This window comes from Haliotis asinina, chromosome 1 (genome assembly GCF_037392515.1).
Source record: "Haliotis asinina isolate JCU_RB_2024 chromosome 1, JCU_Hal_asi_v2, whole genome shotgun sequence".
NCBI lineage: Eukaryota > Metazoa > Mollusca > Gastropoda > Lepetellida > Haliotidae > Haliotis > Haliotis asinina.
In genome coordinates this window covers 43,515,839-43,648,285 of record NC_090280.1, presented here as the reverse complement: position 1 = coordinate 43,648,285, position 132,447 = coordinate 43,515,839, and the positions used below count along the sequence as shown (strand labels likewise).

The following is a 132,447-nucleotide window of genomic DNA, read 5'->3' as shown; positions in this document are numbered from 1 at the left end:
TTAATATTCCTGTGGTTGTTCATCCAGCTTTCCACCAAGGTTCCTGTTCTGTTAAATTGCAATCATTTGTTTCTTTGAAAATTAGGGATGTTTAGAGGTTAATGGATGGTTAGACAGACTTGGCACTTGATGTTCCTGACCTCCCACATGGTATAACATACATACATTAGAACAACCCATCTGTGTAGTAGGATAATCCTCTATGGTAGGACAACGTATCTATTCTAAGACAACCTATCTATGTAGTAGGACAACCTATCTGTGCTGTATGACAACCCATCTATGTTACAGGACAGTCCTCTATGCTAGGACAATCCATCTATGTGACAGGACAACCCTCTATGCTAGGACAACCCATCTATGCCATAGGACTACCCTCTATACTAGGACAACCTATCTATGCTGTATGACAACCCATCTATGCCACAGGACTACCCTCTATACTAGGACAACCTATCTATGCTGTGACAACCCATCTATGCCATAGGACTACCCTCTATACTAGGACAACCTATCTATGCTGTATGACAACCCATCTATGCCATAGGACTACCCTCTATACTAGGACAACCTATCTATGCTGTGTGACAACCCATCTATGCCATAGGACTACCCTCTATACTAGGACAACCTATCTATGCTGTGTGACAACCCATCTATGCCATAGGACTACCCTCTATCCTAGGACAACCTATCTATGCTGTGTGACAACCCATCTATGCCATAGGACTACCCTCTATACTAGGACAACCTATGTATGACAACCCATCTATGCCATAGGACTACCCTCTATACTAGGACAACCTATGTATGACAACCCATCTATGCCATAGGACTACCCTCTATACTAGGACAACCTATCTATGCTGTATGGCAACCCATCTATGGTACAGGGCAACTCTCTACACTAGGAAACTCCTTTATGCTGTATGACAATCATCTGTGCGAGGACAAACCACCTATGTTAATAGGCAATCCTCTATGGCAGGACAACCCTACTTTCAGGTATGAAAAGCCCTCCTGCAGTATGACAACCTTCCTGCATGGTATGGAAATCTGTCTGTATTGTATGACAACCCTATTCTGTGGTATGACAGCACCTTCATGTTTGGTATGACAACCTTTCTGTATGGTATGGTAACCTACGGACAGTATGACAGACAGTTTATTCAGCATTTTAGGCCAAACGACCCATAGTACAGTTACATGTTTTTTTCAAAATTTGCATATGTATCACGTTTTACCTCTAAAAATAAACACATTTTTCAGAAAACATGCAACAGAGATAATAACATCTTCATTCTTAGAATTTAATATATTTATCATAGAATGTTGATCCTTATACCCTGTAGATAAGTGTGGAAGATATTTATTTCGCAGGTCACGATAGTGCTTGCACACAAGTAACACGATATTCATCCTCAACCTCATTTCTATTACATTTTAGGTGTAAAATTTCATTTGGATTTACATTTTCACATCTACGTTCAGACTGCAAATTGAAATCATGCAAAGGCGATTCTGAGTTTACATGTAATACAGTTAAATATTTTTCTGGCTGTAGTAACGATTTTACAGAAGCATAATGGGAGAGATATTTAGATGAATGTACATAAGCATGCCAATGTTGGAAAAATATGTCTATTAGTCTTTGTTTAAAAATTAAATAAAACAGATTTTTATCACCGACATCCTGTGATATCCAAACATAAGAAAACCCAGAACAGACACCCAGCTGTTTTTACCTTTATCATCTAGTTGTTTTGACATGCGATAACATTGATATGGGTATCTATAAGCATCCATACGTGATAATGAAACAACATTACACCCAGGTAGGCGTTATGATGAGTTTTTAACCTAAGATAAACACCAAGAAACCCTGTGTACTCTCCAAAAAACCTCAGACACTCTTGTTTGCAGTCCAGGCCGTTGGCTGAACCTTTCACCTGAAAGAATTTGCTTTAGTGTTATTGTAATACTTAGAGATTTTATTCCCCTTCTAGTGAATCACGTACTACAATTTCTTCGGCTGGCCATGCATAAATCGACGCTACCGTGCAGAAGAGGTAGTGGAAGGGAGCTAACTCATGACAATGGTGTACCGCATGAATTCAAGGATGCATGCATAAAATATCCAGTCTTCGGTGACAGGTAATCAGTGTTCCTTTTTTGTAGTTTAACGCCGCTTTCTGCAATATTCTAACTATATGGCGGCGGTCTGTAAATATATAGCACACTAAAACAGATTAATGCAAGATTTGAAGGTATATAACAAATACAGAACGTCATACCAGTGCATGTGGAGGTTTTGTATTGAACGAGAAGATGTTATTGGAGCAGAGAATACAAAACATCCACATGCACCAGTGTGACGTCCTGTATTTATTATATACCCTCAAATCTTGAACTTATCTGTTTTAAAGCGCTTTAGAGAAAGCAGAACCGGCAGGGGTTCAATAGGAAATCTGAGATACAATACAGGATTTGAACATGTCATCCTATGTTTTTCAACAGCGCAACTACTAAGATGTGGCAAGGCAACAAGAGTTACGCCCCTTTACATTCTGCGCTCTTTCATTCCCCCGTCCTAATACTGGCATACACTACCATTTGGAGCAACACATATGTATCGCAGATAGCATCACATCTGTAGTACATATTGTGTTATGTTCATATGTTACGTTATATATATTACGAGATACTTTTTTTGACTGATTTTTGGAATGGCACGAAGAAATACAGTTGTCTGATTCAGGGTTCAAACAAGTATTCCTAATGTAAACGTTTTTGATATCAGCATACAGTGGACATACAGGCACATAATAGCATTCGTCTTCTATCTCATGGCAAGTACAATATGTATACGGGCAGATTTCATTTTAACCCCCTAAAAGTCTAATTTTGTATTAGTTACCCTGAGAACTGTATCTCAAAAGGGGTAGTGCTGTTCGTAATGTCTTAGGGGCGGTGGGGCAGCATTGTGTTTAAAGTGTTTGCTCGTCACGCCAAAGACCCGGGTTCGATTCTCCACATGGATATAGTGTGTGAAGCCCATTTCTGCTGTCCATCGCCATGATATTGCTGGAATACTGCTAAAAGTGGCCTAAAACTGAAAAATAAGAGTATACATATGGACTTCAAATGAGTTTTGTACAAAGGAAGAAAGCGCCGGTACAGGTTGGAACATTGGAACTCAAGCAGAACATCTTTGCCGAAACATGCACCCGATGACAACACAACTGTCCGTCAACATCCTACAAATGGTGCATTTTTCGAAACGTCAAAAACAGATTTGTGACAACATCGTCAATGGCAACAACAGCACTAGGACACGCCGTCAACAGGTGATTAGTTCTTTAGAAGCTGTGGCAGCGACGTGACTGGTAGATGCTCCTTACAGATTAAAGTCGGTTCAGAAACGATGACGTTTCGCGTTTCGCGTTTCTCGACGTGGAGTTGAGCGACAGAAGGGAAACTGAAGTTCATCCGTTCGACGGAGAAGGCATCGTGGTTTGAACGAGAAGACTGGAAATCTGAGTGTGTGAGTAAGTGAGTGAGTGAGTTTAGTTTTACACCACACTCAGCAATATTCCAGCTATATGGCGGCGGTTTGTAAATAATCGAGTCTGGACCGAACAATCCAGTGATCAACAGTATGAGCATCGATCTGCGCAATTAGGAACCGATGACGTGTGTCAAGCGAGTTAGCGAGCCTGACCACCCGACCCCGTTAGTCGCTTCTTACGACAAGCACAGTCGCCTGTTATGTCAAGCATGGTTTGCTGAAGGCCTATTCTACCACGGGACCTTCAATGGTCCTGGAAATCTGAATGTCCAGCGATACAGGAATGAAATGTTTAGACCTTTTGGTTTTGCCCTTTATTCGACAACAACCAAGAGCTCGATAACGCAAGGCGTGACACAGCTAGAAGTATTACAGGTGACTCTGTTTACCGAAGTAAACTGTTATAGATGTATCGACTGTATTCTATTCGCCAGTATCAAAACAGTACTCCTCCTCAGCTACTGAAGTTGAAAATGGTTTGCTTGAAATGAGTGAACCAGTCCTGGCTTGGAGTACCGTTTTGTGAAAGAAATTGGCATTTAACCCTTTAAGCATGGTCCAATCACGTACACGTGTTTTGTTCCTGCTTTTCTGACGAAAACCTGGCTTTCTTTTGTCTGCAAACAGTTACAAGTATTTCTAATAGTTTTGGGTTTGTTTTTATCATTGTTAATATTCTCGTAGTGTTCCTTAAAGTAAGTATATATGTTTACATATATATAAGATTCGATCTTGTTAAATTAAGTCACATCCATCTCAAGGCTATTTTTGACAAGTAGATGCAAGTACAAAACACTGACCCTACGCGAGATAGGTGAGATGCGATGATATGCATCGGCTATGTCAGCGAACCATCAGATCAAGTTGGTTGCCTCTCACGATAGGCTTGGGTTGTTGAAGAGTGACTGAATTAAGTTTTACGCCGTTTTAGAACTATTCCAGCAAGATGACGACTGGGGACACTGGAAATGGGCTTCATACACTGTACCCATGTGGGACATCGAAACATCCTCCGGCTAGGCTACCCACAAGGCTACCCCACCTCCCCTGCTGAAGACAAATACTACCCGCATATATATAACAAGAATATATATCTATACTTTCAATACCCTTTTCCATTTTTCTTTTCTCTTATTTGTATATATAATAGAAAAAACGAGCTCTATTAGGTTTGTTATTTTTTTTAGGATATTACTGAACGATACCATGTTAACAAAATAAAAAAAATATTTCATTTGAAGCATTATTTTCATATCCCCAGTCTCTACTGATAAAGTTATTTTCCACATCTGGCTTGGGAACGGACAGATCTAAAATCTAAAGTACATTTCAAGTATTTTCTACATCTAATACGTTTGTATACTGGGAATGGTAATTGTTTTTGTCATTTTTCATTGTATTTCAAGTATACCACGTTTACTTTAAATCATGGAGGGGCTATGGGGTAGCCCAGTGGTTCAAACTCTCTCTCATCAAGCTGAAGACCGGGTTTGATTCCTCACATGGGTACAATGTGTTAAGCCCATTTCTGGTGTCCCATGACGTGATCGTGCTGGAATATGGCTAAAAGCGGCATAACGACCATACATGCAGTTAGTTACTGAATGTTAAAATTACCGGCATTGACAGGACACATAGATCTACACAGCTGTCCTGGTCCATTTACAGATCACGCGCATAGGACGTGTTAAGTATGACGCCTGTCAGTGTTATGGTTGCACTAAATGCTGAATAGCTGTTTCTGGTTTTAAGCTTCCATCTTGATTGACAGTTCTGATGTCAGCAGTTGCTTTCGTCAGTTAACCCAAGATTAAAGTGAAGATGTAAGCAGAGGTTTTAAAACAGTTCAGTATAAAATACAGTCTTCTGTACAGGACAGTCAGATCAAAGTGGAATGTAAACTGTCGTCAATTTCCATTTGACTTCAGTCTCAAAACAGGCGTTTAGAAACAGAAAGATTCGTTATATAGGTTTTGCGACAATGTGAGGCATAAACATACTGTAAGACATAGACTTGTGTATAACTTTAGGCCGTAAACATACTGTAAGACATAGGCTTGTGTATAACTTTAGGCCGTAAACATACTGTAAGACATAGGCTTGTGTATAACTTTAGGCCGTAAACATACTGTAAGACATAGGCTTGTGTATAATTTTAGGCCTACTTCCTGCTGAAGGGGAAATGGTTGCTCCCAAAGTCTTAAACCATATAAAAAGGGCCGTAAACATACTGTAAGACATAGGCTTGTGTATAATTTTAGGCCTGCTTCCTGATGAAGGGGAAACGGTTGCTCCCAAAGTCTTAAACCATATAAAAAGGGCCGTAAACAAACTGCCTCCTCAGAATGGTGCTTCAGAGTTCTGTCATACAGACCCTGAAGCAAATATATCTAAGAAGGTCCACGCAGGTCATGAAAACGTAGCAAGTCTAGATTTCCACACATCTGAAAATGAAGAAATTCTCAGGACTCTTTTTCGTTATATTTTATTATTTTTACGATTAATTTTTTTATCTGTAAAATATGGTGATTCTTTTTTATTGTTTCTCTTTAAATAGTAAGTGGTTATCGATGGTTCAGGGTTTTTCTCCTGGTTACCTCTGCAGTAGGCTAAGCCAGGGCTGCCACAGATCGGATCGACATTAACTGCGAGAATGAGTAGATTTAGTGTCCACAGACTGTGGCAGCCCAAGATACAGATTTCTTTATTGTGTCGTCCTTGATAATATCCAGGGTATACGCTACAACACAACTCTGTCGAGATTTATCGAAACATAGACCCTGGAGATTATCGAGGATCTACTGTACGCCACGAGCTTGCTCCTCGTGGTTGACTGTTCGTTCTTCCTTTCGTTTAAAGGAAAATTAATCGGAATGCAATCAGTTGTGAATTCAGCTCCAAAAGCACTATTTCCCTGAAGACAAACTGAAATTGATATCAAAGGCAGAGATGGTTTGGATAAGATGTGGCCTTCAACAACACTATCCTCTCCTACAACCGCGCCTGAGAAGTATACTGCGTCAAAAAAGAAACTTCACAAAATGTAATTTTTCAAAATGATGAATAATTTTCTCTGATGATAATTCATGTATCCGAAATGGAATCCCTATCTCTCGACTCTAGAAATACGTTAGCAAGACCCACTCAAACCCATTCATTCGTCGTGCAAATGACGTTAATGCCAAATCAGGTTTTGAACGTCAAGTCGATCCCGTGATCTTCGCATCGAAGTTTTCTTCATTTGCACGTACTTGCATTGCCTCAAGAATTAAAAAAAAACAACACACTTTTAAAGCACGGTTATAACGGTACTTTAAATGCCACGAATGTCAAATGTGCACGCTGGAAGATCAGTTATTGACGTCGCAGGAGCAATGGGATGCAGACGTCGCACTGTGTATGACTTGCGAGGTCGTCAACAACAAACTGACACCACTTCAGATCGCCCTAGGTCGGGTCGTCCACGTGTGACGTCACGAGCAGACGAACATCAAATCGTCCTTTGTCACCTACGTGACAGATTTCTGCCAGCTACACGAACCAGGACTGAGACGTTTAGAGGTCGACTGTCCTAACAGACCATTCGAAATCGGATGCTGGCTGCCAGTCTCCATTCTCGACGTCCACATCGTGGGCCAATATTGACGCCGTTTCATCAACGTCAGTGTCTGTTGTGGACCCACCGTCACCTGCGATGGCCCCAGAGAGACTGGAATCGAGTCGTCATTAGCGACGAATCCAGTTTTACCCTCAGATTCGCGGACGGCAGGCATAGAGTCTGGAGACGACGTCGTGAACGGTATGCCCGATGTTGTGTACAGGTAGTCGACAGATTCGGGGGCGGAAGTTGCATGGTCTGGGGTGCTTTCTGTGGGAACAACCGTTCCCGACTTCTGGTCATCCGTGGAAACCTCACAGCTACTGCCTACCGCGACCAGGTGCTTACCTCTGAACCCGTTTCCTTCATGGCGGCTCATGGCCTAGGTCTACAGTTCCAGCATGACTATGCACGGTTGCATACCACGATGTTGACACGGAATTTCCTTCAAAACGCTGGAATCAACGTCATGAACTGACCATCGAGGTAAGTGACCTTAATCCAATAGAGCACGTTTGGGATGCACTTGGGAGAAGGCTTTGTGGTCTTAGGAACCAACCTCAGAATTTGCAGAAACTTGGCGCTGACTTGCAAGAGCAATGGCGCAGAATCCCCAACCACGTGTTCACTAGCATCAGGCAGTCGATGAGGAGACGGTGTTTGGCAGTGGGGAATGCACGGGGCGGCCATACACAATATTCAACTGAGAAATTTCGAATTTTTATTCTTGTGAATTCTTCTGTATACCCATGTTATGGAACGGCGGTGTAGCCTAATGGAACTGATTGTGGCACTGTCCGTGTATCGAGTACACCACACAAATCTCAGCAATGAAATAATAACAATTTAACCATCTTACCATCTATTGTTCTTTTATAGTGCCCTGAAGAAAGAATGTGAAGTTTCTTTTTTGACTCAGTGTAATTGTCTGATGATGATATCAACAAACAGATCAAAGAAATAACCCATGCTACCCGAATCGGGAAGGGCATGACAGAAGAATGAGGGTGGCAGAAACCTTTCAGCACGTTTATCGGAGACCAGAAATAAGGACCTTACAATACAGACGACGTAAGACATTTTCCACTCTGAGATGTTCATGCCAGAATAGATGACGTCATGGAAGTAAACAACAATGCTTCTTTTTAAACTAGCGCCTCAGCGATCTGGTTAGGAGATAAACCTTCTGGGTGATATTCAGGTCGGAAACAGGATATCCAATTCCGGTGTACGAGCGGGAAAAACTCACCATCATTTGCCTTAGTAGGAAATGCTTACATCAGACAAATAGCTTCTAAATTGTGTATCAGATGCGACTATTGATTTTGCGGAGTTACCTAAACAACACTTTGTGCCTCAGCCCATTCTCTTTTAGGTAGTGAAAGGATACAAATCAACCAGGAACATGACATAATGATACATAAGGACAGTACTGAAAGATGTGATCATTCAAAAAGGGAATATATTTCAAAACATTAAAAAAAATATACTTCCTTCATAATTCTTGTGAATCGTACGTCACCCAGTATCTTTAAAACGGAGAGTCTAAAGTAAGAATTTCCAGCTATTGCAGGCACATGTTCTGTCCTTTCAGTGTCATCGGAAGAGTTTTGCAGACAATGCAAGCGGAAGAAGCAGAAGCCTTGGCGATAGCATCATTACGGTCAAACATGTTTTGGGTCGGCATGATGGCTGAACTTACTGACAGACTGTCCAAGGCTGCTGCCGAGCCTAAACACCCAAACTTTGCAGACCGGCAACATCCACCTCCTGAAATCTGAACATTGCAGCATTCAGACTACCAGACAAGGTCTACATTGTCAGGGAATACACGAACCAGTTTCTGACAATATTTTGCAGTCAGGGCACAATTCGAACCCACAGACAAAATTTTCTACAAGAGCTCTTTGCTCAAGGACTACATCAGGTCAGCCAGGCCATGGCTTGTGTATGATGCTACATCAGGTCAGCCAGGCCATGGTTTGTGTATGATACTACACTAGGACAGACATGTCATGGTTTGGGTATGATGTTACATCAGGACAGCCAGGCCATGGTTTGTGTATGATGCTACATCAGGACAGCCATGTCATGGTTTGTGTATGATGCTACATTAGGACAGTCATGTCATGGTTTGGGTATGAGGCTACATCAGGGCAGCCAGGCCATGGTTTGTGTATGATGCTACAACAGGACAGCCATGTCATGGTTTGGGTATGATGCTACATTAGGACAGCCATGTCATGGTTTGGGTATGATGCTACACCAGGACAGCCAGGCCATGGTTTGGGTATGATGCTACATTAGGACAGCCAGGCCATGGTTTGGGTATGATGCTACATTAGGACAGCCATGCCATGGTTTGTGTATGGTGCTACATTAGGACAGCCATGTCATGGTTTGGGTATGATGCTACAACAGGACAGCCATGCCATGGCTTATGTATGATGCTACATTAGGACAGCCAAGCCATGGTTTGTGTGTGGTGCTACATTAGGACAGCCAGGCCATGGTTTGAGTATGGTGCTACATTAGGACAGCCAAGCCATGGCTTGTGTATGATGCTACATTAGGACAGCCAGGTCATGATTTGTGTATGGCGCTACATTAGGACAGCCAAGCCATGGCTTGTGTATGATGCTACATCAGGACAGCCATGTCATGGTTTGTGTATAATGCTACATTAGGACAGCCAGGCCATGGTTTGTGTATGATGCTACACCAGGACAGCCAGGCCATGGTTTGGGTATGATGGTACATTAGGACAGCCAGGCCACGGCTTGTGTATGATGCCACATCAGGACAGCCATGTCATGGTTTGGATATGATGCTACATTAGGACAGCCAGGCCATGGTTTGTGTATGATACTACACCAGGACAGCCAGGTCATGATTTGTGTATGGTGCTACATTAGGACAGCCAAGCCATGGCTTGTGTATGATGCTACATCAGGACAGCCATGTCATGGTTTGTGTATGATGCTACATTAGGCCAGTCAAGCCACGGCTTGTGTATGATGCTACATCAGGACAGCCATGTCATGGTTTGTGTATGATGCTACATTAGGACAGCCAGGCCATGGTTTGTGTATGATGCTACATTAGGACAACCAGGCCATGGTTTGGGTATGATGCTACATTAGGACAGCCAGGCCATGGTTTGGGTATGATGCTACACCAGGACAGCCAGGCCATGGTTTGGGTATGATGCTACAACAGGACAGCCATGCCATGGTTTGTGTATGGTGCTACATTAGGACAGCCATGTCATGGTTTGGGTATGATGCTACAACAGGACAGCCATGCCATGGCTTGTGTATGGTGCTACATTAGGACAGCCATGCCATGGCTTGTGTATGATGCTACATTAGGACAGCCAAGCCATGGTTTGTGTGTGGTGCTACATTAGGACAGCCAGGCCATGGTTTGTGTATGGTGCTACATTAGGACAGCCAAGCCATGGCTTGTGTATGATGCTACATTAGGACAGCCAGGTCATGATTTGTGTATGGTGCTACATTAGGACAGCCAAGCCATGGCTTGTGTATGATGCTACATCAGGACAGCCATGTCATGGTTTGTGTATGGTGCTACATTAGGCCAGCCAAGCCATGGCTTGTGTATGATGCTACATTAGGACAGCCAGGCCATGATTTGTGTATGGTGCTACATTAGGACAGCCAGGCCATGATTTGTGTATGGTGCTACATCAGGACAGCCAGGCCACGGCTTGTGTATGATGCTACACCAGGACAGCCAGGCCATGGTTTGGGTATGATGCTACATCGGGATAGCCAGGCCACTGCTTGTGTATGATGCTACATTAGGACAGCCAGGCCCTGGTTTGGGTACGATACTACATCAGGACAGTGAGGTGATGTGAGAACACCCCCTTGTGCAATTTAGTGTCTTCAGTGAACAGTTGTCTATCATAAATGCACCACATCATAAAAGCAAAATCTAATAATACAAAAGTACATTCTGCTGACTCCAAATGTACCTGAATATGCAGGTAGTTATGTGGACTTCACCATCTGCAATATATACACAATGAACGTAATTAAGCAACCTCGGGTTTGAGCTAAGGATAGGTACATTAAACTAACATTAAACTTTTCGTGGTGGTGGTGGGTGGTGTAGCAGTTTTATTTAAATAACAAGTGAAGAAGACGTGTGTTAGAATTTGCCTTCAGCAGGTGAGGTGGGGTAGCCTGGGTCCCGTTCCACTAACTGAACAATTTCACAATCATCTCAGCTAGAAGTTACACATGTTCCACCAACCAATCGTAGCTGGTCCCGATCTCAGGATCCGATCCAAGATAAGCTTGAGACTATTTCGTCACACGCTAAGACTGGGATTTTAGAGGTTTACGATTGGCCTAGGGCAAAGATCAGTTAGTAGAACATGACCCTGGTGGTTAAAGCTTTTTGTTTGTCACACTGAAGATCAAGGTTTGATTCCCCACATGGGTACAGTGGGTAACACCTATGTCTGGTGTCCCACCCCCCTCCGCTGTGATATTGCTCGAATATTGCTAAAAGCAGTGTAAAACGAAACTCCCTCACTCCAATGCCCATGTCAGTGCTCAAAGCCAATGATCAGAAAACAAAGAATGTTGTTATGTACAAAATCTCATTTATTTCATATCAAATTGCACATGATCAGATGACGATGTACACTTAATAGTTCATGTCATCACTTATCGCTGTCAGAGCACACATTCAAAATATCTACAATAAAACAAGCTATCAGAGAAATACAATGAACAATATATTAATTTTCAATGATACATTACTGTACATAAAGGTACTGATGACATAGAATTTCATACAAAAATATTCCGCATTTACCTAATTATCTTCTCTGTGACCTTGGCGAAATCCAATGACCTGCTCACTACAATATGTTACCTGTGATTTGATCAGCCATTTAGGACACATTATTAGATATGCCTCGAGTGTTTCCGAACCACTGTGATATGTTGTTTTTCACCTATACTATCTGTTATGGTATGAACAGCTGGTGATCCATCATGAGAGTATTTTGCATATATTAGATCATGTGTGATACCCTGTGTAATGTGTCATGTGTTACTTTGGTAAAGAAAATGTTCCTTGTGTGCAAGTAGCTAATGTTAACTGTTGTTATAACCAAAGTAAATATTTCTTCTCTTTGATTGGTATTTTAAAAGAACAGTATGTTGCATTAGTTGTCATTCATAAAGAACCCTACCTTTTGCTATCAATATTTCTTGTGCTATAATAAATGCAATCTTAATTAAAAAAGCTCTTTGAGATTATTTTTCAGTGTGTGTGCGTGAGAGACTGTGAGTGAATATATTCTGCAAAGTTGATTTTCAATGTTTCATGAAAGTACCTGCTTTTCTTGTCTAGATGCAGAACAAATAATATGCAGACATCCTTTAACATTGCTTTGCCTGATCTTTCTCGTGTTCACCTAATTTTCATACGATCTGCTATTTCTTGTATATTCAGATGGTCCTCATGAGCTATGAATACGAAAGTGATGGTATTTGTGAGAACCCTGCTAGGGTGTGTTGTCAGCAGCTGAGTCCCAGCCTGGGACAGAGTTTGTCTGTGTGTGGGTGTCCACACTCTGACTCATCTCTGATGGCAGCATGTCCTGCAGAGATGTAAAGAGTGGTCCCAGGGTGTAGGCTGCAGGAACCTGTCTTCAAGGTTATGACAACAGCATGTGACATGTTTGGTAAGTCAAGGGTATGACGACAGCATGTGACATGTTTGTCAGTGGTTGTCACTAGTCCAAGGTATGCAATGAAACCTTGTTACCAAGGATCTACCTAGGGTATCTGGGAAGATGACAACTGTATGGAAGGAAAGGGGATAAAAAAGACAGAAGTCCACCAGACACACACACACAGCCTTGCATACATTTAGACAGTAGCAAATAAACATACTTCACCAATAAGTGATAGTCCGTAACAAAGGATATATTACACACAAACCTAGAAATGGCAGGCAGTAAGCAGGATACAAACATAGAGTGTACTGATGAGGATCAGATTTAGAAGTCTGCTGACAATGACAATCCTGGTCCGGTCAGAATAAAACCCCTGGGAACAAATACTGCTGAGGAAAAACACAAAGTAACACAAAATATACAAAGCAATGTATATGGATGGCCAGTGAATGAATCAAACAACTCCTTAATACACATCAGAAAATCAATAACAACGAAATATCAAGATAGCTTGTTGTGACAAACCAATGATGATCAGCATGAGATAAAACAAAGGTGTAACAGAGCTACTAAAGGTGAGCTATACTTGCATGGCCAGACACACACAGATATAGAAAAGGGGAACAATCATCTCCTAGACCCTCCCCTAAAGTCTACATGTTTACATATTTACATAGATAATAAATATTAATTCACAATGTTTCACATCATTATCAGCATCTACCAGAGTGAAAACAGAGAGACACACATAACTGGGTGAGATGTGCAAGGACTAGGGAACGTTCCTGTATTGAGACAGATGTATATGGACTAGTCACAGGAACATTCCTGTATTGTGACAGATGTACATGGTTTAGGCACAGGAGTATTCCTGTTGTAAGAGTGATCTGCATGTACTAGTCACATGAACGTTCCTGTATTGAGACAGATGTATGTGGACTAGGCACAGGAACGTCCCTACAGCGAGACAAATGTATTTTAGCTACATGTATTTTGATATGTGATACTGCAGGTGTGAAGATTACAATACCTTCTGTTAACAGACTAATGACTAAATATAGTAATATGCAAATGTTTGTGTGGAAATTGAAAGTGTGATGTGAGTGTCAGAGTCTGGAGTGACATTCCTGGCACAGCTCCAAGCAGAGTAGGGTGAGAGAGTTAACAGTATTTGGACTGTCACTGTTTCTTCACTTCCACATTAGACATATTATTTGGTCATCCACTTTTCTAACAACAATGCTAAACATTTTAAAGAGAAGAAGTTGTAACACCTCTAATGACATATACTCAGTCTACTTCTAGATTCCTTGCACACACAATAGGTTCCTATTCCTGGAACATGTCCAGTGCTTGACTGGACATATCACTCTTCACCATACAGATGATGTATCAGTGTTCATGCAGTGTTCCTGTCTTCATCTGTACCTGATGTGCGCCTTCGTCTCTAGGAACATCTGTACATGATGTCCTCCTTGGACTACATGAATGTCAGTACCTGATGTCCTCCTTGGACTCCATGAACGTCAGTACCTGATGTCCTCCTTGGGCTCCATGAACGTCAGTACCTGATGTCCTCCATGGACTCCATGAACGTCAGTACCTGATGTCCTCCTTGGACTCCATGAACGTCAGTACCTGATGTCCTCCTTGGACTCCATGAACGTCAGTACCTGATGTCCTCCTTGGGCTCCATGAACGTCAGTACCTGATGTTCTCCTTGGACTCCATGAACGTCAGTACCTGATGTCCTCCTTGGACTCCATGAACGTCAGTACCTGATGTGCTCCTTGAATTGCTTGAACGTCAGTACCTGATGTGCTCCTTGAATTGCTTGAACGTCAGTACCTGATGTGCTCCTTGAATTGCTTGAACGTCAGTACCTGATGTTCTCCTTGGACTCCATGAACGTCAGTACCTGATGTTCTCCTTGGACTCCATGAATGTCAGTACCTGATGTTCTCCTTGGACTCCATGAACGTCAGTACCTGATGTTCTCCTTGGACTCCATGAACGTCAGTACCTGATGTCCTCCTTGGACTCCATGAACGTCAGTACCTGATGTTCTCCTTGGACTCCATGAACGTCAGTACCTGATGTCCTCCTTGGACTCCATGAACGTCAGTACCTGATGTCCTCCTTGGACTCCATGAACGTCAGTACCTGATGTTCTCCTTGGACTCCATGAACGTCAGTACCTGATGTCCTCCTTGGACTCCATGAACGTCAGTACCTGATGTCCTCCTTGGACTCCATGAACGTCAGTACCTGATGTCCTCCTTGGACTCCATGAACGTCAGTACCTGATGTCCTCCTTGGACTCCATGAACGTCAGTACCTGATGTCCTCCTTGGACTCCATGAACGTCAGTACCTATGTCCTCCTTGGACTCCATGAACGTCAGTACCTGATGTCCTCCTTGGACTCCATGAACGTCAGTACCTGATGTCCTCCTTGGACTCCATGAACGTCAGTACCTATGTCCTCCTTGGACTCCATGAACGTCAGTACCTGATGTCCTCCTTGGACTCCATGAACGTCAGTACCTGATGTCCTCCTTGGACTCCATGAACGTCAGTACCTGATGTCCTCCTTGGACTCCATGAACGTCAGTACCTATGTCCTCCTTGGACTCCATGAACGTCAGTACCTATGTCCTCCTTGGACTCCATGAACGTCAGTACCTGATGTCCTCCTTGGACTCCATGAACGTCAGTACCTATGTCCTCCTTGGACTCCATGAACGTCAGTACCTGATGTCCTCCTTGTCCTAAAGGAATATCAGCATCTGATGTGGTCCTTGCACTCCATGAATATCAGTATCTGATGTCCTCCCTGGTCTCCATGAACACGATAACTGATGTCTTCCTCAGACTGCACGAACATTTATACCTGATGTCATCATGGACTGTATGAACACCTGAACCTGACGTCATCATGGACTGTATGAACACCTGAACCTGATGTCCTTCTTGGACTTCATTAACACCGGTACCTGATGTCCTCCATTATCCTGTGTGAGTTCTTGACTTCAGCAGGTATACATGGTACACACTGACCAACACGTTAGACTACATTAAACTGTGATGTTAACATAGCCAGTGCCCAAAGTCTCTAATAGTGGGGTCATTATCCCCATGTACCTCATATTTTCACATCAGTTCTTATTAACCTATACTTGCAACACAACCATCTTTAGAGGCTCAACTGCTATAGCAGAAGCACTGATATCACACACACATTGTGCCCAGCTCTATTCAATGTGCCAAACATTTACTGACTAGAAAGAGGACTTTGTTTAGAAGAAGTTCAGTCACTTCATGTGTCTTCCTCCTTCAGCCCGTACAACAGCTTCTCCCATATGGGTCCTCCATTCTACACTCAAGGAAAACTCAGCATAATATGAAATGCAACATAAACAGCACCACAATGATTCTATTCAGGTATCCATACAGAAAGTAGGAGCAGGCATACTGTCTTCCTCTGTGTGAACATCCTTCCCACCAACTTTGGTACAGCAGCTGTGCATGAGCTCTCCTGCAGTGTCTCGAGCTCACGTTGTTATACACATAGCACGGCAAGGCTAATAAGGCTCATTGTCTTTTGCATTGATCTTGGATTTACTTTTGCATCACTTGTCCCAGAATGATGAAGGCAAGCTGAACATACATGACTAGCATATTAGGATTGGTGATGGTAGTGATGCAAATGCTGTGCCATAGGACTGATACAGCAGGCTGAGGACAGATAAATGGTGATCACTTAGTACACTCTCATAGTTGTGCAACAGACTCGTGGAAAGCCTCCAGTTTATCCAGCATCCACTCCTGGACAGATGCCTGTACATATTAAAAATGCTGCTGATAAAATGGAATGGAATTAGATTCCATATAGATGCATGATCCATACAAAGTTGTATAAAATGTTGCCACAAAGTATGGTATGACAAAGTATGGTTTGTTTTACCATGGTATTTGTGTTTCGAGTGAACATGTTCCTCCCATTGATGGTAGAGTCCTGGTGTACACATCTACACGTTCGTTGCCAGTTTGGTCGTACTTAAACAGGCAGGAGGTAGCCTTGAGTCCGCATAATCACCACGGAAACTACTTAATGGATACTGTCCACTATATGCTGGTCCATACCTGGAAAGTGAAAAAAATGAATTTGTTAAAAAATTTCTTGTGAGTAATCCAGCACCAGCGGTATATTCTAATTATGAAACACTTTGGCACTTTTCTGAAACCTGACTTCAGCATCACATTCTAAAATATTCCCAAATATTCATGAACATATTAGGATGTGGCTGCAGTGATAGTGAGCCTTCAATCATGTGTCAGTAAAACTTCAGGCAGGTTCCAAACCCCCAAGTATGGTGTCCTTGCAGTGATGACGTGGTGAAGGGAAGTAACTCTTGTTAACAAGGTAAATAAAGATTCATGGACATATGTGGAGTTGATGAGATGCAGTGTCAGTGAGACATCAGTCATGTGTCAGTGAGACATCAGTCATGTGTCAGTGAGACATCAGTCATGTGTCAGTGAGACATCAGTCATGTGTCAGTGAGACATCAGTCATGTGTCAGTGAGACATCAGTCATGTGTCAGTGAGACATCAGTCATGTGTTAGTGAGATTTCAGTCATGTGTCAGTGAGACATCAGGACATTCCACATCCCCACCGCCAAGAATCTTGCAGTCATGACATGTGGTGAAAGGGAAGTAACTCTTGCTAACACGGTAAAAGACCAACAAGAAGAAACAGGATAACATATTTTCAACATCATTACGTCGCAAAGAAATCTTATGCTTCAGCCATGTGTTAATGAGGCTCCATTTATATGTTAATGAGACCTAAGCCAGGTGTTCAGAAGAGGATGACAGTTACTGTTGTGTGAATCTTATGAATGATGTTAAATATGTTAAACTTGCTCCTTCCTGTTGGTTGTCATCATCTTGACAGGACTTACATCCCTTTCACCATCTGTCATCACCACCACTATCTCAGCACTGACAGACAGTATACAAGTTTCAATGTGGTGCCTGTATGTGGTGCTCACCTGTCGGACCCTATGTCATCTGACTGACTCGTGTATTCTCCACCAAATATCTGACTGGTGTCCCGATACACATTTTCATTGGAGAAAGGATCTATGACTCTATATTGGTTGTTGTTCCCCTTTGGATCCTGAAACACAGAACAGAACTAAAGAACTGGCATCACAGAAGCCTTTACCATCTGTACCAACAAAACCTCTTAACGTTGTTTTCAGACTTATCTAGTCAAGTACATTGAACATATCATGACACAAAGACTCTACTATTATGTTGACAAATGCAACTTTCATTCTTTGTTCCCTAAGTGACTTTGTCCTTAAAAAGGGTTTGAATGCAAGCTCTACACACACATACACCTGTACGAGAACCATACAAGCTCTACACATGTATACACCTGTACTAGAACCATACAAGCTCTGCACATGTATACACTTATACTAGAACCATACAAGCTCTACACACATACACACCTGTACTAGAACCATACAAGCTCTATACATGTATACACCTGTACTAGAACCATACAAGCTCTACACATGTATACACTTATACTACAACCATACAAGCTCTACACACATACACACCTGTACTAGAACCATACAAGCTCTATACATGTATACACCTGTACTAGAACCATACAAGCTCTACACATGTATACACCTGTACTTGAACCATACAAGCTCTACACATGTATACACTTATACTAGAACCATACAAGCTCTACACACATACACACCTGTACTAGAACCATACAAGCTCTACACACATATACACCTGTACTAGAACCATACAAGCTCTACACATGTATACACCTGTACTAGAACCATACAAGCTCTGCACATGTATACACTTATACTAGAACCATACAAGCTCTACACACATACACACCTGTACTAGAACCATACAAGCTCTATACATGTATACACCTGTACTAGAACCATACAAGCTCTACACATGTATACACTTATACTAGAACCATACAAGCTCTACACACATACACACCTGTACTAGAACCATACAAGCTCTATACATGTATACACCTGTACTAGAACCATACAAGCTCTACACATGTATACACCTGTACTTGAACCATACAAGCTCTACACATGTATACACTTATACTAGAACCATACAAGCTCTACACACATACACACCTGTACTAGAACCATACAAGCTCTACACACATATACACCTGTACTAGAACCATACAAGCTCTACACACATATACACCTGTACTAGAACCATACAAGGTCTACACACATATACACCTGTACTAGAACCATGCAAGCTCTACACATGTATATACCTGTACGAGAACCATACAAGCTCTACACACATATACACTTGTACTAGAACCATACAAGCTCTACACACATATACACCTATACTAGAACCATACAAGGTCTACACACATATACACCTGTACTAGAACCATACAAGCTCTACACATGTATACACCTGAACGAGAACCATACAAGCTCTACACACATATACACCTGTACTAGAACCATACAAGCTCTACACACATATACACCTGTACTAGAACCATACAAGCTCTACACATGTATACACCTGTACTAGGACCATACAAGCTCTATACATGTATACACCTGTACTACAATCATGCAAGCTCTACACACATATACACCTGTACTAGAACCATACAAGCTCTACACATGTATACACCTGTACTATAATCGTGCAAGCTCTACACACATATACACCTGTACTAGAACCATGCAAGCTCTACACATGTATATACCTGAACTAGAACCATACAAGCTCTATACATGTATACACCTGTACTAGAACCATACAAGCTCTACACATGTATACACCTGAACTAGAACCATACAAGCTCTACACATGTATACACCTGAACTAGAACCATACAAGCTCTATACATGTATACACCTGTACTAGAACCATGCAAGCTCTACACACATATACACCTGTACTATAATCATGCAAGCTCTACACACATATACACCTGTACTAGAACCATGCAAGCTCTACACATATACACCATAATCATTGATTAAGCATCAGGAAGTGAACAAACATAGGAAATTGATACAGTCCAGGTTACAGGAGAAGCTTGTGTTACGGAGGTTTATATAGTGAGTGTGAGGTGGAGCTGGGGGTCTAACGAATCAACAGTATACATTTATACCTACTGTGCCAACCATGCATCAGGGCATGCTGATATTAGGTGGATGGGCAATAAAAGGTCGTTCTATTTTACATGTTTTGTTCTATGACTGATTTTCCAGTCAAGTACCAATATTTCTGAAACATATTGTTAGTACACACTAAAAGACAATTTTGGATGCTTAATACGTGGATTATGGTGAACACCAAGCAAGTCAGCACCTTTCCTGCATAAAGCACCTCATCATAGTCAGCTGAGTATCTGTTGAGGTCCTTGTTGTAATCCTGCCTCCACTGGTCCATCAGAGTGGACGGCGAGTCTGACTTCTCACGCTTCTTGTCGGTGCTGCTGTCCGTGTCTGTGTAGGAACCTGAAACAAGTTGTACAATGCAGCTGTGTGTGAAACTGAAGACAAAACAAGTACATACACACAGTTGTACAGTCGGTAATTACAGCTGTGTGGGATACTGAAGATAATGTGAGTACATACACACTGTTGTACAGTCGGTACTTACGGCTGTGTGTGGGATACTGAAGACAATACGAGTTCATACACACAGTTGTACAGTTGGTACTTACAGCTGTGTGTGGGATACTGATGACAATACAAGTTCATACACACAGTTGTACAGTTGGTACTTACAGCTGTGTGTGGGATACTGATGACAATACAAGTTCATACACACAGTTGTACAGTCGGTACTTACAGCTGTGTGTGGGATACTGAAGACAATGTGAGTACATACACACAGTTGTACAGCTGGTACTTACAGCTGTGTGTGGGGTACTGATGACAATGCAAGTTCATACACACAGTTGTACAGTTGGTACTTACAGCTGTGTGTGGGATACTGATGACAATACAAGTTCATACACACAGTTGTACAGCTGGTACTGTGTGACACTGTTGGCATGTCATGGACTGAATAATTTCATGTCTGTTCTATGTACTTTTCCACTATGCATGTGTGTGTATGTAGTGTAGTAGAGCATAAGATCATGTATGTCATGTTTTTAGTTAATCATTTTTTCCTAGCTGACCAGAATCATAAGTGTGTACAAGATACAAATTGAAGACATGTTGACTTGGCTTTTGACCATCAAAAACAACAGAAAGTTGATCACTTATCACATACCCAGACAGAAATAGTGTTAATACAACCGTTTGTTTCATATGAAGCTCACATTTACTACAAAACTTGATATTTAATCAGTACATCAATGTGTTGCTAGTCATTTCAACCTAATCACTTTACCATCCCAACCACCTTTATGTGTTCTTTGCTTGTAATTTGTATAGCATATTTAATGTGTTTCTGCACTGATTTGAATATGAAGCTGCTTTCTTCTGTGTTGGATAAGAACACTTCTTCAGGGGGTTGCAGAATCACTAAATGATTTCCACATGTTTTTAACGAATATGGGGAAAAAAAATTATACTACACATCATGTGGATCAAGTATCACGTTCAAGTATCACGTTCAAACTGATAAAACAATCAAGACAAACATATAACTTACATGTGCTAGTCTCAGCCCTCAATTAGAAGAAATATATTGCACACTATCAAGAGGATAGACATTCCTTCATAATAAAGTCATGGAGTTCAAATGTAATCTAATAATTCTCAAGATTCAGACTAAGCTAATTTGCCTATGCTTTAGAATAATCTGATTTGTGTGTATAGCTTTAATCCCAGTGTAATCAGAGGAAGTTCCAGAAAAGTAATGTTCACCAGCTGTGTAATGTGTGATGCTTATAAGTAACACCGCACCAAGCATACACTTCTAACTGCCTACATTGTACATCACTGTTTCCCATTCCCCTCATAGAATACCTCCACCTGTCTCCCGAACTTTCTCTCCGTCTCTCTCCTACCTCCTCTTTCCCTCCAGCTACCTCCACCTGTCTCTCCCTACCTACCTCCTATCTCTCCCCACCTATCTCCTGTCTCTACCCGACCTAACTTAGGGCTCTCCTTCACCTACCACCTGTCTCTCCCCACCTACCTCCTGTCTCTCCCCACCTACCTCCTGTCTCTCCTCCACCTTCTTCCTGTCGCTCCACCTACCTCCTGTGTCTCCCCACCTATTTTCCGTCTCTCCCCGACCTAACTTATGGCTCTCCTTCACCTTCCTCCTGTCTCTCCCCCTACCTCCTTGTCTCTCCTCCACCTACCTCCTGTGTCACCCCCACCTACCACCTGTCTCTCCTCCACCTTCTTCCTGTCTCTCCCCACCTTCCTCCTCTCTCTCCCCCACCTACCTCCTGTCTCTCCCCCACCTACCTCCTGTCTCTCCCCACCTACGTCCTGTCTCTCCCCACCTACGTCCTGTCTCTCCACCAACCTTATGTCTCTCCCCACCTACCTCCTGTCTCTCCACCTACCTCCTGTCACTCCCCCACCTACCTCCTGTCTCTTCCCACCTAACTACTGTCTCTCCCCCACCTACCTCCTGTCTCTTCCCAAGTACCTCCACTCTCTCCCATTCTACTATTTACTGTCCCTATCTCACTGGGTCTCATTGGGAAGAGTCCCAGTGTCTGTAGTAGGTACTCCTACATCTTTTCCTGTATGTATGTAGAAGCTTTCTACAACAAAGGTATGTGCTTTGATAGGTCATTGACAGCTCTCAGACAAATCCCTTGTGGCTCTCCTGAATCCAACCTATATGTACATGACCAGTAGCTGGCCAAATGTCATGCTCATCCTGTCTGTCATGACAGTACTGGCAGGCACGACTGCACATAAAGGTCAAAAGTTGAAGTTGATGAACAATATGTCAGTACGTAACCTCATCTCACTCAGCCACTTCATCTACACAATACAATACAAATAGAGATATAGAAATAGATAAAGATAAAGATAAAGATATAGACAAAGATAAAGATAAAGATAAAGATATAGACAAAGATAAAGATAAAGATAAAGATATAGATAAAGATAAAGATATAGACATAGATAAAGATAAAGATAAAGATATAGACAAAGATAAAGATAAAGATATAGACAAAGATAAAGATAAAGATATAGACATAGATAAAGATAAAGATAAAGATATAGACAAAGATAAAGATAAAGATAAAGATATAGACAAAGATAAAGATAAAGATAAAGATATAGATAAAGATAAAGATAAAGATATAGACATAGACATAGATAAAGATAAAGATAAAGATATAGACAAAGATAAAGATATAGACATAGATAAAGATAAAGATAAAGATAAAGATATAGACAAAGATAAAGATAAAGATAAAGATATAGACATAGACATAGACATAGATATAGATATAGATATAGAAAGCAGTTAGGCCCAATAAGGTATAATCCCCGTAAGCACATCTGCGGCATAAGTCAGTACTGCAGCTGCCACCGGAGCTAACATCAGCCTTCAGTGAAGTGACAAAACACGATTTATATCTATTTAAATACCTCTGCCAACTATGCTCAAGCAGAACATCAATTATATATGTATATGTTTCTGACAAAGGATTGAAGAGCAGATATTTTCTTATAATCAAGAAGTAGATCATTGCAGACTATTAAGAAGAATGGAGAGTGAATCCAATTGTTTGCCTACCTGGGTTAGTGATCAAGAAGCAACAGTCACACCCAATATGCTGTCTGACCTAGCACTCTTGTATCCTTACCCAACTAGCTGCTGTCTAAGCACTCTTGTATCCTTACCCAACTTTTGTTGTCTAAGCACTCTTGTATCCTTACTCAACTCTCAGCTGCATACACACTCTTACAGTTTTACCAAACACTCTGCCTGTCTCAGCTCTCTTATAGCCTTACCCAATACGCTGCCTGTCTCAGCACTCTTGTATCGATGGTATAACACACAGGCCAGGATGATAATGAACAGCACTGCCACGCCTCCCACAGCACCACCGATGATGATTGGCAGGGGTGGAACAGCTACAATGCACAATACAATATTATTAACACGCGATTATCATGAGCTCATATTCTCAATCACAGCAGTTATCAACCACTAACGACTACGATGTCAGCCTCTAGTGTTGGACCTTTTTCTATCAAGTGTATGACTGCTACAGAGCAGGTATCAACCACTAATGACTACGATGACAGTCTCTACTGTTGTACCTTTTTCTATCAAGTGTATGACTGTCACAGAGTAGGTATCGACCGTTCATGACTACGATGTCAGCCTCTAATGTTGTACCTTTTTCTATCAAGTGTATGACTGCTACAGAGCAGGTATCAACCGTTAATGACTACGATGTCAGTCCCTACTGTTGTACCTTTTTCTATCAAGTATATGACTGCAACAGAGCAGGTATCAACCACTAATGACTACGATGACAGTCTCTACTGTTGTACCTTTTTCTATCAAGTGTATGACTGTCACAGAGTAGGTATCGACCGTTAATGACTACGATGTCAGCCTCTAATGTTGTACCTTTTTCTATCAAGTGTATGACTGCTACAGAGCAGGTATCAACCGTTAATGACTACGATGTCAGTCCCTACTGTTGTACCTTTTTCTATCAAGTATATGACTGCAACAGAGCAGGTATCAACCACTAATGACTACGATGACAGTCTCTATTGTTGTACCTTTTTCTATCAAGTGTATGACGGCTACATCCTTGCCATAGTTGTTGATGACACTGCAGTTATAATCACCAAAATCTTCTTCATTAACATTAATGATTTGAAGAGTGCTTTTTCTCCCATATGGTAGATCCTCCTCCATTGCTGAGAATCTGCCTGAGGTAGCATAGTTAATAGGAATACCATCCCTCATCCAGATGATCTTGTCGGGTTTGGGAACAGACATAGCCATACATTCAACTTCCGCGTTCTCCCCTGTTACAGCATACTGCTTCACCTCACTCATTATTGTAGGGGGCGCTGCAACAAATGAAGTCTCACATTGAAACACGGATGTTCAAAGTCACAAAGCAACATGTGTGAGATTCTCTGAAAGAAAGCCCAAATAACAGTTCTTGATCTGCAAGGATAGGATTGGGCGGGAGCTGGGCCATGATAACAACTCACCATTCTGTAGGAGATAAATCTCCCTGCTTATAGAGTTGAATCCAAGGACATTGGCTGTGCAGACATACACCCCGAGATTCCCTTCCCCCACCTTGGGGATCCTGAGCTCAGGAGAACTGCCCTGGGGATGTCGAGACCCTTTCTTTGTCCAGATGATGCTGGGTGGGGGGTTGCCAGTAGCATCACACCTCAGGGTGGCTGGCTGGTTCAAGTTGACGGCTGTATGTTGTGGATCACCAACAAACAATGGCCCAACTGCAACAGAAGGCAGGAAAATGCTCAGACCCACAGGCTCAAACTTCAACAGGGTCATAACTGAACAAAATGCCCCTGAAAAGTGCATCGTACGATAAAATCCATCGAAACAAAATCCCTCCAAAAGAACACAGTCAAGAGTATATCCATTTATTTACTTGTCAATATTACGTTCAACAAGGACAAAGAACACACAGCAAATATTTTGAGCAAACCTGTCAGATCATTCATTGCACATTTATCTTGAGCTAAACATGAGTGATTTTCCATGCCAGTTAACATAGCTAAAACACTTTTTTCAAACACTTCTGCAACTGTTAAAGAAGCTGTTATATCAAAACACGATAACAAAGATTAAAGAACTTTCAGTCTATAGATGAGTAGGGGGATTTGTATGTTTTTATGTTAAGGATGGGGGAGGATAATGTAATGTTGGTGGTGATTTGGGGGGTGATTTGTGGGGTGGGGGTGGATGGGGGAAGAGGGGTGACTTTGTCCTGGAATCCTGGGTTCTATCAGGGTGCATGACATGCCAGCATATATCCTTTATTCTTGGGATGAGCCGTCCATGCCCAGGACTTACATTCCACATTGAGTTCCTTGTTCTTCCTGGTGCTGCCCACTTGGTTGCTTCCTTCACAGGTGATGGTGTTCTGATGGTAGGCTCGGGAAATGGATGGAATGTCCAGCACATCTCGGGTCTCCCCATGCAGGATACGACCATTCCTGAGCCACCTGTAACAAGAACTTTTCGATCACCTGGACACTTGGAGACTCTAAAGGTGAATGAATGTCTAGTGAAAAGCTCTCGTCATCTTCAAAGTATAATTACATGCCAACCTCAACAGTTCCATATATCTGGTGATAAGATATATCGTATAGGAAGGGATTTTTGGCAATGTGTTTGGTCGGGAACCTTCTGTTTGTTGGACTTTCCTTCCTCCCTAGAGGAATGCAACTTTGGGTACGGACCAAAAGCCACTCAGGACAAAAGCCCCATGGTACAAAAGTCCCTCATTGATCTGAGCACCCGTGTCAAAAGCCCCTCGATTTGTATATTTCACAAAAGAACGAACCTACAAAGGAAACTAGTATTGGTATCTTGCAAAACAAACATTTTTCAAACCTACTGGGGATTTTCTTTCCACCATAGGCCACAACAATAGGTTGTGTTGATTTGTTAGATTATTGATTATGATGTAACACAATTTTCCATGACATTAATCATTTCTTGTTGATTTGGTATCATTTGTTTGCTGATGTTTATTTCTTATTCACTAAAACTGTTTGCTAATTACAGTTTTATTCATATATTACTTAAGACTATTATATAATGAAGCAGTAGATTGTTTCATGTCATAAATCATTTCTTGTCTTTAACACTATTTTCCCATTACTACACAATGTAAGGGGCTTTGGTCATTTTTCGAGGGGCTTTTGCCCTAAAAGGCTCATGTCCTGACAAGCTTTTGACTTAGGCTCATACTACTAGTGAGTGAGTGAGTGAGTTTAGTTTTACGCCGCACTCAGCAATATTCCAGCTATATGGCAGCGGTCTGTAAATAATCAAGTCTGGATCAGACAATCCAGTGATCAACAACATGAACATCGATCTGCGCAATTGGAAACTGATGACATGTGTCAACCAAGTCAGCAAGTCTGACCACCCGATCCCATTAGTCGCCTCTTACAAGAAGCACAGTCACCTTTTATGGCAAGCATGGGTTGCTGAAGGCCTATTCTTCCCCGGGACCTTCACGGGTCTCATACTACTAGCACTGACAGATGAATGTGCGTAGCACCATGCCTACCTCCAAGTAATACCCCTTGGATTTGCTGCTTCCACCCTGCAGAAGATACGAATGTAGTCGTATTCCCGTATTGTGCGAGACAGGTTGGTCATCATGGTGATGTAGGGTGGATCTGTAGGGACAAAAGCATTCCTGATTATAGGGACACTGCACATCAGATATCTGTAAGACGTCCAGTAAACATAAATAAGGTTGACCCAATACTGGACTATATGATAAGGTGGGCCTTAAAACTGGACTGTATGATAAGGTGGGCCTTAAAACTGGACTATATGATAAGGTGGGCTTTAAAACTGGACTATATGATAAGGTGGGCCTTAAAACTGGACTGTATGATAAGGTGGGCCTTAAAACTGGACTATATGATAAGGTGGGCCTTAAAACTGGACTATATGATAAGGTGGGCCTTAAAACTGGACTATATGATAAGGTGGGCCTTAAAACTGGACTGTATGATAAGGTGGGCCTTAAAACTGGACTGTATGATAAGGTGGGCCTTAAAACTGGACTATATGATAAGGTAGGCCTTAAAACTGGACTATATGATAAGGTGGGCATTTATACTGGACTGTATGACAAGGTGGGCCTTCATATTGGACTTTATGATAAAATGGACCTAAAACCTAATGATAAGGCAGGCCTTAATACCAGACCACATGTTAAGGTGGCCTTAATAACGGATTATATGATAAGGTTGGCCATATATAATACTGGACTATATGATAAACAAGACTTAAATACTGGGAATACGATATAAAGATGCAGGGATGTACAGTGTTAACAGTTACAGGTAATGAATGTATCATAGGCTACATGTTTCCTTCTAGCCTTTTACACATGGACCTCTCCTAGCTATATACAGTACTTCATTTGCACTGACAAGCTGTTGTCACGGAGCAGGAACATATCAGTGTGGGACATTAAACAACAAACAAACCCCTGACAACTTACACTGCACATCCAGGGTGGCAAACGTTGAAAAGGGTAACACCATAGCCTCATTTTCAGCTTTGCACTCTATCCGTCTGCCTTCATCCTCCTTGGTTGCATTGACGGTGATAATTCCCACAGAATCTACCCGTTTGTCATTTACTTTAGGAATGCTTCTGGAGTAGATCATCTCTGTCAAGCGCTGGCCATCCATGTGCCAGGTAATGGTTGCAGAAGGTTTGCCATTGTTGGCGCGACAGGTAATATTGGCCAGGCGGCCAACAACCACTGCGACCCTCATCCCATTCTCAATCCGGGGCCTGTCTGGGGGTACTGTTGTACACAGAAAAAAAATTGTGATCAAGTACAAAATGATTCAGTGGTGTGAATGATTCTATGGTCGGTCTGTTGAAATATGTGTAGTTGATGCAATTCATACTGCCTGTGAATGATTCTATGATCAGCCTATAAGTATTGATCTAGCTGATACAGCTAGTTGAGCTGGTTAAGATTTTTTAAAATTGCTTCCTTGAGGTATAAAAGTTAGTGTTTAATCTTTCAAATAATGTCACGAAAGCAATTATAACTGCAAAAAATTACTTTCAATTCAAAGAGTAAAAAGTGTAACATACATAAAACATTTAGCTTAGCTGTATGACTGCGTATCCCCTGGACACTTTCTGTGGCGCCAACTTGGCACTGGTACTCGGCGTCATCCTCCAGATTGACTTCCGTGATCTTCAAGTTGTGCTCACCTGCAGTTATCACACATGCACACTGACAATATTGGTCAATAACAATGTACAAATAAACTGGTTCTCTGTAAGACCCGTTTTTCACTAACAACCAAATTCTCAGGCTTTAGGTTATGTGCTGAAATTATGACAGTTGTGGTAGATTTCAGTGTATGACTTTTTCATTCACTTTTCTTCCAAACACTCCTTTAGTTGTCATTAAACATCTGCTTCGGTCAAAATATTTCTTATGTACCCAGTTCTACAAAACGCACATCAGCAACACAGTATAATGTTATCACCTGACCATGGTGTGAAAAAATAAAATATGCTGAACAAATCAACAATAATTTCAAAAACAATTAAAGATCCAATTCAAGTATTAATGTAAAAACCTCATCTGAATCCACTTTTATCCAACTCCTAACACAAATGGTTCTGGTATCCTACTATTAGTATCTCACCCACTGGTCCTGATATCCTATTGCTACTGTCTCACCCAGTGTCCTGATATCCTACTGTTAGCGTCTCATCCACTAGTCCTGATATCCTTCTGTTAGTGCATCACCCATTTATCTTGATATCCTTCAGCTAGTGTTTCACCCTTTGGTCCTGATATCCTACTGCTAGTGCCTCACCTATTGATCTTGATATCCTACTGATAGTTTCGATCATCCACTGATCTTGATATCCTAATGTTAGAGTCTCATCCATTGGTCTTAATATGCTACTGCTAGTGTCTCAGCCATTGGTCCTGATATCCTTTTGCTAGTGTCTCACCCATTGGTCCTGATATCCCTTTGCTAGTGTCTCAGCCACTGGTCCTGATATCCTTTTGCTAGTGTCTCACCCATTGGTCCTGATATCCTTTTGCTAGAGTCTCATCCATTGATCTTAATATGCTACTGCTAGTGCCTCACCCATTGGTCCTGATATCCTTTTGCTAGTGTCTCACCCATTGGTCCTGATATCCTTTTGCTAGTGTCTCAGCCATTGGTCCTGATATCCTTTTGCTAGTGTCTCACCCACTGGTCCTGATATCCTTTTGCTAGTGTCTCAGCCATTGGTCCTACATCCTACTACTAGTGACCTATTCACTCCTTGTTCTGTTTATTGTTACTGTGTTTATCAATTACTGTTATATCCTCATGTGTCAGTGAGGAAAGGACTGACTGACTTACCAATAGTCTCGGACCCCACTTGTGTTTGTCCACCAATCATCTGATATCGAGGGAATCCAGGCAGATTTCTGTCCATCCCAAGAGCAAAGCTGTCCCTGGTCCACTGAAGGCCACCCACCATATTGGCTACTTTACACTTCAGTATGGCAGTACTTCCCTCAATTGCACTTGTGTCTTGGGGTTCAATGATAAACCTCTGTTGGGCCATCACCCCTGAAAGTGAATATAGACAACCATACAAAATGTTAGTGTCTTGCCTGATCTCAGTTGAGTATCTACATGTATACTATAAACCTAAAGTGAGCTTCTCACTATATATTAGGTCATCTCATATTTCCCAGAATAACTGCATTTGAGGTTTTTGTTTTGGAGGGACAGGTTTTACTTTTCATCAGTAAGACTGTTTCCCAGGTTTTACTTTTCTTAAGTTTATACGAACATCAACATTCAAATGATACATGAGCTTTAGAAATCAATTGAAAATATCGTTCAAGATTGAACTCATAATACAAATGTTCCCAAGCTGGATTGGAACCGCAGAACTCACATCCATAGGCAGATGCTCTACCACAGGGCCACTGGGCCAACGGAAGTGGCAGGGTTAAGTTATCTACTTATAGTTACTGTCATTAAATTGATTTTATGCCCGCTTCAATTATTGTTATGTAGCTTCATTAAATGATCATCTACATTGTAATTACCCATCATTGACGGTATATATGTTAGAGGAAACACTTCTCCTTGGTTTTGGTAGACAATGTGAAAACACTGGGGTTGGGAAATCCCTCCCCCTCCGGTCTACCAAACCCTAGGGGGTGTGCTTTCTCCTATACATCAACACCCATCAAATCTGGTCAAAATAATCATGTGAAACCGTGAAGTGATGTAAACCATTTCAGACAGCACTAAGATAACTGATCACCACCCAACAAAACAGCTTGGATCAAAATCAAACTTGAAAAACCACAGGTAGCATGTGGCCAACACAGGAAACTGATATATTATGTGACAGAGAAAATTGTGAAGAAATGAACTTAGTACACATAAGTTAATCTTGTCTTCAAGGTGAAACATAGACATGGTGAAATACTCAAATTCAAAGGGATGACATAATCTCACACTATTCACCTCAGAATTTAATCTGCTGCTGTCAAGCACCATATCTAATTTTCACAGTAATGAGACAAGCCCACCCAGGTGGCAGTGCTGAGTTGGTAGCCTGCGTGTTTACACAGTAAGCAAAGACTGGGAACATCCATCACCTCCAGAGACCAATTACCTTCAGGCCAGTGACATAAGGAACAACTGTGAGATAAAGGTTCATCCATGTAGTATCATAGGATAAAACCAGCATCTAGACACTGTCACATCAGTTAACCCTGTATATCACAGCATCTAGACACTGTCACATCAGTTAACCCTGTATATCACAGCATCTAGACACTGTCACATCAGTTAACCCTGTATATCACAGCATCTAGACACTGTCACATCAGTTAACCCTGTATATCACAGCATCTAGACACTGTCACATCAGTTAACCTCATACATCACGTATTGACCTTGTATATCACAGCTTCTACTGCATACTGTTACATCAGTTAACCCTATATATCACAGCATCTAGACACTGTCACATCAGTTAACCCTATATATCACTGCATCACTGTTAACCTCATACATCACGTATTGACCTTGTATATCACAGCTTCTACTGCATACTGTTACATCAGTTAACCCTATATATCACAGCATCTAGACACTGTCACATCAGTTAACCCTATATATCACAGCATCTAGACACTGTCACATCAGTTAACCCTATATATCACAGCATCTAGACACTGTCACATCAGTTAACCCTGTATATCACAGCATCTAGACACTGTCACATCAGTTAACCTCATACATCACATATTGACCTTGTATATCACAGCTTCTACTGCATACTGTCACATCAGTTAACCTCATACATCACATATTGACCTTGTATATCACAGCTTCTACTGCATACTGTTACATCAGTTAACCTCATACATCACATATTGACCTTGTATATCACAGCTTCTACTGCATACTGTCACATCAGTTAAACTCATACATCACGTATTGACCTTGTATATCACAGCTTCTACTGCATACTGTCACATCAGTTAACCTCATACATCACGTATTGACCTTGTATATCTCAGCTTCTACTGCATACTGTCACATCAGTTAACCTCATACATCACATATTGACCTTGTATATCACAGCTTCTACTGCATACTGTCACATCAGTTAACCTCATACATCACATATTGACCTTGTATATCACTGCATCTACTAGACACTGTCACATCAGTTAACCTCATACATCACATATTGACCTTGTATATCACAGCTTCTACTGCATACTGTCACATCAGTTAACCTCATACATCACATATTGACCTTGTATATCACAGCTTCTACTGCATACTGTCACATCAGTTAACCTCATACATCACATATTGACCTTGTATATCACAGCTTCTACTGCTTACTGTTACATCAGTTAACCTCATACATCACATATTGACCTTGTATATCACTGCATCTACTAGACACTGTTACATCAGTTAACCTCATACATCACATATTCACCCTGTATATCACTGCATCTACTGGACACTGTCACATCAGTTAAACTCATACATCACATATTGACCTTGTATATCACAGCTTCTACTGCATACTGTTACATCAGTTAACCTCATACATCACATATTGACCTTGTATATCACAGCTTCTACTGCATACTGTCACATCAGTTAACCTCATACATCACATATTGACCTTGTATATCACAGCTTCTACTGCATACTGTTACATCAGTTAACCTCATACATCACATATTCACCCTGTATATCACTGCATCTACTGGACACTGTCACATCAGTTAAACTCATACATCACATATTGACCTTGTATATCACAGCTTCTACTGCATACTGTCACATCAGTTAACCTCATACATCACATATTGACCTTGTATATCACAGCTTCTACTAGACACTGTCACATCAGTTAACCTCATACATCACGTATTGACCTTGTATATCACTGCATCTACTAGACACTGTCACATCAGTTAAACTCATACATCACATATTGACCTTGTATATCACAGCTTCTACTGCATACTGTTACATCAGTTAACCTCATACATCACGTATTGACCTTGTATATCACAGCTTCTACTGCATACTGTTACATCAGTTAAACTCATACATCACATATTCACCCTGTATATCACTGCATCTACTTAACACTGTCACATTAGTTAACCCTGTATATCACTGCATCTACTGGACACTGTCACATTAGTTAACCCTGTATATCACTGCATCTACTGGACACTGTCACATCAGTTAACCCTGTATATCACAGCATCTAGTAGACACTGTTACATCAGTTAACCTGATATATCACATATTCACCCTGTATATCACAGCATCTACTGGACACTGTCACATCAGTTAACCCTGTACATCAAAGCATCTACTGGATACTGTCACATCAGTTAACCCTGTATATCACAACGTCTACCGGACACTCACATCAGTTAACCCTGTATATCACTGCATCTACTGAACACTGTCACATTAGTTACCCTGTATATCACAGCATCTACTAGACACTCACATCAGTTAACCCTGTATATCACTGCATCTACTGAACACTGTCACATCAGTTAACCCTGTATATCACAAAATCTACTGGACACTGTCACATCAGTTAACCCTGTATACTAAAGCATCTCCTGGACACTCTAACTGTCACATCAGATTTCCCCCATATAACACCTCTAAGAATTTGCAAAATGTCCAGTCAAAGCTTAATTTATTTAATCATTGTGAAATAGTTCTATGAATAGAATATTATGCTTCTGGCAATGAAACATGACAGGATGGTTGAAACCATGGGTGTCTGACTTCATTTTTGTTTACAGGATTCTGTGTGTTTGCACTTCAGGTTTCTCTGTTTCATTCAATGTTATTCTACTACTACTGCCTGCATCTACTGCCAGACCCTGATGTTTTCTACACCAAGAGGCAGACGAGCTGCGCCACACCAGTAAGTCTAGGCCTAGACCGCCACAAATGCATACAGGATCAGACAGAGTAATTGGAAAATGACACAAAACTGTAGTCATTTTCCCATCAAATATGTTCATCACAAGAACATAGTGTTCACGGCCAGGCCCAAATGTCAGAGGGGAGATAATCGGCGCTGCTCTTCATGACAAACTGAGCAGAGACAAGCGAGAGCACCCTGATTGGAAATCAATGAGAATTATTGCAGGAACTCTTTTATCAGAATCAGAGTCCACAGGAAGTGACAACTAACGACTTGGCTCCTTCCACCTGCAATGCCAGCTTCATTACATATGAGGTGAACCAAGTAGGGGCCCACACTAGCTCTCACTTCACTCACAGGCCATGTGCAAGTCAAATTTCCAGCAGTGTACAAAATTTATTTTCAATCATGTCTTAAAGTCTTACCACAAGTGATACAAGGAAAATGGGAAAAAGTTAATGGATTGATTCTATACTTGCATTTCACTAGAATAGATTTCAACAAATAATGGAGTTTTCTTCTGTTGGCGCCTGTTAAATCATTTGTGCCAAGCTTAGTATAGAAGAAAAGTAATCAAGGACGTGGGGAAAGTTAGATCAACTTCTCATGTGTGAGGACTTAATCACATTTTGCCTGCTTGCAAAATCAATATTTTCTATGTAAGTATGATAAAACTGTGTGAGTTCCAGTACTTCAAACATCCTGCCATCACAAACAGAATTACACTTACTGACTGATCTCCAGAAGTTGCTTGACTTGTTGCAGTGTTGCATAGTTGGGAATTAAAGATGACAACCATTCATTGTCTCGGTACAGTCAAAATAACCTGATTTAAGGTCGACCATCACAGTAGACACTCCAGTACTGACACCTGACAAGAGAGTCTGATGTACGGTTGACCATCATAGTAGACACCCCAGTACTGACACCTGACAACACAGCCTGATGTAGGGTTGACCATCATAGTAGACACCCCAGTACTGACACCTGACAACACAGCCTGATGTAGGGTTGACCATCACAGTAGACACCCCAGTACTGACACCTGACAACACAGCCTGATGTATGGTTGACCATCATAGTAGACACCCCATTACTGACACCTGACAACACAGCCTGATGTACGGTTGACCATCACAGTAGACACCCCAGTACTGACACCTGACAACACAGCCTGATGTATGGATGACCATCACAGAAGACACCCCACTCCTGATGCCTGACAACACAGCCTGATGTAGGGTTGACCATCACAGTAAACACCCCAGTACTGACGCCTGCCAACATCGCCTGATGAAGAGTTGACCATCACAGTAGACACCCTAGTCCAACAAAGCAATGTTTCTGGCCATGAACCTTTTTTATTCCTGACCACCATGTTGCCTGGTGTAGACAAAACATCATTCACTCATACAGAGCTGCTATCAGCCAAATAATGGATTTACGAAGTGTAACATGGCAATATCCAGTCAATAACTCGAATCAAATTCAGGATATTTACACATATCTAAAGTGCACATAAGGAAAACATCTGAATGAGCAACAAGTCTGAGTCTTTTATGTAACACGATCTATCATGAGCTGGTCTTTGAATAGCACTTAGAAATGAAACACATGAGAGACAGAATTTATGGATGTCAACAAGAACACAACATTCCAGAATAGGAGCCTACTCCTTCATCCGACAAATGGCTTGCTGATTGAGTGAGCATGCCCTCCGAAATGCTTGCCTAAAAATAAAGAACATGATCTCCATAAACTCTCTTCTGAATTTCAGTTTTGCTGTTTATGGTTAACATGTTTTCCTTTCTATCATGACAAATTAGGAGAACTGTGTTATAATGCCATCATACACATACAAGTCTGTTAAGTGTTTTAAAACATTTCCACAAAACTTGGCTTGATATGCATTAATCTAAGATTATACCTGGATTACCCCACAGAGGACCTACCTGTTCCTGTACTGCTGCACACTTTGCCAGATGTATACATATTACCAACATATTCTCTAGTCAAGCCAAATTTATCTACTTCATTTTCAAAGAGCAACACCATGTTCTTGCGGTCGTCAATGGATGGGACTGTCACATGAAAATGTGAATTATTTCTCAAAGTGGCTTCCAACGTCCATAATCATGTGATAAAATAATTAAGTATTGATTTGGGCCTCCACTTGTTCAATTTACGCCAGTCACATCCCAAAGATGGATAAAAATATCAATTAATAGCCTTCTCTGTTCTAGACACCTCAATTAATGTAGCCATAAATTTCCACAAACAGGACATTCTGACATGGGGGGGAGCACTGATTGAATGCGCAAGGGCAAAAACTGGCATAAAACTTTGAAAGGGGTCATAGTTTTGGGATGGGGTTATCTTGTCTTGGTAATATGTACCACCTCTTGCAGCATGCAGGGTTCATTATAGAGACAATCACCTATTTCTTGTCTAATTCCATTGTGTGTTAGTTAGGGCTGATGGTTTATCTGCTGTATTAGCTATACACCAGATGTTTTAATCAACATGAGCTGGGGTATTAATGGGCTCGCCTATCAAGCATCATGCACCACTTCCCCAATCCAGACCCAGGCTTTTGGCTTGAGCATCACCTTTAGGTGGAACACAGTGAAAATCACAATCTCATCACTGATTAAACCTTTACTATTTACAACTGTATTTTCGGCATAGAGTAAGTGAGTTAAAATTAAATGCTCCATCAGCACTGTTTCAGTTATCAAATACTACTTTTCAGAGGATTTATAAAATGTCACTATATATGCTCACAGGTAAAGGCCAGGACCCCATTTCACAAAGCTCTCCTAAGCCTAAGATGTTATAGAAATGGAAGCAAGAATACTATGAGAAACATAATGAGATCTTCGGCTTAGGACAGCTTTGTGAAATGGGGCCCAGGGCCTAGATTTTCAAATTTCTCTTAGTGCTAAGATAGTCACAAGTGCCATACATTAACATTATGACTATCTTAGTGCTAAGAGAGCTTCAAAAATCTATGACCAGAGTGGCAGGTCAACTTGTAGCTGCTTCAGTCTTTGCCTGGTTCCAAGGGCTGCACATTCCTTTATGCCTGGTCCAGTACAGAGCAAGTACTACAGACAAACTTGCCTTATATCAGTAAATGATGTGTAATTTGTTTTGTCCTGATTCACTTGAAGTGAAGTAATCTCCTACAATGCACAAAACCCACTGTCAGCCTTAACGCTCCGCAGAAAACCTGCACAACAAAAAACAGCATGTCGTTTGTGTTCCAGCGATTATCTTCTCTGTTTTCCCAATAACATGATGGCTTAATGGTACAGCCTGGATTTGAGATGGATGGAAAGACTTAAACACCGTGTTAATCAATACCTCATGCTGGTCAGCAACAGCTTTTGTCAAAGAAGGGGAAAACATTCAATTTTTAAAAATACCTGAGCAATTACCTCCAAGGATTTACAAGCATACCTGTCCAACACTGCTATGTGCTTATCCATTGGAATAAAACCATTGACTGGTTTGATAGCTAGAATTCACTTGCCTCCATAGCAATGGACATTATGAAGCAAATGTTCATATGCTCCACTGCCAGAGAGGTGCGGAGCTATGTGTATGTGCTCCAGTCCAAAGAGTCCTCGAGTATATCCCAGCAAGTGGAGCTGGTGCAGAACCATCTAATCACACACTCATTAAAGATTTGTAACTTCTCATTTTACCTTTACTCAAATAAATAAGGTAGTAAGGCATCTGTAAATTGTGACCAGTATTTATTTTGCTACACAACTGGGAGGCTTACATTGTAGCAGAGAGGGAGGCTACTCCATCCTGCACGTGGCTGACTTGGTCCACCTCAGACAACAGGCTAAGTCATGTGCCTGAATCTAAAGCAGGCCTTGATTTCTTGCAAACAAAGTTTTTACTTAAATTTCACACTGTGTTTGACAAATTGAAACAGCTAAATTTTTAACTCAGCTGCATTTTTGCAATAAAAAGGCTTAAACAACTTAAGAAATCTATTCACCAAACTCAAATTGTTCACTAAATTTGAGTCTAATATCGATTTCAGTTCATTCTGAGAAATGCACTTACCTGCGTTTTCTCAAATTTGAGTAAAAACTCAACTTAAGTCAAAAGAGAAGTAAATCAAGGTAATCCTGCCAGTGTTCCGAAATCTCTCATCTCACTGAGACTATTTAATGTAGATGCAATTTTTCAGTGAGCAAAAATAAATAACTTGGTCCCATATCCAGCTGATGTATAGTGTATAATATCAAACACTTTATTTCATGTACAACTGGTGTATAGTATATACAATATCAAACACTTTATTTCATGTACAACTGGTGTATAGTATATACAATATTAAACACTTTATTTCATGTACAACTGGTGTATAGTATATACAATATCAAACACTTTATTTCATGTACAACAGGTGTATAGTATATACAATATTAAACACTTTATTTCATATACAACTGGTGTATAGTATGTACAATATCAAACACTTGGTTTCATATACAACTGGTGTATAGTACATACAATATGAAACACTTTATTTCATATATAACTGGTGAATAGAATATATATTATCAAACACTTGGGCCCATATACAACTGTTGCATAGTATACTATAAAAAACACTTGGTCCCACATACAGCCGGTGCATAGTACATCATGAAAAAAACTTGGTTCCACATATAGATGGTGTACAGTATATATAATATTAAACACTTGGTCCTATATACAGCTGGTGTATAGATTATACAATATAATACACTTGGTAAGAATAAAATCTGTCTATGTTGCACATATCACTTGCCATATGTTCAGGTCTTGTCATGTGATATTTTTGTAGCATGAGGATATTTATTTGGCAGTGTGTGTGTTGTTTGACCTTCTAGTGACCTGGTCTAGCATGTACTATCTCCTGCTATCACCCTCCTTGTGGCTCACACTCAACCCCATCCCCTCTACTCCCTCCACTTCCTAGCCCTGCCATCCTCACCACCAGGTTAGGGGGATACATCCCTTCATGGCCTTTGTAGACATTCAACAGCCTCATTGCAGTGCATTCTTGGCAGGAGTTTATGTCTTACACTGACATGATGAGAAAGAATTTCTTTTGCTTCCAATATTGACCAAACAATAAATGACAGTGTCCATTTGTTTAACTTAAATGCAGTGATGAGTCAGTATTGTGCCTGTAGTTGCACACAGCTATCCGTTTGTGTGTAGATGGTGTCTGTACACAGCTATCGGTTTGTGAGCACATAGTGTCTGTAGTTGCACACAGCTACAAGTTTGTGTGTACATGGTGTCCAAGTTGCACACAGCTATAGGTTTGTGTGAACATGGTGTCTGTTGTAGCTTCAAAGATGACTGCAGTGAGGGAAACATCTGTCTTTAAGTAAGAAGAAATTCAAGCAATGGTGAGGTGGTGTTTATAGATAAACATATCTGCCATGCTTGGGCACATGTGGAGAGAACCATGTGCACTGTAACAACACCTCCAGTCATGGGTTTGAACCAAGAAGCAACATGTTCACTGAGGGCCAGGCGTATGTAAAGATGAAACTGAGCAAAAAGTGTTGTTTCGATCTGTAGACATCTTCAAAATTCGTTGCATTTTATCATATTTATTATATAGTGACTTCGGTCCCACAAAGCATTCATGCAGATTCACCTTGGGCAGTCAGTGCTTGAAAGGTAATATACATTACGCAAAGGTAAAATTCTAAGAATAACACCATGTGACCAAACATGACATTGGTGATAGGCCATGTTGATGTATAATCTTACTGTGTGTGAAGATCTAGTATTATCTATGTGAATCCTTCTCAGTCTCAAGGTGAGTCGTACTGAGTCTCTAGGTGAGTCCTACTCAGTGAGTCCTGTTCAGTCTCTAGGTGAATCTATTCAGTCTCTTGGCGAGTCCTATTCAGTCTCTAAGTGAGTCTTGCTTGGACTAAAGGTCAGTCCTATTCAGTGTCTAATCAAGTCCTACTCAGTGTTTAGGTGAGTCCTATTCAGTGTCTAATTGAGTCCTACTCTCTAGGAGAGTGTTACTTCGACTGTAGGTTAGTCGTACTCAGTGTTCAGGTGAGTCCTACTCAATATTTAGGTCATTCCTACTCAGTGTTTAGGTAAGTCCTACTCAGTGTCTAAACGAGTCTTACTCAGTCTCTAGGCGAGTCCTAGTCAATCTCTAACAGAGTCCTACTCAGTCACTCGGTGTGCTCTAGTCAAGTCTCTTAGTGAGCTCTACTCAATCTCTTGATGAGTCCTACTCGGTGTCTAGGTGAATCCTACTCAGGCTCTAGGTGAGTCCTACTCAGTGTCTAGGTGAGTCCTAATCAGTCTCTAGGTGAATCCTACTCAGTCACTAGTCAACTCCTTACTGTGTTCTAGGACACTATCTGTCATGTGTCCTTAATGTCTCACCATGCTGTGCTCACAAGGATGCTGTCAAGCACCTACTGATGGAGAGCATGTATTACTGGTGGCTACTGCTGGATTCGCCCTACTGCTAACTGGTTCCTTTCTCTAAAGATGAATGTAAGGTGCCTAAAGGAATTTCTGCATCTACTATGTATGTAGTACTCCCCTGGGATTCACAGTTGCCACTCTTTGCCTGCATGTCAATACAATCGACTCAGTAAAGGTGCTTCCACCTAACAGTGAGGAACATGAACACATATTTTTCTCAGCATGCAGTTTCCTTACACTGTCCATACCAATAACATGCCATAACCTTTGCTATGAAGGGATCAGTCAAACATGGCAAGCAGTTTCCCTACACATACACTATCCCTGCCAATAACATGCTTCTATAACCTTTGCCATGAAGAGATCAGTCAAACGTGGCATGCTGAAGTGGAGGGGGCATATGTAAATACTTTAAGTTATCCAAAGTTTGATATAACTGAAAATATATAAATACAGTGAAAATGTGAAGGGACCATTTTCTACTTCAAGACAGGCATACACTTGATACATCAAAGTGGGATTACAATCTTTGAGTGTAGCTGCTCTCTCCATCTTACCTGTAAATAATCCAATAGACATGATGTCTCACTATACTAAATAGGCCACCATCTGCCATGTGTTCTTCACATCTCACCATAGTGACTAGGGCACCATCTGCCATGTGTCCTTCATGTCTCACCATAGTGGCTAAGGCACCATCTGCCATGTGTCCTTCATATCTCACCATAGTGACCAGGAAAATCTGCCATGTGTCCTTCATGTCTCAACATAGTGACCAGGAAAATCTGCCATGTGTCCTTCATGTCTCAACATAGTGACCAGGAAAATCTGCCATGTGTCCTTCATATCGCACCATAGTGACTAGGGCACCATCTGCCATTTGTCCTTCATGTCTCAACATAGTGACTAGGACACCATCTGCCATATGTCCATCATATCTCACCATAGTGCCTTCATGTCTCAACATAGTGACAAGGCCAACATCCTCTCTCTGTCCTTCATGTCTCAACATAGTGACTAGGACACCATCTGCCGTGTGTCCTTCATGTCTCAACATAGTGACCAGGAAAATCTGCCATGTGTCCTTCATATCGCACCATAGTGACTAGGGCACCATCTGCCATTTGTCCTTCATGTCTCAACATAGTGACTAGGACACCATCTGCCATATGTCCATCATATCTCACCATAGTGCCTTCATGTCTCAACATAGTGACAAGGCCAACATCCTCTCTCTGTCCTTCATGTCTCAACATAGTGACTAGGACACCATCTGCCGTGTGTCCTTCATGTCTCAACATAGTGACTAGGGCACCATCTGCCAAGTGTCCTTCATGTCTCAACATAGTAACTAGGACACCATCAGCCGTGTGTCCTTCATGTCTCAACATAGTAACTAGGGCACCATCTGCCATGTGTTCTTCATATCTCACCATAGTGCCTTCATGTCTCAACATAGTGACAAGGCCAACATCCCCTCTCTGTCCTTCATGTCTCAACATAGTGACTAGTGACTAGGATACAATCTGCCATGTGTCCTTCATGTCTCAACATAGTGACTAGGACACCATCTCCCGTGTGTCCTTCATGTCTCACCATAGTAACTAGGGCACCATCTGCCATGTGTCCTTCATGTTTCAACATAGTGACTAGGGCACCATCTGTCCTGTCCTTCATGTCTCAACATAGTAACTAGGACACCATCAGCCGTGTGTCCTTCATGTCTCAACATAGTGACTAAGACACTATCTGCCATGTGTCCTTCATGTGTCACGATAGTAACTAGGGCACCATCTGCTATGTGTCCTACATATCTTACCATAGTGACTAGGACACAAGCAATGGTCCATCTGTCTGTTCATGTTGTGTAGACTGTAGCAGGTCCACCTCTGGAATGACTTGCAGTGATTACCTGAACCAAGCATGAAGTCTTGTATTGATGGTGCAGAGTTAAGTGAGTGAACATTTGCCTTCAGCTTGCCATTAATTCCTTCAGCTGCTGCCAGTAGTCACCAGACAGATGCAAGTTGTGCACGACTGTAACACTCAGTCTGCCAACATAGTAGGTAAATCGCCTACCTGATCCTACAACCTAATGGCCATGTCTGCTGTGAACATACTCAGACTACAAGCCATCTGGTGGGCAGCCACTGATGTGTCGTAGGGACCACAGCAGCAGTAGGTACACATTGGAAGCCCAGACAGATGTCACAATACGTGGTGCTACGTACACACAGACCTGTGACACAAGTATCAGTAACTGCAAATTGCTCAGTTGTGAAAACGATGAGAAACACAACCCTACTCCTTTAGCCTTAAACCCATATCCAACAACATTTTATGAGTAAGCTTACATCCAGTAATAATTTTGCCTGCACATGTATGAATCATCTGGACAAATGTGATATCAGCTTCATTCACAGTAAACTCTATGTTTGCACAGTTTTCCTTCTGACCATTTATAAGTCATGTGTCCTATCAAATTGTACTTAGCTGTTACCAGCCTGATTAATATGACTGCCATGTTGACCTTCGCTAAACACAAATGACCCTTGCAATGGTTCTTTCTGCCACTTAAGGTCAACACAGTAACATTTTAAACTCATTAGATGAGTAAATGTGTGTTTTTTTGCCACTTTTAGCAATATTCCAGCAATATCAAAGTGGGGTGACACCAGAAACCCAGGTCTTCAGCGTTATGAGCATACACCTTAACCACTGGACTACCACACCACCTCCTCATTAGGTGAAATAATCTCTACATAAATATCATTACTTCCAAAGATAATTACATCAGAGATTATTTGTTTTGATCAAGCACTTGAGTAATAACTTGTGATATAAAATACACCCCTTCCCTTCGCCTGTGTACAGATCAAGGGTTGGTGGACCTCTTAGTGAGTGAGGTTAGTTTTAGGCCGCATTCAGCAATATTCCAGCTATACGGCCCGTAAATAATCGAGTCTGGACCACACAATCAGTGATCAACAGCATGAGCATCAATCTGATGACATGTGACAGTCAGTGAGTCTGACCACCCAGTCCCGTTAGTTGCCTGTTACAACATGCATGGGATACTAAAGGCCAAGATTCTATCCCGGGCCTTAACGGGTCTCTAGCGACAACAATGGTTCGTTCCAACAGGAAGACGTGTGGATGAAGCAAGGGATTTGAAGGTAGATATGTGTCTTGGAATAACCATGATAACAACATGTACAAATTAATGAAAAAAAACAAAGACACAAAATCAAACAAACATTACTTTCATACTTTCAAATTATCAAAATGAGGTTGCGAGTTAGTAACCTCAGCGTCTTTTGGGTGGCCTTTGATGTTGTCCACTGCTCTACAACCCCCCTTATCAGTGAAATGAATGAGACTTAACTCCATATTGTAGATGAGTGCAAGTGCAGTGTGAAAGTCCCTGGAGGGGGGAAGGCACTGGTCTGTTGTGAAGTGTGTGCAGCTGATTATACACCAGTATATTATCTTTAACATTATTACCCAAATGACTGCTGCAGTCTGCTCTTATCTTTTACTCCCAGTACATTGTTTTATTTGGATTGTACATCTTTGAGGCAGCAGATTGGGGTTATCAAGTCGAAGTGTTTCATATGCAGTACTCCACGCGGTAAACATGGCTGCCAGTGATCATTTACCCTTATGCCTCGCTCATGCTTAACTTTAAAAAATGGAACAATAATAGCTGAAGATGGCAGATGGTGATCATTGATCAAATGACAGGTGCACCGAGTCTGATATTGCACCCGGAGCTGGTTTCAGTACAAGTAAGATCAAACACCACTGGTGGTTGCAATAATTGGTCATGATGCACTTATGGCTAACAGCTGAAGGGGAGAAAGGATATCAAGAACTGTATGAGTTTGGGATGTGTGTGTGTGGAACCCCATGTAATAGTTAAAGACTGGTTGACCTGAGTGTGTCCAGGACAGACACCAAGTTACTATATTCTATTTGCAGCAAAAACATACTTATGTATTTCACTTTAAACAAAAGTGTGAATTGAATAAAAAGTGATTGTGAATCCTCATAATTTTACCTTGTCCTTTGAACATTTAAATCTCACAATTCTATTCTACTCTAAAAGTTGTTTACAAACGATCATACTTTCAAATCGCTGTTATTGGTTTGTATCACAAGGGGTATGCACATTAATTGAAACATCGAGAACAAGTGGGGTTGGTCTAAGTTAACACTCATCACATGCATGCATGTGTTTCACTGTCCCAACTACTGTGCTTACCCTTTTGTGTTATAAGTTTTGTTAAGGTCTCTTGTGGTTTACGTGTACACTATATCCTAGTTACACATTTTCTTACCTTCCGAGAAGAGAAGAGTTACACAGATGTAGAGGATATGTTGAACTGTCTGCAGGAAGCTGTGCCTGTCCACAGGAAGTAACCAGGCAGACATCTTGGAAACCTGATGTTGGTGTAATTTCTGCAAGTAAAAAAATTCTGTTAGTCAGACAACATATGGTTTTGTTCAGGTTTGACTCTTGTTGTAGTCTGACATCAATAAAGAGTTGAAGTAAGATATTATCTTGAAAAATCAAAAGGATGAATGAATTCCTAAAATGTACTTTGGACTAATGCAAGATATGTCACTCTGTAGTGCACTACAATTTTGAACATATTCAATATTAGATCAAATGACACATCGAATGTTTTTGAAGGGGATTCCATTGAATTCTGTAGATCAAAGTTAAATCACAGCAAAACCATGTGTGCCCACTCCCTATTCCAGAATACAGTCTGTACTCTAGGTGCCCACTCCGTGTTTCAGAACACAGGCTGTAGTGTATGTGTCCACTGCCTATTCCAGAATACAGTCTGTACTCTAGGTGCCCACTCCCCATTTCAGAACACAGGTTGTAGTGTATATGCCATTCCTTATTCCAGACTACAGTCTGTACTCTAGCTGCCCACTCCCTATTCCAGAATACAGTCTGTACTATAGATCCCCACTCCCTATTCCAGAATATATGCTTTATGTGCCCACATTGCCCTATTCTTTATTCCAGAATACAATCTGTACTCTAGGTGCCCATTCCTTATTCCTGAATACAGTCTGTACTCTAGATGCCCACTCCCTATTCCAGAATACAGTCTGTACTCTAGCTGCCCACTCCCTATTCCAGAATACAGTCTGTACTCTAGCTGCCCACTCCCTATTCCAGAATACAGTCTGTACTATAGATCCCCACTCCCTATTCCAGAATATATGCTTTATGTGCCCCATGTCTCTTGACAGGTAATTATCAGGGCTGTAACATTCACTAAATCTATATACCATATTTGTGGAAATTACTTTGTACACATTCAGCGAAGAGCTGAACAGTAAATGTCATTACGTGCAGCCTAATTTGTAACTGGTGGAGTAAATATATATGGACTGTTAAATATTGTCTACCAGAGGCATGTGTCTGGATGCACCATCTTTAAACTGTCAGTTTTTTTATTGCCACATTCAGCACATCATTTTTTAAAAGAAGGCAGCAATTGTGAACAATTGTACATAATTTGATTTATGATCTGATGATTGTGGACCATCAAGATTCTGTTAAGAAATCTCCTGTTTGAAGCTACTATCTAAACACAACTACATAACTCAGTGACAAACACTACAGTGAAGTCACTTAACTCACTTCACTGACCATAAAGAAATAAGGTCTTCAATAATAAACAAGGAGACAAAGTCGTCAATATCCCCCACAATGGTAAAATACTCTTCATAAATATGTCAGCTAGTTGTTTCTTGAATACCCACAAAGTAGTAGGAGAGTATTGAAAGGTTCCACCACCAGACCCATCTTTGAGCCAAGTTTGGTGAATAAACATTGAATGATGTTAAAGTTCTGTTATGGAAAGGAGAACTTCTTGCCATGGAAAAGCAAAAATTCTTTTATTGAGAAATCCAAAAGTATAAAAATAATTCCCACTTCACCTCCAGACCTATCATGAAGGACAACTGAAAGGTTTTAAATTTCTGCTCCAGAAAAGAGCACCACCACCAGTTTCAGTTGAAGTCAATCAAAAACTTCCAAAAGTTCTACCATGGGCATTAGCTAACACAGATACTACAGATACCATGGAAACCAACGCTCTACCACAGATACTATAAAGACCACTTTATAGGAGCAAACATTCAGAATAACTACACATAAATCAATCAACCTGTAAACAATGAGACAATGAGGTAAACTATAATGATCTAAGAGATAATCAATGAGAAATGACCTCTGATGACAAAAGCCAAAAGCCATGATGACCTACTCATACACTGTTTCAAGTGCAAGTTCATTTATCCTTTGGATACAGAAACAGCTGTAACAACACCAGATGTACTACAAAAAACAACAGCCAACTTACGGTCTGGTGACTTTGGACCAGAAAGATTCTGTGAAGAAATCTTTTGTTTGAAGCTACTTTCCCAACTACATAACTCGATGACAAACACCAGAGTGACATCATTGCTGACTCACTTTTATTGGTCATATGAAGAAGGTTTCAAAATAAACAAGAAGACAAGATCATCACTGTCCCCCAGAATAGTAAAATGCTCTTCGTAAGTATGCCAACTATTTGGTTCTTAATACCCACCGAGGGGAAGGAAAATATTGCAAGGTTTCACCACCAGACCTATTTCTGTGCCCAAATTGGTGAAGTTCTGCTGACACCTAATGCTGTACAAAAGAGAGTACTATGACAATGGTATTTCGCTCATGTTAGCCCATTCTGTGCTCGGTGACGCCATTACTGTGAGCTTCCGAAGCTTCAGTACTAAGGTCTACCTACAGTGACAGGAGTGAGTGAGTGAGTGAGTGAGTGAGTACGGTTTGACACCACTTTCAGCAATATTCTAGCAATATCATGGCTGGAAACACCAGAAATGGGCTTCACACATTATACCCACATGCGCATTCGAACCCAGGTCTTCGGCATGACAAGAGAATGCTTTAACCACAAGGCTACCCCACAGTGGCAGGATTACATAGAACATGATAATATTGAGCGAAAAAGTCTGGTTAAATCGACATCAGCAATCCTTTTTGAAATCTCCTTTACATGTCAGCAACCCCTCATCACTGATGGCAAAAGAATATGGCCATTTCACAAGTCACTGGCAGCAAACAGACAAAACAGAATTCTCCATGGTGAATATGTAGCCTGCCAGCAGGACATTACAGCAGGCACAAGGGCTGTTTACATGACAGTACATAGACTGTCTATTATGTAACGCAACACCAGTATAGTCTCTCAACACATGCCAGGTCTTCCTAAAGCATGTTTATGGAGGTATGTCAAAATCTCAACACACCACAAAATGCAAGCAGACTCTTCAGAACGAAGGATGCATTACAGACTGGAAAAGAGTTCATCTGGCTGGTTACATAGATAGTCTGGAGATGGATATAGTTCTGCTGGCTATGTAGTTTTAGTTTTATGCCACACTCAGCAATATTCCTCATATAGTATTCCCAGAAATTATTGAGAATCATGTTGCGTCATGTAACTCATTACGTTTATTAACTTCTGGCGTTTTACTTACATAAACATGTTAAAACATCATCCTTTTACAGTCTCAGTCTTGTTTTAGTACTTTGTTAGACCTCCTCGCTCAGCAATGCATGCCTGAATACGCCTAGGCACACTACCCATCAAAGTTTGTAGGTAATCGTGTGACAGGGTATCCCAATATTGGACCACCTCGGCCTTCATATCTTCAATATTTCTCAGTTCCTTTTGGTTTATTCTGTCCTTCATGACTCCCCACATATTCTCAATTGGGTTTAGGTCTGGGCTGTAACTGGGCCAGTCTAAAACTTGAACATTTTTGCCCAACAACCACTGTTTTGTGTAGCGCGCAGTGTGTTTTGGGTCATTATCATGCTGGAAAATCCAATCATCTTCATACAATGTTTGTGCTGTCGGAAGAAGGTGACCATTTAGAATGTCAACGTATCTTTCTTTTGTCAAGTTTCCCGTGAAAACACACAATGGCGTCACTCCGCGAGCTGATATGCCACCCCACATGTGAAACTTCGGGCTATGTTTTGGTCGCTGGTAGATAGGTTTGACAGTATCTTTGGTCCAAATTTTCACACAATTAGGGAAAAGCCAAACAGAACTTTCATCCGAAAAGAAAACATTATCCCAATCTTGATTTTCATGAGCCCAACACCAGTTTAAACGTTTTTCCTTTTGTGCATCTTTCATCAACGGCGAGGGAATTCCACGTTTTTTCACCCAATTAAGTCTCTGTAATTCCTGCCTAACTGTTTCATTGCATACCTGAGGACTTCCTCTGCTAATCATTTCATTTCTGATGTTCTCAACACTTTTCAATTTGCCCCTACTCACAATCTGCCCAAGTCTTCGGCGATCCACAACACTGAATTTCCTAGGCCGACCTGCCCCTGCTTTGTGCTCTATCCCGGTTCCTGTTTGAATATTTTTCAAAGTTCTGTATACTGTAGACAGAGGAATACCATGTCTACAAGCTAACACTTTAGCATCAGCCTGGCCCCTTTCAAAATCATCTAGAATGAGCTTTCTTTTCTCTCTTGCTGTAAATTCTGCCATGTCAACACAGGAAGCCGTCTGCTCAGACAAGGGAGATAACTTTTGACGTAATGAGCTGCCTTCTAAGCCTTCAAGAGTTGTCTCCCTTATTTAGTATGCTTAGTGCATAGTGAAAGCCCTTTTTCCAATCTTAGCATCATTATTAAAAAAAACAAAGATTTTCTCAATAATTTCTGGGAACACTGTACATGGCTGCAATATGTAATTAATCGAGTCTGGACCAAACAATCCAATGATCAACATCATGAGCATGGATCCGCACAATTGGGAATCGATGACATGTATCAACCAAGCTAGCAAGTCTCATCACGCGATCCTAATAGTCACCTCTTACAAAGAAAGAGTTAATAAAGATACATTTTAATCTCTACCTTTATGTGTCAGCTTCAGAAATAGATGGAGCTCTACATTCTGGGTTTGAGAATTTTATCACGCATGAACTGTGGGTGTCACATCAAACTCAGAAGTAATTCACACATGAGTTTGAAAAATCCGCAACTATCTACCTACAACAAGAAGGACACAATCCACACATCCCCGAGAGATGTGGAACAGATTTCCACAACCATGCAAAGAAACCACAGAATCCACTAATAGTTTCACCTGTCTCTTCAACATGGAAAACTAGGTACATTTGAAACCACCTTAAGTGAAAACAATTTTTTATTGCTTCTCTTTTTTTGTACTGACAATGGAAGCATGAATTCCCTATTTCTCCTGAGAATACTACACGACACAACACAGCTACCGATCCTCATCATCAAGATGGCCCAGACAACATTCCAGTGAGCTGAATCAACTGTCAGGCAACACAAAGCACTGTGGTGTAACACCGACCCCATCAACCTGTGAGCATACATGTGTACAAGCATGGCTTGGGGAGCAGTTTCTCAAGTCCTCTACTAGCAAGCTATCACCTTTAATAATAAACGAATGCAGAAGGGAAGAGGAGTGCCACATACTCCACAGTCACTGCATGACTGGATGACTCATGTTAATCTAAAAGTGCCATGTGTCCAACCTCCTTCCTAGTACTGCCTCAACCAATGTACAGCGTCTAGTTTAGTATTGCCTCAACCTTAGTATAGCATCAGCCTTAGCATAACATCAATCTAAGTATAACATCAACCTTAGTATAGCATCAACCAACGTACAGTGTCTACCTTAGTATAGCATTAACCTGAGTACAGCCTCAACCTCAGCATAGCATCAACCTTAGTATAACCTCAACCTCAATATAGCATCTGCCTTAGTATAGCCTAAACCCATATACAGTGTCTACCTTAGTATAGCATCAACCTTACTATCACATCAACCTTAGCATAGCCTCAACCAATGTAGTGTCTACCTTAGTATACCATCTAGCTTAGTATAGTCTCAACCAATGTACAGTGTCTACCTTAGTATACCACCTAGCTTAGTATAGCCTCAACCAATGTACAATGTCTACCTTAGTACCGTCTAGCTAAACATAGCCTCAACCAATGTACAGTGTCTACCTTAGTATAGCATCTAGCTTAGTATAGCATCAACCAATGTACAGTGTCTACCTTTGTTTAGCATCTAGCTTAGTATAGCCTCAACCAATGTAGAGTGTCTACCTTAGTATAGGATCTACCTTAGGAAGGCCTCAACCAATGTACAATGTCTACCTTAGTATAGCTTCTACCTTAGTATAGTCTCAACCAATGTACATCATCAGCCTTAGCATAGCCTCAGCTAGGTATAGTCTCAGCCCATGTTTAACCTCAACCTAAGTATAGAATCAACCAAAGTACAGCCATGCCCAGACCTAAGTATAAGGAAAAGTATATAATTATCTTCAATGTGGCTAAATCATGATGAATTTAGCATAACACTTTCCATATTATGTTTGGTAAAGTGTGATACATTGTGGTTGGTATCTCCCACACTGACACAGTTAGAATGAAGTCATGGAATCAGAGTGGCTTCCTGATGCATACTTATTCACATACGTGGTCACTTTAATGTCTCAAAAAAAGAACATGTGACAGGCTCTAATTTTGTTTCACTTATCTGTATGTGCTAAGTTTACTTCCTGCACCTTTAGATGAGTTGCGGAACAAGGTACTGAATGTAGACTGAACTGTACTGATTATTGTTTTGACACCAATAAGGAGTAGCTAATTCTATGAATCAGACTGAGGGGTTACCCATCCAACCTCCATGCCAGAGCCTTACTGTCAGTGTAAGCACTTTTCAGTGTCATACTGTTTAATGTGGTCATATGTTGGTAATGTATATCAATCTATTGATTACAGTACATCACAAAGAATATATCCTAATTCAGCTGTCTATATAGACAGGTACTATCATACAGGAATACAAGTCTTTTCTCTCGCTCACACATGCGCACAGACTCACTCACACACAGACAGACATACATATACACATACAGACAGACACACCATCTCTCACACTGAAAATATGTAAGTTTGATAGTAACAAAGTAACCCATATAAACTGAAAAAAGAAAATTCTGGGAGACCAAAGATAAGAACCTGAGGAAATCTAGACTTGCTTCATTTAAGACTTTAGCATTGCAGACAGGGCTAGGAAGTGGGGGAAATAATGTGGTTCTGGGATCGAGAGACAGACTAATGGAGGTAATGCAAGCATTGTCCCATGCTGCCATATTGATATGGAGCATGCCAGCTGTCTATCTCACTCTCCGTCCATGTCAAAACATGTCTAACCAGAGATGGCAGTCTGGTCAGCTGCCAAACAAACACCCAGCCCCAACTATGCCAACCATGCTACTACCCAGTCTCCAGATACTGAACCACCAGCTATGTCCAGCCACATACAAAACATTCAAACTCAGGGAAAGGGAACAATTCATAAAAACTTAGACCACATTTTCACACCAGACCCAAAGCAGCTATCATTAACAGCCACGATGCCGCAACCCTTCAAAAGCAATAGGCACTATGCACTTCTATGAGAGGTCACTGAAAACTTCTCAGCCAAATTAGGATGGCATGTGCTGATTGGTGTGTCTACTAATTATTTTCCAACATAATCCCCTCCAGGGTTCAAACATGTTAGTCAGTCAAGCTGAGGCATCTGGATTGTAGATGGATTGGTGGAAATGGTGGAGTAAATGGCCCTCTACAGAAATGATGCCCCCAATATGTGTTATTCAGGCTGAAGGGGTTGCTATTGGCATGGGTACTGTTCTGTATAGATATATTCCCTAGCCAGAATTTGAATACAGAAATGTACCAATGCATTGTGCCGTTTTCTTCATTAGAACTGTCATACAGCTGTACTATATACAAATTTTTGCATTATTTAAGAGACGAGTGCATGCAGTAACAAACACTTCACAATGCACCATGCTACTCGCAATAAGCTGAACGAGAAGAACTACATACGGATTTGGTTTAGGGTTGTGGAGTCTTATGGTGAGGATCTGGTGAATATGAAAGATGCTAGTTGAGTTCAGAGCCACAATCGTGCATTGCAGCCGCAATGATAACAGAGCAGAGCACATGTGTCTTATCCTGATGGAACGCAATGTTTGCCTTGAATTTCTGATGATAAAGCAGATAGGCATACCATTTGTCTAGATGGTCTTATTTGAAGGCATTAGTCCTGCAGTAAGACAGAATCACACCTTTGGAATCACAGAGAAATGAAGATGTCACACTACCAGCCATCTCCTTCTATACAGATGACTACAGATACTTCCACTAGTTAGACTGTTGTTTAGTTAGCTGCAGGTTGATAGTGGTGTACCTCACATTCATGGATAGTCATTAACTGCTCAGCAAAAACAAATGGGTCTATTTAAAAATTATGGTACTTTTCATCACCCATAATCATGGCAGTTGTCTGCCAGATCGTCTATCTCACTGGCTGATGTGATGCATGGACAGATCCAGGCATTTTGAAAGGGGGCTCCTAGGGGTTTGAACCCCCTGAATCCCTCCCTTGGGACCGCCACTGAGTTGCACCTACTTGGCAAATATGAGAATAAATGGGAGAAGGTTCTACGTTCACTCTGAAGCTCTGACAATACAAGGAGAACACCTGTAAAATATAGTCTTATAACTCATGACATAATGAGTTATGCCCCTTTCCATGAGTCTTGTCTTCAGCTGCTCGATGATCTGATGCAACATTACATAATTCTTTGTATAATCACACTCACCCACGGTTCCAGTTTCCACTCGAATACCATATAAAGAAAAATATGTATATATACATACCTAACAGAATGGCATGCAAAGGAGTAAAATATCAAACTTAAGCAGAAAGCAAAGAAAATGATACCATAACATTACTGCACAAAAATGAAAATAGGTTAGAGTCATTTAAAATATCTCATTGTAGTGAGTGAGTGAGTCTAGTTACACACTGCACTAAGCAATATTCCACCCATATGGTGGCGGTCTGTAAACAATTGAGTCTGGACAAGACAATCCAATGATTGACAGCATCAGCATTGATCTGCACAAATGAGAACTGTTGGTCGCCTCTTATGAAAAGCACAGTCGCCTCTTATAGTAAGCCTGGGTTGCTGAAGGCCTATTCACAGGTCACATCACATAGTACTACATCACTGTTGCTTTCAGCGACTCTCTAACACATGCATACACATGATATAATTTTTTGATTAACCAACATATACATAAAATTTAGTATGCAAAGCAAAGGTTTGGAGTTGTTCTTTGGTTTTGATGCCCGGAAATTTTATCAGAGGCTTCAAATGTTATCCTGTTCAAATATTGAAATGTCCACGTATTAAACTGAAATATAACACCTGACGATAGATTAGGTTCACTGAAACAATAACTAATTATTCCAAAATATGTCATCATATTCACAATTTCAAATGAATTCTGTGTGTGGCCATAGTCTCCACATATTGTTTCCATGTCAACCAATTAGTGAAATTCTTACAAGACAGATCATTTATATGTATTTCTATATCTTTGTTTATGTTTGTAGTTTAGACAGTATTGCCACTGTTTCTTCATGGCATGCTATGTGATAAAACATTTTTGTCTATCCCATCTTATCTTACATCTCCTTCCTCAGAGTGATGTATTCATTGATATTGGAAAGTTTAAGGCAAAACAGATTGGGGTCCACACAACATGACTCTACACACACATCCATGCCACCATACGCTGCTGGGTTGTAGTTGTATAGCTGTGGTAGTCATTGCAATACCTGATGAAAACAGCAATAAATGTCTTGACTTTAGGTGTGTGTTGTGCAGACTTGTGACTGACACTGAATGCTACATGTTGGAGCTCTCTGCCAGCTATTCCTGGCGGCCTACATGTATACTTACCCACATGTCATGACCCACACGAGCATGCATCACAATGTAAACTTTCTTACAGCTGTTTCACACTGACATTCTGGGAGCATATTACATCAGATTGTGTTTTTACACCTTTCTTGTCTATTATCTTTCCTGTATTTTCTTCATCTGGCAGTTGCCAGTGTATCAGTTACTGTCTGAAGACTCAGACCTATCAGTCAGAGCTCAGATCCTACGAGTTGTCACTAGTCACCAGTCAGAGCTCAGATCCTACCAGTTGTCACTAGTCACCAGTCAGAGCTCAGATCCTACCTGTTGTCACTAGTTACCAGTCAGAGCTCAGATCCTACCAGTTGTCACTAGTCACCAGTCAGAGCTCAGATCAAACCAGTTGTCACTAGTCACCAGTCAGAGCTCAGATCCTACCAGTTGTCACTAGTCGCCAGAGCTCAGATCCCACAAGTTGTCACTAGTCACCAGTCAGAGCTCAGATCCTACAAGTTGTCACTAGTCACCAGTCAGAGATCAGATCCTACCAGTTGTTACTAGTCACCAGAGCTCAGATCCTACCAGTTGTCACTAGTTACCAGTCAGAGCTCAGATCCTACCAGTTGTCACTAGTTACCAGTCAGAGCTCAGATCCTACGAGTTGTCACTAGTTACCAGTCAGAGCTCAGATCCTACCAGTTGTCACTAGTCACCAGAGCTCAGATCCTACCTGTTGTCACTAGTTACCAGTCAGAGCTCAGATCCTACCAGGTGTCACTAGTTACCAGTCAGAGCTCAGATCCTACGAATTGTCAGTAGTCACCAGTCAGAGCTCAGATCCTACCAGTTGATACTAGTCACCAGAGCTCAGATCCTACCTGTTGTCACTAGTAAACAGTCAGAGATCAGATCCTACCAGTTGTCACTAGTCACCAGTCAGAGCTCAGATCCTACCAGTTGTCACTAGTCACCAGTCAGAGCTCAGATCCTACCAGTTGTCACTAGTCACCAGTCAGAGCTCAGATCCTACCAGTTGTCACTAGTCGCCAGAGCTCAGATCCTACCAGTTGTCAATAGTCTCTAGTCACTTTTCAGAGCTCAAATCCTTCAAATGGTCACTTGTCAGATCCTACCTCTTGTCACTAATCATTGGTAAGATCCTACCAAATTGTCACTAGTCACTTGTCAGATCCTACCTCTTGTCACTTGTCAGATCCTACCAGTTGTTACTGGTCACTTGTCTGATCTTATCAGTTGTCACTGTTTAATTGTCAGATCCCACCAGTTGTCACTAGTCACTTGTCAGATCCTGCCAGTTGTCAATAGCCACTTGTCAGTTCCTAACTGTCGTAACTAGTCATTGGTCAGATCCTATCTGTTGTCAATAGTCACTTGTCAGATTGTTGTCACTAGTCATTGGTCAGATCCTAACTGTTGTCAATAGTCATTTGTCAGATCCTTCCAGCTGACACTACTCATTGGTCAGATCCTACCAGTTGTTACTAGTCAGATCCCACCTGTGGTCACCAGTCACTTGTTAGATCCTTGCTGCTGTCACTAGTCATTGGTCACTTGTTGTAGATTTGTTTCAGGGTGCCATGGTTGTGAATAGTTATTGTCACTATAGTTTTTATAAACATAGAGAAATGTTATGATCATCTATGTGTATTCCAATATTTTTGTACCTTTTATGTTAATATTTGTAGATTATAGAATATTGCCACTGTTTCTTAATGGAATGAATAAAATATCTAATCTTATCTTAACAAGTTTCCGTCACTACATGTAGGATACATCCTGTCTGTTGATTGATTTCATGGACACATACACTGGCCAGAATGTCATATCATGACTTACACATCATACTGACTTAACACACTATGACAAGCTTTGTGTTCTGAAATAGAATTTCATTACCACACAAGGACATGTTGGTAATGTATTAAGCTTACACATCATATAATTCCAGGTTCTGATGTAAGAGGAACTGCTTGACTGATTGGTCTATTTCTTGGAGGAGAGACACTTACCTTTGTTTGAAGTACAGATCCAGTAAGACCTGGGATCCTAGATCATCAAGTTCTGAAAGTAGTAAAAGACCAGTGTTATTGTATGCTCAACAAATCACTCTATCACTGTCCCACTATGGTAATTCCCAAGTATACACTCTCCCTGATCTGAGGGCATGTTTGTTTTATTACAGCTCTTGTGATATTTCTCTACAAAGGACACTCCAGCCCACATACTGCAACTGGCCCCAAATCCCCTCAGTTGACCTCTTCTGTTTTCCTGACAACTTGTGCTATGTTACATATGTGGGGCATCAGTTGGCATCACTTTTGGCCTTTAACAAATGTAGTTTAGAGTACACCTTTAACCTAACTCTGTAACCACAAGGTGATAGTCGTTAGGAAAATAGTCTCCTCTTTCGAGAAAGAATTCTTGAACAAAAGCCATGATTGTTAGACAAAGCTATACACAGAGGTTACATAGAGAGAGTTGAGAGATCATGTCTGTTCTGTGGTTGTATGTATGCAAGTCTGAATATCTGTACTTTTGTACTGAGTTACAAGGAGGTTACATGGAGAAAGGGAGTGCCTATCTTTTCTCAAGATAGTACAAGATGGGAGCACCTCCCTTCCTCAATACAGCGCTACACATATTGTAGTCCAGAGACAAAGTTAGGCAGAAGTGCGTTTCCCCCAAAAAGTAAGGATGTGATAAGCCACATTTACTTGGTGTGTCTAACGGCTACAAGAGTTGTATGATTCCAAGGGAGTTGAGATTGGAAATTGTGATGTGCTGTTGAGATTGAGATCCTATGATTGAGGGAAAACAAAGTATCTCTGTGCTGCTGGGCTGGATATTGGGGCTATACAAATGTTAGTGAGTATGTAGTACAGAGATCCAGGGAGACAGAAGTGTTTGTTTCTGCCCAGAACTCTTACTACAGTATTACATATATTCTAGTACAGAGTTACATAGAGGTGACACACAGAGAAATGGAAGTGCCCTTTTCCCTTCATGAATCTCGACACAGCACTACATATTTGATATTTATTTATTGCGTATCATTCCATCAAGAAACAGTAGCAATATACTATAAACTACAAATATGAATGTTACAGTAGTTACAGACGCATATATGATATACATTACAACAGTTTATCATGTGCAGTATAGTCAAATGGAAACAATATGAGGCAATATACAGGATTCATTTGAACATATATTCTCGTACAGTTACATAGAGGTGAGGCTTGAACCCTCCTTCCAACTACCTGTCTCACTCTTGTGGTACAAGGGCTACATGGCTGCTGTGAAGAGAGAATCTGGTTAGCCATCCCTTTGTTCCCAGCATGGCTCCACAGTTCTTCCAGTAAGTCTGCTGGAGCAGATAACAGCGAGGAAGAGACATTTGTCAGCTGGAACATGCCAACACCTCAACTGACACTATGATTCACATGGACAGCTTGATAGTAATCTCCAAGTGAACTTCTTACAGCTGGACACTGTGGCTACAGCTCAGGACATAATGACATAGCTTCCAGTATGACCTTGAACATAGGTATATACATAAATACTTGTGATGATGATCCAATTACTCCCCTACATGAAGAACCTTAACCAGCTCACTATCATTGATCTTAGTTACATAGCAGCTCAATCAAATGGTTAAGTCATGAAGTTCACTTGCTGACTTGACACATAGAAAAAACTCTTGCAATGACATCCACACCAAACCATGGTAAAATGTGTCACTCTGTAGATCACACAGCATGTCTTCACACCTGCATTACCACACATGTTCCTTCGCTAATAAACCATACAATCTGCAGATAAGATAAGATATTCATTGCAAAGTATTCCATGAAGAAACCATGGCAATATCATAGGTACAAAGGTATAGAAATGCACATACAAACGATCTGTATCAGTTGACATGGAAACAATATGAGGAGACTACGGCCACACACAGAATTCATTTGAAATTGTGAATATGATGACATATTTTGGAATAATTAGTTACTATTTCAGTGAACCTAATCTATTGTCGGTGTTTTATTCCAGTTTAATACGTGGACATTTCAATATTTGAACACGATAACATTTGAAGCCTCTAATATAATTTCCGTGCATCAAAACCAAAGAACACCTCCAAATCTTTGCTTTGCCTACTAAATTTTTTTATGTATATGTTGATTAATCCAAATGTATAAATGATCTATATTATGACAATTTCACAGATCATGTGACATTGAAGCAATATGTGGAGACAATGGTAATACACAGAATTTACTTGAAATTGTAAATATGACGACATATTTTGTAATATTTAGTTATGATTTCAAGAAACCTAATCTATCTTCAGGTGTGTTATTCCAAATTTAATACATGGACATTTCAATATTTGTACATTATAACATTTGAAACCTCTAATCAGATTTAAGGGCGTCAAAACCAAATATCACTACCTAATCTATGATTTGCCTCCTACATGTTTGTAGACATTTCAGACAGTTTGACCAGCACTGTCACATCACAAACCTGATCAGTGGACCCACTTCTACTGTCACATCACAAACCTGATCAGCAGACCCTCCAGTACTGTCACATCACAAACCTGATCAGTGGACCCACTTCTACTGTCACATCAAAAACCTGATCAGTGGACCATCCAGCGCTGTCACATCACAAACCTGATCAGTGGACCATCCAGTACTGTCACATCACAAACCTGATCAGTGGGCCATCCAGTACTGTCACTTCACAAACCTGATCAGTGGACCCACCATTACTGTCAGATCACACACCTGATTGTGCTACATGGTTGTGAAAAAAAAGAAGCCTCAGAGCAACAATTAAAATTCTACCAAATGATATGACAGACAAAAAGAATTTTCACAAGTGAATCATTTTTTAATTTTTGATTCTGTTTGTGCAAAATTCCATAGAGTATATTCATAACCTCTGGGAACAATATAAACTGACATTTCAAAGACTGACTTTACTTCTTCTCAAACTACATGAATTATTCAGAGATGAAAACAAATTTCTTGATCAAATATGAAAACCTTACTTTCACATCAAACGAACATATTTTCACAACACAGCAACTGATTCTCATTATACACAAGCTTCTTCTACTTCACTTCCATGAAATCATTCTCTCTCAGCCTATTGGTCCCTATTGCTGCCCTTCATAACGCACAAAGTCAACAACACAGCCTTGTTACATCATACAGTATATGCTTTACCGGACAGTGACACCTTGTTAATGTCCATATGCTATACCTCTCATGAAGAAGAGTAACACTTTGACAATGCAAACAGCATATGCTTTATCCTAAACACAGAACAGTGACACCTTGACAATGCAAACAGCATATGCTTTATCCTTCACACAGAACAGTGACACCTTGACAATGCAAACAGCATATGCTTTATCCTTCACACAGAACAGTGACACCTTGACAATGCAAACAGCATATGCTTTACCCTTCACACAGAACAGTGACACCTTGACAATGCAAACAGCATATGCTTTACCCTTCACAAAAAACAGTGACACCTTGACAATGCAAACAGCATACGCTTTATCCTTCACACAGAACAGTGACACCTTGGCAATGCAAACAGAAAATGCTTTATCCTTCACACAGAACAGTAACACCTTGACAATGCAAACAGAAAATGCTTTATCCTTCACACAGAACAGTAACACCTTGACAATGCAAACAGAAAATGCTTTATCCTTCACACAGAACAGTAACACCTTGACAATGCAAACAGCATATGCTTTATTCTTCACAAAAAAACAGTGACACCTTGGCAATGCAAACAGAAAATGCTTTACCCTTCACACAGAACAGTGACACCTTGACAATGCAAACAGCATATGCTTTACCCTTCACACAGAACAGTGACACCTTGACAATGCAAACAGCATATGCTTTACCCTTCACACAGAACAGTGACACCTTGACAATGCAAACAGCATATGCTTTACCCTTCACACAGAACAGTGACACCTTGGCAATGCAAACAGCATATGCTTTACCCTTCACAAAAAACAGTGACACCTTGACAATGCCAACAGCATATGCTTTAACCTTCACAAAAAACAGTGACACCTTGACAATGAAAACAGCATATGCTTTATCCTTCACACAGAACAGTAACACCTTGGCAATGCAAACAGCATATGCTTTACCCTTCACAGAACAGTAACACCTTGTTAATGTATACAGTATGTACTTTACCCTTCACACAGAACAGTGATACCTTGGTAATGCATACAGTGTACATGTCACTAGCCTGATCTGTATTTCACATACAGACTACATTTCATGTTTAATGGTGACAATGCCTGAACCTGACCAACTGTACATAATCCTCTCTGAGGTGCACTGTGTTCCCTTACATTACAAACAATTGCCCACCACCACACAAAGCACAGCCATGAAGCTGAAAATATGAGAATGAGTAGAAGTTTCTCCTCATTACCCTTGTAAGACAATATGTTAAGCAACCAGACATCTCATTCACTATTATCTTCCGTGTACCATGAGGTTTTGTGAACTATTTTTGCTGGTGCTGCAAGGGTGTAGGTGTGATCATTACAGTTTTTTTCAGAAGCAATGCATCCACACTGGCAGTTATCTGCAGTCCCTAGGGTGAAAGGGGTCATTTCCTGTTGGGATACATCACATAATACACAAATATCAGTGGGACTGAAAACGTAGCTGAACAAATGTGGCTTGAGTAGGGAGTATATTTCATGAATTACTGGCAACATGGCAACCATTCCTCAACTCCACATAAACAACAGCTACATTCTTAGTGGTACTGGATCACATCTGATTAATGACCTGATACCTGTATAACAAAGTAACATGCTCCGCAGGCTCCATCTGTCACCCTGATGAACAGTAGGCCTCTGGAGCAATTGCAGTGTCTTGATGGTCCATTCCATCACAAGACTGTCTTCAAGCAGTATGGGCCAGTCATTTAGCACATAAGTTTTTATGTAGAATGTTCAAACAAATTTCTCTTTAATTCTTTCCATTCCAAGGGTCAGACATCATGTCTGTGGGGTCATGATCCTTCTATACAACACTATATTTACCAACATGACACATAGGAGGAATGTGATATCACGTCTCCATGGTTGCAACTGTTGACATGAACCATTCATGAGGAACATAACACCAAAATCCATATGAACTGATTTTTTTTTTAAAAAATCATTATTCACTTTTAATAAAATATTTCGGACTAAAAAAGAAATATTAGGTCATCTTAAACCCAGAAACATTGGAAATGCAGGGTTTTTTTGTAAAAGGAGAAACATAATTGAACTCAGACAGCAGTGTGGCAATTGTTTTCAATCCTGTGATAAACTATGGTGGAAGTACAATCATAACATAGTAGATTTATGTCAGCACTTAGGATAACAGGGTCATGACATAATCAAGTAATTTCTAAATAATGCTCTGTCACAAAGTACTCTAACTGCATTTGAAGGAGGAGGAATGTGAAATATGTTTAGTATGAGTAGACGAGTTATCACGTCCCTCGTATGGAAACATTGTAAAAAATCAGATGAAATATCTTGTCCATCGAATTCAGAGACTATGGATGGAAAAATCAGGTCATATGCAAGGGTTGTATATGCCTGAACATGGTATCACGCCCTTAGGATACATGTGCATCTGTGAAAAAATTCCGTCAGATGGTAAGAGTTAACAAATTATGAATTTGTATAACTACATCATACAAAGATACTTGTTAAAGGTTGGACATAAAGTACAGGCTTCAGTTGGATGTCCTGTACAAGGACCACATAGATGTCCTATACAGGCACCAGTTGGGTGTCCTACACAGGCACCAGTTGAATGTCCTACACAGCACCATTTGGATGCCCTACACAGGTACCAGCTGGATATCCTATACAGGCACAAGCTGAATGTCCTACACAGGCACCAGTTGGATGTCCTACACAGGCACCAGTTGAATGTCCTACACAGCACCATTTGGATGCCCTACACAGGTACCAGCTGGATATCCTATACAGGCACAAGCTGAATGTCCTACACAGGCACCAGTTGGATGTCCTACACAGGCACCAGTTGGATGTCCTACACAGGCACCAGTTGGATGTCCTACACAGGCACCAGTTGGATGTCCTGCCCAGCACCAGTTGGATGTCCAACACAGGCACCAGTTGGATGTCCTACACAGGTACCAGTTGGATGTCCTACACAGCACCAGTTGGATGTCCTACACAGGCACCAGTTGGATGTCCTACACAGCACTAGTTAGGCATCAGGCACTGGTTGGACATGTTGGACTGGCACCAGTTGCCACATTCCCCCACCTCCCATATTCCCCCACATCCAGCTTCCTTCACAGGCAGAGGAAACTGGACAGAGAGCATGTGCAAGTATGCTACATTCCAGCCAAGCTGACCACAGCTGGAGAGTGTTACCTCAGAAAGGTCAACAGTTGAGGGAACCAACTATCTGTCCAGTAAAATTAGAGGTACACAAAATTAGAGGCAATTTGAATAAGACCACCTTTGGAGGATTGTCTCTGTGATCAATGCTCAGTCCTTGAGGATGAAGAACACTATTATACATCTTCAATAAATATTCAGATGTAAGACACTCCTTTCAATGCCTCACCACCACAGAAACAGGTAGCATGGTTTAAAAGGCAAAAATAACATATATTCTTGATCAAAATCCAAAATCTTTGATTAATAAAGGAGTCTTACCGTTGTCAATCAATAATGCCTTTGACAATTCAAACAGATGAACATTCAGAATTTAACAAAACACAGCCACTTGTTTACCATGTCTCTGAAACACAGCAATGTACAGCATGTGAAACATGCGTATATGAGCAATAAAAAGGCAGGGATTTTGTTTGATTGTCACTTGCTACCGAGGTCAGAGAAAGATCCGGGAAGATGCCCAGACTCAGTGAAGCAGAGAAGAACAATGTTGTCAGTCGTTTGGAAACTGGCGAATCATTTTCAGCTGTAGTCAGAGAGTACAGTATGGCCCCAAGCACCATTACGAGACTGTGGAACCGATATCAGCACCAAGGCATCACGCATGATCGACCCAGATCCAGCAGACCAAGGGTGACCAGGAGTGGGCAGGATCTGTACAACAAATTTCATCATCTATGAAATCGAACCACATCTCTGTCATCTACAGCATTCAACATACCGGGTGTATGATATCAGCACAAACAGTGAGAAACAGTGAGGACTCGATGTGCTGATCTTGGGGCCATTTTGACAACACAGCACCATCCACGACGTCATCAATGGTGTCATCAACAGAATTCCATTTCCTACTCTATTGTTTCAGATGGAGGAACTCAAGTTGACAGACATCAGGGACAAGGCTTTGCACCATGCTGTATTCAAGAAGTTGCCAGATTTTGAAGTAGAAGTGTTATGGTATGGGCGGGAATCTCACACACTGGTTAAAAAGATCTTGTCCTTGTGCAGGGCATTCTCAAAGGAGGTACACAAATGAGATCCTGAGACTTCAGGTCCTCCCCATCACCCAGAATGCCAATGTTCTTTTGTCCATCATGACAATGCCTGGCCACATGCAGCTTGATACACAAAAGCTTATCTTCAGGCAAAGAACTTCCAGGTACTGCCTTAGCCATTAAAATCACTGGAATTGAATCCAATAGAGCATGGGATGAATTGGACCAATGTATACATCAGCATCAACAATAGCCGAAGACACTAGAACAACTGGCTCAAGCACTTTAGGAGCGGACTAACATTCCCCAATATGTCATTCAGACCCTTGTTGGTTCCATGAGTAGGAAATGCCAGACTGTTCTTGATGCAAATGGTGGGCATACATGATACTGACAACTTTGATAACCTTGACCCTTGAATGTGACATTTCAACCCTGTTGTAATGACCTTCACTTTTGTGCTCTCCATGCTGCACATTTCCTCCTTTGCAAAATTATTTATTAACATTTTTCATGTTCATAAACCACTGAACCAAAATCTTGTTTAGCGTTTCTTTGTGGGTGTAGTATATATACAATTTTGATAGTAACTCATTAACTCATATAAACTGAAAAGGAGCTCAAGGGAGACTAAGATTCAGAACCTGGGAATATTTAGACTTGATTCATATGGAGGAATTAGGATTGCATAGAAGGCTTGGTTGTTGGGAAAATAATATGGTTCAGGGACTGTGAGACAGACTTCACTAGTGCCAATGTTTCAAGCCATGTCTGTAAACATTTTTCAAGATAGTTATTGTACAAAACACATGTTTTCATCTCCATCCTTATGAGTGTCTTATGTATGTAATCAGTATGTGTCTAAGACAACATGCCGACATGCTCTAACCATGTCTGCCCAATTACACACATATGTGTGATCACCTGGAATTTCAGCTGCTGTCAGCTTCCACCAGGAGATGTCCAGGCAGCGAGCTACAACACTTCATCATTGCCCTCAACACTCTGCATCCACATGCTAATCTTCACTACCACTCACCTCAAACACTAACAACACACAAACTGTCAAAGTTAAAAAGGTTTATTGTACAAAATGCCTCCGGCCCACGTACAAGAGAGTATGTACATATCATACTTTTACACACAGGAAGTAACAAGCAATCTTTAAACAATTAATTTCTTATAACGAGTGCATGTTTAATATATCAAGAAGGTTTAACATATTAGGTACGTTTTCACTCTGTGTTCATTTGTCCATTTCCTAGTTACCTTCAAAAGATATCTTGACAGGTTAACTACATCTCCTTTCCAACACTCAACTGTATATTTTTTCATTGTGTAAACACATTAATTCAGGATAGTTTAATAGTTTGAATCATAGCTTTCAATGAAGATATTTTTTCTTATACATTCTTAAAACATTCAGATCCAAATTGATACTGCAAAAAAGATAACTAATTTTTGTCAGGATTCAGTGATACTGCACTTCTCAATGAAGGCTTTGTTTTCTTTGCTCCCTAATCTGCTGACACTAATAAGAATATGTGAAACATATGTCCCCCATGATTCGACCTCAGCCTTCTTGATGTAGGCATTTAGCGTGACTGCACCAGGATGAGGTACTTGTAATAAGGTAATGTACCAGCTGACACAGGCTGGTTGGTTCACCTCTCCATCTCACAGCACCACAACACAATACATGCAAGAATACACCATTCTCATCTAACAATCTACAAACTGTTGTGTAAGATATAGTCTTCACTGCAAGCAGTATTTGTGATGGTACGTGATTCCTCACTGAGAACATGTGCCTGTTTGTTTGTATGACATGCTTCCGCTCAAACAACTCAGAGTGGATCAGCTCATCATTTCACAGAAATTACAAAAGACTTAATGACAAATGCTACAAATATTCCATTTCTATTTCCAACTATGAAATATGTATGCCACTACAACTAAGAGTAAAACACCATAATGTCTGTCATACAGGCACAGCTTGCATACAAAACATCTTCAGGTTCTCCAACACCCATATTAGCCGATGCTGGACTGCTGTTGAATGTCTGGTAATTGTTAGGAAAGACTCCACCAAAGGGCACATAATATTCCAGAAAAGTGTTTAACATGATCTAATGTACCATAGTAAATTCACTTATTGATCAAAAACATGTGAAATGCTTGAATTAAGTGACTACTTTACATACGAAATGTAGAAATAGCATCTGTATATTTAAAATGAAGTCACTTATCTCTCAGTTCTGAATAATCTTGAATTTGAGGCAGCAAGTAATATTATTATGTAAAGAGGAGTTTAATCTGATTATTTCTGTTAGGGTGTGTCATAGCTGTTGTAGATCAAACTCAGATCCTGGGGAGGTTGTGTCAAGATTCGATGGCATGTGAAACATGCAGCTACTTGTCAGAAAACAAAGATTTATGCAGTTAGCCGTGTCTCACCCTCAAGTTAAGTTCTATGTAGTACAACAATTAGTTAGGTCATATATCGTACAATAGTATTCCATTAGTTTGGTCATATATAGTATAGTAATATACCTTTAGTTAGGTGATATATAGTACAATAATATTCCATAAGTTAGGTCATATATAATACAGTAATATTCCATTAGTTAGGTCATATATAGTACAGGAATATTCCATTAGGTCATATATAGTACAATAATATTCCATTAGTTAAGTCATATATAGTACAATAATATTCCATTAGTTAGGTCATATATAGTACAGTAATATTCCATTAGGTCATATAAAGTACAATAATATTCCATTAGTTAGGTCATATATAGTACAATAATATTCCATTAATTAGTTCCATTAGTGAGTCTCAGTGGCGACTTACATGTGTTATTATGTGAGCTTTCATACGTATCAGTGTGTGCTTACATGTGTCATGGTGCAATCTTAAATGTGTCTCAGTGTGGACTTACATGTGTCAGTGAGATTTCATATGTCTCAGAGTGGACTTGCATGTGTCATGGTGTGACCTTTCATGTGTCTCAGTGTGTGCTTACATGTGTCGTGTTGTGAGTTTTTGTGTCTCAGAGTGGACTTGCATGTGTCATGGTGTGAGCTTTCATATGTATTATTCCACCTGTCATTGTGCGACCCTATGTGTGCCCTACCAGCAGCTGTGCCCTGCTTCGAATACATGTACCATTGGGCTTTCATCACTCTTGTCTCTAACACTCACAATCAAACATTGCTCTATATCAAGTAAGTTCAAATACAAATGCATCCTATGGCAGTTCTCTTTCACACACACGCACACAGGCACACACACAGGTACACATACACACATATACATGCACACACGCACACACACATACAAAACCTGCAGGTGAAAGATACACTGCATCCTACATTAGCTCTCTCTCATGCACACATGGATGCACGCAGGCACACAAACATACGTGCACACACACACGCACACACTAAACCTGAAGGTGAGGGGTGATTTGACACATACTTGTTAAGTGAACATATGTTTGTCCATCAACATCTGTCCATTAACTGCCTAAGAGAAAGTCTTTGTCTTTGAATTTCAAAGGACAGTAAGCTGATATTTAGCAGCCAGATAGCTGCTGAGCACCTTCCTCCCATCATACAAGATGTAAGTGTGTAACATTCACGCATCTGTTCTCCGCCCATCTTCCCATCTATCAAACACTATCTCTATTGTTCAGGGTTGTGCATGCCGACATCTGGATGCCGCTTCCAGCTTGCATCTTATTACATGAATAAACAAGGCGTAAGTTTAGAGGAAGATATGTTGCACGTGGAGGTTTGGGCAATCCTTGTTAGTCATCCCTGGGTCATGGTGGCTCCACTGTCAACACACAGCCCTCAACTCACAGACACCACTGCACCAGAGAAAGAAACATAATGGGATTCTCAGAAACAATTCACCAGCAAGCTTGTTGGTATTACAGTTTGATAAACATTACCTATATGAAACAGGAACTGAGGCAGTGAAAAGTAGATTTTGTTTCCTTCTTGTTAGAAATGCTTACATCTACTAAATTACACGTGTGGAGTGTACGAGGTACCTCCTGTATGTGGTGTGTATGGGTGAGACGAAGTCCTTCATGGTGTGGTGTGGTGTGTATGGGTGAGACCAGATCCTTCATGGGTGTGGAGTGTATGGGTGAGATGAGATCCCTCATGGTGTGGTGTTTTGGGGTGAGACTAGATCCTTCATGATGTGGAGTGTATGGGTGAGACTAAATCCTTCATGGGTGTGGAGAGAATGGGTGAGATGAGGTCCTTCATGGGTGTGGAGTGTATGGGTGAGACTAGATCCTTCATGGGTGTGGAGAGAATGGGTGAGATGAGGTCCTTCATGTGTGTGGAGTGTATGGGCGAGACTAGATCCTTCATGTGTGTGGAGAGTATGGGTGAGACTAGATCCCTCATGGCGTGGAGTGGATGGATGAGACTAGATCCTTCATGGGTGTGGTGTGTATGGGTGAGAGAAAGTCCTTCATGGTGTGGTGTGGTGTGCATGGGTGAGATGAAGTCCTTCATGAGTGTCGTTTGTATGGGTGAAACTAGGTCCTTCATGGGTGTGTTGTGTATGAGTGAAACTAGGTGCTTCATGGGTGTGTTGTATGGGTGAGACTACATCCTTCATGAGTGTGGAGAGAATGGGTGAGATTAGGTCCCTCAAGGGTGTGGAGCGTATGGGTGAGACAAGGTCCTTCATTAATGTGTGGAGAGAATGGGTGAGACTAGGTCCTTCATGGATGTATCGTTTATGGTGAGACTAGAACCTTCATGGCTGTGGAGTGTATGGGTGAGACAAGGTCCTTCCTACCTCATGTACTCCTCCATGTAGAGTACTCTACTGCTGAAGAGGAGTACTTTTTTATTGCAATATTATATGTGACAGTTCAGTGTAGATCCTATCACTGTTATCAACAAATGATAATAACGGCATTAGGATCTGAAAACAAACATCGAATACATTCCAATAAAAAAAGTTGTCCGTCCATAAAAAGTGTTACTCTTCATCATACCAGCTTTTATATGCCACTTAAAGAAGTTACTCCACAGCTGCATCGATACCCTCTGTAGCGTAAAACAACATTCACTCTCAGTGACCCTGAGCATGTTCGGCACAGCTGCATCTGTTCCCCCTGCTGTCAGAGAATGGAGAAGCCAGGTGTCCTCTGGACCCACTAAACTTTTTCTGCATCTTTGGAAATTTTAGAAAAGAAAGCTGTTAAAAACAGTAGTTTGATTATACTCCAATATGAAAGTAGTTATTACAGGTTTCTTAGAGTAAAACTCCATTAGATGTCTTGTTAGTTGAATACTTCCTGATTCTAAATGCATATGGCTCCTGATGGCTTGATGTTTAACCTCAATGTTTCTATTGTGCATGAGTAGTATAAGGAATACATAACTTCATGTACACTCCAGGCTTCTGATCAAACAATCAAACACACTGGATCTATATTACTGCAACACTTGATCACACACTATAAAACATATAACAGGTACTGTGACATCTTACCAATTCTCTCAATGACTAAACCTAGGAATAACAAAACAACTGTAGCTGTATTCAACCAAGGTTTTGCAACCTGACATTTGAAATTGTAATTGTGTTTGCCTCAGCTGCATACAGGCTCTCTTGAGATCCCCCACACACATGTCAAAAGGATTCCAAAATCCTTCATATCTTACAGATTTTGTAAGAAATTTGAGTTTTTGAAAAAATGAAGTTATTGTGAGGGTTTGGGGGATGTTTAATGTGCTCTGTTTCCATAGAAATTCCCCTTCTTTGTTGCTGTGGCAAGGAAAGTAAGTATCATGTAGCGTGCATTTTACATACATTCCCTGCATCTTACTCATCATGCTTTAACATAATGATGCATGCATCTAACCTCAGACTGCACCTGCTGTATATCAGTCCTACAGCCACACTACACAACAAACCTCAGAGGGCACCTGTATACATCAGTCCTATAGTCACACTACACTACAAACCATAGAGGGCACCTGCTGTATATCAGTCCTCTAGCAACACTACACTATAAACCTCAGAGGGCACCTGTGTATATCAGCCCTATAGCCACACTACACTACAAACCTTAGAGGGCACCTGCTCTATATCAGTCCTCTAGCAACACTACAAAGCTCTGGTGGTACCTCAACCATGCATGTACTGTAGTCACATTACAGTGTAAGAATGTAGAATCTAGACAGCATATTCTTAACTTCAGTTAATTAACCTAGACTTTAGAGTATTGAAATCCAAGTGACTGAAATATGACAAAGGCATGGTTTATCAGTCTGTTGCTGCTGCTGCTGCAGTGAGCTCTTCCAGAAGTCTGTGGTCAGCCTGACATCACCTCTCTGCAGGAAGTACATCATAACTATGTGGACATACACACAACAATGCTGCTTACAGATCCAGACTCATCTCATTTCAAATCAATTATTTCGATAGTTTCCATTATCATGACTTCCATATATGCCAATAAAATACTGAAAATACATGCTGCACAAACTACCTTAGTCCTTACATTTCTCAGCCAGAATGGAATCACTAGACTAGCAATAATGTCTATGTAACTGTCAGCTATTTATGCTCATTTTGATTGGATATCTCAGCATGTATCTCAACCAATTGTCTTGTCTGAACCTATATCAATATACCCCCAGTCACGCCTGCCCCAGGGGGTGTCTACCATAAGAAATAATATACACACTAAGGATGACATCCATGCTGTATCGGTCTCTGGATAATATCAGTATCTGTCTCTGGATGATACAGTTATAAATAATGTTAATAATATATATAAATAATAAATAATGTTAGCAATATGAACTGCATACTTGTATCTTATTTGTGCAAAGGCAATAAATTTATATCATTTGTACCATTTTTTAGATCACTTTTGATCTGGTGAAAGATTGCTTAAACTTCTTCTCTACTCATAGTGTATATATTCCTCGTCACTATTGGGCAGATAATGTTTACAGGGTGGTTATTTTGGTCCTTAAAACCAAAACTATGTTTTCAAATGTTAATTCAATTTGTGCTTCGCCCAATATCCCGAGTGATGAGGACAATTCAGTCACACATTCCCCTTACAAAACTACTCTGAAATAGTAGATGCCACACAAACTCTCGAGCCTGTTTACAATATGTGCATAATGGTGATTCTTTTATTCCAATCTTATGTAAATATGTCTTAGTTGTTAAAACATTCTGAGTAATCTTGCATTGGAAATATTTAAACTTTATACTCTGTATATAGCTGGAATACTGCTGAGTATTCTTAGGCATAAAACTAAACTCACTCACTCCTTGGAAACAAATTATCACCAAACATCTTTTGAAGCAATTCACATTATCATTTTGTATTAAAGGGGATCCCAGGGAGATGGCTACAAGAAGGCCTGTTGTATGACGTCCTGCATGGAAGCAGCGTACTGGAATCTGGTGTTAGGGCTGAATGTACAAGTCTAGACACAAGAGCACTGCAGCATACACAGTAGGTGCTTCACTCTCAACTTCCATCTCTCAAATAAAACAAGCTGCCCAGCAGTAAATCCCTCAGTATCAAACAACTGATTTTAGAAAACACATGATGGCAGTAAAATGTCAAGCGAATGTGCCTCCAGTCTTTCAAGTTTGATTTCACGACTTAAACAAAACAGCAATATGTCATTGCTGATCTACTGGGTAGCTGCACAACCCATATGGTCTGCAGGTTTAGCTACCGTTATGGCTGCCCATGGTCTGAGTCTGGTAATAACAGCAGTTGGCTTTGTTTTACCCGGACATTGCCTCATGAAAGTGTTTCTTCACTACATGAACTGTACTTCGTTCCCATGGGCTAGGCTTATGGGCATGACTCTGACCTTAGCAACTGTTTTCATTACCCAACAACTGAGACTTCACATATTCATCAACCGAGCTGAAGTTTTCAGTTCTAATATCTCATTGACATACCGATACTGAGGAATATAGCATGCACTTGTAAACTGTATTGATAACGTACAACTAAATTTTCTTTTTATGTTCCTCATACAGTACTGAAAAGTACTGGTGGTGGACGTGGAGACCCATGAGGGGAGAATATAGAACAGTGCTAGAAGTGGTCTTGGATAGCCATATGAGGAAGCTATAGAACACTGTTGTAGGTGGTCTTGGAGACCCATGTGAGGAGAATATAGAACACTACTGGAGATGGTCTTGGAGACCCATGTGAGGAGACTATAGAATACTGCTGGAGGTGGTCTTGGAGACCCATGTGAGGAGACTATAGAACACTGCTGGAGGTGGTCTTGGAGACCCATGTGAGGAGACTATAGAACACTGCTGGAGGTGGTCTTGGAGACCCATGTGAGGAGACTATAGAACACTGCTGAGGGTGGTCTTGGAGACCCATGTCGATTTGACTATAGAACACTGCTAGAGATGGTCTTGGAGACCCATGTGAGGAGACTATAGATTACTGCTGGAGGTGGTCTTGGAGACCCATGTGAGGAGACTATAGATTACTGCTGGAGATGGTCTTGGAGACCCATGTGAGGAGACTACAGAACACTGCTGGAGATGGTCTTGGAGACCCATGTGAGGAGACTATAGAACACTGCTGGAGATGGTCTTGGAGACCCATGTGAGGAGACTATAGAACACTGCTGGAGATGGTCTTGGAGACCCATGTGAGGAGACTATAGATTACTGCTGGAGGTGGTCTTGGAGACCCATGTGAGGAGACTATAGAACACTGCTGGAGGTGGTCTTGGAGACCCATGTGAGGAGACTATAGAACACTGCTGGAGGTGGTCTTGGAGACCCATGTGAGGAGACTATAGATTACTGCTGGAGGTGGTCTTGGAGACCCATGTGAGGAGACTATAGAACACTGCTGGAGATGGTCTTGGAGACCCATGTGAGGAGACTACAGAACACCGCATGAGGTGGTCTTGGAGACCCATGTGAGGAGACTATAGATTACTGCTGGAGGTGGTCTTGGAGACCCATGTGAGGAGACTATAGAACACTGCTGGAGATGGTCTTGGAGACCCATGTGAGGAGATTACAGAACACTGCTGGAGGTGGTCTTGGAGACCCATGTGAGGAGACTATAGATTACTGCTGGAGATGGTCTTGGAGACCCATGTGAGGAGACTATAGATTACTGCTGGAGGTGGTCTTGGAGACCCATGTGAGGAGACTATAGATTACTGCTGGAGGTGGTCTTGGAGACCCATGTGAGGAGACTATAGAACACTGCTGGAGATGGTCTTGGAGACCCATGTGAGGAGACTATAGATTACTGCTGGAGGTGGTCTTGGAGACCCATGTGAGGAGACTATAGATTACTGCTGGAGATGGTCTTGGACACCCATGTCGATTTGACTATAGAACACTGTTGTAGGTGGTCTTGGAGACCCATGTGAGGAGACTATAGAACACTGCTGGAGATGGTCTTGGAGACCCATGTGAGGAGACTATAAAACACTGCTGGAGGTGGTCTTGGAGACTCATGTGGGGAGAATATAGAACACTACTGGAGATGGTCTTGGAGACCCATGTCGATTTGACTATAGAACACTGCTGGAGGTGGTCTTGGAGACCCATGTGAGGAGACTATAGAACACTGCTGGAGATGGTCTTGGAGACCCATGTGAGGAGACTATAGAACACTGCTGGAGATGGTCTTGGAGACCCATGTGAGGAGACTATAGAACACTGCTGGAGGTGGTCTTGGAGACCCATGTGAGGAGAATATAGATAACTGCTGGAGATGGTCTTGGAGACCCATGTCGATTTGACTATAGAACACTGTTGTAGGTGGTCTTGGAGACCCATGTGAGGAGACTATAGAACACTGCTGGAGATGGTCTTGGAGACCCATGTGAGGAGACTATAGAATACTGCTGGAGATGGTCTTGGATACCCATGTGAGGAGACTATAGATTACTGCTGGAGATGGTCTTGGAGACCCATGTGAGGAGACTATAGAACACTGCTGGAGATGGTCTTGGAGACCCATGTGAGGAGACTATAGAACACTGCTGGAGATGGTCTTGGAGACCCATGTGAGGAGAATATAGAACACTGCTGGAGATGGTCTTGGAGACCCATGTGAGGAGACTATAGAACACTGCTGGAGATGGTCTTGGAGACCCATGCGAGGAGACTATAGACCACTGCTGGAGATGGTCTTGGAGACCCATGTGAGGAGACTATAGAACACTGCTGGAGGTGGTCTTGGAGACCCATGTGAGGAGACTATAGAACACTGATGGAGATGGTCTTGGAGACCCATGTGAGGAGACTATAGAACACTGCTGGAGGTGGTCTTGGAGACTCATGTGGGGAGACTATAGAACACTGCTGGAGGTGGTCTTGGAGACCCATGTGAGGAGACTATAGATTACTGCTGGAGATGGTCTTGGAGACCCATGTGTGGAGACTATAGAACACTGCTGGAGATGGTCTTGGAGACCCATGTGAGGAGACTATAGATTACTGCTGGAGATGGTCTTGGAGACCCATGTGAGGAGACTATAGAACACTGCTGGAGGTGGTCTTGGAGACCCATGTGAGGAGACTATAGAACACTGCTGGAGGTGGTCTTGGAGACCCATGTCGATTTGACTATAGAACACTGCTGGAGGTGGTCTTGGAGACCCATGTGAGGAGACTATAGAACACTGCTGGAGGTGGTCTTGGAGACCCATGTGAGGAGACTATAGAACACTGCTGGAGGTGGTCTTGGAGACCCATGTGAGGAGACTACAGAACACTGCTGGAGGTGGTCTTGGAGACTCATGTGGGGACACTATAGAACACTGCTGCTGGTAGTCTTGGAGACCCATGTTGATTTGACTATAGAACACTGCTGGAGGTGGTCTTGGAGACCCATGTAGTGGGGACAACAGAATACTGCTGGAGGTGGTCTTGGAGACCCATGTGAGGAGACTATAGATTACTGCTGGAGATGGTCTTGGAGACCCATGTGAGGAGACTATAGAACACTGCTGGAGGTGGTCTTGGAGACTCATGTGGGGACACTATAGAACACTGCTGTTGGTAGTCTTGGAGACCCATGTTGATTTGACTAGGGAACACCGTATGAGGTGGTCTTGGAGACCCATGTAGTGGGGGCAACAGAATACTGCTGGAGGTGGTCTTGGAGACCCATGTCTGGAGACGATACAGCAGGTTTCAGGTAGCTGTTCACCAAAAACCAAATATTGTGTAATGAACACAACATGTGTGATAATGAAATGAAAATTGAGAATGGATACACTGGAGTTTGCACTGAAATTCTTACTGAATGCCTGCACATAGTTTGTTCTGTGACTTGCTGGTTTTTCTCTGACCAAGTTTTGTATCAAAGAAAACCTCAATTATAGTTAGAGTGAGGCTTCAGAAACACTTTATGTTCATCAATTTCTTGTACATTGTGCACCTTTGATGCATATTTTCATGACTGAAAGTCATTTTCTCTGCGACAGCCTTATCGCAACAAAGCTCCATTTACACTCTTTCTTCATCCTGGTGGTGAGGACTCAACTAACCCAGTAAATACACCATAACTAGTTGTATGACTGGCATTACCAGACTCTTGTTGTTATGATGATGACACTGTTAGTCATCACTGCATGGTGGTCACTTGTCAAAACGTTGCTGAACTAGCCCCTTCAATACAGTTTTGAATTGCCATGCCAATCACAGGGTCATGAGGTGTGAGGAGTTATCCAGTAATTCACAAGACAAAACAACCACATCAAAATTCTGAGATAAATTAGCAAAAATGTTCTTGACATGATTTTAAATGAGGACAAATGATTTTGTTTGTCCATTGAATCTTAAATGGATCTTCACATGAATCAACATCCAGCAATCACGTCATCCCCAGTCCATTGCACAGAAATGGCCATCGTGGGACTCATTGACATGTTGTTAGATTGGGGATGCTGTGTGTAGGAGAAGCTGAAGGGTCTTCTGGAGTCGTGTTGTAGGTGACTCACGACACATATAGCAACCATAATTTCACACCTCAGCACTTAACAACCATAAAAAAAGTAAATGAAAACAATAGTTTGATATTACTTCTTGTGGAGCTGGATGCATTAAACCTTGAGTAATGCAAGTGGTCTGGAAGATAGCACACAGCAAATGGACTGGAATATAGCATACAGCAAGTGGTCTGGAAGATAGCATGGAGCAAGTTGGACATGAAAAAAAACCATTCCAAACAGATCAGTGCAAGAAACACAATACTTCGATAACAATTGCTTGAAGTGGTCATCATTTGTTAACTAAATGCAATTCTCAAGCAGTAAAATTTTTTAGTTCAAACTGATTTCTATGCAGTTTACAATTTTCTTTTCACCAATTTATACTAAGAGTGCAGGTGTTGTTAGAAGCTGCTCAGAAGCATTCTGGAAACAGACTTTTCTGGTTTGATTACAATGCAAACTGATATGTGTTTTAAACATCCCATTAATTGAAATAACCTGAAGCTGTTGAAAGCGAGAGATCTGGTGTAATTACATCACCACGTGTGAACTGCTTCACCTTCCTCGCTCTTTCACACTCAAATGTTGCACACATAAAAATGGACATCTGAGCTGGTAGAAGAGCGACAAATAACACATCTTAACAAACTTCATGGTAGGCAGGACAAGATTTCTCAAGGCTGACATGGAGACCCATTTCAGAGAAACACAGGCTGACATTTGATTGTCGCACATTTTGTTTATCATCAATACCAGAGCTGATCAGCTGTGATTTGATAACTTTGAAAACCAATGCTGATCAGCTGATCAAAGCGCAGGAGACAAATGAAATCAACAAGAAAACCCAATGACTGATGTAAATTGGCATTTGTGCTGAACCATATGGCAGCAATTGCTTAATAAAATGCCAGATCAGAGTGATGGAGCACTGGTGACGCAACCAGTTGACAGACACAGACACAAGAGAACCTTCACGTTCCAGCACCACCATACAGCTCATATCCACCATCATAACAGCAATCACTGCATCAACACTGATCACCTACCAGAACCAGCTGACCGGCTAAATAGGCAGGTGCTAGTCCTTTGTCCAAAACATTAAGCTGCAACTGAAACAAGATACAAGCTAATCCTTTGTACCACCCGTTAAGCTGCATTTACACAAGATACAAGCTAATCCTTTGTACCACCCGTTAAGCTGCATTTAAACAAGATACAAGCTAATCCTTTGTACCACCCGTTAAGCTGCATTTAAACAAGATACAAGCTAATCCTTTGTACCACCCGTTAAGCTGCATTTAAACAAGATACAAGCTAATATCTTTGTACCAGCCATTAAGCTGCATTTAAACAAGATGCAAGATAATCCTTTGTACCAACAGTTAAGCCATAATTTAAACATGGTACAAGCTAATCCTTTGTAGCAGCAGTTAAGCGGCAGTTTAGACATGGTACAAGCTAATCCTTTCTACCAGCAGCTGCAATCTGAGACAGCATTCCAGGAAATCTAGTGTATTGGCTGCTAATCTGAAAGTCAAGGCAGTAGCTTTGTCCAATATTAACGGCCCTTTAATTAATGGCATTGAACATTATCTTGAGGTTCTTCCAGCCAGTGAATGCCACTTATCAAGCAGGATCATTATAGTTGGATGAGATTGTGATAACATGGAAGCACTATCGATAATACCTACTGAAGTCCACATTACAAGGCAGGGCATGGATAATTACCTCATAAAAGCCTCACCATGAAATCCATGGAGAGATCTGGCCACTACTTTGATAGGAATGTCACAAAGAGATAACGCTGAAAGAAGATGATGCTGTTTTACTGAAAATGAACTGTGCTCCACAGGATGTATGTTTATTTAACATCCTGTGCAAACATCACATGATATTAATACACATGAGTACTAGTCACATGACTTTAAGAAGAGCATTCACACCATGTGTGCTGCACACAGTAACAGTGGCCATTAAAGTCATTTTTACAATTGCTGGGCATGTGTTATTTAATGAAAATATTAAAGAATTTATTGAAGAAGTTTGCTGTATGGTGACATATTTGGAACTATGACAAAAACAAAATCTAATCAGGATGAGAAAAAAAATATAAGAAAACACAAATTATAATCATTTCCTGATACAACCTCCTTATAGACTACAAGAGATGTATAAGAGATGCTTCAAATAAAAAACTTATTATTTCTCTAGAAGAGATAATCTGGAGGTTTATCATATTCATGCAATGAACTTTGGCGATCTTTTTGTCAAAGTTCAAATCTGTCCAATACTGAAATGCATAGCACCTGTGAAGTGTTTTTTCAGGTTTTCTTTTTGTACAACTTCATTACAAACGTAAGGGTGAGCTACAGTGTGCTTTCAAAAAGTCCCTAATACCATGAAATAGCTCTTCACAAGCAATAACCTGCTTCTTCTTTGCTAAGTATTAACAAACAACATGTGACGCTAATATAATATATAACGTGTAATGCTCAGAGTTTCCTTTCTTAGCAGAGAGGCCCCATCATGGGATTTAACCCTCCACATATATTGCTGTACACCCCTTATTGCTACCAGTTCACTTAAGCCCCACAAATCTGTTTATTAAGTCATGATTGGGAATTATTTGAAATTATGACTTCATAAGTTAGAATAATTATTTTATTATATTTGATAAATTATGCTTGGTGTTTTCGTTCTTGAAAATTTATCTTAAGTAGAAATGTGCAATCGCATATGAATGATTTCATAAAAACACTTATTGTCTTCAATATTGATGAAAGAATTAGCTGGGCGCTCGCTGGTGTCACAAGAAACGTGTTGCACATGCAGAATTGACTAAGGCCCTGGTTGAGTCCACTTTTATGTAAGGTGAACAGGGCAGCCTGTTATTGTAATTTAGCATATCTTCTCTGCATATTCTGGCATATTTGACTTGTAAAAAGTCAGTTTTCAAGTCATATGTGACTCTCTCCCTCAATTACACGGTAACTATGAAGGAAGGAAACTCATGTTTAGCAGCAGCATCTTTAGTCAGTTGGCGGCCCTACTTCCACTGGCATTTCTTCCCTCAGGTTTGACCATGCACGATGATGGAGTGGTGGTACATGCACACTGCCATAGGGCCTGATACATTAGATGACATAAACATGGTGATATGTCAAAATTTGTGATCAATAATAGTTTAAATACAGCAGCGGTTATTTGTATAGAGTGAGTGGGTTGGGTTTTACTGCATTTTCAGCAATATTCCACCAATATCATGGTACGGGACACCAGAGATGGGCCTCACACATTGTACCCACGTGGGGAAGTGAACCTGGGACTTAGGCAGCGCAAGCAAACGTTTTAAGCACTAGGCTATCCCACCGACTCCATATGTACAGAGACTAGTGTACTTGTACATTTGTTGTACAAGAAGACAAAGTAACCAGTATCCTCCGCAATGGTGAAATATTCTTCGTGAATATATCAATTAGTTATGACCATGTCAAATGTTTGGGCGTGAATATAGCAGTTTTCATTCATACAATAGATCAGGAGCACTTTTTGAATATCTCTGCATGACATCTAGAAATTAACATACAAAGTCAAAAGACCAAAATTTAAAAAAAAACCCAACAGAATGACCGATATTAGAAAAATGCACATTTGTAAGTACTGATGCTGAACAAGAAATCTGACAATACAAACATTGTAATCATGTATACATAAATCTAGATGTGTAAGACAATATAAACACTGTTCTTCACGTTGATATAATAAAAGCATACACATGTAAACTATTAGTACACACATACTATCATGTTTGTATCAACAACTGATTGCTTCCATGCTTTGAGGGGCGCTGGGGTAGCCTAGTGGTTCCCCACATGGGTACAATGTGTGAGGCCCATTTTTTGGTGTCCCCCGCCGTGATATTGCTGGAATATTGCTAAAAGCAGCGTAAAACCAAACTCACTCACTCACTCCATGCTTTGATGTACCTCAGTAATGGTGATATTTTAAATAGAGTGGTACTGTTGATTTATGTCATTAGGCTGACCTATGTCATTAGGTTCTTGAAAACCCACAAGGTTTAAGAAGAGCATTGAAAGTTTTTTTATATTTGCTCTGAAAAAGAAAACTACCACCAATTTCAGTCAAAGTAAAACTTGCTCCCATAGAAATGTAAAAATTATTTAATTCAATCCAAAACAATTTAATAAATATAACTGACCACCAGACCCATCTCCGAGCCAAGTTTGGTGAAGAAACACTGAAGAGTTTAAATGTTCTGTGTCCGGCAAAGAGCATTAACACCAGTTTCAGTCAAAATTGTTGCCATGGAAATAATGTTTTATTCAGAAATAATAAACTACCAAAGAGTACCAGTTCAACACCAGACCTATCTATGTGCCAAGTAAAGATATATTAAGCAGTTTGGATGTTCCATTCTGGAAAAGATGAATCTGCACAGAGGGAAGGGTGCACAGATGGACAGATGGACAGATGGAAGGACAGCGTCCATTTTAATACCCTGAAAATCCACAAACCTTTGGATATTTCAAGTGCTTACTGGAATCTGTGTGTAATGCTTGACATTTAAACATAAGTTGGAATTGGTCTGCAATTGAGTTGATGAAATTAATTAATTGTGATTTGATGTCACATATGCAATTTTGGCATGATTGGTCGTTACTTCAAATGTTGAAAGTGTATACCCATAAAACTTAATGAAGTATTGCTTCTCATAGTCTGGACATAAATGTATTAATAACCATTTCAAAATTTAAAACAATTAATACACTAAAGATGTGAAGATCATTGCTGTTACATATGTACTATTCATGATTTGAGGATTTACCACTAGTCTCATCCATGTGTTAACAGACAGGGCAGGGGACAGATACCTGTGGGACACAGGACAGAGGACAGCTACCCCTGGAACACAGGACACCCAGGACAGCTATCCATGGGAGACAGGACACTGGACAGCTTAGTGTGGGACACAGGGCAGCGGACAGCTAACTGTGGGACACAGGACACTGAACAGCTAACTGTGGGACACAGGATAGTAGAAAGCTACCCTTGGGACACAGGACAGTGGAAAGCTACTTATGAGACATAGGACAGTGGACACCTACCCCTGGGACACAGGACAGTGGAAAGCTACCCCTGGGACACAGGACAGTGGACAGCTACCCTTGGGACACAGGACAGTGGACACCTACCCCTTAGATACAGGACAGTGGACAGCTACCCTTGGGACACAGACAGTGGACACCTACCCATGGGACACAGGACAGTAGAAAGCTACCCTTGGGACACAGGACAGTGGACAGCTACCTATGGTGAAGAAGCATGCTACTGAGTTTTGTACTGTGAGGGACACAGGCATGGCAAGGAGTGATGGACAGTGGGAGAGAGGGACCAGGAGACATGGAATGATACAATAAAACAATCTTACAAATTATGTGTCACTTAAAATGTCTATCTAACCTTGCTAGCATGTTTATCACATGGCGTACTCACCCTCTCAATAAGCAGACACTTTATGATACAATTCAATTGGTAATTGTCTTCCAGGCACAGAGAATTAGCATGAGGATGAAGTATGTTGGAGCCACATCAAGGGCGAATTGGACAGCTTGTATAGGAGGGAATAAATAAAGCAAAAGACTCCCTCTCCTTGGTCTAGACATCATATTCCTGAGAAGAAGCTATTCATAATGGTCAGTGCTGATCTGTGAACACATCCCTAACTCATTCGCTGGTGTTGGACTCCATTCAAACATGCAGCAAAATCTATTTCTCTGTGGCCAGAAACATTGGGGAGCAGTTAATATTTTCTCTGTGCCTTCAGTATGATCAGATTCACTCCCTCTGGAGAGGTGGAAAGAAATTCTGCATCGGTTGCACCTCACATTACTGAAGTCAATATCATTTGCAAATTCTGAATATGAACATGAAAAACACCACAAAAGTATTTATCTTGTTCCCTTTCACTGCTTCAAAAGATGATAACAAACTTTGTGGCTTGTTACAGATTAAAGAATTGAAATTTTACACTTGCTTTCACAAAATGAAGATATAATGAATCAGATTTGCATTTATATGGCGATGTTTTATCTGGTCTCAGTGTCTCTAGGCTATTCTACAATTAATCAGTCAATAAATCTCTCATGCTGTTATCTGCCGTGTCCCTTAAGTATGAGATAACCGTGTGTTCTGATAACACTGATAACAAATGCTCATCTAATATCAGTCAGTTTAGGTGGAGTGTTAAAATAATTGTCATGCAAAGTCAATATATTGTAAAATTGCATGGAAATACAGCTAACATGGTATTTGATGATATTAGATAATCTATGCATATAAACAAGGCTTTAATCAGTCTGTCATTATTACGGGGGCATGCACTGAAGATTTGCATCTGAGTAGAGAGGTACATGGAACCTGCTTAACATTGGAGACTGGCATTGAACAGGACCCCCACATGTAATGATTCTGTCATATGTCCTTGTATCAATGTGTTTTAAGATTAATGTGAAATAATGTTAATAGGAATGATTTCATGTTTATTGTATCAGGATTATTATGATGAGTTTATTAGTAATATGGCAACATTTCATAAGTCAGGCAACACATAACCATTTGGGTCTGCAGAGCGGCCATCTTGGTCGGCCATATGTATACTTGTTGGTATTATATTATTTTAATAACAGGTTATTGAAAATATCTATAATGATATCACAGCGTAGATAATGTTGTGCTAGTAAGGTATACATGTAAATTATGCAGGTTTGTTTCAAGGAGAAATATATGTTTTATAAGGAAAAGTTACCATAAGATACTTTTTGGTATGTTATTACTTATAGATAGGATATGTTGCTTGACCATCAGTTAAGGTAGATGATGCTCACTCACTGGAGAACCACACATTTGGAAGTTATCTTATCCTTTTACTTTTCTGTGTTCATATTTCATGTATGTTATTGCCAAAAATATGTGTGGAGTGTTGCATGTTTTCTATCATGATCATAATTGAGATATTTTGCTGCTGTAATATCAAAAGTCAAAAGTTTTTCCAGATGATGGCCACTGCAAAAAAGCGAGTTATAAGGGGGCGTATATTTAGTAATGAGTTTTAGAGGAAAATAAAACTTACTTACTCGTGAACATCATAACTTTGTAATACATCCATTTGCTCTCAAAACCTGGCTTATTCTGAGTGGCAAGCTCAAATATAGTGAGAAAACATAGGCAGGTGTCATAAATGATTAAGCATCGGTCAAGTCATTTCTGTTTTGAATTTTGCGCATTCTCCGTTGCAATATAATTTCTATACTTCTTCACACATTTTCAATTATACTACTTTCAGGGCTTTTGTCTGGCCACATCATTGGGGTAAATGATTGTTTGTTTTCCACTGCATTGTGAATCTAGATGTGTGGGCTATCACATTATCATCCTGAAACATCCACGGAAAAACCTTCACAACTACATGCCACAAATGTTCCTCTTATATATCTAAATATTTTTGTGAATTTATATTGCCCTTCAACAGGTACCAAAGTGCCAACACCGTTGTATGTGATGCAACCCCAAAACGTCACACAATGAATACATTCCCAAAACTTTAAGGAGGATAACAATGTAATAGCGCCTCAGAGAGACCTGCATCGCCTCTTCATGAAGTCAATACATCTAGAATCAGCTCCTATTTTGCCCTGAATACTAATTAAGTTTAATTCCAAGGCTGATTCCCCAATGAGACTGAGTCTCCATCATTGTGTTTCAGGCAGTGAGCTCAGGGCTCAGGGCAACTATGGCCAACACAATCCGTAACACAATATAGACATTGACATCGTATAAACACACATGGCAATGAAATTTACGACTCACAGTTGGGCTGATATTGACACCAGAAGTGCTCAAATGAATAAGGAAATCATTTGCCAGTCTGTGACGTTCTGTCTCTGCAGACACTACAATTAATTGTTCCACTAGCACTTCATAGCTCTACTGTGTTCTTGTTGGCTTTAATGGGTATAGTTGAAGGCCTTTGTTTAAAAAAAACAGCACCACTACAACAGGCCCTCCAGCCATGTCAAACAGAGCAATGGTTCTCTATATGTGTAAGTCATGGTTGAACTGAATGTCACCAGCCATGTTCCTGCTGTGCCACTACAACCTCAAGACAGCACCCTGTCGGCTCCAATTTCATCCTCATCTGAAAACAGCTTTTGCAGCCCAAACTGTGACATAGGAAACTGAAGATATTTGAAATGTCAAACAGTTACACAAGAAAACAAAGCACATTAACAGGGCATCTGGTTATAGAAATTCCGACTCCAAAGCATGGTGTGCTCCTGTCTAACACACTTTATCTCACAAACTGATTCTAACACACTATCCCACCCATACACCATCACAACCATCACCACACATGCATGAACACACATCCACATGCACACACTCACATACACACATAAGATATCACATTTTATCCATGTAGAGTGTTTAAAGGAGTTTTCCTCTGAGTGAAATCCACATTCAAACATCTTGGGTACAACTTGAACAGCCCCTCAGCGATTCCACCATCTTGCATACCCATCTTGCATGTCCTGCATGACGACATTACTTCTATAACTTGACCACAATCAACATAATGATAATAAGATCATAAGATATTTATTGCATCTCATTCCATCAAGAAAAAGAAGCAATATTCTATAAACCACAAATATGAAGACAATAGTTACAAACATATGTAAACAGAGACACCCAAATGATGTACGTTACAACTATTTTACAGTCTAGCATAATCACATAATCACAGTATAATCAAGAGCATCAATAGTCTGTCATACGGACCCTGAAGCAAAGTTATACAAGAAAGTCCACAGAAGTCAAGAAAATGTCGAGATTTCCACATCTTCATCCTGAAAATGAAGGAAGTCTCAGGGCTCCTTTCCATTATAGTTTATCCTTTTAACAATGAACTTTATTTATTTGTAAAATATGTTTGTTTCAGATACTAGTTGTTAGTCTATTGCAACAGTACCTAGCATAAAGATGCTCCTTAACCTAACACATGCCACCAACATATTCATGTAAAATAGTTTTACGTGACAACCCAAAATCAATCCTTGAAATGCCACAAGAAGAAGTCCACCATGCATTCCGACTGAGACTGAGGTATGGCTGGGAGAGCACATTGCTTCATGTTATATTACAAGCAGGTTTCAAATTACAGTTTACAGAAGACAGTACCTGCATGGACTTTGCTGTTTCATGTGTGGGGAAACTGTGCTGGATAAGGATTAAACAAGAAAGCTGAGCAAACATCATCATGAAAATCCAACATATTCTAATATAGGTCTTGAAATTATAACCACAGTGGAAGCTGTCTAAACCGACACTAATTGGGACTGATGAAATAATCTGGTTGAGACAAAGTGCTGGATTGTAGAGCTCATGGCAAATGTACAAGCCACTGATGAAGCTGAGATTTTATGCCAGTGTTGACAACTTACCGGACTGGACAGATGCCGGTTTTGACAGCTCCCACTGTAATTATTCCAAATATGTCATCATATACACAATTTCAAATGAATTCTGTGTGTAACCATAGTCTGTACATATTCTTTCCACGTCATATGATCTGTGAAATTGTTATAACATAGATCATTTATATGTACATTTCTGTATCTTTATACCTACTGTGATTACATTTTTGTAGTTTATGGAATATTGCCATGTCTTCTTCATGGTATGCTATGCAATAAAATATCTCATCGTATCTTATCTTTTTGTCAACATGAATATTTCTAAACTGGGATTCGAACTCTGACAGTTCACAGAAACATTAACCAGCTAATCACAAATTCAATTTTTTGTACCTGACAAAATGACAAAGCTTATCATCTTGACATAGAAAAACAATCAGTCTGAATTGTTTCAAAGAGAAACTGTTTATCTGAAGTCCTGAGGTATGTTAATCTTCTGTAAACTCTCATTTTCTAGCAATGCCAGTGAGATGTACAATGTTCCTCACAACTACTTCTGTATCAACAAAACCTAGAAAGAGATAAACTATTTCTCAGGCAACAGTCAATAAATCAACAGTACCAGGCAATCAAGCTTGTTTACTTAACTGACAAAATGTTGATACATGTGGAAAGGGGTAGGGGGGTGGGGTAGGGGTTTGGGAGGGGTTGGGATTGAAAAGGAACATGTGAAGGAGATGAATAATTGGGAGGTCAGTAATCCCTTTTCCATTTTTGTGGTTTCTGTCAGGCTGTATTTTCCTTTCTTACAGTTCTATAGTGGGTCTGTGTTCATTTGACCCCTCTTTGTAGTTCATTATGGAAAACTCCACCCCTTCACACTCCAGAAACTAACAATCATTGCTCTAAATGTTATATTCAGTCTCATTACGTTACTTGTTACTGCCCTGGGGAGTACCAAAGTTGTAAGTACCCTTTATCGAGTCGGTGAGTCTATGGCCATGTTTTCCACACAACATGTATTGTCTTCAGCAGTACTTGGCTCCCTAACTGGTAATTCGTTACATCACCTATTCAAAGACGGATCTTAACTAAATTCCGAAGTGGCAATGTGAACACTGTTTTCATGGAACAAGAAGAAGACAGAGCACCATAAATAATATCCCTTGACGATGAAATCACATATCATACAACTGTACCAATTTTACAGACATAACAAAAGAACTCATTCCAAATAAAAACATTGGACATTATATATCTATTTACTCACTCTTCAATTTTCAAAACTCCAAAACGATTAATAATTTTGCTAAATATTTTTCCATTGTGTTTATTGAACAAGGTGAACTGTAAACCTAACATACTGTTAAATTGCTTCGAATGTATAATGAATATGTGTAGCGGGTCACAGCCTTTAATACGAATAGCAATATATCTGGTAATTGGCTTCCAGAAAAGTAAAAGGTATAGAACGTGACCAACTGCTGTCTCAGCTACTGTCTAAAGGGAAATGTAACCAGCTGACTTTGTGTAAAACTGTCTTGGACGGCAATCTGTCCAACATGCGTTAAAATCTATACGCTAGGTGGATACATCAATAAATTCACCATGTCTCAAAATCAGCTTTTCAAACCTATTCTCCACATCAGTCAGATTCAAACTGATAACAAATATCTGGGGTTTACAGAGGGAATCTTCAAACTCAAACCTTACCCTTTATCTGCATGCTCCATGGATGATAGATAAAGCCTGACAAGGTGACACCTAAGCTACCATACTCTGCAAAACGAAAGTGGCACATACAACATCACTCTCACTGAACAAAGGTTTTGCCACCTCTTTAACAGAAATGGAGTAGATGATAAAATTCACTTTCTTCTGAACTGTGCCTTATGCCGGTCTTCCGAGAGACAACTACTGCTGTAGACAATGAATCTTAACAACTTAAATGATAAAGGCAACTTAAATGACAAAGTCATTTCTCCAGTATGGGTACTCCTGACCACAGACAAAAAAGTTTTTTTTAAACTCTTCATCATATGTTCTATTGATGATCTGCATCCGTAAATTCATAAACTGATGTTTATAGACAGATTGTTATAATATACAGTGAAAGCTGTCAAAACCGTCATTTGTCCAATCCATTAAGTTGTCATCATCGAGATAATGTCACAGCCCCATTCATGGCTTGTACATTTACCATCAGCTCTACAATACAGCACTTTGTCTAGACCGGATTATTTCCCAATGAGTACCGGTTTAGACAGCTTCCACTGTACATCATTTACATGGAAATGTATCTGTATTTCTGTATCTTTACGTGCTGCACTTGTAGTTTATAGAATAATGCCACTGTTCCTTCAGGGAATGCTATACAATAAGATATCTTACATTACTGTTTGCAAGTATGTGACATCTCCTTAGTCAAGTAATGTGCAGTTTGTTATACTAAATTGACTACTGATACTACTAGTATTGACTTTGTGTTCAAGGCCTAGATTTTTTAAGCTCTCTTAGCGCTAAGATAGTCATAAGTGCAATACGCTAACATTAACTTATGACTATTTCAGCACTAAGACAGCTTTGAAAATCTAGGCTCAGTTTTTTTTTTGCCATTTTGAGTCTTAAATTGTACATTGAAAAACTAAACAACAGTTACACTGGACTAACATTCCTGCGCATTTACCTTGGGTAATACTGTAGTTGACTGTAGTCATCTGTAGTGACGACAGGAACATTAGTCTGTCATACAGACCCTGAAGTAAATATATCCAAGAAAGCCCACACAGGTCTAGAAAAATGCGGCAAGTCTAGATTTCCAAAGCATCGGAAAATGGAGAAAGTCTCAGGGTGCCGTTTCTCTATATTAATTTTTCTACCATGAACTTTTTTTAGTAAAATGACTACTTGTTAGTCTACAGAAGAAGAATATCTCACATTCTGCTGACAGTGGAAATTCAGTTGTTAAGCAAGCAGAGTGTCTACACATGAAGATTGCAATTTACATTTTACTTCAAAATCTAAAATATGTGATCCATACAAAATATTATGTCAATATAGAACTGACAGAGGTATCACTTGTTTCATAGCATATAATGTAGCCAACACAATGGCTTTTAAAATTCCAGATTCAGCTGATCTGAAGACCAGACAAGCCAACTTGTTTATCAGCAGATTTCCTCCCCGTCACTGACTAAGAATGTTTCTGATACCATCTTGATAAATACAGACATTCTGAAATTCAAGATGGCTGCCTGTCATCACCTCTTTTCCAAATACTCTTGATACCTGCCAATAGCAGCCTCTTTCAGAGAGAGATTGATAAACCTGGCCACTAGGGTCAGCAAAGGTCACTCTGGCAACAGCAAAACCAATCAAACTGTAGCAAACCTTATCATGTGACCTCAATCACATGACCCATCACGTGACCTTCATGTTAAAAGACAGAGCTATGCATCCAACAGGTTTCTAGACTAATTGCTAGGAATTCAAATATTTGTCCATTCAGAAATCAATCAGCTAGTTTTAGCTAAAGCTTGTGGTGGCCAGAAGCAAAGACTCATAAGTGTTCTCTCATTGACTGCTAGGCTGTCTGAAGATTTCTACAGTTCAACCCATGTACATGGTACAAGGAAAAGCAGAAATAGTAGTCTCGTATCTGGAATGTCTAGATGGCTGTTGATTTGTTCTTTCCTTCAACTCGTACTCCAGGTTTAATCTTTGTCAGTTTACACACTTACTACAGCAGTACACAAAATGAGAGAAATAATTTGAATAGTTTGAATCATGTTCAATATGTATTTGTGAATAATATCTTATAGGTTTAACACCAATCATAAACCAAAAGCTTTAATACATGAAATTTCTGAATTTTTGCTTTGTGCATGATGCTGATTGTCTCCCGAGTGTAAGACGAGGCAATGTGTTCTCCATGTACCAAGTCTCTTTGTCCCTATGTGCTCAGTCTGTGTGCTCCATGTATGAAGCTTCTGTGCCCCCATGTGCCCAGCCTCTGTGGCATATGTGCCCTGTCTCTGTGTCCCCATGTGCTCAGTCTGTGCGCTCCATGAACCAAGTCTGAGCCCTGTCTCTGTGCCCCCAAGTAGACAGACTGTTTGCCTCCATGTGACCAGTCTGTGTGTCACCATGTGCTCAGTCTGTGTGCCCCCCCTTCCCCACCATGTGCCCAGTCTGTGTGCCCCCACATGCCCAGTCTAACCGGTCTATGCCATGTGCTATAGACAGTTACCTAGAGACCTCTCAACTGGGGAAAGCTTCAGCACAGTGCCACCTCCTCATTCTACTCAAGTTGTTCCTCAAAGGAGGGGTCAAGTGATATTTGCCACACAATTTTCAATACCTGCATTTACTATGTTTTCCCAAGTTGCTTCCAAATACCCTACTTAAATCACACTAATGGAATTGTGACTAATCAATAGCAAATTGAAAATTTGCCTTACTGCAAGTTTTGAATGGCTGGGAGTTCCACATTTGCCAGTAATGGCTGCATTTCTTGGCAGGTCCTTTCTATTGTTGAATTATAGGAATGAATGCTCATCTGTACTGTGACGATATTCATGTTCAGGGAATGTTTAGAAATCAAATAAGTTCTTCCCTTTACCACTACTTACTGACAATATATTTCAAAAGCCCATGTGACATATTTGTGATACAGAGTAACACATTTTATTCTTTTTGTTTCCATATTTGTTTACTTTTGCAACCAATTCTGAAAAGTGAAATTCTCACAACTAAGATATCATGTATACATATCCACATACAAGGCATGTTTTTCATACCTAGAAAAAGAGGCTGGGGTTCGGGTTGGGTGAAGGGCATGAGGTAGAAGATCTTACACTTGTTTCCAGCTGGCAATGTTAAACAGCGACTGATAGTCCAAGATGATGGTTGACAGTAAAACTTCACATTTCATTTGAAATGTCTTGTCCTATAACCATTCTTTTTGCTTTGCTTGTATGTGAATTGTTTCTTCATACAATATATATTCTTCAAGTAAAGTTTAAACGACCCTTGTCACATAATTGATGGGGTATGTGGACCAACATTGATTTTGATGTTTTGTGCATGGGATACCTTATACCTGGGGTTGCTTTAATGCATATTAGATATACGGTGTCTGACATATTTCTCATATCGGTGCTGTTTCTATAGGAGTATGACCAGGTTGAACATGCTTGACCAAGAGAGCTGATTCTCCAGGCACTTATCACTGCCTGAGGTACACTCCTGTACATAGCCTGACTCTGTGGCCACATTCTTCATGATTGGATGATGTAGTGCACTCATTACAGACATACATGTCAGGCAGGGTAGGACTCCTACGGGTCCCCTTCACTGTATCAATACCAGTTTCTCCTGGCCAATATTTTGAGAGTGCCAGTAAGTAAGACGTCGTTATTACAAGCAATGTACACTGGTAACACACACAGGGACGAGTATAGAGTAGACCTATATGTCTCAATAGCAGGAATTAAAGTCCATTTGCAAGATACACCAAATTGAAAGTAGCAGCAGGGGCAGATCAAATAATAACTGTAGATCAAACTGACTCACACCAAGGTGCTTATTAATGCCCAAAGTTATAATGTCATGAAGACTCTCGGGAAGTGCCCATACTAGTGTCAGTACTCTGCCCAGTAGGAGGTCATCAGAATCTACCAGATTGCTCTCAGCTGTATATATGGCTAACTTAGAGTTGTAGAAAGTAGGCTGTACCAGAAGACTGCAAGGACATTGGTACCTGACACTGGTAGATTGAGGACTGTGCCAGGAGCCTGCAAGCACATGGGTACCTGACACTGGCAGATAGAGGACTGTGCTAGGAGCCTGCAGGGACATGGGTACCTGACACTGGCAGATGAAGGACTGTGCTAGGAGCCTGCAAGGACAAAGGTACCTGACACTGGCAGATAGAGGACTGTGCTATAAGCCTGCAAGGACATGGGTACCCGACACTGGCAGATAGAGGACTATGCTATGAGCCTGTAAAAACAAGGTGCAACATGACAAGGGTTCCTGACACTAACAGTTAGATTTGGTTTGCCACCAGTTAGTTTCAGTTCGATGCAAGAGGATATAATGCTGTCATTGAAAAGTACACACTGAGACACATAACATTATAACTCAGGAATAATCTACCCCAACAGTTACCATGTTTTATGAGCAATTAGTATGTATAATTTAGTTAATGTCGACTCTTACCTCCAGTGTGTCATCTAGAAAACAAGCCGGTGATGCTTGGTGTGTGAAAGTACATAAAATATAAACTTAAAATCTTAAGATACTACCCCCTTGAGAACTGCTCATTCAAACAAACTTGTTGAAGACCCACCAAATGGCAAGTCGTTTGAAGCTTTAAAGAGAATGCTAAGAATCTAAGAAGACATAAACAAGAAAAAATCTAGTGTTGATAATCCTCTGGGTGCTATTGTACAAAGCAATCTTAGTACTAAGTTGATGGTAACTCTTATGCCTTAACATAAAACAAACCAGTCACAGTGCCAAGGATGCCCTGTACAATGACACCCTATGATGTAGAGGCAGCATGATGCCCTGTTCATGTCTACATCAATCAGGAAACTGACAAATCCAGCTGTACATTGCAGCATGGAACATTCAGGAAGTAATAGGAGATGATGAGTTGACACATTGTTTGAAGACTAACGTACAGGATCTGTAACTTATCTGCTTAAATAAAACTCTATATATTCATTGACTTCAACTACAGCTCAACAAGAGTCATCAAGAGATGACAAATACCCCCTTGGTCACAAATATGATAGAGATAATCATCAAGTCCTTCAAGACTCATGTCCAACTTCATGAGTGTTTAGCCACCATAAAATTTCTGAGTCCTGTGCTGGGATTCAAACCATGGACCTTCTGAAACAGGAACAAATAGGTTAACCCTGTCAGTAAGCTGTAAGGATGTCATCTTTGGGATGACTCAATGCCCTGTTACACTGTCAAGGTAAGGATGTCATCTGTGGGATGACTCAATGCCCTGTTACACTGACAAGGTAAGGATGTCATCTGTGGGATGACTCAATGCCCTGTTACACTGACAAGGTAAGGATGTCATCTGTGGGATGACTCCATGTCCTGCTACAAAAGTATGTATCCATCTGTCTGCATACAGGTTATGGAGGTACTGGGAGCGGGTGCGAGGGATGAAAATAAAGCAGGTACCTTGATCTTTTCAAATCACACTCAGGTTTAGTGGGGCTACCACACAAGGTTGGAACTTATGGGTGCCCTAACCACCTTTAATGGTGGGGTAACAAAGGAGAATAAATACTTTCATAGATACCTTTCAAATCCTGTAAGTAGTTTTCAATCATATAGACAATCAACTAATCAATAGCACACACACAAATATTCTTAATTATTACTTTGTTAAGTTTTACAGCATCATCACAGTTCTATGACAGCTTTGTGGATGTCAGTGGGGTAACAAAAAATTCAGATTTGATGTCAGGTCCTGCAAAGTGATAATTCTGGGACCTGTACCCTTTAAGACAAACGCCAAGGTTCCTCAAAGTGATGGTATGAAAGCCAGGTGGCTAAAGTAGGGCTACTTTTCTGACAAAGTATTTATGAGCTAAAATTACACCTATTTCCACATGACTTGCGATATTTCTTCAACAATCAAAATCAAAACGGTTACCTCCAGCTGTGCAGGTAAGTCATCTCTTCATCAAGGAGCAAGACCAGGATCCACAACATACAGTTGGACTGCTTGCACACCAGTGATATTACACTGACTTTCAACTGTCATATCTCATGATTGGATCATTAATTATTGATCTATTTCATAAATGTGACAAATTTCATGGAAATTAATTAGCCTTGAAATCAGAAAGAACTGATTTCCTCCATATAATAACTGGACCAATTAGGAATTGCTAGACCAGAGAAGTCAGCCCAGGTTATCACTGGTTGGCCACATGATCTGAAGCTGTGAAACATGAGGTCATACTGAGTCAAGAGTGATACAGAGTTGATTGTTTCAGGTTGAGTTATCTTATTAGTAAAAAGTGTGCCCCGCCCTTAATTAGCTTGATGTCTTGGGTCTAATGAGCAATGTGGCTCTTGCTGAAATGAGATGTTCCAATTTGGACATGACTTTAACACATCCAAGCAAAAAATTAATATCATTTTTCATTATATCAAATTAGAAACAAAATGCAGAATATTGGCACTTACATGAATGAATCCAAAAGTTACAAAGAACATTTTTAAAATGACAGGACTGATGGCTGTCATTGTACAATAGTTGAGTGCTATTAGCTGGTTGGTGACAGGTTCCACTAACAGTAATATACTCAACATCATTAATGAAGGGTACTGTTCCTTAAAAGTTGTAAAATCTGTGTTGTTGTTTGAAACATATACAACTGAATGATTTACAAACTTCTTTAACAGTATGGAAAACACATCAGGTCATTGAAATGTCATTACACACTGACAGCATATAGATGGATCATTGCCATGAAGGCCACCTGAACACGAAACAACAACAGCCTTGATGCATTGCACTGACAGCATATAGGTGGATCATTGCCATGAGAGATTGCCTGAATGGGAAACAACAAATGCTTGATGCATGCCACGACAGCATATAGGTAGATCATTGCCATGAGAGGCAGACTGTACAGGAACCAACAACAGGCCTGATGTATTCCACTCACAGTATATAGATGGACCACTGCCACGAGAGGCAGACTGTACAGAAACCAACAACAGGCCTGATGTATTCCACTCACAGTACATAGATGGATCATATCATTCCCACGAGAGGCAGACTGTACAGGACCCAACAACAGGCCTGATGTATTCCACTGACAGTATATAGATGGACCACTGCCATGAGAGGCAGACTGTACAGGAACCAACAACAGGCCTGATGTATTCCACTCACAGTACATAGAAAGATAATTGCCATGAGAGGCAGACTGTACAGGAACCAACAAAAGGCCTGATGTATTCCACTGACAGTATATAGATGGATCATTGCCACAAGAGGCAGACTGTACAGGAACCAACAACAGGCCTGATGTATTCCACTGACAGTATACAGATGGATAATTGCCACGAGAGGCAGACTGTACAGGAACCAACAACAGGCCTGATGTATTCCACTCACAGTAAATAGAAAGATAATCAGGCCCCCCTAAGTAACTGAAGGAATTACAGCAAATTTGAAGGAATTGCATCTCAAATGTAAACAAACGCAGCCCACTCGTGAAACAATAGCAGCGATATCGGTAGTTTAACGGTAATAACAGAAACCTGTCAGCCCTATCGGAAGCAATGTCGGTAATACTGGAAACACGCTGGGCCATCTCTGGAGATTTTTCGGTCGAGAGCGGAAACTCATGCAGCAAAACATGGCGTCGTTGGAAGAAGCACCCGTCTCGGTGAGTTTTGTTTTTAGTTCCTACTATTACATTTTTATACTTATCCATCCTTGACCACCCGCGTTGAATGTGTTTAGGTATGAAGTGTTGTCGGGGCAATAGCTTATGTTTTTAGGAAAAGATAGTCACCGCAGAAGAGTGTCACAAGTCATGCCCCTGGAGATTGTTTACATCTGAACATCGAAGTCGAGCCGATGATTACGAACGTGCGCTAGATATAAGATCATTTTTTTGTAAAATGTGTTTAAATTTGTCAATTGCACTTCATAGCAAGAAAAATTATGGCTCATAAACTTCTTCATGGCGCATGTTCATGATATTCGTAATCATCGGCACGACTTCAATGTTCAGATGTAAAAAACCTCCAGGGGCATGACTTGTGACACTCTTCTGCGGTGACAATCTTTTCCTAAAAACATAAGCTATTGCCCCGACAACACTTCATACCTAAACACATTCAACACGGGTGGTCAAAGATGGATAAGTATAAAAATGTAATAGTAGGAACTAAAAACAAAACTCACCAAGACAGGTGCTTCTTCCAACGACGCCATGTTTTGCTGCGTGAGTTTCCGCTCTCGACCGAAAAATCTCCAGAGATGGCCGAGCGTGTTTCCAGTATTACCGACATTGCTTCCGATAGGGCCGATGGGTTTCTGTTATTACCGTTAAACTACCGATATCGCTGCAATTGTTTCGTGAGTGGGCTGCATTTGTTTACATTTGAGATGCAATTCCTTCAAATTTGCTGTAATTCCTTCAATTACTTAGGGGGGCCTGATAATTGCCATGAGAGGCAGACTGTACAGGAACCAACAAAAGGCCTGATGTATTCCACTGACAGTATATAGATGGACCATTGCCACGAGAGGCAGAATGTACAGGAACCAACAACAGGCCTGATGTATTCCACTGACAGTATATAGATAGATAATTGCCATGAGAGGCCGGCTGAACAGGAACCAACAACAGGCCTGATGTATTCCACTGACAGTATATAGATGGATCATGCCACAAAAGGCCGCCCAGATAGGAGTCAGTTGGATAAAAGCCATTGATCAAAATGCCAATTTCATAACAATTTGGACTTTACTATGCCATCAAAAGATAAGATACGACTGAGAGAGCAAAGTTTTCCCCAGTAACTGTCTTGTTTACATCACTCACAGTTCTGATCAATAAAAATGGTTTATTTAATGATTTATCATGATTTTACCATGATCCTGGCACAAATTTTTGCTATAAATATGAACTTGCAGTGTAGTGTCATACAATAAAAACATAATTTGATAATTACCTAAGAATTATGACTGCTGAATCAGCCACAGGTCACCAAGTCTCCTTTGAAGTTCATCACAGTCTCTGCTGGCCTCCCACTGGCTAAGTGTGTGCTACAAGTGTGTAGTCTACAGAAACGTATATCATATTCATTGAGAGTGTGATGCACTATACTCTACAGTCAATAGTTGCTGCAAGTAGTAGATGTCATAAACCTACTTACATTAGCAGCACTATACATGGAAGACAGCACAAGTATTTTCATTAACAGCCCTTAATATCTGTACTACTGAAGTCAGTCCTAACTTCTGCCAGCCCTGTGACCATACTGTACACTTTTGCATAAAGACCAGACTACCTATTCTCGAAACGTTCATAGCCCTACAAACTTCTTACACCCATTGTTAACAAAGCTAAGAATTCTTATGTCTATGAAAATTTCCAGATTAAGGAACCTGCTTCTGTAGACTAAGTCAGCAGGTAATTACCCCCTGATCACCTCCTACCCTGCTGTCACCATCTTGGCTGGCTAAACTATGTCATTAATCATTTCTTAAACATTGGAAAGAAGAAGTGAGATGTTACACTAAAACAAATGAGTATGCCCTACTTGAAAGTGTCATCATTCAATAGTAATATCTCTACTGACGAGAACATGAAAACAGAAACGTTTCATGTTAAACATCTTCACATCCAATTGTGGTTCTTGTGGAAGTTCATTCCGTTTCTTCTATATCAATTATTGGAGAGCTCTGCCATTTTTATTGTATATATTGGAGGGAGTTCCTGGAGAAAGCTGTTGATGAGGTTCATCCAACATGCTTCAGTCACTGACTGGGAGATAATACTGGGGGAGTTACCATGTTACCATGAAACTGGCAGGAACTCAAACAACTAGCAGGTCTCATCACCCCAACATTCCAGCAGATAGTCCTGTCTTATCATAACTCCCAAACATACTTTCTAATGTTCGCCTTGCAATGCCTGCTAATTAAGCCCAGCTGGTGCTAATTAGTCCCAAGTAATTAGCACGGATCCACCCCCTCTCTTTATCTTTCCACTTGTCCCAGAGTCTATGCCCACAGGATTATCAGGTCACAGCAACTCAGGTCACATTACAATCACTGACCAATGACCACCTATGTCTTCATCTTCCAATGAAGAAAGATGGAGACACATCTAGCATTCCACATTGTTGACCACAACTACCTATCTCACAGGAATTCTTGTGTGTGTGTCCCTAGACTAATGCTTAGTCTCTGAATATCTATAATTTTGATAGCAACAAACCAACCCATATAAATTGAAAAGGAGCCCCAGGAAGACAAGAGATTCTGAACCTGAACCTAAGGAAATGTAGACTTGCTTCATTTAAGGCTTCAGCATTGCAGGGAGGACTTGGAAAGAGAGAAAATAAAAATTTGGTTTAGGGACTGTGAGATGGACAAGTGTTTCCCCAGCTATGTACACAACCAGTAAGGAAGCTGATGACCATTGTATGTTTCATGTCAGCAGCTATCACTTAACTGATAAACACACCCAACCCTGCATGATGGCTTTGTTGAGTAATTACTCCATGGTCCATATCTAAGTTTAAACTCGTTTCATTTGTAGGTGTTCGTGTGCCTGATTGAGAATTCCACTGTACACTGTGAAAGCATGGATACTTACAAAAACTGTACCTGATGACAATAGTTTTTAATTAACATCTTCCACCGGTATACTAGTTGTGAGCTAATGATTTAATGTGAGTAAACTTTCCTTAAAGACAAAAGTAAGTCTTCATATTAGAATTGTGGCCCTTTAAAACATCCCCACCACTTTCCCATTGTTAAGACCCAGATTTCAGAAGTTGAAATAGACCTTCTAAGTTGGTAAGGCAGTTGGTGTGGAGCATTGTTTACAAAGAAAATAAGAACATATTGTATTGGATCACAGGCTTATGCCATCATGATTAGGTCATCAAGTATTCATTGGTCTTCAAGTTGCAGGGTTTCAGGTTACAAGTTGACCCCTTTCCTTGGCTTATGCCTGGACCTTATGACAAATATCTCAAACAATCTGTAAAAGTGTATCTACACCTATTACGCTGATCTACCTCAACAGTTCATTTTCCGAGGTGTCCATACAGTTAAAACTGCTCATTAATCACAACCAAGTTCAGCCTGGCAAAGCAGTAATGGTTTCTGCGTTGCCTAAAACAAGGTTTCATGATGAAGGGTCAGATTAACTCTAGCTTCAGATAACTCCAAAGACAAAAACATAAATTTGAATCCAATTAATAATAAGGTTCCACTGTCATCCATAATAACATCATGAACACACATTTGTATATAAAATATAAAGAACAATCAATATCAAGACTTTGAACTATATCCTCAACATTTATGTGCAGTTATGACTCATCATGCTGACTCCAGTCAATCCACAGACCCTCTACCCCCCAGTCTGTCCCCACCTGCCATCAACACCCCCTCAACTTGGCACCCCTATCCTTATCCCCTCCTACCCTGACAATGACATGGATACTTATGTGCTGATACTGATCAAATGTAAGGTTCAGGGTGCCCAGGTCAGCTGGTGTACGCTCCCTCTGTGTACACTCCCCCAAGCCTACATGTTCTACACAATCACAAGGGGTTCAGTTGGCAGAAGAAAACTTTCCCAATCTTTGGTATTGTTCCCTGATGACGAGCAGAGATGTTGAAATAAATACAGTCAGGCCTGAAAGTAGAACAAGGAGATAAAAACAAGGCTTACTCACCAGCCAGCACTGTGATGGGTATCAGATCTATCCAAAACAGATTGACACAACTTTCGGTAAACTTGGTCACAACTTCCAAGACTCTAATCTGACAGTTAATCCTCAATCCTGAATCACCAACACTTCCACACTCAAGAAAAATGCTGATAATCCGCTGTTCAGGAAAGTTCCAAACTTTGTTGTTCAGATATCGGCCATTTTCCTTGGCCCTCTTCTGTCTGTTAGTCCCAGCCTGCAAAGAGATGTGTTTATGGTATACGGCACTGCACTCATGGAATTGGCTCCACAGATGTCCGGGAAGGGGAGAGAGCTACACCATCAGCAAGTGTATAACCCAACATAACACCAACTAGCGGCTTTCCTCAGCCTCGCCATCAACAGACTCCACTAATAAAACTGATCAATGAATCGGCAGCCATGGTAAAAAGTATTTCCTGAAAACCCAATTTGTGAATTATCTGCCACCCCTCCTGGAGGTAATGGACTGTCCCAGCTGCTAGACACTATCCCATATGGGAGAAGAGGTTTAAAATCTTGCTGGAAGCGTGACTAGGGTAATGGGATATCACATCTCCCCATCTCAATGAAACATGTGCAAAGACGTAACAAACAGGTTTACACAGCAATCTTCTGTAAGACAATAGAGGTACAAGCAGCTAAAGGGGTATCTGTAGCCTTGACAGGATCTACTGTATCATACATGCAGCAGCATAGCAAAGACATTGTTTGCTCATTACAACTTCATGCAGAAATACACTCCTTAATGTGATTGTTCCAAGAATAGATGTTATAACAATATTTATTCCCCTAGAATGTTATAACAGCATGAACTGTATTGAGAAGTAATAGACAGTAGTTCCACAGGAGTGGGAATGATAGGAGGGTGCACGAGGTCCCTGATTAAAACATTTGTCATGGCTCATTTAGCTTGATATTTATTGTTATTTGTGACTAAGAACAGTATAGCTGCTAAACTGTACAATATTTGTTCATCCAGCAGGGCAGATACAGCTTTTTGTGAAGGGGTGGAGGGTAGCTCACCATTGAGAAAAAGGGGAGGGAGAGACTTCATTTCCACCTGACTTTCATTTACTCTTTCATTTCACTTTCTCTGGATCCCCCTGGCCTATGTTCTAAAAGCTCCTGACAAGTGAGATTGACTGTCCCAAGGCAAGTGTCCAGACTGGGTGACAGCAACTGGTTTCTTGTTCGGGGTAGTGGGGCCAGTGAAGCTGCTGTAAGTTTAACCATCTCTAGCAGTTGTCATGGAGACAAAATCATTTCACATAATCACTGATTTAAAGAATTCGTATCATGTATGGTAAAAGTTTTAATTTGAATAAGGTCACACTTGATAGCAATTTAACTGGCCGTTTTTATTCTCCTTTTCTTTTTAATGGTAAACAAAATTCTGATAACTGACTGTTACTGAAGTAAATCTGATGTCATGGTCATCTGTGAATGGCCCACAAGATTGGATTTGTGTAACTGTATTCCTCCATGAAATTTCATCATACAGAAAGTCAATTTCCATTTTGGAATGTCATTTAATTCAAAAGTGAAAAAGCACTTACTGTGGAGTGATTCTCATCAACACTGTTTACTGACAGTACATTAACCATCCTCACACAAACATTGGGTGAGATTGGGGCAGCCATTAAGTAGCCGAGGTCTGCCGTCACATGGAGGGAAAGTGATGTCTGTAGACACAGAGAGGGAAGGTGATGTCTGTGGACACAGATTGGGAAAGTGATGTTTGTGGACACAGAGTGGGAAAGTGATGTCTGTGGACACAGAGAGGGAAAGTGATGACTGTGGACAGACAGAAAGTGATGTCTGTGGACAGACAGAGAGAAAGTGATGTCTGTGGATAGACAAAGGGAAAGTGATGTCTGTGGACACGTGGAGAGAAAGTGATGTCTGTGGACACATGGAGCGAAAGTAATGTCTGTGGATGGAGAGAAAGTAATTTTTGTGGAGAGACAGAGGGAAAGGGATGTCTTTGTATAGACAAAGGGAAAGGGATGTCTCAACAAAGAGATGGGAAAGTGATGTCTGTGGATAGACAAAGGGAAAGTGATGTCTGTGGATAGACAAAGGGAAAGTGATGTCTGTGGATAGACAAAGGGAAAGTGATGTCTGTGGACACGTGGAGAGAAAGGGATGTCTTTGTATAGACAGAGGGAAAGGGATGTCTTTGGACACACAGCTTTTAAGTATAACAGAAGGTGATCTTTCTGGCACAAGAGGCTAGTCTGGAGAAGATGTATTCCCACTACCAGTAGGTAGTGATTTCTCTTATATCTACAGTCCATTTGGGTGCCAACTTCCAGCTGACATGCCTTGAGCTTGATTACACCAGGTAGACACACCGGCAGCCTAAGTGTTTAGTTTTCACTATTTTCCGTAACGTTAATCCATGCTTGATCACCTTGCTCTGCCTATCACTTACCACTGTCAACAGGCTCGACTTGATGTAATCTGTCAACATGCATACAATTTACACCTGCTGTTCTCCTTTCAAACCGTTGATAAAAATCTCAATCAGAAGACAGCTCAGAGCTCTGCTCAATATTTCTGCTATTCTCTGACTCACAGAACAAATTCAATTCTGGTAAGACTATTAAACATGACATTTCTTTGAGTAAATGAGAAGTAACACGACACTGAATGTGTTATTAATACGTTATAGCTATCATTGTTGTCACAAGCATTCAATCAAACTGTAGCTTAAATGCAGTGTGTAATATTCACACTTCAGGTCTTTGCTCATATTCCCTGATTTTCTGAGGATTACCAGGGATCTGCTTCCTCAGCATTTACATTTTTCTAACATAGCCTTGTCTCAAATCTTTATAACCTTATCAAACTGTCCAAGTGTAAAATATTGCTGTTAAGTATGTTAACAAACATTCAGAAATCACACTTTACTACAGAAGCATTTAGAACTAAAATCACTTAATTTAAAAAAAGGATTTGATTGAAAGTAGACACCTCATCTATATGAGAACACCATATCTTATAAACTGTTTCATATTCTGTAGATAAAACAAAACTACCCGTTTCTGATTTTTTTAATTCACAAAGACATTTATCAGATGATGTCCTACAGCCTCATGATCTTGGACAAAAGGGTGGCAGTGCTGTGACATCATACTTGGCATATAACTCTGCCATGAACACACATCTGGCATGAACACACATCTGGCATGAACACACATCTGCCATGAACACACATCTGGCATGAACACACATCTGGCATGAACACACATCTGGCATGAACACACATCTGGCATGAACACACATCTGCCATGAACACACATCTGGCATGAACACACATCTGCCATGAACACACATCTGCCATGAACACACATCTGCCATGAACACACATCTGGCATGAACACACATCTGCCATGAACACACATCTGGCATGAACACACATCTGGCATGAACACACATCTGGCATGAACACACATCTGGCATGAACACACATCTGGCATGAACACACATCTGCCATGAACACACATCTGCCATGAACACACATCTGGCATGAACACACATCTGGCATGAACACACATCTGCCATGAACACACATCTGGCATGAACACACATCTGCCATGAACACACATCTGCCATGAACACACATCTGCCATGAACACACATCTGCCATGAACACACATCTGCCATGAACACACATCTGCCATGAACACACATCTGGCATGAACACACATCTGGCATGAACACACATCTGGCATGAACACACATCTGCCATGAACACACATCTGGCATGAACACACATCTGCCATGAACACACATCTGCCATGAACACACATCTGGCATGAACACACATCTGCCATGAACACACATCTGGCATGAACACACATCTGCCATGAACACACATCTGGCATGAACACACATCTGGCATGAACACACATCTGCCATGAACACACATCTGGCATGAACACACATCTGCCATGAACACACATCTGCCATGAACACACATCTGCCATGAACACACATCTGCCATGAACACACATCTGGCATGAACACACATCTGGCATGAACACACATCTGGCATGAACACACATCTGGCATGAACACACATCTGCCATGAACACACATCTGGCATGAACACACATCTGCCATGAACACACATCTGCCATGAACACACATCTGGCATGAACACACATCTGGCATGAACACACATCTGCCATGAACACACATCTGGCATGAACACACATCTGGCATGAACACACATCTGCCATGAACACACATCTGCCATGAACACACATCTGCCATGAACACACATCTGGCATGAACACACATCTGCCATGAACACACATCTGGCATGAACACACATCTGCCATGAACACACATCTGGCATGAACACACATCTGCCATGAACACACATCTGCCATGAACACACATCTGGCATGAACACACATCTGGCATGAACACACATCTGGCATGAACACACATCTGGCATGAACACACATCTGGCATGAACACACATCTGGCATGAACACACATCTGCCATGAACACACATCTGCCATGAACACACATCTGGCATGAACACACATCTGCCATGAACACACATCTGGCATGAACACACATCTGGCATGAACACACATCTGCCATGAACACACATCTGCCATGAACACACATCTGCCATGAACACACATCTGCCATGAACACACATCTGCCATGAACACATGCTAGTGTGCCATGAACACACATCTGGCATGAACACACATCTGGCATGAACACATGCTAGTGTGCCATGAACACACATCTGGCATGAACACACATCTGGCATGAACACACATCTGGCATGAACACACATCTGGCATGAACACACATCTGGCATGAACACATGCTAGTGTGCCATGAACACACATCTGGCATGAACACACATCTGGCATGAACACATGCTAGTGTGCCATGAACACACATCTGGCATGAACACACATCTGGCATGAACACATGCTAGTGTGCCATGAACACACATCTGGCATGAACACATGCTAGTGTGCCATGAACACATTATTCCATCATTAACACATGTCTTCCCTGAACACATTATTCTGTCATGAACACTTATTAGTACGTGATGAACACCTATTCATCTGAACAAATATTAGTCAGCCATGAGCACATATTAGTCTGCAATAAACATACATTATTTTGTCATGAACAAATGTTAGTCAGCCATGAACACATATTAGTCAAATATTCCAGCAATATGATGTCCAGCTCTCTATAAGACTGGGACCACCTCTGTGGTTTAGTAGTTAGAGCAGACTGCGGAAGGTTGCGAGTTCGATCCCCAGCTGCATCAAAGCAAAAGACGTTAAGATATGGTTTTCTTGTTGGTCCCTGCACACATTATTTTGTCATGAACAAATGTTAGTCAGCCATGAACATATATTAGTCTGCCATGAACAAATGTTAGTCTGCCATGAACACATGTTAGTCAGCCATGAACAAATATTAGTCTGCCATGAATGTGTTAAGCTAGGGCTGTCTGCTTGTTATTTAGTACTTGAAAGTATTCAAATATTCCAGCAATATGATGTCCAGCTCTCTAAAAGACTGGGCCCACCTCTGTGGTTTAGTAGTTGGAGCGGACTGCGGAATGTTGCGAGTTCAATCCCCAGCTGCATCAAAGCAAAAGACGTTAAGATATGGTTTTCTTGTTGGTCCCTGCCTGGCGCTCAGCATTAAAGGGTAAAACACAGACGGGTCTGCTCTGGTTGGCTCTGTATGTCTGAGTGGGGTATTCATGCTTAACTGTGGCATGGTATCACAGTGAGCTTGCACTACAAAACCAGCTTAAGTCAGGGCTAGTACAAGCAGCCACACAAACACATGCATGCATGTTGTCATGTGAGCGAAATATTCTCAAGTATGATGTTAAACCCCATTTCACCTCTTTATTCACACTTATAATATTCCACTAAAATCTTTAATCTTCAAAATCATCAAACTCCTATCAGCAATATTAAGTTCAACCAGCAAAAATGTTTGTAGAACTGTTTGCTGAGAGGAAAAGCTTCTAAGTGATAAGTTGACATCGTGTAAAAAGAAAGAGGTTTAGTGAGTCAAGTGGCAAGTTTCAATAAGAGTGACATCACTTGATCATTATCACTCTCCTTTTTGTAAGCCCATGTCAATGGAATAGACATGTAGTTTCCAATACAGCTCACTTTTTAATCGCATGTAGAATTGAATTCTGTGATGGAACTTTGGAGATTGCGGAAAAAGTGTTCCCTGAAGTCATAGGTATATCAATCAAGTATTAATCCCGGCTAACAAAGTTACATACCTCTAACTCTTTGTTCACACATGCTTAACTTTAGTCAAACTTTGCCAACCTGTGAAAAAACATGTTTCATTTTCAATTCCTTTGAACTATTATTCAACAGAAACCTTTGTATTACATATCTTATCTTTCACTTCTTCTAGCCTCCCTGACAGTGCTTCAAGTTGTGTTGCATGTTGGCCATTGGCCTGTACATCAGTACGATAGGGGAGCGTTGTAGGAAATGGATGGCCTGCCCCAGATGGGATTGACTGGGCTTCAAGTCTACAGTAATTTAGTGGAGGAAAGAGATTCAGTAATCCACAGGTAGGCCATGGATTTGCTGGCCACCATGCTAGTATTGATCATGGCCACAGCCAGCACCCTACTGGGCTAGATAGTAATGCCAAGGATTACCGACACACTCACAAAATAAATAACTCTAATGTTTGTTACCATAAACACATCATTTTCATGTTTTACTCCAGAAAATAATTTTCAGTAGATGGTAAAAGGGCATCGGATGAATTATATTTTTTCCTGACATTCTCAGTGATTCTTAGTACTCAACCCGCTGTCTTTACTACATCTGTCCAGTACACATCCCCCTGTTGTCATCATCTGTCCAGTACACAGCCCTCTGTTGTCATCATCTGCCCAGTACACATCCCTCTGTTGTCATCATCTGCCCAGTACACAACCCCTTGTTGTCATCATCTGTCTAGTACACAGCCCTCTGTTGACTACATCTACCCAGTACACAGCCCTCTGTTGTCGTCATCTGCCCAGTACAAATCTTTTGTCATCGTCTGTCTAGGACACATCCCTCTGTTGACTATATCTGCCCAGTACACAGCCATATGTTGACGCCATCTGCCCAGTACACAACCCTCTGTTGACTATATCTTCCCAGTTCACAGCCCTCTGTTGACATCACCTGCCCAGTACACAGCCCCCTGTTGTCATCATCTGTCTAGTATACAGCCCCCTGTTGTCATCATCTGCCCCGGACACATCTTTTGTCATTGTCTGTTTAGGACACTTCCCCCTGTTGACGTCATCTGCCCAGTACACAGCCTCCTGTTGACGTCATCTGCCCAGTACACAGCCCTCTGTTGACTACACATGCCCAGTACACATCCATCTGTTGACCGGGCCTGCCCAGTACACATCCCCTGTTGACGCCATCTGCCCAGTACACAGCCCTCTTTGCACAGTGGTGCAATATTCCGTGATAAAAGCATTCATAAATATGTAAATTTGATTTGAATTTGACTGATAAGGGTGACAGAAGATCCTAGTTTTAATTATAAACCAACAGAATTCCACTCTGATTCATGAACACCTGACCTCCTTAAGGGTGGTGCACATGCCTTGGGTAGCCTTTAGTATTGTCAAGTTAATAAGCCAACACACAGGCAATATATAGTCTGCACAAATCTTGAACAATCACCTCAAACAGCAATTACAGTGCGACAGAAATTAACCTGGTATTGAGTCTTGTATCCCTCTACATGAAATGGAATCATCATTCATCCATAAATCTGTGCAGGTCTGCAATGCTGCTCATTCATTTCAATTGTTTTGGATTCTTGACATCACATATGGAATGGAAAGTCAAGATCTTACAATTTACTGGTTCCTTCACTGAAGGCATGTCAGCAATTGATTACAGACACTGGAAATGAGATGTTGCTGAAGCTGCCCATGCTGCAGCAGCTGTCACGGGAAAGCATGACCCACAGTTGAAGAAAACAATTCATACACACACACATGCTGAACTGTCAGAGAAGGTGATAAAACACTTTTGCTTTGTAAGTAAAATTCAATACAAAAAGGCAGATCAAAAATTTTGTTATCAATTCCATATGGAAGGGCACCTCTTGTACAAAAGGGTCAGTGGATCACATTGTAGGGGGCAGCAAATAATGTGAGGGGCATGTACTGAAAGGCAGTTTACAGCTGTCAGATTTGTTTCATGATAGGTAGTTTGAATGATGCTTACAGAATTCACTAGTAGCATCCAGATAGCCTAGTGGTTAAAGTATTTGCTTGTCATGATGAAGACCCAGGTTCAATTCTCCGTATGGGCACAATGTGTGAAGTCCATTTCTAGTGTTCCCTACTGTGATATTTCTACATGTGATGTAAAACCATGCTCACTTATTCACTTGCTACTTTTCTGTCTAAGTGTACACAAGCATAAATCAGAATGCAGAAACATAACCTAGGACATGGCCTTTCCACATTATGACATTGTCTATCAGAACTGTTGAATAGTGAAAAAAAACAGCGTAAAAGAAATGAGCAAACGCAGTAACAAATATTTTGCAATGCATAATACCTCTTCGAATCTGTTTAACAGGAACAACCACATACAGTTTTGGTTTTGGGTTTCAGACTATGGACTTGTCCCCGGTTTAAGGTACCCTCTAAGTCATAGTTTCTTTGTCGACATGTTTCATACCGATAAAAGTTTTGTTCTGTTTGTAGCTCACAGTCTTTTATCAGTTGTTCTATCTGTGGCTCTGTTCAGTCTTGTATCTCTGTGATGGTTGTTCTGTTTGTGGCTCTTTTTACAGTCTTGTATCTCTATGACGGTTGTTCTGTCTGTGGCCATTATGTGACTAGCTCTGTTCACAGTCTTGTATCTTTGTGATGGTTGTTCCGTCTGTCGCCAGTATGTGACTAGCTCTGTTCACAGACTTGTATCTCTATGATGGTTGTTCTGTCTGTGGCCATTATGTGACTAGCTCTGTTCACAGTCTTGTATCTCTGTGATGGCTGTTCTGTCTGTGGCCAGTATGTGACAAGCTTTGTTCAAAGTCTGGTATCTCTGAGATGGTTGTTCAGATCACTGTATTTGCTGCTGTCTGCCAGCCTTGCCTTCATCAAGTCATCTGTTTATCCAGTTGGTGCCTCTAAGTCATCACCTCAATTTCAGAACAGGTCTATACATCAATGATACTCAAAATGGTACAAATTTCCATCAAGTTATTCGGCTGAAAATTTTGTAGTTTTCTGCATGGGTAGTGCTAAATCAATGTTCAACAAGCTGAGAGTGATTTAAAATGAGGCAAAGCCACTTATCTTCACTTAGCTCAATTAAACTCTGTGTCAACTCTGTCCTTGTACTCTGTGCAGTTTCTCCAACTCTGATGGCCAATAATTGGAACCTCCCCTATTTCCAGTGTTATCCCCTCACCATTGATTTACTAGTTATCTTACAATTCAACCTCACAAAAAACACTTTAACGATGAGGTTTTTGAATAGTTCAATACTGCATTGAAGGGTAATGACTGTAATAGCTGATTGATTAGGGTTTTTGTTGAAAGTGACATTTTTTGTCTGAGTAGACTTGATGAATCTTATTAGATGTCACTGTGTTTTCATCAGCCCTCATGTTACTGGGATCCTATTTCATATTGGGAGAATTGCTCTAAGTCATTTTACCCTCAGTGACGCTGCCGCAATGTATAGGGTGAACAGTTACTCATCTCTTATTTTGATAAGGCACTGCCTGAAATGTTCCTCCACACGCAGGTGTAGTGTTCTTGTCCCTCAGACTCCAGTACCTGAGTTTCACAGTGTAACAAGATGTGGTCGCTGTGAGGGCAAGCCACAGCGGATGTCAACAGGGATGCTTCTCTCCATAGCATGTCAGTGTAACTCAATTCTTCCCAGTTATCAGTTGTGCATGCCCTTTCTAGTGAGGCCAGTCATGAAGCAAGGGAAACATGTCTGTCACTACGGACAGTTAACAAAACATTAAAACCTCAAAACAAGTCCTTGAGATGAGGTACATGGCCCATACATGTGCCAGGCGGTAGTGAAGGGGACAGAGGGCTGGGCTGTGTGGGTGAGGTAGTAGTGGAAGGGAGTATAGGAATGGGTTGTGTGGGTGAAGTGGTAGTGGCAGGGAGTAGAGGAATGGGTTGTGTGGGTGAGGCAGTAGTGGTAGGGAGTAGAGGAATGGGCTGTGTGGGTGAGGCAGCAGTGGCAGGGGGTAGTGGAATGGGTTGTGTGGGTGAGGCAGTAGTGGCAGGGAGTAGAGGAATGGGCTGTGTGGGTGAGGCAGCAGTGGCAGGGGGTAGTGGAATGGGTTGTGTGGGTGAGGCAGTAGTGGCAGGGAGTAGAGGAATGGGCTGTGTGGGTGAGGTAGTAGTGGAAGGGAGTAGAGGAATGGGCTGTGTGGGTGAGGCAGCAGTGGCTGGGGGTAGTGGAATGGGTTGTGTGGGTGAGGTAGTAGTGGAAGGGAGTAGAGGAATGGGCTGTGTGGGTGAGGCAGCAGTGGCTGGGGGTAGTGGAATGGGTTGTGTGGGTGAGGCAGTAGTGGCAAGGAGTAGAGGAATGGGCTGTGTGGGTGAGGTAGTAGTGGTAGGGGGTAGAGGAATGGGTTGTGTGGGTGAGGCAGTAGTGGCAAGGAGTAGAGGAATGGGCTGTGTGGGTGAGGCAGTAGTGGCAGGAAGCAGAAGGCTGGGTTGTCTAGGTGAGATGGTAGTGGCAAGGGGTTGAGGGTTGGCTGTGAGGGTGAGGTGGTAGTGGAAGGGTACAAAGAGGGCTGGACTGTGTAGGTGAGACGGTAGTGGAAGGGGATAGAGGACAAGGCTGTGTCATGGACCAGAAGTGAATAATCAAGGTAAATTCTCACAAAAACTGTGCACAACGTGGAAAACTATTTCAAGTCTGAGTAATTTCTGCTGAGTAAAGCATGTACACACAATGTTTACTACGTTCATGCTGACTATAATCTAGTTGATAATCTACTTAACTTGTAAGTATCACAAAACTGGCTAATTATGTCTATATCTGTCTTTTAAAGTACTTGTGACCAGCAAGCTTTTTTCAACTCCAATAAAAACCAATGTCACTGCAGCAGCAGCAGCAAGGGAACATCAAGTCAGCCCTTCTTGAGATATACTTGACACAAGCAATCCATAAGCATTTGACAAACATCAGCTGTGGAACACATCACTATGATAAACTGTAAACCAAACTGTCTTTCTGAATGAAACAAGTCTAGATTTCCTCATGTTCTGAATCTCTGGTCACCCCAGGGTTCCTTTTCAATTAATATGGTTTAATTAGTTCATGTCAGAATTATATATATTCAGAGACTCAGCACTGAACATGCAGTGCGTTATACCCCAGATATACTCTGTAGTGAACTGTGGATGATTGATATGTATTAGTTAAGTGCTACTTCTTCCAGACCCTGTACAAAGCAGGCCTTCTTCAACACCCAGGAACCAGCAGATTCATGAGACCGTTTGCACCTCACAACATGTTTGGTGCTTAACAAAAATAACTGAAAGAATGCATCAGATTAAAGTCAGAAATTAGCACACACGACCTAAGCAATCAACTTCTCTTTTCTGCCATCAAATCAGTGTTTTCACAATGTTGTGTTGCCATTACATCAAGATACACCTCATCTCTCATCCTTAGTGTGTTCTGCCCTCACAAATTTAGCTTGAGTCAGTTGACAGATACACCCAGGCTGTGTACCTCCCATGTCAGACTACGATACCACACAATGCATTACTTGTAGAGATAGAACACCACCTTTTCTAAGTGGACCAAATTCATGCTGAAAATAACAACACCTATTTGCAACAATCGGATATATCGAGTCAACTGTAAATGATAAATGAAAAAAAAAATCAACTGGTGTTGATTGAGAGGAGCAAGACTTTGGAAAACTGTTGAGATAACTCTCCCAGTTTCAGAGTGACAGTGGCCTGTTCTTTCCTTTACCGACTTTCATCAAGCTATCTATAACACATAGTGATAAACCAGGCTCAGTTTTTCACTATTAATACAAAGGTGTCCATGATTGCATTCTGATGTTTATCACTGTTTCTTGTGAGGAGTAGGCACCAGATGGTCCAGTCAAACATGGGCTGTTATCAGGGCTGAAGAATATTTGAAAACAAAGACTCCCATAGAGGCACTGATAGAAACATCACGTTAACGGCCAAAATGGACACAACAATGGTTCAGTCACTTTCATGCACACAGCATCACAAGTGTCGTCCTTATGGACCTCAGTCACCAACATGGCCACAACAGCATGTCAGTCATCTACACAGACACAACAGGACCTCAGTCACCTACACAGACACAACAGCATCTCAGTCACCAACATGGACACAACAGCATGTCAGTCATCTACACAGACACAACAGGACCTCAGTCACCTACACAGACACAACAGGACCTCAGTCACCTACATGGACACAACAGCATGTCAGTCATCTACACAGACACAACAGTACCTCAGTCATCAACACAGACACAACAGCATGTCAGTCATCTACACAGACACAACAGGACCTCAGTCACCTACACAGACACAACAGGACCTCAGTCACCTACACAGACACAACAGCATGTCAGTCATCTACACAGACACAACAGTACCTCAGTCATCAACACAGACACAACAGCATGTCAGTCATCTACACAGACACAACAGCACCTCAGTCATCAACACAGACATAAAAACATCTCAGTTATCTAAACAGACACAACAGCATCTCAGTCATCTACAGACACAACAGCATGTCAGTCATCTACAGACACAACAGCATCTCAGTCATCTACAGACACAACAGCATGTCAGTCATCTACAGACACAACAGCATCTCAGTCATCTACAGACACAACAGTACCTCAGTCATCAACACAGACACAACAGCATGTCAGTCATCTACACAGACACAACAGCATCTCAGTCATCTACAGACACAACAGCATGTCAGTCATCTACACAGACACAACAGCATCTCAGTTATCTAAACAAACACAACAGCACCTCAGTCATCAACACAGACATAAAAACATCTCAGTTATCTAAACAGACACAACAGCATCTCAGTCACCTACACAGGCACACAGGCACAACAGCATCTCAGTCATCTACATGGACACAAGACCCGTGACAGTCCTGGGGTAGAATAGACCTTCAGCAACCCTTGCTTGCCATAACAGGCGACTATGCTTGTCGTAAGAGGCAACTAATGGGATCGGGTGGTGAGGCGTGCTGACTTGTTTGACACATGTCATCGGTTTCCAGTCGAGCAGGTGGATGCTCATTTTCTTGATCACTGGAATGTCTGGTCCAAACTCGATTATTTACAGACCCCCACCATATAGCTGGAATATTGCTGAGTGTGGCGTAAGATGAAACTCACTCACTCACTACATGGACACAACAGCATTTCAGTCACCTACACAGACACAACAGCACCTCAGTTACCTACATATTTCTAAAAAAAATGATAATTTCTAAAAAGATCAATAAGAGACAGAGGTGTTTTCTGTTTCAGTTCTTCCTGGATTCCACAGCAAATTTTTAAGAATTCTGCGGCAAATTTAGGCAAATTTTGTACCCTATTTTGCAATATTCTGCAAAATATTCTGCGGTTAAGACATTTAGATATATCACCCACAACTTTTTCTGTGTTTGAGAATAAAACACTAGCTGAAAGTTATTCCTCTCCCCTCATTTGTAAAATTCATGCAGACGAACAGCATACATCCATGCACTCAGTCAGTCGCCAGCATGGACACAACATCATCTCAGTCACCTATACAGATAGACCCTAGGGATGAGGGGAGACAATGTTCAGAAGACACTGACCACCTTAGAAGAGTAACACAGAAGATAGTTTGTGATAATAACATTTACTATTGGTGCTTGAATGTAAGATGCTGGCAGTTGACTTCAGCTGTTGCTGCACACTGAGTCCATGTTTACAACCCGGCACACAAAGGCATGTCTTTGATTCTTAGAAGTAGAATGTCAGTTCAATCAGGGGTGAAAATCATGAAACTAACATAAATACAAGCAAGAGTATGCTGTTCCTGGGTGATTGCAGTTAGGTTCATACCTCACAACTTGAGAGTTTGATATCTTCAGATATGTTTAGCTTGGATCCACAGATTTTGCTTTCACTTTCAAGTATTTCACACACAGAATTGTTCAGAACTTTTATGAACTTTGATGGATGTTATGTTCAACCCGCTTCAATCGTGATCGTTTGCTAGTCTTTGGTTCTGATCCACACTTTAGCACATGTGGTATCAGAATCCTTGGTAATCTGACTTTGTTCGAAAGAAGCCTATTCACCTAACAGTGAAAGGGTACCCGGGAGGAAAAGACTGGAGTCCAAAAAATTTACAATGCTCAGAGCACAAGTGGATGATGGTGATGATGATGATGATGATGATGATGATGACAACGACGATGATGGCGGCAACAGTGGCGGTGAAGACAATTTAATATCAGCTTAATGCATCATTCATTCTGCACTATGAACATTAAGTAGATACATAATATTTCTTTAAATCTCAGTTCATACACTCAAAAAAGTTTGCAATGTATTTTGCACCCTGCCGATAGGAATTAGTCATGTTAAATTCAGCATAAGTGAAAGTTCAAACCAGTTCAGCAAAACATTTGAAGACATATTTCTCTGCTCATGCAGACTCTTTTATGTTTCTTGTGTACTTCAGCTACTGCAGAAGTTATGGCAGCAACGGGGAAGAGCTGGATTGTTTTGTAGACAGCCATCCACAGGAAGCTGGGTGGTACGCAAGTTATCCCACATCATGTAACAATTGAGGCTTGCATATTGAAGAGTTTACTTAGACCTGAGATATGTCTCAAACAACTCCACAGTGATTCAGAGGTTCTTTATTGTGAGGAAAATAGATGCCAACATCTGACTTCAAGTCAGCCCAGAACAGTGGCTATTATTTACAGCCAGCTTGTAACGGAGGCCATGACCACTTGCGGATATTTGGAAACAAAATATCATAAGAAGGTCAGATGAGCCAAACGATGGTTTGAATGGGCATTGAGGCTTTAATTGATTCCATCGTGTCTGCTGTTTGCCAGTCTGCAGCAGACTGTTACCACGCCAGTTTCCTGGTCACTTTGTCCAATGTAGCTTCTCTCAAAAGCTGTAAAGTATCATTCCCAATACTAAACAATGAACCTGTCTGAAGTGAGGCAACTACAACCAGATATACTGAAGGGAATCCCAAAGACTGCTGGGCATACACAGCCATATATTGCCCAGTCCTTTATGTCCTCTCAGGCAAACAGTATATCCTGTCAGACATGGCATAGTCATGGCTTACACATCACAGTAGGTACTGTCAGATAACAAGATCCACAAGGTACTGTCAGACAACAAGATCCACTAGGTACAGTCAGACAACAAGATCCGCTAGGTACTGTCCGACAACAAGATCCACTAGGTACTGTCCGACAACAAGATCCGCTAGGTACTGTCAGATAACAAGATCCACAAGGTACTGTCAGACAACAAGATCCGCTAGGTACTGTCAGATAACAAGATCCACAAGGTACTGTCAGACAACAAGATCCACTAGGTACTGTCAGACAACAAGATCCACTAGGTACTGTCAGACAACAAGATCTGCAAGGTACTGTCAGACAACAAGACCCAGGTACTGTCAGACAACAAGGTCTAGTCAGACAACAAGATCCACTAGGTATTGTCAAAAAACAAGATCCAGGTATTGTCAGACGAGACCCAGCTATTCTCAGACAACAAGATCCATTAAGTATTGTCAGACAACAAGATCCAGGTACCATCAGACAACAAGGCCTAGTCAGACAACAAGTAGCTCCAGGTACTGTCAGACAACATGGCCTAGTCAGACAACAAGTAGCTCCAGGTACCATCAGACAACAAGGCTTAGTCAGACAACAAGTAGCTCCAGGAACTGTCAGACAACAAGGCCTAGTTAGACAACAAGTAGCTCCAGGAACTGTCAGACAACATGGCCTAGTCAGACAAGTAGCTCCAAGTAATGTCAGACAACAAGGAACTCAAGGTAATGTCAGACAAGAAGAAACTCAAGGTAATGTCAGACAAGTCCTACGAAATATGATCAGACCATAAGGCTCACTAGGTACTGTCAGACAACAAAGCCATCTAAGTACTGTCAGACACCAAGGCCCAGTAGTTAAGATCAGACAACACGTCCTACTAATTACTGTCAGACAACAAGGGCTCACTATCTGTTGCCTGGCAAACATGTCCACATTGCATTACTTCCAATAGCATAAAGCTATATGTGAGTGGTATAAACAGTTATATAAATTTCATTCAGTCATGTATACTGCTACATGAGGTGATGAGTTACCAAAACATGTTTTCTGAGAAGTTGTCTTACGACATTTTCACATTAAATCACTGCATGAAAGAACCAATGATACAAGTTTTTTCTTGAGGTGATGAGGGGTGCACATGACACAGTCACTGAAGACCTCCAGGAACAGCCCAGGTCTTACATTAGTCTGTGTCTGTGGCCTGGACAGTACATCCCTAGAATTTGTCCCGTCTGCAACTATTTGTATTTACGATAAATTGGCCTGTCTTAGGACACATCCGATTTGCTGCTCTTGTGTTTCACTGCGGTGGTATTTATATCTGTAAGATCCTAGGCTATTGTCTAGTCAGGTCAGATGTAGTTATGCTCAATGGGTTTTTCATGTTGCTAAAGACTTACCAGGGATTTGCGTCAGACTGACAATAGCTAAGAATTATACCACTGTCTTTGTTCTCTTGTGAGCCGTACTCAGCCTAAACAAATACATTTCTCACAAGGAAATTATTTCTTGTGTCAATTCCTGTCTCCAAGAAAAAGAGCACATGGAAGGAACCCATTTTCCATCATTATATCTGGCTTATGCTGATTGGCTCTGATCGTCACACCTCCCACAAAGTGTTGTCAGCTCACTGCCAACAGGTAGGAACTGGCAATCTCTGTAGTAGTATCACAAGACAAAAATATTCTCCAAAGATAAAAGCACAGATAACTTCTGCAATAACAATTACGCATTGATCGGAACAGTTGTCCTCTTTCAACTATTCACTGATTTCTACGTACTGGAAGCACCCTTCAAGAAGATGGTTTCTAACCCCAAACAGCCAATAGCCCCCTGAGAACTCTTGATCCTGTAAATTATATTAGAAAGTAACATACTTCAGTGTTGTATACAAACACGGCATCACCTAGATATGTATCACAACGACCAAGAAACAGGTGTTAAATCAAGCTAATGTCATAAACTAGCAACAAACTTTGTGTAAGTTCAACAATGTTGTTCTACAGTGTGAGCTGAAGGGATTGTGCGGGTCTGAAACCCCAGCATGCCTGACATTATCTGTGTTTGTTTTCAGAAGCAGTATATGCCTATCTGGGTGTGATGGCGGAACCTCTTGGACTATAAACTCATCTTGATTTATTTTGGTAGGGAGAGTAATCCCCCTTTTTGACAAGGAATATTAGCAGTGGTGATTGATCTCCTGGTCTGGTCAGATCGACTGGCCCGGGAGCAACAGCGCACACAGAGCAGTCTCATCATGGAAAGCAGCACTCTACAAGCAAGCTGATATTGTGCTGTGTTTGGTCCCCAGGGTTTACTGCCTCTCTTGCTTGTCTTATATCTGGCGTAGTAGATATCAAACACTTATCAAATATCACAGGTTGATCTTGCAACCATATCACATAAGTATCTCTCCTCTGAAATCAGTCTGAAAATAATTTTGCCAATAGTTTTTATTGTTTTGATATGGAAACTTGGATACCTTCTATCAAGTGCTAATAAAACTAAACTAAGTATTAATTTTGGCTCTTTCCTTTACATCTTGCCGTACCTGCACACAATATGTTTTTTAAACTTAAGTTTCAGTCCAGTTTCCATCAAGTTTCTGCACTGCAGAGACCAAGCTATTTTTGCTGTGAATGTTTGTTTTAAATGATTCAGAGCCTGAGTGGACATATTGTCGTTTGTATGTACACAGTCTACTTGATCTCCTCCCACATCTCACTCAAGTCAACCTGCTGTTCACAAGGGTCAGCCTTGTACGTCTCATCATACAACATACAGGATACAACGTGAAAATGGTTACCTAGTCAGCAGTTTGGGGATGTCCTGTGAGTGTTAAGATGCTGACATTCTGGCATCACAAAGGTGTATGCATCTACAGTGACACAGTGCTTCACTATCTGGACACTTCATGAAGCTGCAATATTGTGGTAGTGGCACTCCTCACTGTTCCTGGACACCAACATGCAATGTAACCATTTACTCACTGCTGTTGTGCTCTTGGAGAAGGGAATAGAACAAGCTCAAATCTTTTCATATCTATAACTGAGGTCATTGATGATATAATATGACACAGAGATCTCCAACGAACAGTAAGTGGCCTTTATAACCCTAGAAGGTTACCAATGTAAAGTAGATGGCCCTTATAACACTGGGAGATCTCCATTATGCAGTAGATGGCCTTTATAACACTGGGAGATCTCCAATATACAGTAGATGGCCTTTATAACACTGGGAGATCTCCAATATACAGTAGATGGTCTTTATAACACTGGGAGGTCACCAATGAACAGTGGATGACCTTTATAATGCTGGGAGATCTCCAATGTACAGTAGATGGCCTTTATAATGCTGGGAGATCTCCAATGTACAGTAGATGGCCTTTATAATGCTGGGAGATCTCCAATGTACAGTAGATGGCCTTTATAATGCTGGGAGATCTCCAATGTACAGTGGATGGCCTTTATAATGCTGGGAGATCTCCAATGTACAGTACATGGCCGTATTAACACTAGGAAGTCACCAATGTACAGAAGATGGCCTTTATAACTTCCAATGTACAGTAGATGGTCTTTATAACACTGGGAGATCAGTGATTGTAATGGGGTAGACATCTATGACACAAAGAGGTCATGGATGTTTTGTCTGGACCTTAACAAACCTGAAAACTGCCTCATGTGATCACTCCTGCCACTACTCTGAGTTTTATTGTAACATTATCAGGAGAGAGAATGTTGGTGCCATAAACGCATACTGCAGTGTTCTTGCAATAGTCTATCCCTGCTGTATATCTGACCTCAGGTATGTCACAGGAATCTGCTTAACAAAGACAAGAACGATAATGTTCATAGAGGTATGAAGTTATTGAACTCATCTTTGTTCTCAAATACCCTCTGGAAAGGTTAACAAGTTTAGCTGGAGTGATCCATAACTTGTGTAATGTGCAGTCTTGCCAACCTACAACAGATCTGTCTGTCACCCCTTCACTTCACACATGATCAACCTGATATAACAGGGCTGACCACATTCTTAAACTGATCATAGACTCCAGGTCTACTTATCTCCAACAAATCTCATTCCCTACAATCCTGTCTAGTTCTTACATGTCACTATTGTGGGTGTAAGTTCCCATTCTGCCAGTCTGTCTGAACTGTAGGCTTGGCTGGCTGAGGTGTGGAGATGTCCAGCATCCATTGATCATTCACATCACTCATACCTTGGCTGGCTCCAACAGAACTTTTTGCTGTCACTCCTGATTACTCCTGAAATCTGTTATATCCTTCCGTGTCAAGCTGATACCTCTGCCCATCACCTCCACCCCTGCCAGGACACATCCGTGCAACCATCATTGCAGAATGATTTGCTGTAGAGTTCTCACTCATACATCAGTTGTAACACAGACCAAGTCTACATTTCACCCAACAGCTTTACTTGTGCTGACAATTTAAATGCAACCTGAAACTGACTCATTATCACTTCATACAATACATGAACAATGTTTTGGCTGAGTTGAACCACAGAATCACATTTCACCTTTAAGGATGTACTGACTTTACACTATCAAGTGCTAACTCCCTTTCAACCAGCTAGGAACCCACCACATCAACCAACTACAGGACCACCACGTTCAGAGACACCACCACATCAACCAACTACAGGACTACCAGGTTCAGAGACACCACCACATCAACCAACTACACGACTACCACTTTCAAAAACACCACCACTGTATGGTGGTCAAAAGAGGGCACCAATATGTAACCCATATTGACTACTGCTGAGACCAACCAGCGCCTTTAAAAAAGAACCAAACAAACATGAAATGTCTATATTCGTTTTCAGATGATCTTAAAATGGTTTCTCACTTATCATCATTTTCATTTTCTGCTTTAAGGTTATTTTCAATGAAAACTGATCACAGCAAACCCAATTCTGACCCAAAAATCATATCACAGTATAACATGATAATAGCCAGAAGGAGTTGGACATCATCAAACTTGGTTTCACTTGGCCTTGATTATTTTGTCTAGGCAGGGGAGCGATTCACCGAAAGTTCCAAAATTGTCTAACTTCATTATCTGTTCTGGAATACTGGTGAGATATGGGCGTTATCAAATGATATCTCCAAATTATTTTCTAGTTTATGCTGGATTAATTAAGTTATTTACACTTTCGTGTTCCTGCATGGTGGAGTGCTACTGGGACAGATGGTCGAGGGGAGAGAGTGCACCTGTAGCACCTGATACCCAGGGGACTGAGCTACTTCCTCCAGCTACAAAAATGGCTACAGGTAGTCTAACAAGGCTGTTATCTACAAAAACACAACCCATCAACAGTTCACACAGACCATGTACCTCATTACTCCAAAAACATGAGTAGTAGGTGTATTCTGTTGTGGTAAAGTGGTTCAACAATTTCTATTTTAGTTAACATAATACCAATTCTGTCAAGGCAGTGTATGTGTACTATTCACTGGGATACCTATCTACAAGTAGTTTCAACAAGCCATCTGTTTTCACATTATCAAGCCTCAGTCTAGTATCACAGAGCATTATAGCTAAAATGGATAGAATTATCATTAAAATGACCGCACGTTATCAGAAATGAGCGGTCCACTGTAACTTGATAATGCCCGCAAAATGCTTGACGACGGGCCATTATCAAGCCCGTTGTTAGGTGATGTCATAAGTAGCTTAGCTGCTGAAGTTCAATCACCTACGGCTCGATTGAACTTGACCATATATCTGGCTCACATTCGGCACATGTGCCTGTGCCATTATGCACTTTCCTGCCTGTGCCATCCATAACAATTGTACCATAAATTACAACATACAGCAATGAAAATATCGACTTGAAGTCTAACGTTGTTGATCACTGAAAACAATGGCGGCTGGTAGTATGAGCAAAGGTCAAGGTCGAATGTCGTCACTCAATAGCGACGTCAGCTCTGTTGTTCTATGACGTGACTATATTTGTAAAATGTGTGTCAGTGACCTCCGTCGTTTTGTTGTTGGCAGTAAATGCTTCTAAACCGATGGCGTTATTTTTAATCTTATTTTATTCAAAATTCTATTCATTTTAGCTATAATAACGGTAACGCTATTTTTCAGGGCAGTCGGGCAGTTAATGAAAGACCTCGGGCTTCTGCAAATGATAATGCCCTGAAAAATAGCGTTACCCTTATAACAGTGAGCTGCAGTAACATCGCTCTACATCCACTGATGACAACTTGAACGACTGATACAGTCCCAATCGTGCAGGTGATAGCACGTCAGCTTTGATACTGATGACTGATGTTGGTTGTTTCTTTTACCCTGTTGGTTGAGAGTTTAGTTTTATGCCACATTCACCAATATTCCAGCTATATGGTGGCAGTCTATAAATAATCAAGTCTGGACCTGACAATCCAGTGATCAACAGCACAAGCATCAATCTGTGCATAGGGAACAGATGACATGTGTCAACCAAGTCAGCAAGCCTGATTGCCATGATATCTGATAGTCGCCTCTTAAGACAAGCACAGTCCCTTTTCTGGCAAGCATAGGTTGCTGAAGACCTATTCTATCCCGGATCTTCACGGGTTTATGGTTGTATGAAGGATGACAAGGAGGCTTCAAGCCATCATTGTTCTTCAGTCTCCTACAACAAGGTAACACTGTAATGAGCTGGCCCTGAACCTGGGAAACCAGGTGATTTGTTACATGGAAATTGTGTGGCATGTTATTGATAAAGTAATCTCGGTAATCGAAGGCATAGTAAAGTATTCTGTGATTGTGCAAGTTAGCTGAATGATTTGGATATGGATAGCTGTAGAAGCTGACAATGTAATGAATTTGTGTTGGAAAGCACGGTGCAACAATCAATACACAGTCTAGATGGCATATTCAGAGTCTAATATCACATATGAATTTAGAGGGAAAGGGAGGGGCTATGTCTACTCATATGACAAGCATGGAAACATGCACTTCAAACATTGGTGTTCAAAACCACCATCATAAACTGAAGCTGACATGGATTTGATACTGTACATGAATGTACATGAATTCATAACTTGTTACCATGGCCCAGACATACAACACATAGGTTTATCTCAACCCTGAGAAACATACGAATGTGACAGAGTGTCTAACATCCCCTGCTACTGATATACTACAATACGGCAGATGTACATGGACATCCTGTACTTCTAAGACCAGGATACAGCTGTGACTGGTGTCCAGCCCTGGAATGGACATCCTGTACTTCTAAGACCAGGATACAGCTGTGACTGGTGTCCAGCCCTGGAATGGACATCCTGTACTTCTAAGACCAGGATACAGCTGTGACTGGTGTCCAGCCCTGGAATGGACATCCTGTACTTCTAAGACCAGGATACAGCTGTGACTGGTGTCCAGCCCTGGAATGGACATCCTGTACTTCTAAGACCAGGATAGAAGCTGTGACTGTTGTCCAGCCCTGGCCTAGTTGTGACACATGGGAGATCACTTGTCATTATCCTGAAGAGAAGGAAAGTATGAAGTGTCTATTCTTGACATTCATCAGTCACAGAAATGGTTAGGGTCAACCTCTGTTCCCACTGGTCCGGGGAGGTACAAAATTAGCAGCCTGAGATTGGTGAAACAGTGAGGTGTGCGTTACAGGAAGAGTAATGGTATACATACATATGTGGCCATGAAAGGAGCAAGCAACTCCTAAGTAAAATGAGACCCGTCAGATGAGAACCTACAGATAAATGTGCTTTGCCTAGGAATACAGCATTACAATAAGTGTTGGGTGGAGTACAGCATGTTACAAGAAAGTGATGTGTTAGTGACACTTAATCTTTAATACTTCTCTTGAAGATATCTTCCTTGAGGTGCTGAGTTTAAATGTACCAGCAGTGATAGTATCCAGTGCAGGGGTTCCTTTCACAAAACAACCTTTACTAAAGTTAATCTTAACTCCCATTCTTTAACACTGCACTAAGGTTAACCTTAACTCCCATTCTTTAACACTGCACTAAGGTCAACCTTAACTCCCATTCTTTAACACTTCACTAAGGTTAATCTTAACTCCCATTCTTTAACATTGCACTAAGGTTAACCATAACTCCCATTCTTTAACACTGCACTAAGGTTAACCTTAACTCCCATTCTTTAACATTCCACTAAGGTTAACCATAACTCCCATTCTTTAACACTGCACTAAGGTTAATCTTAACTCCCATTCTTTAACACTGCACTAAGGTTAACCATAACTCCCATTCTTTAACACTGCACTAAGGTTAACCATAACTCCCATTCTTTAACACTGCACTAAGGTTAATCTTAACTCCCATTCTTTAACACTTCACTAAGGTTAACCTTAACTACCATTCTTTAACACTGCACTAAGGTTAACCTTAACTCCCATTCTTTAACATTCCACAAAGGTTAACCATAACTCCCATTCTTTAACACTGCACTAAGGTTAACCATAACTCCCATTCTTTAACACTGCACTAAGGTTAATCTTAACTCCCATTCTTTAACACTGCACTAAGGTTAACCTTAACTCCCATTCTTTAACACTGCACTAAGGTTAACCTTAACTCCCATTCTTTAACACTGCACTAAGGTTAACCATAACTACCATTCTTTAACACTGCACTAAGGTTAACCTTAACTCCCATTCTTTAACATTGCACTAAGGTTAACCTTAACTACCATTCTTTAACACTGCACTAAGGTTAATCTTAACTCCCATTCTTTAACACTGCACTAAGGTTAACCATAACTCCCATTCTTTAACACTGCACTAAGGTTAACCTTAACTCCCATTCTTTAACACTGCACTAAGGTTAATCTTAACTCCCATTCTTTAACACTGCACAAAGATTAACCATAACTCCCATTCTTTAACACTGCACTAAGGTTAACCTTAACTCCCATTCTTTAACACTGCACTAAGGTTAACCTTAACTCCCATTCTTTAACACTGCACTAAGGTTAATCTTAACTCCCATTCTTTAACACTGCACTAAGGTTAACCATAACTCCCATTCTTTAACACTGCACTAAGGTTAATCTTAACTCCCATTCTTTAACACTGCATTAAGGTTAACCATAACTCCCATTCTTTAACACTGCACAAAGGTTAACCATAACTCCCATTCTTTAACACTGCACTAAGGTTAATCTTAACTCCCATTCTTTAACACTGCATTAAGGTTAACCATAACTCCCATTCTTTAACACTGCACAAAGGTTAACCATAACTCCCATTCTTTAACACTGCACTAAGGTTAACCTTAACTCCCATTCTTTAACACTGCACTAAGGTTAACCATAACTCCCATTCTTTAACACTGCACTAAGGTTAATCTTAACTCCCATTCTTTAACACTGCATTAAGGTTAACCATAACTCCCATTCTTTAACACTGCACTAAGGTTAACCTTAACTCCCATTCTTTAACACTGCACTAAGGTTAACCATAACTCCCATTCTTTAACACTGCACTAAGGTTAATCTTAACTCCCATTCTTTAACACTGCATTAAGGTTAACCATAACTCCCATTCTTTAACACTGCACAAAGGTTAACCATAACTCCCATTCTTTAACACTGCACTAAGGTTAACCTTAACTCCCATTCTTTAACACTGCATTAAGGTTAACCTTAACTCCCATTCTTTAACACTGCACTAAGGTTGACCATAACTCCCATTCTTTAACACTGCACTAAGGTTAACCATAACTCCCATTCTTTAACACTGCACTAAGGTTAACCATAACTCCCATTCTTTAACACTGCACTAAGGTTAACCATAACTCCCATTCTTTAACACTGCACTAAGGTTAACCTTAACTCCCATTCTTTAACACTGCACTAAGGTTAACCTTAACTCCCATTCTTTAACACTGCACTAAGGTTAATCTTAACTCCCATTCTTTACCACTGCACTAAGGTTAATCTTAAATCCCATTCTTTAACACTGCACTAAGGTTAACCATAACTCCCATTCTTTAACATTCCACTAAGGTTAACCATAACTACCATTCTTTCACACTGCACTAAGGTTAACTATAACTCCCATTCTTTAACACTGCACTAAGGTTAATCTTAACTCCCATTCTTTAACACTGCACTAAGGTTAATCTTAAATCCCATTCTTTAACACTGCACTAAGGTTAACCATAACTACCATTCTTTAACACTGCACTAAGGTTAACCATAACTACCATTCTTTAACACTGCACTAAGGTTAACCTTAACTCCCATTCTTTAACACTGCACTAAGGTTAACCATAACTCCCATTCTTTAACACTGCACTAAGGTTAACCTTAACTCCCATTCTTTAACACTGCACTAAGGTTAACCATAACTCCCATTCTTTAACACTGCACTAAGGTTAACCATAACTCCCATTCTTTAACACTGCACTAAGGTTAACCTTAACTCCCATTCTTTAACACTGCACTAAGGTTAACCTTAACTCCCATTCTTTAACACTGCACTAAGGTTAATCTTAACTCCCATTCTTTACCACTGCACTAAGGTTAATCTTAAATCCCATTCTTTAACACTGCACTAAGGTTAACCATAACTCCCATTCTTTAACATTCCACTAAGCTTAACCATAACTACCATTCTTTCACACTGCACTAAGGTTAACTATAACTCCCATTCTTTAACACTGCACTAAGGTTAATCTTAACTCCCATTCTTTAACACTGCACTAAGGTTAATCTTAAATCCCATTCTTTAACACTGCACTAAGGTTAACCATAACTACCATTCTTTAACACTGCACTAAGGTTAACCATAACTACCATTCTTTAACACTGCACTAAGGTTAACCATAACTCCCATTCTTTAACACTGCACTAAGGTTAACCATAACTCCCATTCTTTAACACTGCACTAAGGTTAACCTTAACTCCCATTCTTTAACACTGCACTAAGGTTAATCTTAACTCCCATTCTTTAACACTGCACTAAGGTTAATCTTAACTCCCATTCTTTAACACTGCACTAAGGTTAACCATAACTCCCATTCTTTAACATTGCACTAAGGTTAACCATAACTACCATTCTTTAACACTGCACTAAGGTTAATCTTAACTCCCATTCTTTAACACTGCACTAAGGTTAACCTTAACTCCCATTCTTTAACACTGCACTAAGGTTAATCTTAACTCCCATTCTTTAACACTGCACTAAGGTTAACCATAACTCCCATTCTTTAACACTGCACTAAGGTTAACCATAACTCCCATTCTTTAACACTGCACTAAGGTTAACCTTAACTCCCATTCTTTAACACTGCACTAAGGTTAACCATAACTCCCATTCTTTAACACTGCACTAAGGTTAACCTTAACTCCCATTCTTTAACACTGCACTAAGGTTAACCATAACTCCCATTCTTTAACACTGCACTAAGGTTAACCTTAACTCCCATTCTTTAACACTGCACTAAGGTTAACCTTAACTCCCATTCTTTAACACTGCACTAAGGTTAACCTTAACTCCCATTCTTTAACACTGCACTAAGGTTAACCATAACTCCCATTCTTTAACACTGCACAAAGGTTAACCTTAACTCCCATTCTTTAACACTGCACTAAGGTTAACCTTAACTCCCATTCTTTAACACTGCACTAAGGTTAACCATAACTACCATTCTTTAACACTGCACTAAGGTTAACCATAACTCCCATTCTTTAACACTGCACTAAGGTTAACCTTAACTCCCATTCTTTAACACTGCACTAAGGTTAACCTTAACTCCCATTCTTTAACACTGCACTAAGGTTAACCTTAACTCCCATTCTTTAACACTGCACTAAGGTTAACCTTAACTCCCATTCTTTACCACTGCACTAAGGTTAACCTCAACTGCCATTCTTTAACACTGCACTAAGGTTAACTATAACTCCCATTCTTTAACACTGCACTAAGGTTAACCTTAACTCCCATTCTTTACCACTGCACTAAGGTTAACCTCAACTGCCATTCTTTAACACTGCATTAAGGTTAACTTAGTGACATACTATCACCTTAGTGCTTTGTGAAAGCAGGCCCAGGAAGACTAGGAACCATTCTTCTTCTAGTAAAGAAAACTAAACAAAAGTTCATCTGCCATGTAACTGTACTGACAGTATAATTTGCAAATTGTTTGATCCATGTTTTGTACAAATAAGGAGACACTTTGTGTTTGAGAGATGGTTCCTCAGAGTACAGATCCCATGTGCAGGAAAATTACATCACATAATCCGTGCTATATACATGACACTCAAAAGTCTGCTCATATCTACATAGTAAGAGGTGACTAACGGGATTGGGTGGTCAGACTCGCTGACTCGTTTGACACATGTGATCGGTTCCCAATTGCGCAGATCGATGCTCATACCGTTGATCACTGGATTGTCTGGTCCAGACTCGATAATTTACAGACCACTGCCATATAGCTGGAATGTTGCTGAGTGCAGCTTAAACCTAAACTCACGCACTTATATCGACATGACACTAGACATGACATATGCCTGGCATGCTCATGAAGAGATAAAGGAATTCATGACACTAGCTAAATCTAAATATAATGAATAGAAAATGTGGATCAGTTGCAGGGTGATGTTTTGGGGTTCCGTATATCGATGGTTTTCTTGGTTGATGTCTCCAGAATTGCCATTCCCCACACACGTGGAAACTAGCTTAGCGAACATTTACCCAGGTTTATCCATTACATGTAGTTTCATTGAGTTGTTCATGGATGTTCTGAATAAGAGACTGAATATTTTTCTTCTAATCAACAGAGACATAGATATTTATCTGGATTATGCCTGACTATGTATCCCTGAATTTGCAGCTGATGTCTAGATTTTTTAGGCAGAAGAAACATGATCTGCCAGAGGAAATAATATGGAAAAAACAAAAGTAAATGTTTGTAAAAATGGTGGAAGATAGTACAGGAAAAATGATTCAATATGATGAAGAAATATGTAATACTTCCTGGAAGTGATAACTCCATGTATTTTTTCAGTTTGTTATCAGTATTGACTAGCACTTTGATACAAGCAGTTTCTAGTATGTTCTTATCAACATCAATGTTTAACTGTTACCTTTTAACTTGTTCTTTAAGATTTTCTATACCAAAGTTGTTCTGTTTTTTCTTCAATGAGGAAATCTGGAGATTGAATATTGAAAAGGAAGTTGTGTACCAGGTACCAGGACCTCTTGGCAGATATAGATGGTATCCCCTGTCTTATTATACCTTAAGTATGTCTGTTCAAAATTGGATGCTGATATTGCTATATAATCTTTATGTCAAGAATTATTATAGCATGGGAGGTTAATGGGGTTCGAACCACCATCCTGTTTTAAAATAACTGAAGACAGCATCGAAGATTTTTTTTTTGAACCTCCTGAGACACTAAGGTACTGGCTGGGATATTGGAGAAACAATGCATAAAAAGTTATGGAATATATGGAAACTGACATAAACAGAAAATGAACTTAATGTCAAAATGTAGCATTATGATATTTGTTCTGTCCTGTTTTAAAATAACTGAAGACAGCATCGAAGATTTATTTTTTGAACCTCCTGAGACACTAAGGTACTGGCTGGGATATTGGAGAAACAATGCATAAAAAGTTATGGAATATATGTGAACTGACATAAACAGAAAATGAACTTAATGTGAAAATGTAGCATTATGACATTTGTTCTTTCCATTTAAAACAATCCACAAACATATCTTTCATAATGTCACGACAATAAAGAAGGAAATCAGTAACTCTACCTCCTGAGTGCAGATCATGTGTGACCAGTCAGCAGCAATGAAGTTGGACAGCTGCAAGTATACCTTCTGCACTCTAGATGAAGATCATATCTAACCAATCGGCAAAAATGAAGATAGACACCAGCAAATCTACCCTCTAGAAGAAAATCATGTTTGACCTATCAGCAACAATGAAGTAGGACAATAACAAATCTACCTTCAAGACGAAGATCATGTCTGACCAATCAGCAACAATGAAGTTGGACACCTGTAAATCTACCTTTATGATGAATACCACGTCTGATAAATCAGCAACAATGAAGCTGGACACCAGCAAATTACCTTCTTGATGAAGATCACGTCTGCCCAATCAGCAATAATGAAGTAGGACAATAACAAATCAACTTTCTTGATGAAGATCATGTCGGCTCATTCTACAAAAGAACCTTCAGAAAAACAGCTTTCTACATGACATCAGGCTTGAATAACATGGCTCAGACTTGGAATAACATGGCTCAGACTTGCATGCACAGAACCTGCCACGGATCCTGAAAAACATGGCACAAACTTGACCATTATCTCAAACTCCTTCATACTAGAGAGACTTCGGTCGAAAAAACATGTTTAATCAAAACAACAATCCACTTGCCTGCTACAGGCTAACACAGTTGGGATTGCTGATGGTGTAATATCTCCAATCAGTTCCACATATTTAAGGCATGAGACACCTGCCCCACCTCATCTAATCAGAAACTGTTAAGTGGTATAATCACAGATATTACAGGTACCTGTATGACAAGTCTGCAAGGAAAAACAAAGGTCTGTCAATCAGATAAAATCGGCAAACCCTTTGGCTATACTGCCTTACTTAATCTTTTTCTGTGCTGCTAATTTCATGTGTAAATTATTGATGCTGATCAATGTGCTGTAAACATCTCACTTACCTCTCAGATTATCTCCTGCCTTGTTGAGTTAAACTCACATCCACTGCAGTTCTGAAACAAGCGGAAATTATGTGAACAACGTTGTTTGGGCATGCATGAGATCGGGAAGCTGATAAGCCCCAGAATATACTGGTATTGACTTTTATCTAAACTTAGGATCAGGATGGAAGAACACCTAAAATATCAACATTCAATTAGCGAAATAACAGTGAACTATTTAAAGTATATAAACAATAGCTTCTGAACTATACGTGCTTATGGATCGTCTCCTCTCATTAGGCACAATGTGCCTAATCTTTGTGGGGAGACATTCAGTGGTTCAACAGAGGGGATAATATAATTGTGATTTTACAAACTGAATGTCTGCTGCGTCAGGTGATTGTCTCATATCAAGCAGTGTCCCTTGTTAGGGGTGTGATGACACAACAAGGAAGACAGGCAGACAGACACTGATTGATCAGATTGATGCTCATGCTGTTGATCACTGAATTGTCTGATGCTCATGCTGTTGATCACTGAACTGTCTGGACCAGACTCAATTATTTACAGTCCATCGCCATATAGCCTGAATACTGCTGAGAGGACGTAAAACTAAACTCACTTACTCACAATAACCAGGCTGTATATCTGCATTAATCAGTTGTATCCCTGACACACTTTACAGATGATTGGCCTACTGTTGAGGTTAATCTGTGTGCCTGGAAATGGTCATGACTAGCAGCAGGTATTGATAAAATGTCTCACAGCTTATTTCCTCAGCTATCTCAAAGTACAATTTATGACATGTGGCATTATGTTTCTCCATGGATTGAAGAACATCGAAATGTCAGGTGTTCTGTGTTTCATTTTAATAAGACTGTAATCACCTGCTCAAGGGACATACATGGATCTAATGTCACATCTATATATGATTATTTACCCTACTACTGATCGCTTATTGATTTCAGAAAAAAAAATCCTAAACGGTAGAAAATATGGCACATACCTTCAAGTGTGCAGTTTGTATATTGCCTGAATCTTATGTCAGCTTACTACATTTGACTACCCCAAACACTGTGAGTACACACATGAAGGGATGTTTAAGGAGATGATAGAGTTACAACTGCTGTAAATGCTTAAGGTATTACAATCTAGTTTATGGTCTATCACATTTTTCAAAGATTTAAGACTTGGCTTGCTTAATTTGCCTGTCCCGAACCACAACCAAGTACTGAGGCTAGGAGCAGCAGTTCCAGTAGAAACATCTTCATTAAAGTATGTCAAGGGATATGACATTTGTTATACAACAGCTACCCGTGACATACTGGTGACATTGAAACATCTTCACTACAGTATGTCAGGGGATATGACATTTGTTATACAACACCTGCCAGGAATATAATGGTGACATTGAAACATCTTCATTACAGTATGTCAATAGACACTCTCCTCAGATGTGACTGGGCAACAACATGATTGGTACAGACACTGTCCTCAGATGTACCTAAGTTACAACATGATTGGTAGAGACGCTGTCCTTAGATGTACCTAGGCTAAACATGATTGGCAGAGATGCTAACCTAATATGTACCTAAGCTACAACACGATTGGTAGAGAGGTGGTCTTGAGATGTATGTAGGGTACAACATGATTGGTAGTGATGCTGTCCTCGTATGCACTTAGGCTACAACATGATCGGTAGACACTATCCTCAGTGACTATCCTCAGATGTGACTGGGCTAAAACATGACTGGTAGAGACCCTATCCTCAGATGTGACTGGGCTAAAACATGACTGGTAGAGACACTATCCTCAGATGTGACTGGGCTAAAACATGACTGGTAGAGACACTATCCTCAGATGTGACTGGGCTAAAACATGACTGGTAGAGACACTATCCTCAGATGTGACTGGGCTAAAACATGACTGGTAGAGACCCTATCCTCAGATGTTGCTGGACTAAAACATGACTGGTAGAGACACTATCCTCAGATGTGACTGGCCTACAACTATGACTGGTAGAGACACTATCCTCAGATGTGACTGGCCTTCAGCATGACTGGTAGAGACGCTGTCCTCAGATGTGACTGGACTAAAACATGACTGGTAGAGACACTATCCTCAGATGTGACTGGCCTACAACTATGACTGGTAGAGACACTATCCTCAGATGTGACTGGCCTTCAGCATGACTGGTAGAGACACTATCCTCAGATGTGACTGGCCTTCAGCATGACTGGTAGAGACGCTGTCCTCAGATGTACCTAGGCTACAACATGATTGGTAGAAATGCTCATAATTTAGTCAAAGCTACAGTTTACTTTTTGGGTCCTGTTCTCATTTGTGTTCATCTCAGTTGGGTATCCTAATTTTTCTTTGAGTAACCCAATAAGTCGTACCCACCTCACTCACACTCATTTGGGTATTTTGCTATTACAAACATATACATACTTGATGCGTAATATGAGAAACAACTCAATATATCTCACTTATTTTATCTATTTTTTCTGTGTATGCATGTAAGACCAAATCTACTGAATATTTACAATAAATCAAATGTACTTGTACGGAACAGATTTGATAGGAATTGAGTATTCACATAAATCTTTGAGTAATTTACACAGATTGGCAGCTTATCTGTACATCTCTGACTTCATATGCTCATACAGTACCATGTTTAACCTTTCACGTTATACTGTATTTACACACTATGTGATATTGTGATAAAATTTTAAACAAGCTGCGTTTTTCTCTGCTCTGAAAGCTTCATCAGCTTGTGTGTGACAGCAGTCCAGTACAGTATCAAACAGAAAGGATCAGAATACATCACCCACGGAATGATGGACTTGACTACCATGACTTTAGACTTTGCCATAAATGCTTCATTCAGTGTGAAAATATCTTCAGGACATTTTCAACAAATATTATATATATAGATAGGACAACCTGGGATAGAACACTGGCACCAGTACCTAGGACAGAACACTGGCACCAGTACCTGGTATAGAACATTGGCAGCAGTACCTAGGACAGAACACTGGCAGCAGTACCTAGGACAGAACACTGGCACCTGTACCTAGGATAGAGCACTGGCACCTGTACCTAGGATAGAGCACTGGAACCAGTACCTGGGATAGAACACTGGCACCAGTACCTAGGATAGAGCACTGGCACCAGTACCTGGGATAGAGCACTGGCACCAGTACCTGGGATAGAACACTGGCACCTGTACCTGGGATAGAACACTGGCACCTGTACCTAGGATAGAGCACTGGAACCAGTACCTGGGATAGAACACTGG

At 40.8% G+C, this 132,447-nt stretch overlaps 2 protein-coding genes across 4 annotated transcripts; one reads left to right on the top strand and one right to left on the bottom strand.

Moving 5' to 3' along the window:
- Positions 1–11,780: 11,780 nt before the first annotated feature.
- Positions 11,781–129,220, bottom strand: LOC137291758 (kin of IRRE-like protein 1). 3 transcript variants are annotated; one of them, XR_010957279.1, is made up of 16 exons: positions 129,168–129,220; positions 99,022–99,253; positions 56,548–56,599; positions 44,965–45,085; positions 30,040–30,252; positions 28,757–28,879; positions 28,146–28,457; positions 27,195–27,306; positions 25,967–26,118; positions 25,129–25,383; positions 24,685–24,981; positions 23,899–24,021; positions 20,318–20,466; positions 17,947–18,074; positions 15,849–17,033; positions 15,651–15,814 (listed from the first exon to the last, which is right to left on the bottom strand). XR_010957279.1 is itself a non-coding variant. In XM_067823273.1 (15 exons), the coding sequence occupies exons 4-15, from the start codon at positions 45,056–45,058 to the stop codon at positions 16,919–16,921; spliced, it is 2,073 nt and encodes a 690-aa protein (XP_067679374.1). In that variant the 5' UTR covers positions 45,059–45,085; positions 56,548–56,599; positions 99,022–99,253; positions 129,168–129,220; the 3' UTR covers positions 11,781–16,918. The 3 variants fall into 3 exon arrangements, 2 of the variants coding, with proteins under 2 accessions (XP_067679374.1, XP_067679387.1); XM_067823273.1 differs by having other exon boundaries at positions 11,781–17,033; XM_067823286.1 differs by having other exon boundaries at positions 11,781–17,033; positions 20,336–20,466.
- LOC137272774 (putative cyclin-dependent serine/threonine-protein kinase DDB_G0272797/DDB_G0274007) lies at positions 111,384–112,268 on the top strand. Its single transcript, XM_067805168.1, has one exon. The coding sequence runs from the start codon at positions 111,384–111,386 to the stop codon at positions 112,266–112,268; it is 885 nt and encodes a 294-aa protein (XP_067661269.1).
- Positions 129,221–132,447: the final 3,227 nt, after the last annotated feature.

Coding starts and splice junctions, on each gene's coding strand:
- LOC137291758 (XM_067823273.1), bottom strand. CDS start 45,058: ATGTCTGCCTGGTTACTTCCTGTGGACAGGCACAGCTTCCTGCAGACA. Junction 27,307..28,145: donor TGCCACCCTGGATGTGCAGT/GTAAGTTGTCAG, acceptor TTGTCCCTACAG/ATCCACCCTACATCACCATG. Junction 20,467..23,898: donor TGAGACAGGCAGCGTATTGG/GTAAGGCTATAA, acceptor AACTTGTTTCAG/GTTCCTACACAGACACGGAC.
- LOC137272774 (XM_067805168.1), top strand. CDS start 111,384: ATGGCCACAACAGCATGTCAGTCATCTACACAGACACAACAGGACCTC.